The sequence below is a fragment of the Eleutherodactylus coqui genome, chromosome 5 (genome assembly GCF_035609145.1).
Source record: "Eleutherodactylus coqui strain aEleCoq1 chromosome 5, aEleCoq1.hap1, whole genome shotgun sequence".
Lineage (NCBI taxonomy): Eukaryota > Metazoa > Chordata > Amphibia > Anura > Eleutherodactylidae > Eleutherodactylus > Eleutherodactylus coqui.
The window spans coordinates 45,904,093-46,023,727 of record NC_089841.1 but is presented as its reverse complement, the minus strand read 5'-3'; the positions used below and the strand labels follow the sequence as shown (position 1 = coordinate 46,023,727).

Sequence of the window (119,635 nt, the reverse complement as noted above, 5' to 3'; positions counted from 1 at the left end):
GCTAAGTTGCGCAAATTCGCCCCGCCACTCCTCTCCCCATTGCAAATAGTGCAGAGGGGCAGAGAGGAGGCAGAGAGGGGGCAGGAGCTCAGTTCCTGCTTCTTGCTCTTCCATCCTCCCCCCCCCTGCAGATGAGGACGATGTATATCGGCTCGGCGTGAAAACCGAGCCGATATACGTTCGTGTGAATGCAGCCTCAAGGCGGGAACACCTTTCACTTCCTTAATTCTGTAGGGAGATCCATGGACTATTTGAGGCCTATTCCTATTTAGTTGTTTATACTTAAAATAAATGAATAAATTAATTAAAGTTTAACTCAAACACAGCAGTAGGGGGGAATTAGCAGTGTGGTCATGGAAAACTGATTACAGATAAGTAATCTTGTTATTTCCATTATGCATGTGACAGCACCCAGAGACTAAACTAGATTATTAACCCCTTAGTGATCAGGCCAAATTTTGGAAATCTTACATGTTTCACTTTAGCATAGAATAACTCCGTAAAGATTTTGCATCTCCAAGTGATTCATTGTTTCTTCGCCACATGTTGTACTTCATTTAGGTGGTGAAAATAGACCAATTGAATTTGTGTATATTTATTAAAAGCGCCAAAACTGGGAACATTTTGAAAAAATAATTAAAATATGGGCAAACATACTGTACACATTTTTGATGAGATATATATTCTCCTCGGTTTACTTTATTCTGGAAGCACATTGGAAAAACTTCAGTTTTTTGAACCATTTAGGAGACGTACAAATTTATTAACATTTTGAGTAACATTTTGTTTTACTACACCAAGCCAAGATTGCAAAGACTCATAGGTGTCAGAATGATAGATACCCCATTTTAAGAAATACACATCTGAATGTATTCACTGAGGGGGGTCATGAGTATTTTGACCTCACAGTTTCTTTTCAGGAATTAATGCAATTTTGAGGAGAAAAAATAAAATTTCATATTTTTGCAAATATGTCATTTTAAAGACAGGATTTTTTTTCTATAGTGCACAAGAAAATGAGGATTTGCACACCAAAATGGATAACCCTGTTTGCCGTGTGTTTAGAAACATACCCATCGTGGCCCTAATATTATGTCTGGATGCACAACGGGACCCAAAACTAAAGGAGAAGCCGGTGGCTTTCAGAACAGACATTTTACTTGAAGGTGATTTAGGCCCCATTGCCCCCTTGTAGAGCCCTTGAGCAGCCAAAACGATGGAGAACCCCCACAAATGACCCCATTTTGAAAACCAGACTCCTTAACAAATTCATCAAGGGGTGTACTGCGTATTTTGACACCACCGTTTTTGAATTAATTTAAGGAAAGCAGCAGGAAAAAAATTAAGATTTTCATTTTTTGGCAATGGTGTCATTTTAAAAACAGTTTTTTTTGTACAGCACACATATGAATGAAGACGACTTTCACTCCAAAATGGATCTCCCCTGTTTCTTCCGTGTTCAGAAACATACCCATTGTGGCCCTAATCTTATGTCCGTATGCACAACGGGGCCCAACCCGAAAGGAGCATTACATTTCAACTGTCTTTTAACTTTGGATTGGATAATAGCGATCACGTGACCAGAGACCACTCACCGCTGTCTTTTGTCAGTGCTCCAGGCTCTCGGCTACTTTTAGTAGCCAGGACAAGATTTTACATTTCCTGGGCCCCCCAGTTTCTGCACTTGCGTCCGACATTTTGGTGACAGGTGCATGCGCTGAACCTAGGAAAAGATCCGCAGATAAGGATCTCATCGGGGGACGTCGCCAGAGGCCTTAGTAAGTTATTTCAGCTTTCCTCATGGATAGGATCCGTGACAGGAGGTGAAACTTTAGCTTTTTTTAACTTTTACGTGATTGCTGTTAGCCATTGCATAACGGCGATCACGTGACCAAGAACAGTGTACTGCAGCCCCCGTGAGATCTCCAGGCTTGGCTACATTTGGTAGCCAAGAGCAGGGAGATTCTAAATTACCCCGGGAACCCGCAGCTTTTTGGCATGCATCCGCCATTTTGGCAATGGACGCCTGCGTAGAAGCCTGCGTAAGGTCCACAGATAAATCCGGGGGCCTTAGGTATTTTATTTCATCTCCCCTCAAGGATATGATCCATGAAGGCAGGTGAAACTTAAACTTTTTTTTCTACACTTTTTTTTACTTTAAATGATCCAATCGTTAACAGCGACCAGGAAGCTCATACATCTCTCTGCTCTCAGCTACATATGATAGCTGGGAGCAGAGGGATTTTAAATTTCCCAGGGTATTTATATTCAGCTTATCTGTTACTAGTGTTTGCATTGTGGCTGCTGCATGCTGTGTATTCTGGCTCTGTGTGTCCTGTTGTTCAGTCCCTGTCATGTGGCATGTGAATGTGTCCTGTTCTGGAGTGTGGCTTCTAGGATCAGCTAGGGCCTAGATCCGAAGACTGCTGGGCTGCCCTTATTGGGGCAATGTTACCGCTTAGGTAGGGTCAGGTCAACCTCCCAGTAGCACAGGGTCAGTTGCCTAAAACCCGTCTGCATACCCAGTCCACTTTGGTCACGATCGAGTGGGACCTGTGCTTAGTTGCCCACACGATCGTAACAGTTCCCTTCATACTCCTTACATTTTCACCTCAACTATTCCTCGTTTTGTTCTTATGCAATCATCAGAACAGTCTTACCTCAGATTTCCAAAGGTATTCTGCATCATAGATATCTTACCGAAGATGTATAGTGAGGAAAAAGAGGCTTCATCTACTGGTCTTCCCATTGCAGATCACTGGTCAAACTCAGAGGCCATCAGACATAGGTAAAAACACGGGTCATAGGCAGGGCCCAGAGATTATAAGTAATTTGCAGAGCATAGAGCCAAAGGCAAAGCCACAAAGGTTTTTAGCTATAAAGTAAAAACACAAAGGCTGTAGGCCAAAAAGCTAAATCCAAATGCAAAGGCCAGAAAGGCTATTGGACTATAAGATAAAAGCATAAAGGCTATTAGGCAAAGTCACAAATGCCATAGGCCAAGCACCAAGGCTGTAAGGCCCTGGCTTTGGTATTGAATGCGCGTAGAGCCATCTCCTAATATAGTTTTTGTAGCGTTAAGGCAATCCAATCCCTTATTGCAGGGTAATTCTACCCTTGCCTGGCTGGAGATCCTCTCTGAAAGCCCTCATTTCTTCTCCCAGCTCCTCTACTCCAAGCAGTGGTAATATTAGGTGTTGTCCAGATTAGTACACACCTGAACGCCATCTGTTGATAGAAGCACCAGATAGAACAGAAGGTCTCATACCACAAACCTCCAGGCCAGGTACAGCAACACAAGAGTATACCACCACTGAAGGGTTCTCCCGTAACTATAGGGGAAGGAACTCATGAGCTAGACAACAGAACTTTCCTTCTTAACCTCCAGAGACAGAGGAGGCCAGCATCTGCTGCAGGAGACAAGAGTATTATTCCCGGTTTTTCCAGTGGATCCTAGTGGAGACTTACGCCGGTCAGGTAACCTTTCATGCCATCGAGTTTGATAGCGAGGCGCTGCAGTCTGCCATCTTTAGAGATCTGGAGAAATCCTTGAAAGAGCAGAGGAAGCTAAGTTACCTCCTCCAACCTGTCCCATGGACAGGAAATTGATTGAGGAGGTGAAGGGTGGTCTCACCTTAAAAGAGATCTGGGAGGTTCTTGTTTTCTGTTTGGACGGGAGGAGGCCTCTCATGGGTGCTGTCATGGGTGTAAGGCAAAACTATGGCTATCGCTGCTGGATTCTGTGGTACTTGCTGGGAACTTTGGGACTTACTAATAAAATGTGTTGTTGAGACTATGACATGCTGAACTCTTTACTTCTCAAGACTCCAGACCAGGGTTCCATAGAAGCAATCAAGATGAGTCCTATGTGGCCCTTGGAAAGAGAGGCCCTATTCCAGATTGGTCGTGTGCTATTTGTGAGAAGTAGTCGAGGGTTATGAGCTGCAAAAATTCAACTATGATTTACAAAGGTTTTCTGTCTGTTCTCTGAGCACAGCAGTGGCAGTAGCCTAAGCGAGAGACAAGCAGTCGTAGCTTCTAATTATGTATCAGTCAATGTGCGCCATCCTGTGGAATATGTGCACACTACACTGTAATCACATTCTGGCATAGTAATACTGATGATGTATGTCACTTGATTCACATAGCAGATCATGAATTGCCTGCAGTACTGACCATGGTGTTTTTGAAGTGGCTAGACTCTTAAACACCAATGACTTAGACCAGGCATGGCCATAATCTTTCGAATATACTTTATTACCCAAAATCTACACTGCAGTCACATGACTCTGCCTCTCTGCGTTTTTGAGACTTCCGTTGGCTTTCAGTTCCTACTGAGGCCTCTTCTCTTCCAGCCAGGTTCGTCACTGGTGATGTCACATATTGTATATTGCCTGGTCAGATATGTGGGGACTGATAACTTGCCAGGCATGTGCAGTATCTTCCTGACTCTGCACAGACATCTACAGGTCTGTACCTACTGTGTTAATCTGTCATGAACTCTGCAGGAACAGGAAACTGATGCGCCAGATGTTAATGAAAACTGGTGGCCAGTTTGAATTCCAAGAACAAAACGTAATTTGTGAAAATTGCACTGAAAGATACTTGGAGATATCTGTGTACTTTTGAGTATTTGGGAACATATGGAGATTTAAAATAAAAATGTTATTAGAAGTTGGAAGTAGAAAACCCATTTCATACCCCACCCTTTTAGTGAATTCTGGATCAATATCAGGAATCCTCTATTCAGGATGCTCATCTCTTGCCTGGAGTGTAGAGTGGTTATAAAGAGCCCCTCTCTCTCTGGAGGACAAATTCTGTTGTGTATTGCACAGACAAACAATTAATATGAATGGAAAATGTGTGATGCGGCGACCGAGGTACGAGGGAAAAATAATAGAGACCACACACAGTTAGTTTTGAATACCTCAATCACTGTGAAGGGCAGTAACTGGAACTTTAGGTCTTCAATGCAAACTTCGCACCAGTGCAGGAAGAACAGTTCAGAAAGGTCGGGGAGGAGAACACAGGATGACACCAGGCGTACAGTCCTAGTTATCTGTATGTCTCCACTCCTGGACACACACACTGCGGGACACAGGATGACACTGTGCCTATAGTCCTAGTTATCTGTATGACTCTGCTCCTGGACACAAACACTTCAGGACACAGGTTGACACCGGGCCTACAGTCCTAGTTATCTGTATGACTCCACTTCTGGATACACATACTCCGGGACACAGGATGACACCGGACCTACAGTCCTAGTTATCTGTATGACTCCTTTCCTGGACACACACACTCCGGGACACAGGATGACACCGGGCCTACAGGCTAAGTTATCTGTTATAACTCCGCTCCTGGACACACACACCAGAGGAAGACAAAACACTCCGCTGACACTCACTTGCGATTAGGAGCTTGAACACTGCACGGGGGAGCTGCAGGAAAATGAAACACTCTCAAGGTTTCCCCACAGATTAAAGCTGAATGCTGGCAGTCACTTTGTGATCTACTTATTGTCAAGGGATCCCTTTAACAAGTAGGGATTGTCCAAAGTTGAAAACCTGTTTAATGTTGTGCTTTTAATTTTTCATACAATAAATTGGATGTTGTGTCCAGGTAGATGATGATTTTTTTGATGCCTGATCTTATGAGCACTTCTCTTCAGGGCACTGGAAAGGAATTGGAACTACTATCACAGATGTTCATTGTAACCAATATTGTAGCCATATTTACACCTCAGTCTTCCCTAGGTACTACGCCTGAATACACCCCAGTTAATTTGATAAAGCCCAAGTGACATAAACTCTTGGTCCTGCCCTATAACCCCACGCCATAGTAAATTGCTAACAAAGCTCCTGCAATCTAGCAGGTTACGTTCTCTGCTGTCAGAGTTAGCCGATGACCTGAGGGAGAAGTTAGGAGTGATCTTTAACCACTCCCGCTTTCTCTTTTACAGAATACACAGTGCTCAGTGATTGTTATATAGAGGATACAGGAAGTGGCACTGCCAATCCCTCTATTGGACCCGGCCATCAGGTAATTACCGGTGACTCTCGGAATGGCAGAGCTGCTGAGTTCTAGGAGACGCAAATCAGCTCTGCCAGTGATTAATGTCACTATAGTGGGTTGCTTTTCCCTTTAACTAGGGGCTCCTATGGAAGCCCCAGCTACAGTGGAAACAGTGAAATAAAAAAAAAATATATATATATATAAAGAGGAAAGCCCTCACTGACTGACTCACTGACTGACTCACCACTAATTCTGTCACTTCCTGATGTCGTAGAAACATGAAATTTGGCACAAGCATAGATTATGTCCAAAATGGGAAAAGTTAATGGGTCCCAAACTCGATTATTCAATTCTAGTGCAATAGAATTAGCTTCAAAATTTTACGAACGGAATCTAATTCTCTCACTTCCCGGTGGCATAAAAACTTGAAATTTGGCACGGGCATTGATTATGTCATAAATAGGAAAAGTTAATGGGTCCCAACTTGATTATTCAATTCTAAGCCCAAAAGAATTAGCATCCAAATTTTACGTACAGAATCTAATTCTCTTACTTCCTGATGTCATTTTATATAAAGGAAATGTCGCATGGTTACCTCCACATGGTGTTTTTCTGGGTAACGCAGAGAACCATGCAAAATGGTGAACATATGTTTTTCCTGGTATTTCTAAAGTAACCACGACTTCATAAGATTTTCCGTGTGAACACCAGATAAACACCAGTACCAAATTAACTCGGGCGAAGCCGGCTATATCAGCTAGTAAATAAATAAAAGACAGTGTGAATGTCCCCCAGAGGTATGATATGACATCATAGGGGAAAAAAGATATATTAAATCAGTCTTTTTTCTTTTACTTTTTTTATACAATTACCCCTAACAAAACAAACAAGCTGGAAAAAATTTCAGTAAAAAAAGATGTTAAAAACAGCCCTATAGGTCACAAAAATTAAAATAAAAAAAGCGCAGCAAAAGCAATTTTCTAGGCCAGGTAAAGAAAAATAGGGACCATAAAACCACCACATGGGTAAGATCATTTAAAAGTGTCTGGTCCTTTAAGACTAAAAAACTCTGGTCTTTAAGGGTTGACAGGTCCATTCATACTCACCAGTTATCATCTTGCTCCCGAAGATTCATGTGCTGTATTGAGAAATTCAGGGTACACTGTACTGCCCCATAATCTGGAATCTATAGGTGTGAAGTAGCTCTACCCCCAAATAATAACAGCCACACTGACACTATACTGTGACTGAAAAACACCACAATAACAGAAGGGAATATTAATACTATATAGTATGTAGACTACATACGCTGAGCATATAGTGGTCAGATACCTGGACAAATTCATAAAATACTGATCAGAGGCAGAATAAACAACAACCTCAAGTAATAACAGGTGGCATCTTCTTGCTGGAAAGATTTTCTTATCTCGTCTTCTCCATCTGGCTCAGACCACCATGACGACTTCTTCCAGCTATCTCTACAGGCTTTAAAACACAGACATCTTTGACTCCAGGTCTCTCCAGCGCATCCCCACCCTATTCAAAACCTTGCCCTATCCCGTTACCCTATTTAGTAGTGCCATTCTACTGTTACCACCATCACAGTATCCCTCTCATGTACCGCTCACAACTCATCACACTTGCCTCTCATTGTTGTCTTCCCCACTCACATCAACACAATGTCCAAGGTCCCTCCTCCGGCTGGCACAGAATGCTCAGTGTCTACCAACTGTGACGACTTGCCGGTGGTGATCTGTGAGAGATATAGTGTCTGCTGACTCACATGTTGCCACTCATTGCTTCCATGTCGACCTGCAGTACTCTCTGCAGTTTACGGCCTCCTGGGGTAGCGCAATATAGGTATGTGGAGGAGAGAGAACCATTGCTTCCTGTACATCATATTCCTCTGTGTGCTCATGCCGGCAGTAGTCCCCTCCCCATGGTGCTGAAGTAAGATGCCACTTGGCGGGAAGCAGAGTTGGCAACAAATTAGAAGAAAACAAAAAACTGTTAGTGGGTTGTGGCCCACCACCACCGCCCTGGGCACTGGCCCCTTCTGTGCCTAGTGACAAATACAGACCCGCCTGTCAAACACACTTGCACAGTACCGCCCACATTCAGTTCTTTCCATCAGGTATATTACAGACAGTCAGGGCAGATATGGGTTAAGTGAAGATTTTATTACATTTTTTTAATTCTGTTTTTGCTTCTCCACTGAGCATATGCATAGTAGTACACTGATAAAGACAGAACCGGAAATTAATAAGACAATGTCCAGGAGATGGTGCTAGCACCAGGGCTGGTGGTAAGAATAAGGACGGAGGTGGTCGCCTCCACCTGACTGGATGATTTACTCCACCCATCGCACCAACTGCTGGGAGAAATCGGTTGTGATTTAGTGATGATGCTTCATCGCTGACGGTTTGCATCTGTGGATATAAATCAGTGCGGGTCAGCACTCACATAATAGATACAAAAGGTTCTTTAACCCCGTGGTGACACAATGATTTTTTTCGTGAATTTTCAGCTCCACTTGTCAAGAAAATGTAAGTGTTGCGCACTCACAGAAAATGGCCGTTACTTACTGGGTGAGGAGCGCATATAGATGCATCCTCTCACCATGCAAGTAGCGGACTACCAAATGGAGGAGGCAATAACACCTGTGAGGGCACCGATGAGACAACCACTCACACTGCCTCCTGATAATGAGGGGGGTGGATGCTTGGTGTATACTCCCACACATAGTGGATACAAGGTGCCAGACCATTCTGATATATGTAGTTCACCATGCAGACCAGCAACCTATTAATGACGCCATGATAATTCGGCGGGTTGCCCTGCATTTCCAACAGTGAACCACATTGGTACTGCCACCCTGGGCTCCCCCTGGAGTCTTAATGCCACACTGCATGTGAATGATAGATAATAAATGCAAGGCATTGGTTGGATGTTGGCCAAGATACATGAGCCCACTAACCACTTCACGGTTCCTTGGGTTGTAGTGGGTCCCTACACTAATATAAATGCATCACAGAAGGGGAAATAAAAAATTAAAAACAATCACAGAAAACAGGAGTTACTTACTGAGTGAGGAGTACATATAGATGCATCCTCCTCTCACCATGAGGGTAGCTGACTACCACTCACACTGCCTCCTGATAATGAGGGGGGTGGCTGCTTGGCGTATACTCCCAAACATAGTACATGGTGAGAGGAAGAGCGGTGAGTTGCGGGAGTGAGCAGGGGGGAGCCAGGGGGGGGGAAGAGATCTCCCCTCCTTTCCTCCCCGCTCTCCCCCACCACTCCTCGCCCCCTGCCAGCACCCGAATCTTTTCTTCTGAGCGGGCAGGTACTCGCTAAGGGCAATACTCGCTCGAGTAATTGCCCTTAGCGAGTATGCTGGCTCATCTCTAATATTTACCCATAGTGGCCCCCACCCCGTTATGTACTTGAACTATAGTTTTCTTGCTCTTGGAATAACTACACAACAATAGTTATGCTAAATATGTTTTATTAAAGTTTTGATTTATTTATACAAACATTCAAGAGAGAAAAAAAAATTGAAAAATCATCCTATTGCGGGTCGTGTAGGATCGCAACACTAACTTAAAGATTTAGCAAAAAACAGGTGTCATTGCAACCAAAGCAGCAAACATCTCCCCTATGACTCCTCCTGGCACGTCTGTAGTGACTGCACAAATAGAATGTAAAATATGACATTTTGATGCGGCACCAGATCTTCCGGTCTGACACTTCTGCGTGTTCACAATAACGAATGCAAATCTCAAACCTCATTTTTGCAGAAAACCATAAAACAGAAATTAAAATCTTTGGAGTTAAGTAAAAAGCAGGGGGTCTAGGTAGGAAAGGAGAGAAAAAGAAAAAAAGGAGGACTATAAGAGAAAGTAGGCATACTCCGTAAAGAAGGGGGTAGACCCCTCTGACACGGCCCGTTTGCAGCCATCTCTCTCCTTCCTTCGTCCCATCTAAATCGTACACAACAATAGTTGGTTAGGAATACATCTAATATGCGGGTCGCAGAGAAATAGTCAAAAGTTAGAATTGGGACGCATACTGTGTTCCATGGATCCATAAAGTTATTACACTTTGAATAGATCTGAAGCATGCGCAGTAGCTGGAACGCACAGGGCATTCCTAGTGACGCCACGATGTATCCACCTGATGCATGCGCTCGCGATGGAATGCATGCAGCGTTCCACGTGGCATGCATGACGGCCCTCACTATGACGCCATCATGTGACATCTATCCCCTGTACCCGGCGTTCCGGTGCGGTCATGCTGCTTGATCACAAGCTGAAGGAGTTAATGACTTTGGGGTGACCTTTAACCCTTTTTGTATATGTGTATTTGTGTGCATGTTACCCATGTTTGAGAAAGGCGCCATTTTGAGCACAGAAACGCGTTGCACCGTTGTTTGTAGCCGGTTAGTGGGTGAGCGTTCCCTCTACCCATGTCGTGGCGATTGTTTTAGTTATCCTGTGTTGTTGTGTTTTTTACTCTTTATTCCCTGACTGGGGTAATAAATAACTTGTAACAGTAAGAGGTTGGAGGCGCAGAGGCTTTTTTCTGCATAGGCAGTTTTTTCTTCTTCTTTGAATGACTAGAGTACAAGAGGGGCAGCGACGCCTCTCTTGAGCGATACAATATTTTATGTGCTAATCACTAAGAACTTTAGAAGGGAGTCAGGAAGGATTTTTTTTCCCTAAATGGGGGAAATTGGCTTCTACTTCCTTGTTTTTTTTGCCTTCCTCTGGATCAACATCGGGGGGGTAGTAGGCTGAACTCTTACTATGTTGGGTCCTCCAGTTCCTAAATATATTCTCTCCATTACCTGCACATAACGGAAATAAAAAGTGTACTGTCTGGTTGGCAGCTCACCTCTCCTACTCATCCGGGCTCTCCTCTGTTTTTGCAGTGATACAATCCAGTCCTTTACCTTCTTCTCACAATGATTGTAGACTATTCTAAGGATGAGAAGGGACACAATGAGGCCGGTGATGAATAAGGCGACGTCCAGCAGATAGCGCTGGTAAATGGGCTGCTGGTAAGAATAAGGACGGAGGTGGTCGCCTCCACCGGACTGGATGATGTGCTCCACCCATCGCACCAACTGCTGGTCGGGAGGAAATGGCTGAGATTTCCTGATGACGCTCTGCTTCATTGCTGACTTCTTGTATCTGTGGATATAAAATCAGTGGGGGAGGCAAAGTATAAGGAATATGAAGACCTAATAAGGAAGCTCTTTTCATAGTTACCCTAGGTTACGTTAACACGTGCTGGAAATTCCATGGTAAAAATCGCATCACAATCTTCATCGATTTTGACACGGAATTTAGCACAGATCTGCAGCAGACGTCACCCATTCAGGGCGCATTCAGATGACCGTATATCGGCCGGGTATTCACGCCGAACGATATATGGCGTCTCTCTCTCTCTCTCTCTCTCTCTCTGCAGGGGAGGAGGCTGGAAGAGCCGGGAGCTGTGCTCTGAGCTCCCGCCCCCTCTCTGCCTCTTCTCCACCCCCTCTCCGCCCCTCTCCACCCCCTCTCCACCCCTCTGCACTATTTGCAATGAGAGGAGGCGGTACGGCGGTGGGTCTAAGTTCTGGTAATTAGCTCCACCCCATCCCGCCTCCTCTTATTGCAAATAGTGCAGAGGGGCGGAGAGTGGGTGGAGGGTTGTCGGAGAGGGAGCTCAGTTCCTGCTCCTGGCTCTTCCAGCCTCCTCCCCCTGCAGAGAAGGATGCCGTATATCGGCCGGCGTGAATACTCGGCCGATATACGGTCGTCTGAATTAGTTTTTAGTATTTAAATGAACAGGAGATGACATTTATGTTAGAGGTGAACAAGATTTGGCTGAATCGAAACGCGTCCTTCTTTGTTTCATGAGCACAATTCTTGAATAAAGCAGTTGTAATATATACTCGCAGTACGTCCATATTCCTCCAAACAAGTTTATTGCAAGCCAAGTGTAACCACCGGGACCGAGTGGCAGGACGTGAGTATATATCTGCATCATGCACAGGATACATACGAGCTTTGGTCAGCAGTAGAGAGGTGAGATACTTAAATTAAATGGACATTCATAGTAAACTTTTCGGTTGTGGATTTTCCACAGCGTTTCCACTGAAGAAAATCCTCAACATTTTGCCAATGTGTGAACGTACGCTAAAAGAGTTTTTGCTACCGCACTGTTACAACCTGCTGGTAGGTTTGTTAAATGCAACTTCTTTCTTCTCCTCCGGCTCCTCGGCTGTGTCTGACAGATGAGAACCCGGCCTGCTTCTGCTTGATTACAGGAGCAGAGGCTTTAATCCAGCGCTGTATTTTTGCTATCGTCCGGAATTAACCCCTTAGTGACGGAGCTTTTTTGCTTTTTTCCATTTTTGTTTTTTCCTACTCCCTTTTAAAAAATCGTAGCTCCTTTATTTATCCATCGACGTCGCTGTATGTGGGCTTGTTTTTTGCGTGATGAGTTGTATTTTTCAATGGCACTATTTATTGTACCATATAATTTACTGAAAAACTTTTAAAAAATTCTTAGCGGAGAGAAATGGAAAAAAAAGGACATTCCACCATCTTTCGGTGCGTCCTGTTTCTACAGCACACAAATTGCAACAAAAATGACCTGATATTTTTATTCTATGGGTCAGTACGATTACTACGATACCAAACTTGTATAGTATTTTTTTTGCTGTAGTACTTTTATTTTTTTTTTAAGATATTTAATTTTTTTCAATTATTTTCTGCGGTCATTTTGTGCGCGCAATACCTTTTTTATTTTTTCGTTGACGTAGTTGAGCAAGGGCTCATTTTTTGCGGGATGTCCTGAAGTTTCCGATAGTATCAATTTGGAATACATACGACTTTTTGATCACTTTTTATTGCGTTTTTTCTGGGAGACAGGGTAACTAAAAAAGTGTATTTCTGGCGTTCTTTATTTTTTTTTTCACACGACGTTCACCGTGCGGGAAAAATAATGCACTACTTTGATAGATCGGACTTTTATGGACGCGGCGATATCAAATACATATTTTTATTTTATGATTTAGATTTTTTAATAATTGATATGGCAAAAGGGGGGTGATTTAAACTTTTATAACTTTTTTTTTTTTTTAACAATTAAAAAAACTTTATTGATCTTTTTTTTACTTTACTTTGAAGTCCCCCTGGGGGACTTTAACATGCGATGCTTTGATCGCTCCTGCAGTATGACGTAATGCTATAGCATTACGTCATACTGCTTTTTTACAGGCAGTCTATGAAGCCACCCTGTGTGGATGGCTTGATAGGCAGTCTGCTAAGGCAGCCCTGGGGCCATTCATTAGGCCCACAGCTGCCATGACACCTGCACGGATCCCCCGATCTCACCGCGGGGGGGCCGTGCGGGACCCCCAAACAGCGTTCGGGGGATTTAAATGCCGCTGTCAGAGTTGACAGCGGCATTTAAAGGGTTAATAGCCGCGATCAGCCGAACAGCCGAGCGCAGCTATTGCCCGCGGGTGTCAGCTGTAATAAACAGCTGATGCCCGCGCTGTATGGAGGGAGATAGCGGCGCTACCTCCCTCCATACACGTCCTGCAACAGCAGGACGTAGTTTCCCGATGGGGCGGTCGTTAAGGGGTTAAAGCCCAGGACCAAGTGCCGTAAATTTGGATAGATTACACTTTTGCTGACACAGCGGTTCCAAATATGTTTTCTGGGTTTTTTTGTTTTGATTTTTTTCTTATGAACACAGGAAACTTTTTTTTTTTTACTTTTAATATCCTTTATTTTTTTATAGTACAGAACTTTATTTCCCACTTATTTTTACTTTGTTTTTTTGGTCTCCATAGGGCACTTGAGCTTTCAATCGTTTGATTGCTTATGCCACATTCTGCAATGCTTTAGTATTGCACTATACGGTATGTCTGCCAGCATACTATTAGGACAGGCCATTGACCTGTCCAAATAGTTGGACATACATAGCAGCCCTGGGGTCTTTCAGAAGATTGCGGGCTACCATGACAACACCATGGTGGTATCACAGGGGGCTGTTTGGGACCCATGAACCCTAATCGAGGCATTTAAAGAGCTAACAGCCACAATTACTATGAGTGCTGATCATAACTGTTGCAGGCAGGTGCCTGCTGTCAAAGACAGCCAGCACCCACCTTCCATGGAGTGGGATCTGTTCCAAATTCTGCTCCATGTAAACCCTGATGCCAGAAGATGTACATCCATGCCCCAAAAGTGCCAAGGGGTTGGAACAGAATTCAATCAGCCTTGTGGTGTCCGCCATCAGAGGTATAACATGAAGTTACTGGGTGACAATGTAAAACCAATAACAGGACCCCAACTTATAATACTTCCTTTATAGTACTGGTCTCCTCATATGAAGAAGAGAGACCTTATGGGCCCAGGTGTTACTGCACCCATGACACCTACTATAGTTATGCCCCATGGTGCCCCCCATAACAGTAAGCCACATACGTTCTGAAGCATAAGGATACAGTTCATCATGTCTGAGTCCCAATGGTTGGGAGCCATAAAGAATGGTAATTCAGACTGGATGCAAGCTACAGGTTAAACACCCCTGATAAAATGTTGCCTTGCTGGAGTTGTTGATCACTTACCTTTCATCTCGCATGACTTCTTGCATGGTTTTTACAAAACGTTCAGCCTGCAGTTGGTCTAGTGAGATAATCTTCCCCATGTTTTTGGCTTCAATTCGAACCATTTTGTCATACCCAACTTCAAAGAGTGGGATCCCCACAACCGGGACACCATGATAAATGGCCTCCATCAGACTATTGAGACCTCCGTGGGTCACCAGAAGCTGAACATTTGGGTGTCCTGAAACAATAGAGATATATTTTTGCAGATCTTCATAACGTCTTCACTTAGACAGATCAGAGAAAAAGAGATGAGTTTTCCTGCATCCATGAGAACAGAACATGAGAAAGAAGCCAAAATCAACAAGGCGGCAACACTAAATATCTGCTTACAGAATTCTGCAGCACGCAAAGTCCCTCTGTGCAACTCATCTCCCCTATGGATCTAGTTTTTTTGGCCTAGCAGATACTGGTGCATGGAAGAATAAGAAGAATTAGTCAAAAGTAGTGGGATAAATGGTCCTATGCATTTTTTTTGGATTTGCCTTCTACTTACCAAGGATTATGCAAAAAAGACAAACGCCCCATTGCTTTATTTTTTGTAGGACAAGTTGTATTTTTCAATGATACCATTAAATAATGTACCATAAAATGAACTGATAAACGTTTTAAAAATTCTAAGGAACGGTGGCATCACCTGTGACAACCTAAAAATCTCATTAAATGTTTATTTGCCATCCCTATTCTAGGGGTGTCCGGAAGCGGCCTAGTGGCACTCAGGCCGAGGTCACATGTAGCCCTCCGGGGAGTGCTGCCGGGACCCGTGACAATTTTACCCTCCCCGCTCCTCCATGTGGGCCTCGTGTCCCGAGTAGTAGACAGGTCACCACAATGCCACCCCATATCTACCGATGATATTACCTCACATATACTGGTGGCTTTTTTGCCATACCTTACATATACTGGTGTTACTGTTTCACATAGGTTTTATGTTCGGGGGAAACACGTTATCTCACATATTCTGAAGGGTTGATTATATTACCTCACATATGCTGGTAGTTGTTGATACTACCTCACATATAGGGGTGATACTGCCTTACATATACTGGTGGTACTGCCTCACATATACTGGTGATACTGCCTTACATATACTAGTGATACTGCCTCACATATACTGGTAATCGTAGGCGTAACTTTAGGAGTTGCTGGGGTCGCGGACGGACTCTGTGCTTAAGGGGGCCCAGAGGCCGCCCTCAGCCATATACAAAAAAAAATTCAGGTCGCTATGTCGGCGGATGAAAGATTAGTGCAGTCCGGCCAACAGTAAAGCGAGAGAAGAGAGGAGAAGGGAGGATTCGAAGACAGGATGGGGGGAGGGAGAGGAGGAGCAGCGACGCAGGAGTGGGGCGCAGACACAGACACACTGCATGGCAAGCCATGGCATGGAGTGGAGCAATGATGATGATGTCATCTCCCTGCTGCGCCTCACCTGCTAACACAGTGTACAGCTGCTCTCCTCAAACAGAGAATTGGGCGGGGCTCCGGGGTATGTACCTATCTATCTGCTTGTCTGTCTATCTGTGTGTATGTTTATCCTTTTCATATCTAACTATCTATTTCATATCTCTCTATCTATCTCTCCTATCTATTTATCTATCTTTCACTCTCATATCCATCTCTCTCTCATTATTATCTATCTATCTATCTCTATATCTCCCACTCTCTCATATCTATCTATCTCTGATATCTATCAGTCTCTCTCAAATCTCTATCAATCTATCTATCTTTCTCTCTCATATCTATCTTTCTCTCTCATATCTATCTATCTATCTCATATCTATCTATCTCATATCTATCTCTCTATCTGTCTATCTATCTCATATCTCTAACTATCTAACTATCTTTAACTCTAATATCTTATCTATCTTTCTCTCTCATACCTATCTGTCTATCTATCTCTCTCTCATATGTATCTATTAGTCTCATACCTATTTCTCTTTCTCATCTATATATCTCTTATATCTATTTATCTATCTCTGTTTCTCATCTCTCTTATATATCTCTCTCTCATATCTATCTATGGCTTATCTATGGGAGATAAGTTATATCTCCCTGTACGTACTGCATATAATTGCACACTTTATGCACAATTTAAAAACGCAGCAAAAACACATGCACCTTTCAATAGTGTATGCAGTTTCTTAAAAACATGTGTGGTCTTTGAATACCGCATGCATTTTTTAAAATGTGTTTTCCTTTATTGTGATTCAAAAGTACAACAAAAAGCAGGAATACACCCTGAGGCCACTCACACATTCGTTCAGAAAATGCAGCTAGAAATCGTAGCATTTTTACTGCAATGTCGATTGGCGTTTTTGAGCGCATGGTACAGTGTTTGACAGCGTGATGAGTGAGGAGGTGCTGAGGTGCGTTAAAAACCGTGAAAACGCAAAAATAGAACAGACAGCTCTCAAACACTGTGTTTGAGCGCAGGTCTGAGTAACCGTATTAAAATCAATGGTAGTATTGCACTGCGGCTAGTACAGAGCTCGGGACGCCGCGCTAATAACGGTAAAGTGTTCTGTGTGTGAGAGTGGCCTGAGGGGCTCCAAACTAATTTTCATGCAGTGCAGGGAATGAGTCATGTTTGGAAAGATTAGAACAAGGGGCTAGTTTGTGTATGGAAATTTGTTTTGCAGCTGTATGCAGCATGATTTAGGTATGGGTATGGGAAAAAGGGGGTAGGGTGGAGGCCAAGGGGAGGGGGGCCCAAACGGAACTTTTGCACCTGGGCCCCTGAGCCATTAGGTATGCCCCTGCTGGTGATACTACCTCACATTGTTAGGAGGTGGCTCACCGCTGGGGGTGTTGGTCCTCGGCGTGGGTGTGCTGGCCGTCCCGGTGCCGTCGGCGGTCGTGCGGGTGTCGCTGCTTGGGGTTCCCCCGGGCTGGTGGGCGCTTGGGCTGGTTGGCGGTGCGGGTCCCGCCAAGCGCGCGGGTGCGTCTGCGCTGGCCGGGCTCAGGGTTCCCCTGTTAGGAGGCATGGTTTGAGAAAGGCCAGAGTTATAGCATCACCGGCTGGCGCATCATGCTCCCCGCCGCCATAGGTGGGGACTCCTATATTTAGCTTGGCTGACACTGGAGCCCAGTGCCAGTGTTTGATTTGGTCCAGTCCAGCTAACACCCACTACATCTGTCTGTCTCCAGTTGTCTGACTCGGCTATTCCCTGACTCTGAGCTTGTCTCTCCCTCAGTTTGACTTTCCTGTTTGGCTTGACCCGGCTTTTCCCTGACTCTGAGGTTTTGTGTTTGTCAGTTGTTTTGTTGTTAGTTGGTCTTCTCTGTCCCTTCTGTCACGGGGTTAGTGCAGAGTAGGGACCGCCGCCCAGTTGTCGCCCTGGGGTTTAGCCCAGGGGAACAAGTAGGCAGGGGGAGGGGAGAGGGCTGGTGTAGGGACTTCTGTCCCCTCTCGTTCCAAACCAGTCTAGACAGAAACACTGTCCATACAATTTTCGAGTTTGGTATTCTCTGGCCCGACAATGGTTTCCCGTGGTCCTGTATCAGTATGTGAACCTAAAGCAACACTCACAGATTTCTTTTCTAGTGACTGGAAGGCGTTTTTTGCGTATCGTGAAGGGTGTAGATTGTATTTTAATTTGCATCCACACTCTTCTGGGTCGGATTACCAGAGGGTGGGTATTGTGATCTTTTGGTTAAGGAGTGATCCACAAAATTGGGCCTTTTCATTGCCACCTGATTCACCCTCTCGTCAGTTCGTGGATGCTTTCTTTGCAGCTTTGCAGATTTATAGAGTATACTATGTCACATATACTGGAGATACTGCCTCAGATATACTAGTGATACTACCTCACATATACTGTTGGTTGATTATACTACCTCAGATATACCAATGATACCACCTTACATAAACTGGTGATACTGCCTCACATATACTGGTGATACTGCCTCACATATACTGGTGATACTGCCTTACATATACTGGGGGTTGATTATACTACCTCACATATACTAGTGATAGTACCCCACATATACTAGAGATACTACCACACATATATTGGTGGTTGATTATGCTACCTCCCATATACTGGTGATACTGCCTCACATATACTGGTGATACTCCCTCACATATACTGGGATACTGCCTTACATATACTGGGGGTTGATTATACTACCTCACATATACTAGTGATAGTACCCTACATATACTAGAGATACTACCACACATATATTGGTGGTTGATTATGCTACCTCCCATATACTGGTGATACTGCTTCATATATACTAGAGATACTACCTCACATATACTGGTGATACTGCCTCACATATACTGGTGGTTGATTATGCTATCTCACATATAGGCGGCCTGCAGACAGCTGGGTCAGATTCCGCTGCAAGAATTCTCGCAGCGGGACCTGACCCGAGCCCCTGCAGGGACCAGTGCGGTGCTCACCTCTCCCGTGGCTCCGGCTCTTTGATGTGCTGGCTGCCGGCCAGCTGGCGCATACGCAGAACGGAGTCGGGGCGCCAGGAGTGACATTTCTGTAGAACATGCCACAATTTGTTTTCCGTGTGTGATTTCACGTGGGCAAATCGAGGCAGTCTGCCAAGGATTGCGTTTTGTAATGCAATCCTATGGCAGCTTCCACGGGCGGAAATTCTGCGAGAAATCCTGCTGCAGAATTTCCGCCCGTGTGTAGGGGGCCATACTGGTGATACTGCCTCACATATACTGGTAATACTGCCTCACATATACTGGTGATACTGCCTCACATATACTGGTGATACTACGTCACATATACTGGTGATACTGCCTCACATATACTTGTGGTTGATTATACTGCCTCACATATACTAGTGGCTGTTGATTCTACCTCACATATACTGGTGCTTGAATATATTACCTTACATATAATGGTGGTTGATTATATTACCTCACATATACTGGTGATACTACCTCACACATTCTGGTGGTTGATTATACTACCTTACATAAACTGGTGATACTGCATCACATATGCTTTTTGATTATACTACCTCATATATACTGGTGGTTGATTATACTACCTCACATATACTGGTAATACTACCTCACATACAGTATACTGGTAATTGATTATACTACCTCACATACTACCGCCACCCCTCCCACTTTACACAGCATTAAACACCCTCTCTAATAAGACACTAGCGGCAGGGCAGGCCAGCACCTCCAAGGCGTACAGCGCAAGTTTGTGCCACGTGTCCAGCTTTGACACCCAATAGTTGTATGGAGCAGAGGGATTACAGAGGATGTTGGTACGGTCGGCTATGTACTCCCTCACCATCTTTTGACAGTGTTCCCTCCTACTCAGCCTAGACTGGGGAGTGGTGACAGTCTGGCTAGGAAGCCATAAACTGGCAAAGGCCTTGGAGAGTGTTCTCCTGCCTGTGCTGGACATGCTGCCTGTTCCCCACGTCTCCCCTGCTAGTTGGCCCACTGAACTATGTCTTCTACCGCTAGCATTGTCAGATGGGAAGTTTAGCATCACTTTGTCCACCTGGGCCCTGTGGTATTGCATCACTCTCATACTCCTTTCCTCTTCGGGAATGAGAGTGGAAAGGTTCTCCTTATACCGTGGGTCGAGAAGGGTGAACACCCAGTAATCCGTGTTGGCCAGAATACGTCTAATGCGAGGGTCACGGAAAAGGCAGCCTAACATGAAGTCAGCCATGTGTGCCAGAGTCCCAGTACGCAACACATCGCTGTCCTCACTAGGAGGATGACTCTCAGTCTCCTCCTCCTCTTCAGCCCATTCATGCTGAACAGATGTGCAGGAAGTAGCATGGGTACCATCTGCAGTGTGGGCAGCAGTCTCTTCCCCCTCCTCCTCCTCCAATACGCGCTGAGAAACAGACGTGAGGGTGGTCTAGCTATCAAGCGACGTATTGTCCCCCCTCATCTCTTGTTCTATCCGCAAAGCGTCGGCCTTAATGCTTAGCAGTGACCTTCTCAGCAGCCAAAGCAGCAGGATGGTTACGCTGATAATGGCCGGATGGCCGCTCACCATTTATGTGGACTCCACAAAGTTTACTAGGAACTGATAGATGTCAGACATCCATGCCCACTCCTTTCTAAAGAACTGCGGAGGCTGACTACCACTTCAACAGCCATGTTGCAGCTGGTATTCTACAATGGCTCTACGCTGCTCGTAAAGCCTGGCCAACATGTGCAACGTTGAATTGCAGTGCATGGTCACGTCGCACAACAGTCAATGCACTGGCAGCTGGAAGCGATGTTGTAGTGTCTTGAGGGTGGCAGCATCTATGATGGACTTTCTGAAATGTGCACACACGCGACGCACCTTGCTGAACAGGTTAGACAAATAAGGGTAGTTTTTAAGAAATCGCTGAACCACCAGATTGAACACGTAGGCCAGGCATGGCACGTGTGTTAGTCTGCCAAGCTGCAGAGCCGCCACCAGGTTACGTCCATTGTCACACATGACCATGCCTGGTTGGGGGTTCAGTGGCGAAAGCCACAGATCTATCTGCTCCATCAAACGCTCTAACAGCTCTTGGGCAGTGTGCCTCTTGTCACCTAAGCTCAGTAGTTTCAGTACGGCCTGCTGATGCTTCCCCACGGCAGTGCTGCAGCGCCTCGAGCTACCGACTGCAGGCGACGCGCTCACACATGGTAATTGAGAGGTGGAGTTGGTGGAGGAGGAGGAGGGGTGTTTGGAGGAGGTAGCATAATAAGCCAGAAAAACCATCACCGAGGTAAGACCCGCAATCCTCGGTGTGGGAAGCACGTGAGCGGACCCAGGGTCAGACTCGGTCCCACCCTCCACCAAGTTAACCCAATGTGCCGTCAGGGAGATGTAGTGTGCCTGCCCGCCAGCACTTGTCCATGTGTCGGTGGTCCCAGTAACTGCGTTGGTGAGGCTACAGTTTATGTTCCGTAAGACGTGTTGGTGTAGGGCGGGGATGGCGCAGTGGGAAAAATAGTGGCGACTGGGGAACGAGTACCGAGGGACGGCCATCGCCATCAGGTTGTGGAAAGCCTCCGTTTCTACTAGCCTATATGGTAGCATCTCCAGGCTGAGTAGTTTAAAGCTTATGCATGCAGGTGGGTGGGCGCGTATTTCTTCTTGCGGTTCAATGCTTGCGTAAGCGCAGCTGAAGGCTGCGCTGGGACACATTGGTGGAGGACCGTGGAGGTGAGAGTGTGGGTGAAGGCCGGGAGATACTGGTGCCTGCGTCCTGGGAGGGGGGTTGCATCTCTGTGCCAGGATGTGACACAGGGGAAGAGGCAATGGTGTGACCCGCAGGCGGTGAATGGCCTTCGTTCCATCTCGTCGGGTGCTTAGCCATCATATGCCTGCGCATGCTGGTGGTGGTGAGGCTGATAGTGGTGGCTCACCTGCTGATGTTGGTGTGGCACAGGTTGCACACCACTGTTCGTCGGTCGTCCGCCCTCTCAATAAAAAACCTCCAGACCTTTGAACACCTAGCCCTCAGCACGGAGGCCCTGCTTCTCTCTCTGGCCACCCCACTGCCTCTTCCAACCTGTCCTGCTGCTACACTTGCGTCCCCCTCTGAAGACCTGTCCTCAGTAGGCTTAGCAAACCAGGTGGGGTCAGTCACCTCACCGTCCAGCAGCTCTTCCTCCGATTCCTCTGTGCGCTCCTCCATCGGACTTACTGCCCTAACAACAACGTCACTGTCAGACAAATGTGTCTCATCCTCATCATCCACAAATAGCTCTTGAGACACTACTTGAAAGTCCACAGCCTCATCACCCTGACTCTGTGAAAGTTTTGGGCATCAGTCACGACAAACTCCTCAGATGGCTGATGAACTGTTTTTTTCGACTCAGGGCAGGGACCCAAGAAGAGTTCTTGGGTGTATGCCTGTTCATAATCTCTCCTCTTCCTGGAGTTATCAGGCTGGGCGGATGGAGGAGCAGTCTGAGGATTCAGGGGTGCATTCCCTTGGCTAGCGTGAGTGGACTGCGTGGAAGACTGGGTGTTGGATAAAGTAGTGGATGCGTTATCCGCTATCCACATCCGCACCTGATCGCACTATTGTGCTTTTAATAATATCTACCACGCGGACCTGCAATATGTGAGGTGAAGCTGGGGAGCGGAGATACACGGCTCTCTACTAACCCTTCAGCAGCAGGCACTGTTTCACCCCGTGCAGGACCTCGGCCTCTGCCCACACCCTCATTCGGACGCCCACATCCACGGCCTCGACCCTTACCCCTAGTCTTCATCATGTTGTATAAAGCACTTGGACTAAATGCTACGCAAAATACAAGTTATTTTGCGTATGCTTATAGTCCAAAATAGACACAATAAACAGTGTATACTGTTGTTAGATAGCGGAAATTATCACCACCCAGACAGGAGTATATACCCTAGGCTTTCAGCAGGCACAAAAAATTTCAAGTGTGCATACTATTGTTAGATGGCGAAGAATCACAGGTATAGAGCGTACGCTATCAGCAGGCCCAAAAAAATTTAAAACAGCGCAGATTTACACACCACAGACACGGGTATATAGCGTACGCACTCAGCAGGGAAAAAAAAAATTTCTAGTGTGCTATGTACACTATGTATCCTATGTACTCTGTGTACACCACTAGCAGTATACTGCATAAACCCGGTAACAGTGGGCAGAATACAGCCAGGATGCTTGAGAAAAGATTTGTGCGCACTACTGGTCCCAGCCAGCCAAAATGCTGATGCACACAATGGGAGGAGTAGTAGTCCTAAAAAGAACTGTTGGATTCTAGAAGCAAGGATCCCTGCCTAACCGCAACCTAATCCCTACACTAACGCTTTCCCTGACTAGCAGCAGCTCTATCCCTCAGCTCATGCAGCATGCGTCTGAGGCGAGCCGCGGGTGATCTGAGGAAGCCTTCCCTGCATGTTTAGTGGCTAAAAAAATGACGCTAAAAATGCGGGGAGGGGACATAAAATTTTTTCGAGCACACGAGGTGCTCACTCGCTCATCTCTATTGCTAAGCAATGACGCAGAATCTGCGACCTTTCTGCAATGTCAATTGCAGAAGGGCCGCGAGCCGGACAGTATCCAATGGAAGCCCTCTGTGCAGAATCCGCACAAGAATAGAGGATGCTGCGATTTTATTTCCATGAGCGGAAATCGGAATCATGTGAGCAGATATACGAATGCTCTATTTTTTTAAATATAGGCGTAATACCGCGAATTGTCTACGTGAGTGACGATCATGGATTCCGCAATCCAAATCCGGTCATGTGAGGCCAGCCATATACTGATGATACTATCTCACATATACTGATGGCTGATAATACTACCTCACATATACTGATGATACTACTGATATAATGATGACTTCTTACCAAGCAGATCGTTCTGAGGGAGCCAGTCCATGAGTTTCACATTGGGAGCAATGACCAGGCCTTGTGGCCAGTGTGACATGTCATATCTCCAGATAATTTTCTGTGGCATCTTCGCAAATCCATCATTCAACTCTTTCAGAAAATTCACTGGTAGAGTTATTGAGCCCAGCATTACCACTATGAAGCCGAAATCCCTAGAAGTTGAGATAAAGTCTTCCAGTTCCTGCATAAATATAGAAAAAGGAAAAATGTCACAGATGGTAAATAAATGCAATAAGAACTTCCTCACTGGTGCAGAAGCTGTACAAATCTCTCTGTCAGTTCACTACAATATATCAGTCTGGAGTCTGGGCTGTTTATCTCACAGAGCATTGTCTACACTGGATACAATTGTATCCACTTCTCAGCTGAGAGCAGGACTAGCTATGTACAATGTATCAGTCTGAAGTATAGGCTGTTTAGCTCACAGAGCATTGTCTACACTGGATACAATTGTATCACTTCTCAGCTGAGATCAGGACTAGCTATATATAATGTATCAGTCTGGAGTCCGGGCTGTTTAGCTCACAGAGCATTGTCTACACTGGATACAATTGTATCCACTTCTCAGCTGAGAGCAGGACTAGCTATGTACAATGTATCAGTCTGAAGTATAGGCTGTTTAGCTCACAGAGCATTCTCTACACTGGATACTATTGTATCCACTTCTCAGCTAGGAGTAGAACTAGCTATGTACAATGTATCAGTCTGGAGTCCAGGCTGTTTAGCTCACACAGCATTGTCTACACTGGATATAATTGTATCCACTTCCCAGCTGACAACAGGACTAGCTATGTACAATGTATCAGTCTGGAGTATAGGCTGTTTAGCTCACAGAGCATTGTCTACACTGGACACAATTGTATCCACTTCTATGCTGAGAGCAGGACTAGCTATGTACAATGTATTAGTCTGGAGTCCGGACTGTTTAGCTCACAGGGCATTGTCTACACTGGATACAATTGTATCCACTTCTCAGCTGAGAGCAGGACTAGCTATGTACAATGTATCAGTCTGGAGTATAGGCTGTTTAGCTCACACAGCATTGTCTACACTGGATACTAATGTATCCACTTCTCAGCTAGGAGCAGAACTAGCTATGTACAATGTATCAGTCTGGGGTCCGGGCTGTTAAGCTCACAGAGCATTGTCTACACTGGACACAATTGTATCCACTTCTAAGCTGAGAGCAGGACTAGCTATGTACAATGTATTAGTCTGGAGTCCGGACTGTTTAGCTCACAGAGCATTGTCTACACTGGATACAATTGTATCCACTTCTCAGCTGAGAGCAGGATTAGCTATGTACAATGTATCAGTCTGGAGTCCGGGCTATTTAGCTCACAGAGCATTGTCTATACTGGATGCAATTGTATCCACTTAGCTGACAGCAGGACTAGCTATGTACAATGCATCAGTCTGGAGTATAGGCTGTTTAGCTCACACAGCATTGTCTACACTGGATACTATTGTATCCAATTCTCAGCTAGGAGCAGAACTAGCTATGTACAATGTATCAGTCTGGGGTCCGGGCTGTTTCGCTCACAGAGCATTGTCTACACTGGATATAATTGTATCCACTTCCCAGCTGACAGCAGGACTAGCTATGTACAATGTATCAGTCTGGAGTATAGGCTGTTTAGCTCACAGAGCATTGTCTACACTGGACACAATTGTATCCACTTCTAAGCTGAGAGCAGGACTAGCTATGTACAATGTATTAGTCTGGAGTCCGGACTGTTTAGCTCACAGAGCATTGTCTACACTGGATACAATTGTATCCACTTCTCAGCTGACAGCAGGACTAGCTAAGTACAGGGTTACTGCCTATAAATATCAGAAACGCTATCTTTTCTCCTTAAGGAGAGCACCTAGGCGGTAAGTGAGGATACTCAAAAGGATATTCATGCTCCTCTGGCTAAGATGCAAATGAGAGAGATGGAATATTACCTCCACAGTGCCACCTATTGGAAGGCATCATTTTTGTGTAGGTAATATAAAGAGTCTTACTTTGGCTTGAAGGAATGTTGCCTTCCAATAGGTGGCACTGTGGAGGTAATATTCCATCTCCCTTATTTGCCTCTGAATGGAAACAGTGTTCTGACTTGTAGCAAACAGAGAAATTGAAATGATAAAGGGCATTTATTAAGACTGGGGTTTCAAACATGGTCTTAAAGGGGTTTTCCAGGCACAAATACTATTGATGACCTATCCTCACAATAGGTCATCAATAATTGATAGGCCAGGTCCCTTGCTTGGGGACTCGGCCAATAAGCTGGGAGGACTCATACTTCCAGAGCCACTGTACACAGAAGTTGGAGTAGAAGCAGGTGCTCTGACCCCTGTGTAGTGGTCGGTGCTTGTAATGCCAGGCTCGCATCTCATTAAAATAAATGGGAGCCGGGCCTGCAATTACAATTGCCAACCTGTACACAGAAGTCGAAGCAATTGCTTCTGCTGTGACCCCTGTGTATAGCAGAGATGACAGCATGCACCCACTCAGCTAATTGGCTGAGTTCCCGAATGATGGACCGCAGACGATCAGCTATTGATGACCTATCCTAAGGATAGATCATTCATCAATAGTATTTGCGCCTAGAAAACCCCTTTAATACAAGAGAAAGCTGATAAGTCCTCGGCTTTGACCATAAAAAAAATTCACAGAGAAAAATGAAATTTCACAATTATTCTATGTAGTCCACTCAGATATCAATGCACTTTTGACTGGGTGCTCCAACATCTTTAACTCATCCAGAAAGAATTCCTTTGGTTGGGTTACAAACAGGCATCATCTGCTTCAGTTGTGTTAGGAATGCAGGTTAATTTGGTTCCCTTGAAGTGTTTCTTCAAATTATAATACAGGGGTTAGCCCGAGGGTGCCAGATCAGGCGAATGAAGAGGATGATCCCGCACCTTGAACCCTAGGGCACCCAGTTAGCTCTGGGTGATGGCCACTGTGTGGGATGACGCATTGTTGGGCAAGAACACAACGCCTTTAGTCAACTTTCCACGGCTTTTAGACTTCAGTGGCTCCTTCAATTCATTATGGATTGTGTAATACACAGACATTATAGTAAACCCCTTTGGACGGTAGTAACATAGTATGTAAGGCTGAAAAAAGACACATATCCATCCAGTTCAGTCTATTTCCCCTTAAGTTATGATCTAGAGCAGTGGTGGCGAACCTATGGCACACATGCCAGAGGCGGCGTGCAGAGCCCTCCCTGCGGGCATACGCCACCGTCGGCCGCTCACCACATTAGTGAATACCGGCAGGGGACGCGGCTTCCCTACCGGTATTCACTTACTTAGCTGATGCCGCCGCACACTGTGATGTCAGTGTGCAGCTGGGATCCTCCTCCCCCTTCCCTGATGGCTCCTCTTAGAAAGGGGAGGAGGCATCCAGCAGCACACTGACATCACAGTGTGCATCGGGATCAGCGCTGCTAGCGGCACACTGGGAAGAGGAGCAGCAGTGCTTCCATGAGGAGGAGGACGTAAGTATATTGGTCTGAGGGGGGCACTATTACTGCTGGACACCACTGTGGAGTGTCTCAATTGCTACAGGGGGCAGCTGTGGGGGGTCTCCATTGTTACATGGGGCCACTGAGGGTGGTCTCCATTGCTTCAAGGGGCCATTGAGAGGGGTCTCCATTGCTGCAGGGGGCTGCTGTGGGAGGTCTCCATTTCTACAGGGGACCGCTGAGGGGGGTCACCATTGCTACAGGGCGCCGCTGTGGGGAGGTCACCATTACCGCTGGAGCTGCTGTGAGGAGTCACCATTACCGCTGGGGCCGCTCTGTGGGATGTCACCATTACCGTTGGGGCCACTCTGTGGGTTTTCACCATTATCACTGGGACTGCTCTGTGGGATGTCACCATTATCGCTCGGGCTGCTCTATGGGATGTCATCATTTCTGCTGAGGCCGCTCTGTGGGATGTCCCCATTACCGCTGGGGCCGCTCTGTGGGATGTCACCATTACCGCTGGGGCAGCTCTGTGGGATGTTGCTATTACTACTGGGGGCCGCTCTGTGGGATGTCACTACTACCGCTGGGGCCGCTCTCTGTGATGTTACCATTACCGCTGGGGCCACTCTGTGGGATGTCACCATTACCGCTGGGGCCGCTCTGTGGGATATCACCATCACCACTGGAGCCACTCTGTGGGATGTCAGCATTACCACAGGGGCCGCTCTGTGGGATCTCACCTTTACCTCTGGGGAAGCTCTGTGTGATGTTACTATTACTACTGGGGGCCGCTCTGTGGGATGTCACTACTACCGCTGGGGTATGCTTACACATAGCGGAAATGCTGTAGAATGTCCACAATATTCCATGTCTGGTCAGACCAGTGACTTGTCATGTGCTCCTAGACCTCCTATTTGCCTTGGTAGCAGCTGCCTGACACTGGTTGCTCCACTTAAGCTTACAGTTAACTAAAATGCACCCTGTGGTACCCCACTAGTAATGGTGACCCAATCAGAGTGTGTACCATTAATAACCACTCTCTGCTTTCTATCACTGAGCCAGTTAATTGCCCACTAAAGCTGATCAGGTTGGTTTGACAGGAGCGATCTCTCACAAACCCATGCTGATATGAAGTTATACAGCTATAATACTTGAGGTACTCCAGGATAGCTTCTCTTAGAAACCCTCCAAACATTTTACCTGTAATAGAAGATTTACCAACTTGTAGTCTCTAGGCTCACTTTTTGACCCATTTTTGAATATCAGCACCACATTGGCTATATGCCAATCCAGTGGAACTATAGAGTCCTTAAGAAACTTAAGGTCTGTCTATCACATTACTTAATTCTCTTAAACCCAGGGGTATATGCCATTGGAACCCGGAGATTTGTCTATTTTAAACTTTTTAAAGCAGCTCCGCAGTTCTTTCTGGGTTAGTTTACAAGCAGTATCCTATCTTTATCCAGGAAGACAGACGTCATCATCTCAGATGATGACTTTGGCACTCTGAACTTCTTTGGACTCCATTCTTTTGACTGAGGATCACACATAAAATCCACATCTCATCCATCGTCATCAGTTGAGACAGGAAAGCATCGTCACCCTGGAAGGCTTGCACTTGGGCACGCTTTTGATCTACAGACAAACATTTCAGGACCCCCTTGGCAAACACCTTCCTCATGTCTAGATGATTGTGAATTATGGACCCAGCTCTCTCTCTGGAAATGTCTACAGCCTCGGCTATCGTCATAGCAGAAATTCTCCAGTCTTCCAGAACCATGTCATGGATGGCGTCTACAGTTTCTAGAATGGTCCCCACTATAAGTCTCCGTAATGGTCTTCGTGGACGGTGTTAAAATGGCTGGTTTAAATTTGGCAACCCAATTTTTCACTGTGGAGTACAAAGGACACTTATTACCTAATGTTTGCACTAGGTCACCGGAGTTACTGTGAATGTCTTTGGCCAACTCTTCACTATGTTGTCTTCAAAGCTGAATAACATAAAAATGTCATGAGATCAGGCCAAAATTGGATCACAAAGTATTGTAAAGATTGAGCTTTCAAATTACGTAACTTTCATTGACATGAAAACAAAGGAAGAATGTGAAGCCAAGAATCTATCAGCATCCTCTTGTAAATCCCTATGCTGCTCTGATTTCAGGTCAATAGACCCTCAGTCTGGCCGAGACACTCATCTGTATTATGAATGCATAAATGGGACCAGCTTGACTATGCAATACTCACCTGTGATAATGGCTTTGCAGGTTTTGCCAGCAGCCCCCCGATACATTGAACATTAGGCAGCAGAGGGCGCGCAAACTCAATGGTAAAATCTACATTGTATATCCAAAGCTCGGCTTTCTTATAGAGGTCATACAAGGAGGGTCTGTAGTCCAGGGGAAAATTTTTTTCAATGACTTCACTGAATGAGGAATCTATGATTGGGTCCGCGAAAGGAGCAAAAAAACTCATAAAAGTATTTTTCACACGTTCAAAAAAATCCATGCGGTCACTGAGGTGAGAGCCAGAGGCGGGTACATATGATACGGGACTGGGAAGCCCCAGATGGGCAGCGTTGCTGAAGATCTCAGGGTAGAAGGCAATGTAGGGAAGTCCAAGCTTGTCAGCCACCAGGAAGGAGCAAGGGTTAAATGCCTCCACCACTGCGATGTCATAGTGTTCAGCCTTCAGGATGTGGAAGATATTGGACTGCTGTAATGTGATACTGCACAGGTATGAAAGGTGGTCATAATACGAGGAGAAGTAAATAGGGTCATTTCTGTAGGAAAAAGATTAAATATTCAGGTTATAGTCAGTCTCATCCCCCAAGACATACAGTAGGTGCGGTAGATATAATGGCCAGGCTCGCCATGGCTTCTGTTCATAAAGGAATGGCTCCATAAACTTACTGGTATCAAAAGTCTACTGTATCTCTGTAACATTCGACCTGCCCTTCAAATAGTACACACAAGCCTTCACCACCTCCAACTCTTTCCTCAATCCCGAGTCAACATAAATGCTAGCAGATGCCCTCACCGTCTACCACCTGGACTACTGCAACATCCTTCTCTGCAGCTTCCCATCCAACGCTCTTGCACCCCTTCAATCTATCCTCAACTCTGCTGCCCGACTTCTTCACTTCTCCTTCCGTTATTCCTCTGCTTCCCCCCTCTGCCAATGCTTTCACTGGCTCACCAACATCCAGAGAATCCAGTTGTGGCTGCAGCGACATTGTACTATCTACTATTTGCATTTTACCCTAATAGCACAATCTGGGCAGTAGAATATCTGCTGTCCCTGGATCCATGCAGTGAGAATATCTCCTGCAACTCAGTATGTATTCTACATAGTCTATTCATGCTTCAATGTTTATAAAACACTGACAGCACGCACCATCCACTAATAGCAATAGGCTACATTCACATGCCGCCTTCACCACTGTTGGGGGGGGGTCCCATCCCAGGACTCCATCTAGATGGCCAAAAGTGGCTGCCAGACAGAAGCTGGGACAGATCCAAAGACTGCCAATTGGAAAAAGGAGACCAATGTTGCAGTTGTATCTTATAATCCAAAACATACGGTAATGACATAACATCCAGGCTACTCGCGGCATGTGATGAGTGCTTAGAAATACTTTACAAAACTTTTAGGCAGGTGTGAAAAAAAAATCTTACTTTGAAGTATTTTTTTCAATGGGTGTGTGATTGACTCCAAATGTATTCTTCAGCAGGACAACAACCCCTAAGCATCCAGCCAATGTCATTAAAAACTATCCTCAATGTAAAGAAGAACAAGGAGTCCTGGAAGTGATGATTTGGCCCCATAGAGACCTGATCTTAACATCATCCAGTCTGCCTGGGATTACATGAAGCGGGAGAAGGATCTGAGCAGACTACTTCCACAAAAGATCTGTGCTTAGTTCTCCAAGATGTTTGGGACAATCTCTCTGCCTTCAAAAACTGTGTGCAAATATATCTATAAGAACTGCTGCTGTTTTGAAGGCAAAGGGTGGTCACGCCAAATACTGATGGGATTTATATTTCTCTTTCATTCTGTCACTTTGCATTTTGGTAATTGATAAAAATAAACTATTAACACTTTATTCTAACTTTGTAGCATTTTTTTCCCCGCATCTGCCTAAAACTTTTGCTCAGTACTGTAGGTTAACAGTTTTCTACTACATTGTCCATACCTGTTGACTAGAATTTTTTTCTGATACTTTACAGAACCTTCCTTCAAGTTCCTAATATACTGTTGTTTAAGAGAATATGCGATGACAGGATAAGGACTCGGCTGCTGCTTATAACCTAAAGAAAGACACAACAAATAATCTGCAACCTTTCAACCATTTTTCCAACTTCTATTAACTTTTATAGGGTGTTAAAAGTGCACAGTCAGGAGGGGTACTGTCTCTCCTTGTAGAGGGCACCAAGCAGGCATAAGGAGACCTACAGACCATGCAATGCTCCTCTGGGAAATTTAGTATGCAAATGAGATCTGGTATAATGCCTCTGCAGCGCCACCTATTAGAAAGTAGCTTCCCTAAAGGTCAATGACCTTCAAAGAGATCTTGTAACATTAAGGATATAAGCAAAACTTTACAGAGACGTCTCTGGCTTGGTTTATATTCCCAGTCCATGTTACAAGGCTTGTTAGGTCAGACACTGACCTATAAGGGAAACTACTTTCCAGTAGGTGGCCCTGCAGAGGTATTGTACCATCTCCTACTTGCATAAATGTACAACGATATACCACCCTCTGCTCTCATATTACTATACACACTCATTAGCATTAAATTTTCAACCCCAAGAAGGAAAAATTATGGAATTGTGGAAATCGCATGATCGATGAAAATGATGAAAAAATTGAAACAAAATATCCAGAACATCTCAATTTATTCAGTATTGACTATGAGCGCCACATGCAGAAATACACGCACTTATACACCTGTGCATGCTAGCAATGAGGTTAACAACGCCTTAAGGTCCGCCCCTAATTTTCAGTTTTGGTTTTCCCTCTGCAAGGGTCTGGGAAACTAAGAGGCTTGTAGGGCACCTAGTATCTACTACCATTGGTCCATTGTGGGGGATCCATGCCAAATGTCAATCATTTTTGATGTAAGTACATTAATGCATTGGACCAATATCTTACTATACTCAAGTAAGGCGGTAGTCCCGCATTCTAGGTAGGACAGGTTGTGAAGGTCCAGGTCTCCGGTCAAACATGCAAATACGGAACTCACCACTGAACAGAAAAGTTCTACAAGCTAACCTGGAAGTGTGTCCTCCCTGATCTGGTAGAACATTCCTACATCATGTCCGCTGTTCTGAAGAATGCGAGCGACCTCATCCATCAGTAAGTAATGGCTTCCACCTGTAAAGACACAGAATATATAATTGGACCCATAAAAAAATGCTGTCATGAAGAGCAGCTTAACTGCATACAGGCTTATCACTCAGTTCAATGCACTACCGTAGAGGCAAACCAAAACACCTCCATGGGCTATGGCGAGAGGGGAACCCAGTGCTAAACTCCTCAAGCTTTCCAACAGTCATAGCATTTTCCGGCCACCACCTCTAGGGGGAGTTCACTGCAGAGAGTTCATTAGTAGCTGCATACATTCATATACACTGAGCTCCCCTGTTCTGATGAAGAGCTGCAACGTCGGACATTTAACGACCTGACAGCGAGATATATAATTTATCTACCATGAATATACAAAAATATGCAAGAGATTTCTGGAAGCTGTTCGTCTTATCATAATCTGGATGTCGGAAACCTCCAAAGAAATGCCAGGAGCTAAGCATGAACTTTCTCCAAGATGTCAAAGGGTGGAAACCTGTCAGTTGTGGTATATGACGGCTCAATGGTATTAGATCAGAACCCATCAATATTTAGCTGAAATACCATGAATCAGTAGTAATACACAAACACACAGACCCCAGCTAGAGCGAAACTAAGCCGAAGGCGCTAAAGTTATATAAAGTAAGGCACACAGTTTAAGTGGATTAGGTCAGCGTAAGCTTACTGAGCCACATGTACCCTGATGTTCTCCAAGGCCTTAAGAGATGTGAGGCCCACTTATGAGTAGAGGAAACAAGACCCAGGCTACACTGAATCCAGATATCAGGACTTGTAGGAAATCAGGACCACACAGATGTCCCCAGGAGAGTAATGCCTTTGGTGTGAGGGCCCTATGAAGCTGATGACTCCTGGGCAGTGAGGACATATACCTAAATACCGCAATACAGCGGGTAGGACAGCTAAAAGAGGACATACATCCACCACTAGCATCAAGCATGTTTTATCTCATGTTAAAAGAACTGCAACTTCATCCTTCAATATTGGACCGCTATGCTTATTCTTCACGTAAATCATGAGTTAACCCGCCTCCCGATTTATAAAGTACATATTTTTGTTTTTGGCATCTGGTCTAGGGTCTAAATTATTATTTATTTTTTCAGTAGGAGGGTTCTGATTAATTGTAGGAGCCACTCTGGGGCTGATTGATTTTAGGGGTTTGGCTGTAATCAAAATAATTTTAGGATCTGGCGTGGGGTTTAAATGAATTTAGGGGTCTGATCTGGGGTCAGAATTAATTTTGGGTCCGACGTCTGAGTGAACATTCAACCTGAACACATGCCCAGGTAAGCATTGTTTGCTACAACTAGTGGAACCCCTGCTATAGCTGGGTGCTCAATACTGCTGTCATAGTTACCAAAATTCGGGAGCGTTGCAGTGGATTTAGGATCTTTGGGTAGTCTAGACTTGTCTTTTTGCATTGTACATGTGGAGGACAGGAGGAGTGAGTTTCTCAATGTCGGACATAACTGAAACTTTTTGATCCGGCATCTAAAAATCAGCTGATTTTCAGATGCCGGATCGAAAAATTTCAGTTATGTGTAAATAAATTTTTGGGAAATTCAACGATTTTATAAGAGTTCTGGGTAGCACCTTAAGAGTTCTGAAGAAAACTCTTAATTCTCGAAGCTCTTGAACCCATATTTACAACGTTCCTGCTGATTTTTAGATGCCGGATCAAAAAATTTCAGTTATTATGTGTAAAAAAATTTTTGGGAAATCCCGAGATTTTATAAAAGTTCTGGGTAGCACCTCAAGAGTTCTGAAGAAAACTCTTAATGCTTGAAGCTCTAGAACCCATATTTACAACGTTCCTGCTGATTTTTAGATGCCGGATCAAAAAATTGCAGTTATGTGTAAAAAATTTGGGGGGAAATCCCGAGATTTTATAAGAGTTCTGGGTAGCACCTCAAGAGTTCTGAAGAAAACTCTTAATGCTCGAAGCTCTAGAACCAATATTTACAATGTTCTCGCTGATTTTTAGATGCCGGATCAAAAAATTTCAGTTATTATGTGTAAATTTTTGGGGGAAATCCCGCGATTTTATAAGAGTTCTGAAGAAAACTCCTAATGCTCGAAGCTCTAGAACCCATATTTACAAAGTTCTCGCTGATTTAGTAATAACATTTTTGGAAGTTAGCACCCCAGAGATACATTTGTTGATTTTTTTGCTTAATTCGCTAGAACCATTTTTAAAATTAATTGGGAACTCTAGAACTCTTTGGGGTGCATCCAAAACTTATGAAAAAATTAACTTTTTTGAAAGATGGGGTGCTTACTTCACAGAGGTCAGTTAGAACTGTTAGATCAGCCATTAGTACGAATATCAACAAAACGAATTTAAAAAACAAAAAAAAAGGATATATATTGTATGACCACGAATGCAAGAAGTCTGATCGGTAAAGTGGGTGAGCTTGAAGCGAGAATGACTGATGAAAACTATGATATAGTCGGAATAACGGAAACATGGCTTGATGATAAGTGCGATTGGGCGGCGAATTTGCAGAGGTACAATCTCTTCAGAAGAGACCGAAGGAACCAGAAAGGGGGAGGGGTATGTCTGTACGTTAAATCGTACTTAAAGCCAAGGCTACGGGAGGTTATAGGGGCAGGAGATAAACAGGTGGAATCTTTGTGGGTAGAAATACAGGGAGAAAAAAAAAATCCTGATAGGGGTTTTCTATAGATCACCAAAAGCAACAGAAGAAGCTGAAAACATACTATTAAGGCAGATAGAAGAGGTGTCAAACCGCAACGAAGTAATTATCATGGGACACTTTAATTATCCGGATATAACATGGGAGAACGAAACCTGCAAATCTCATAGGGGTGATAAGTTCTTGAGAGTAATTAAAGATAATTACCTGAACCAACTAGTGCAGGAACCAACAAGAAGAAGTGCTATTCTGGACCTAGAACTAACTAACAAACCGAAACGGATAAAGGGGGTACAGGTTGAGGGGCACTTGGGGAACAGCGACCACAATATAATCAACTTCCAGCTGTCATTCAATAGGAAGCCTTATCAGGGAGCGACAAATAAACCAAACTTTAGTAAAGCAAAATTTGATCAGCTCACAACTACTATCGGTAACATTAAATGGGACAACATCCTCAAAAATGGCAGTACGGAGGACAAATGGGAAAAGTTTAAAAGGATCCTAATCACCTCATGTGAGCAGTTCATTCCCTTTAAAAATAAAAGAATCTCAACTAAAAGGAAACCTATGTGGCTCGACAAGACGGTAAGAGGGGCAATAAACGAAAAAAGGAAAGCGTTCAAACTACTAAAGCAGAAAGGCAGCGAAGAAGCGCTAAAATCGTACAGGGGAAAAAAACAAAATATGCAAAGATAGGATCAAAATTGCCAAGGAGGAGGCAGAAAGACTGATTGCCAAAGAGAGCAAAAACAACCCGAAACTATTTTTCAACTATATTAACAGCAAAAGGATTTGCAGGGAGAGCACTGGCCCTTTAACAAATAATGCAGGAGAAATCACTGAAGATGATGGAGGGAAGGCAAATCTATTCAACAGTTTCTTTTCAAGCGTATTCACAAACGAAAAGGAAATGCCACACGAGATGCCGGGGAATAAAATGAACCCCTCACAAAATATGTCATACCTAACACAAGAGGAAGTACAGAAGCGATTAAAGAAGACTAAAATCGATAAATCACCAGGCCCAGATGGAATACACCCAAGGATACTAAGGGAACTAAGTGACGAGATAGCTAGGCCGCTATATTTAATATTTCTAGACAGTATCAAGACCGGTGTTGTACCATTGGATTGGCACATTGCCAACGTGGTTCAAATTTACAAAAAGGGGACCAAAAGTGAGCTTGGTAACTACAGGTCGGTAAGTCTCACTTCAGTAACGGGAAAAATTTTCAAGGGGACTCTGAGAGACGCCATCGATGAGTACCTCAAGGAGACCAAGGGAATAACTCCACACCAGCATGGATTCATGAAGGGTCGCTCATCTCAGACAAATCTGATCAGTTTCTACGATGAAGTAAGCTCTGGGCTGGACCTGGGAGAGTCTATTGATCTCGTATATCTGGACTTCTCTAAAGCATTTGACACCGTGCCGCATAATAGGCTAATATACAAAATGAGACGGCTCGGATTGGGTGAAAACGTGTGTAATTGGGTAAAAAATTGGCTCAATGATAGAAAGCAGAGGGGGTAATAAATGGTTCATACTCTGATTGGGCGACCGTTGCTAGCGGGGTGCCACAGGGTTCAGTACTAGGCCCCATTCTGTTCAATATATTTATCAACGACCTGATAGAGGGGCTGCACAGCAAAATATCAATATTTGCAGATGACACAAAATTATACAATATAATTAATGCAACGGAGGACAATGTACGGCTACAAACGGACCTAGATAAGCTGGGGGCTTGGGCAGAAAAATGGCAAATGAAGTTCAATGTTGAAAAATGTAAGATTATGCACATGGGCAGGAGAAACTGATGTCACCAATATTCACTTAATGGGGTACTGCTAGGGAAAAGTGATATGGAAAAGGATCTGGGGGAACTAGTGGATAGTAGACTAAACTGGAGAAACCAATGCCAGTCAGCTGCTGCAAAAGCTAATAAAGTCTTGGGGTGTATCAAAAGAGGTATAGGGGCGAAGGATGAGAACATTATCCTCCCACTATATAAGGCACTTGTCAGGCCTCACATGGAATACTGTGTACAGTTCTGGTCACCGGTGCTCAGGAAAGATGTTACAGTACTGGAGGGGGTTCAAAGAAGGGCAACTAAACTAATACATGGAATGACGGGACTGGAATACCCAGAGAGGGGGTATTTACTCTAGAAAAAAGATGGTTAAGGGGTGATCAAATAACTATGTATAAGTACATGAGGGGACAATACAAGGATCTCTCCCTTAATCTGTTTACACCCAGGACTACGACGGTAACAAGAGGGCATCCGCTACGTTTAGAGGAAAGCAGGTTTCATCACCAACACAGAAAGGGATTCTTTACTGTAAGAGCAGTTAGACTGTGGAACTCTCTGCCTGAGGACGTAGTGATGGCAAAATCCATAGAGGAGTTTAAAAAGGGACTTGATGTCTTTCTGGAGAGGAAGGATATTACAGGATATAAATCTTAGGTTAATTGTTAATCCTGGTTTACAGGCAGGTAGGAACTATTAGGGGTTGATCCAGGGATTAGTCTGACTGCCATTAGGGATTCGGGAAGGAATTTTTTCCCCAAAAGGGCTAATTGGCTTCTGCTCTTGGGGTTTTTTGCCTTCCTCTGGATCAACACAGAAGAATAGACAGGCTGGACTAGATGGACATTGTCTTCATTCGGCCTAACGAACTATGTTACTATGTTTAATCAACGTTATTGGACTTGGAAGGAGATAAGGAAGAGGTTTGGATCTCTTCCAAAACTTCTAAATGTCTGACACTTTGGATGCTACCAAAACTTGTATAAGGAAGATAAACTACATTGTATAGCTACATAGTGGCATATAGGGGCAGATTAAGTCTACCATGGGCCTTGGGCTGTATGAAGATTGTGGGTACCCACTAGTCTGAAGGTTTAAAATGATCTGATGCTTGCTACATAGCTACAATAATAGATCCATAGATACATAACAGAACAATGCTTACTGTACAAATACAGTACAAGAGGCAAGCTTACTGCATAGATACGGTTCCGGAATGAAGCTTATTGCATGGATATGGTACCTGAATCAAGCTTGCTACATCAATACAGTACAAAAACGGAGCTTGCTCCATAGACATGGCACCAGAATGAAGCTTACTGAATAGATACGGTACCTGAATTGAGCATATTACATAAAGTGCTAGGTCCACAATCAAACTTACCATGTTGATACTCCTGACTGTGTTGCAGGAGACAGCAGTGATGTGTTACTCAGCAGTGTGGAAGAAAGGCAATGGTTGGCTCTTGGTTAAGACTGGAATTTTGGATGGGCTGCTAGCGGGCTTATTTATCATGCTTCATGCTATCAAACTTCATCATAATTGGTGTCTGGTTGTAAGTCACTATGCACTGCTTTCATAGAATCCTAGAGTTGGAAGGGACTTCCAGGGTCATTGGGTCCAACTCCCTGATCAATGCAGAATCCACTAAACCATCCCAGACAGATATTTGTCCAGCCTTTGTTTGAAAACTTCCATTGAAGGAGATCTCACCACCTCCCGTGGTAACCTGTTCCACTCATTGATCACCCTCACTGTCAGAAAATGTCTTTTAATATCTAATTTGTGTCTCCTCCCTTTCAGTTTCATCCCATTGCTTCTAGTCTTTCCTTTTCTGACTGGATCCACTGCTGTGACCCCCGACATCACATAGTTCACCCTGTGTGCAGCTTCTGAGAGAGGATTGGTGATAGATGGGGGGCCATGCAATAGCGGATTATCAAGAAGGGCATTTTGGGTGGCCATGGGGTCAGGAGGTCACACTAAATGCCCCTATTACAATACGCCATCAGGGAATACTCACAACATATAACTCTAGTTTGATGTGAAGAGTCTAATCTACAAAATCTATATTTGTAGCGGCAGTCAGGCCAGGTGACATCACAGGACAGGTAGTGATCACTGACCTTCCCACACTGGATGAGCCACCGTACGTCAGGAATGAGACACTGCAACAAATGTAGCAAGATGTTTACCGCAGTTTTCAGTGCACATGCATAGCAAAATATGAATAATAGCCAATTTGTCACAGCACACACACCACCTTGTATTGAAAGGAATGATAATCCTGAGTATACGGTGCATGCCCAACACGATCCTGGATCAGATGTACAACAGAGCCAAACAAGAAGGAGAAGAACAGCACTCCAGGGAATTATATCAAAGAGATATCTTTATTGTGCCCACAGACAACGTTTCAACCCTAGTTACACGGGTCTTTGTCAAGTCCTACATACCATATACAGACTCCCAACATTTAAAGCACCCATAGCTCCACCCTCACCAATCACATACAATGTGTCATTAAACAGTTGATGATCTATTTTAACTGTTTAATGACACATTGTATGTGATTGGTGTGATTTAAGTTGCATATAAAAGAGGCAAAATGACACAAGTATGAGAGTGATCCATGAAGACGGGCAGGACGTGCTGCGATCCGTCCGTGTGAAACAAACGCACGTGTAAATGGACCTATTGCAAGCAATGGGGTCTATGTCAATGCAAGTTGAGTGCGTCTCACCACGCAGGACACTCGCCCCTCATACGGATCTGATTGTGTGCACACAGGACAGAAGTACTCACCCAGGAAGCATAGTGTTAGTATTTTGGCTCCTTGAAGAAAGTGGAGCCGTAGTGTGAAGACGATGAAGGTGACCAGGATCGCAGCCATGCTAGAGAAAGTGAAACGTTACAGTGACCTCCGCCGTGTAACCACAGCACTCCCAGCTTTCTGGGTTGGCCCAGGATGGCATTAAACCTGTTTGCCTGGATTTATTGGCAAAGCCACATAGTGTGTCCGTGTGTATGTGTATGTGTATATGTGTGTGTGTATAACCATGAGACAAGGTGCAAATGTACCTTGAATGGCCACTCTTAGAGACCTCCATCTAGCAGCATCTTGGCGTCCCATCTGTAGGTATTGGAGGACCCGGGGTGTGCCAATAAAATCCCCACGCCATTACTGCGCCTCCACCAGCCTGACAGGAAGGGTCATTGATTCATGCTGCTTGCGCCGAATTCTGGCCTCCCATCAGCACGGGGCAACAGAGATCTGGATCCATCTGACCAGGAGATGCTTGTCCATCAGTGATAAGGTATGAGAGTTGTGCATTCGGACACATTTGTATTTGGCTGCTGAAAAAAGAATCTGTACTGCACATGTCTGACGGCGAGCTGGCGGGTCCATCTGCAGTACAGATGAAGAACAGAAATGACAAGTACACGCGGACACCACTGCTGTCAGAGCCGGATTCCGTTGTGGGCTCCCGCATGTGGAATTCGGCTCTGCCGTGTGCAGGTGGCTTTTCTCTGGATGTTTTTCCTCGACCACACCATTCTCGGTATGCTCTCCACACCGCTCCATGAGATAGCCGGCAGTGACATCCTTGCCCCGTCTAGCACTGATGATCAAGCCTCATTGGGAGTTGCTCAGACCGTTGGTTTTTTTTATCTAAGGGCACCTGCACACGGGCGATCCAGATTCCGCATGCAGGAACCCGGAGCGAAATCCAGCTCTGACCCAGGCTAGTAACCCTGCGTACCTTCTCTTTCCTGTATTGCAGATGACCGCGGACGCTCGCCATCGGTCATGCGGAGTACAGATTAAAAAAAAAAAAAATTTGTTTTTCTCGAGGGTTGATAAGCGATGACACAGGGAGCCACCACCTGCCTGCAATGTCAATTTCAGATGGGCTGCGGGTCGGACTTCTTCCATGCATCCAAAACCCCCCCACCCACCCAAGGTAGCACGATTTTACCTCTAACTTATTCGGTCATTGGCCACTGCAGGTTAATGTGTGGATTGGCCGTGTGCCACCAACCGCACCATGTGGCTTCACCGTTATATAGTCTTCTGCGAATTATAAGCATCAGCAGACAGTTCAGCTCATGTGGGCAGGAATGGCCAATCAAAGCACCTAGTAGTGTCTTAGGCCATATTTATATGACCGATATGCTGCCGATTTTTGGGCATTGTGCGACACCCAAAACTTGTACATAAATGCAACCCATTATTTTAAATGAATGCATTTACATATGACTTTTCTCTTGCAGCAATGGTGTGAGATTAAAAAGTCGCAGCATGCCCTATTTTCGTGCGAGCGTCGCACAAGAATAGGTCTTGCAATGTGTGGTCTCCCGCCAGGCACACGGATGAGGGGCTGGGTGCGGTGCCGTGGGAGTTGCGCCTGAGGACCTTGTGCGCAACTTGCTCTCAGCTATTTAAATGCGGCCTTAGACTAATGATGTCTGCTAATGCACAGTGTGCATCAGGTAGTCAAGGAAGCGGTGCAGCCATCTTTGTGTGTGCAGGCCCAGAGGGTCACTTCACGCGTCCATTTTTATAGCTTATTGATTTCTTCTTAAAAACACTTTATCATCACTACAAATTTTTCCGGCACAATTATACTCACCTTCAGGTTTCCTACACACGGGCCAAGAAACTCAGCCCGGTATTGCGCTCGCCAAAGTGTGATGTACTCACGGATACAAGGCATTTTTCTGTTGAAAACCGCTCCAATCAACTCTGCGAGGTTGCAATCCTCTGGCACAGGTAGCAACAGTACCAGTATCTGGGGTACTGTGTAAAGCACATATCACACACAACGCCTACTGGCCAAATCTCGCTAGCCACCTGATTTTATGTGGCCCACTGGCCATGAAGCAACCTCACAGGCACTCCCTCACCCAGCCTGCAGCTTCAGTCCACCCTTCCCCCTTGCAGCTTCACTCCTCGCCTCGCCTCCCATTTCCCCCTTGCAGCTTCACTCCTCGCCTCGCCTCCCCCTTGCAGCTTCACTCCTCGCCTCGCCTCCCCCTTGCAGCTTCACTCCTCGCCTCGCCTCGCCTCCCCCTTGCAGCTTCACTCCTCGCCTCGCCTCGCCTCCCCCTTGCAGCTTCACTCCTCGCCTCGCCTCCCCCTTGCAGCTTCACTCCTCGCCTCGCCTCCCCCTTGCAGCTTCACTCCTCGCCTCGCCTCCCCCTTGCAGCTTCACTCCTCGCCTCGCCTCCCCCTTGCAGCTTCACTCCTCGCCTCGCCTCCCCCTTGCAGCTTCACTCCTCGCCTCGCCTCCCCCTTGCAGCTTCACTCCTCGCCTCGCCTCCCCCTTGCAGCTTCACTCCTCGCCTCGTCTCCCCCTTGCAGCTTCACTCCTCGCCTCGTCTCCCCCTTGCAGCTTCACTCCTCGCCTCGTCTCCCCCTTGCAGCTTCACTCTTCGCCTCGTCTCCCCCTTGCAGCTTCACTCTTCGCCTCGTCTCCCCCTTGCAGCTTCACTCTTCGCCTCGTCTCCCCCTTGCAGCTTCACTCTTCGCCTCGTCTCCCCCTTGCAGCTTCACTCTTCGCCTAGTCTCCCCCTTCCCCCTTGCAGCTTCACTCTTCGCCTCGTCTCCCCCTTGCAGCTTCACTCTTCGCCTCGTCTCCCCCTTGCAGCTTCACTCTTCGCCTAGTCTCCCCCTTCCCCCTTGCAGCTTCACTCTTCGCCTCGTCTCCACCTTGCCCCTTGCAGCTTCACTCTTCGCCTCGTCTCCCCCTATCCCCCTTGCAGCTTCACTCCTCGCCTCGTCTCCCCCTTGCAGCTTCACTCCTCGCCTCGTCTCCCCCTTGCAGCTTCACTCCTCGCCTCGTCTCCCCCTTCCCCCTTGCAGCTTCACTCTTTACCTCGTCCCCCCCCTGCCTTCGCCCTTGCAGCTTCACTCTTCACCTCGTCGCCCCCTTCCCCCTTGCAGCTTCACTCTTCGCCTCGTCGCCCCCTTCCCCCTTCACTCTTCGCCTCGTCCAACCCCTTCTCCCCTGCAGCTTCACTCTTTGCCTCGTCCCCCCCCTTCTCCCTTGCAGCTTCACTCTTTGCCTCGTCCCCCCCTTCTCCCTTGTAGCTTCACTCTTTGCCTCATCCCCCCTCCACCTTGGTGCTTCACTGATTGTCATCTGTCTCTATCTCTCCCTACCTCTCCCCTGCAGCTGCACTGATTGCCATCTTACTGTTTGCCAGCTATGGCTTCCTATCAGCGTCGCTTAGCAAAGCAGCACTGCCATAGACATAAGGGCTTATTTAGATGGACGTATATCGGTCGGGTTTTCCCGCCCGGATGATATACAGTCTCTCTCTACAAGGAGAAGAGGCGGGCCGGGCGCTAGTGCACTGAGCTCCTGACCCCTGCCACTGTTTGCAATAGGAGGGGTGGGACAGGGGTGGAGCTAAGTTCCCCCCTCCCACTGCACACACTGGAGAAGGGGCTGGAGCTCAGTACCTTAGCTTGCCTCTCCCCTTCAGAAAGGGATGGCGTATTTCGGCCATTTGGCCCCAGACCCCTGACGACGCCACAGAGGTGGTGAAAAAAGTTGGGGGCTGCTTGTTTATTTTTAATTTCAGTAAACTCAACAACTCCTGCTGGTACACAATAGTTAGAGAATATTGATCTTTCTTTACATACCTAGCTATCTAGCACATGGAATATAGCTAATACCAGTATGTGGAGGATGCTGGGTTTTTATATACCCCTTTTTAATACATACCAATACAGATTATACCTTCTAGTAAATGGATACCATCATTTGGATTAGATTTCCTCAGGCAAATTCTGAAATAAATGTAAATCTCTTCCTACCAGTCCACATATAGAGGGAGAGAACCTCAGCCCCATGGGGGCATCTGTGCTCTGCACATAGTATATACTGTTGAACCAAGAATAATTGCATTGCAAGAGATATTGGATGACCATAACTATAACGCTTTGCGGCAAAAATTATGGCTGAAATATCCGATTTGTGCGGGATACAAGAATACAGATCAGTTACATCACATGCTAATCACTAGTAACCCGGATGGCAGGAAAAGTCCTGGAAACTTATTAAAACATCTGAAGAGCCTTTTCAACATTCCGTTATGTGAAGTGTAAGAGGCTGGAGATATAGTAACCATCTGCCGAATGCCTGAGATTATGGACCTCAAATCTAGTGGAAGGGAACCTTAATAGAATTTAGGAAGTCTGTGACATACAGGAGGGACAGGATTTACAACAATCCAATAGTACCTAAACCACAACCTTCCTCTTCAAACAAGAAGCAGGTATTAAAAAGTTGTTCCTATTTTCCGCATTATCTGAACAACACTATCCTAGCAAAAGTAAATGAACACCCGAGCAAGAACCAGAAGTAGAATTTATTTCCATATGTTAATAATTACTGGGGCTCCTTCAGCCCCAATGACATCGGATACTCTCCGTGGCGTACTTTCTACTAACTTCTGATACATTTCAGCCAATATTTCCCTTCATTCATCCTGCAAATGTCTGGCAAGTTCTCTCAAAGAAGATGGGACACTGTTCATATTTCCTGATCCGATGTTCCCATTCGTCCCAAAGATATGTCGGGTTCAGGTTGGGACTCTCTGCATCCAGTCCAATCATGGAACATTCGTATCCTCAAACCAACGTAAACAGCGTTGGATTTGTGACAAGGCGCGTTGTCGTGTTGGAAGTATGGCTGACCATTCACAGAGTGTTGTCACATTGTCATAGAGGCTAGTAGTAAACCAGTTACAGGTCATATGATGGAAGTAGTGGGACTGACTGCTAAAACAGGTCCCATACGGAATAGAGCAGCAACAGGGGCGTAACTATAGAGGGTGCAGGGGATGCGGTTGCACGCGGGCCCAGGAGCCTTAGGGGGCCCATAAGGCCTCTCTTCTCCATATAGGGAGCCCAGTACTATGAATAAAGCATTATAGTTGGGGGCCCTGTTACAGGTTTTGCATTGGGGCCCAGAAGCTTCAAGTTATGCCTCTGAGCAGCATGGTTTAGGTATGGGTACGGGTACAGATAGAGGGGGGCCCCAGCTCACCTTTTGCATCAAGGCTCCTGAGCCTTTAGTTACGCCCCTGAGCAGCAATACCATTCTTCTACCATTGGATGAGGAACGGACGTCGCCTAACACATACCTTCATGTTGAGGGCAGTATCCTTAGCGACTACACAATAATTGCAGAGTGGTGCTGTAATGGGCATGTGTCTTGAGCTGGTGATGAGATAGTGACCTCACTGTAGTACCATTACTCCTCCTATAAAAGGGGGTAATGGAGTTTAATAGGCAAAAATGAGCTGACAGACTTCCTTTAAAGAAACGGACACAAAGAGGAGTGTAAAAGTTTTCTATATACAGATTTTATTCCATGCAAACAGATCACATGACAGCTCGCTGCATGACAAACTGAAAAGAAAAAAAACTCTAAAAATTGACAAAAGAACAGATAAAAAAATACTCCACCAAATAACTTAAGTGTTAGAGATCTCTCAATAAATAAAATCCTAAAAGTCCTTCATACCGGCAGGAATATTAAGGCAGAAAAGAAGAGTCCGGGCCACCACCCTTTAATTACAAGACAAATCCAGACACCCCTTCATCTGTAATGGTATCAACCGCTAATCAACAAGCTATATAAATCTATACTAATAATTACATCTCCGATATGTACATCCAAAGGCTAAACCAAATTTACCACCAATCCCCTAAAAATGTCTGATAGTTGGGGATCAAACCATCGGGACCCGGAGTAGGGTGCACCCCAATGCAACCAAAATAAAAAATGAAGCAACTTTGTAATAGGTCTTAACTAAAAATGTCCTATCTTTTTATGGCTACAGCTCTTATACAGACATGTGTCTCCATGGTAACAGACTACAAAACCCTGTGTAGTCTGATGCTGCAGTCATTCTCCCAATCCATCTGTCCTCGACTTCTTCCTATCCTACAAGATATGTTAGCATTAAGTGGGGGAAGGAGTGGAAAGTATGGCTTCAGGGTCAGACTACACAGGGTTTGTTTGTAGTCTGTTACCATGGAGACACAAAAAGGTGCATAAGAGCTGTATATGCATAAAATAATTATGAAATTTATTTTAGTCAAGACCTGTTACAAAGTTGCTTCATTTCTAATTTTAGATGCATTGGAACGACCAAATAAATATGGTTGTGAAAGTGGACATACCCTTTTGGTATTTGGGGAGTAAGGATAGGGCTCTATGCACAATTTCAGTACAACCAAAGGATTTATTCACTTTTCTCTCTGGGAAAAAAGTTAGAAGTAACCTCATCTAAAAAAACATCTAAAAAAATACAACATTGTTTTCCCACAAGGACACAATGTAGTCACCCAATTTTACCCCAACTTGCAGGCAATGCTGTGGAGCCCCAGCTGACACAGATCTGTTGTGGCAAGTCATGATATCATAGGTAAGTCATAGGCATAGGGAAATAATAAAGCACAGAAAAAGCCAGAAGCCCCATTAGTGTTGACACAGGCAAAATACGGACTGCATAAAATTGTGTATATCTTGTAGGTATGGTAAAGGAGTTGTCCAGTTGTAAACTATTGATGGTTTATCCTCGGGACAGGTAATTAGTTCTCATTCACTTCAATGGGAACTTGGCCTGTAATACCAAACCTGGCCACTGCAGTGGAAACAGAGCAGTCTGCTTTCTGCAGAAATCAGTTCAGCTGTTTCACAGTAGATGTGCTTGTGCACTGATCAGCATTGATGCCAGGCAGTGAACTGCGGCCGATCTACTATGACCCATAACATAGGCCATAAATAGTTTACAACTGGACAGCCCATTTAATTGAAAACCTGGGGGCTCGTCCAGGATATAATCAAAATAGCCCATGACTACCATGGTGGAGTTACTACATTAAATGCTGGTCTGTATTTAACACAAAAGCGTTGTCCCGAAGCCGTCCTGTTCTATTACACAGTAGATCTTTCAATTCTTATATGGGAATACTGACTTTTATATACAGTACATTCCACCATTATACATGTAAAAATCTCAGCCTCCTCTTGCCACCACCAGGGGGCCTATATTTATACGGCTCTATACAGCTACTTGATTAGGAGCTACATTCAGACTGCCCTCTAGTGGTGACAACAAGCAAAACATTTTCTACAGTTTTTGTACTGCATACTGTAACACAAGAAATTGTAACAGGGTGTACATTTTATGTGATTCTTTTTACGTACGATATCCAAAAAGATTTCATCGGCCATTTCACTAATAATCAGGATTTATGGTGAAATGCAATCTCATATCTACTAATGGCTAGAGCAAGCGAAAATTAAAAGGGGTTGTCCAGCTCGTCCAAAAACAGCGCCACACTAGTCTATAGGTTATGAATAAGAAAACGTTAGTAAATGTACAAAACAACAATACCGATACCGCACCATTTAAACTGTGAAACTTCCAAAGGCTCTGCATGTTTTAGGACCTGTGATGTCACAGTCATGTGATCAGGGGTGAAGCTTAAAGCCCCGGTGACTGATCACATGTAACTCACACAGTCACCCATCACTCAGACAGGTGGTCGTTAGTATTTTGACTGGTACTGTAGCTCAGGTCCACTGAAGCTAATGGGACTGAGCTGCAGTACTACACACAAGCTGTAGACAAGGTGTGGTGCTGTTTTTGGAAGAAAGCAGCCTTTTTTTTCCTCCTGATCTTGAACAACCCCCGCAGATGAGAGGAATGGCCGCACTACATAATAATTTAATTATTTTTCAGATTTAAGTTCACAAGAACATAAAAATAAATTGTCTACATAGCAGAAAAGGAAGTAAAAATAAATATTTAAAGGGCCACGGCAATTTTTTTTCCAACCTCTTTTTCCTCAGATGGTCATGTGATCTTAATTTTGACCACCTCCGATCTCCTTGGGGTTGTATGTTCAGTTTCTAGTCAAATTCTCAGTTTGTGTGATGCTGTTACATGAATCTATCACAGAAAGTGCCTACAAGGGGACCTAGAGTATCCTCTTGCAGCTCCTGTCACACAGGTCCAGTAGAGGAGATCACAGCTTATCCTCCTGCATCATGGGTTGGATGTGAAACAAAGTTAAAAAAAAATCTCACTTTCAAGATGGTGCCTGATCAGTATCAGACAGGAGGCTGAACTGCAGGAAAGTAGCTGCAATACACAGAGGAGACCTTCAGAGTGTAACAGGCAATCAGATAAGGGAACATGCATGGAAAAATGTGTTTTCGCCGGAGTGGCCCTTTAAAAACCCTTTGCACACAATTGTTTGCAAAACCTTGCCTTGTGGTGTATGTGGGCGTTGTTAAAGAGGGGTTACTATAAATGTATGCAATTGTGACTGCCTCAGACTTTTCACTGAACTCCACCCAAGACTACATAGGATAAGGACTAGTACTAATTAGGGGACACCTCCAGGGCTGACTGTGCAAGCCAATTCTACACAGATGAACTTCTACCAGACGCCCGACACCGCTTCTCTTGGATGGCGGTCCACTCCATCTGTGACTCCAGCCTAGCTGTAGTGGAGTTAGAAGTCGTCTGAACCTCGCCTCGTCTCATCATAGGCTCATACTGCTGTTCTGTCCTTCCGCCATACTTTACACTGCAGTTCTGCCTCTGGTGAGCTTGTGCTAATACAAGACAAACAAACCATTGCAGTACAGAATGAATATAAACCAAAGTACCCAAACCACCAATGACAAAAATGAGACTCCAGGAAGCTGCGATCATGGAATTACATGAAAAAAAAAAGTTATCAATAGTGCAAACGCCTGAATGATGGACGTACAGCAGACCGAAAAAATGTAAAAGAAAAACCATTATGTCTGCAAAATTAACACAAAGTGATCTGATGGCCATCACATTACACAGCGATGCACTGAGCCAGGCACACAGCACGTATTATAATACCGCATAACCTCAGTATATACGGCTGCTCTGACACGGCTTGGAACGAGGCTCCCCCTAGTGGTGGCTGCAACTAAATTTACCGCACTTATTCTGCTGAATTTCTAATGCAACTGTCTTCAATCTCAGGCTATTGTGCAAACTACAATGCTTAGCATGCCCTACCAGAGCATTGTCTGAGTTAAGGCCCATTTACACGCAAAGATAATCGTTCAAAAGATAAGTTTTGAGCAATAGTTTTGCCTAAACTGCTAATGGACACTAATGTCCATTAGCAGCTCAGTTCTCTGCATTCAGCTCCTTTGTTCTGCCATGGGGCTGCAAGCTGAATACAATGTAATGGGCCCTCCCGTGGAGAAGTACAATGGATAGCAAATACAGCATGCGGTCTGTGTTATCTTCTCTCCGGCTGAACGATGGATTTGCTCACCTAAACTCTCCCCGTGACCCCGGAGTGCAGCATAAAATCACGTGACAAGTTTTCCATGGATCAGTGTCAGTGTGAATCCACATTACATGGGAAAATCCAGCGATCTGAGTGACTTCCAACGAGTCCGGGTCATCGGTGCTAGACTAGCTGGGGCCAGGATGTCACTACCAACTGTGTGGGGTTTCCTCAGGTAACAGTGTGGGGAGTATACAGAGAATGGTGTGATTGAGGGGGAAAAAAATATATCCAACGAGAAGGCATCCTGTGGATGGAAACATCTCATCACTGAAAAGGGGTCAGAGGAGGATGTCAGGAATCGTTCTGACTAACAGGCAGTGCACAGTCAGGAGCAGCCGAATACAATGCTGGCACTCCAATGAACATGTCCGAATGCACAACTTGTTCCTTAGCACAGATGGGCTATAACAGACGACCAGTTCCAGCACCATTGTGTCTAAAGCTGCCTTCACGGGTGAGAAAATAGTGCAAAATGTGTGCGTTGTGAGACACGCAGATACGAACTCCATTCTTCTGAATGGGTCATACACAAACAATGTTTTCCTGCATGGCACCATGATGCCCTCACATCACAGCGTCCATTGTTGTCAATAGGGCTGTTGGCAGCATCGCACCACAAGCTAAGTGCGCACATTGCTTCACAGCCAGATAGCGAGCTCGCCCCTGTGAAGTTAGCCTAAGGGAATAATGAGGACGAGACTGCAGGGTGCAAAAGAGCGCAAAAATTGTATCACTGAGCAGCGGAGAAACATCTCCTGGTCAGATGGATCCAGATTTCTGTTGCCCCGTGCTGATGGGAGGTCAGAATTTGGTACAAGCAGCATGAATCGATGACCCCTTCCTGTCAGGCTGGACAGAACATGTCAGCACCTCCATCTAATCTGCAGCAACTACTAGAAGCTTCCTGTCCGCAGGGGCCGCTATTCCTGCAGAACGACAGTCATCATCTAGTAGCATCTACACCATGACGACCCGCTGCGGATCTGGAGGTCAAACCTGCTACTAGACAGGGCTAATAAAGGGGCGTTCAGCGCACATTGCAGAATGAAGTCTCCCAATACTATTTTTGTATCAATACAATACAGATGCCAAGATCATTCTAGACTGAGGTTTTCCCTTTTCACTGCCCTGAATGACCGGTGCTTCATCCTGATGAATTTTACTAGACTTAAAGATGTTGTCCAGTGTTAGAAAACACAGCACCACCCTTGTCCGTGGGTGGTGTCTGGTACTGCAGCTCAGCTCCCATTCACTTCAATAGAGCTGAGCTGCAATACCACATACAACCCTATGGACAAGAGTGGCGCTGTGTTTGGAAGGAAGTAACCATGTTTTTCTAACCTTGGACGACACCTTTAAATACAAATGGCGCGAGTTTCTACAGAGTCCGGGGAAAAAGGACGACTAAAGTGCAACTACATGTTCATACTGAGCAGCACTATGGAAAAGCACATAAGGGCCCTTTACACAGGCAGATGATCATGAACGAACGTTCGTCCACGCGAAGGTGCTGCCGATCGCCCACGAATGCCCGAACACTCTGTACCTCACTGTGTTACTGAACACCCCCATAATAAAGTGATGGGACACGCCACCATGTTGTTTTGGCAGTCAGTGGTATACGGAGGTACAGTATGGGCCCATAAACTTCTGTGTACAATTCAGGATGTGTTATACAGTTGCGTACATGAGCCCTGAAAATAAGACAGTGTCTTATATTAATTTTTGTTCAAAAAGGTTTAACTTTTTTACATGTATAGCTGCCTGGACACTATTTAAATTGACTTTAATTAACTGTTACCAGGGCTTAATTTTGGAGTAGGGCTTATATTTCAAGCATCCTCAAAAAGCCTGAAAAATTATTTTGCATCCTCAAAAATTCTGGAAAATCATGCTATGTCTTATTTTCAGCGAACCAGGGTATATGACTCTAAGATCCGGTTAGTAACTGGGACGGGCTCTTCACATCCAATGAGTTTATGAAAACCTAAAATAATTGGTCAGGATGTTAAGGGTCTCGTCCGACTCAGCATACACCCCAGGCGGTGGACCCCAGCCAATCAGCAGTTCACTGTGTGAGTGTATGGAGCTGCTCCGTTGCCGCTGCAGTGGCCTGCCAGAGCTTCTACTCTCTTCAGTGGGACCTTTACCTGCAGTACCAACCCCAACCACTGCAAAGAGAATGGTGCTGTGTTTCCAGCAAGACAGCAGCTCTGTGGCCTGACAGAGTGGCCTGAAAATGAGCCAGTTGGTGGGGGTCTGATCAACTATTATACAGACACAATATTGCAGTGAGGAGGCTTGTAATGACACAATAGAATATATTTCTGTGGTACAGGTCCGATATTGTAACTTCGTCTCACGACGAGACGTAGAAGGCGGCCATGGAAACCAAAACCAAGGTGCGTTCAGGAGAACTACAGGGCATGCCGCAGCTTTGGAAATCCACAGCATGCCTGACAATCCCGCAGCTGTCCTGCAGTGTGAGCATTGGGCTTTGTAGGGGCCAATTTAGTTGTATTGTACTTTGCACAGATGCGACAACACCTCCGCCATAAACCAGTCTCTGCATACAGAGTAGTCGGCCATACTTGTCCTGCAGCGATAAAGCCAGGGCTCGGCTGCGGACCAGCAGGAGAAAACCGTAATAAATAAAGCAGCAGCATGTGCACAGATGATATGGAAGCGACCCGCACGGTACGGCAGCAGATAACATTCAGGATGGTGTGACACTTTTATACAGCGAGTTTGTCATCCCGTCTGGTTGAGAAGAGGCCCATAGGGTATAAATATGTGCATGCAGCCGATGGAAACGCCATAGTCCATTGTGAGAAGGGGGCACATGTGAGCACGCTCCTGCGCTGCACCCTTCTTCACCCGCAGCCGGATCCAGTGTATAATGCACTTGTAGACTTAAACCCTACCGGCCAATGGGTTTCCCCCTTGCATTTGATACCATGTTGGAGAGGGTGAGGCAGGAGGTTCACATGAGCTCTTCAGTGTTTGAGGCGTTCCTTCTCCAGGTCCGCTGCAGCTATTATACATCATCAAATATTCTGCTGTTTGACTTCGACATGGATAAATATCGTCCAGCTGGCTGATATCTACAAAAAAGGGTTAAAACGAGTTAGAGAACTACTAAGTCACACACCAACACAGGATGGAGCAGTGAGAAGTCCCATCATCCTCTGCACTAATAGCAATAATGCTTAAAAGGGGACGGGTAAGCAATATCAGTTCAATGGGGGTCTGCCGCTGGGGACCCCCACAAATCTTTTGTTTGAAGAGGCCTGTGACATCCTGTTCAGTCATATGGTCTGAGAGCACCCATTAAAGTAAATGGAATTGAGCTGCAATACCAGGCACAGCCACTATGTAATGCATAGAGCTGTGCTTGGTAAGCGCTTAAGTGGCTTTGGCGCTCTGGCGCTTCAAACAGCTGATCAGTAGAGGTCCTGAGTAGGGGACCCCACCGATCTGATATAGATGACCAATCCCGAGGGCAGAGTGGAGAAATCAAACGAGGGACCAGGCTTTAAGTGGTAGAGACCGGGTAGAGGGGAAAGAGACGACCGGGGACGAGCGGAAAAAGAGGGAATGGGGAGAGGAGATAGGTGCAGCTGGTCTGTATAGCGTGCCTTATTATTTTCCGGTTGACAGATAAAAGTGACCCACCCCACAACTCCTTTACCCTATAACCCCCCACAGCTATAATTGTCTGGGAAATCATGCATGAAATTAACAATTTAAGGGATATTCTGGTTTCAGCAAATAAAGGTTATTCATTGCATAACAAAATTGCATATTTTTCAATAAACTTTATTTTAATTGCTCAGTTTCCAACATCTCTGCTTGCTGTCATTACTCCCAGTGAATAATAATCCGCCTTGGTCATGTGATGGACAGATGCGCGGCTCGTTACAGTACAGTTATCAGCTGTGTGTCCATTACATGACCAGGAGGGCTTATTATCCATTGTAAGTAAACAGTGATGCTGATTATGAAATGACAGCAAGCAGAGATCTTGAAAATGCTGAGGAATATAAATGTAATATGAAAGTATATTTTATATAATGAATAATCTGTGCTGAGTAAAACTAGCACAGTCCTCTAACCTGTTCTAATACTTCAGTCTTACCTTCCAGACTCTGAATCCAGCGGATCGTCTGTGAAGGTTTCTGCATTAAAGTCCAGGGGTTCTGCGTCCTGCAGCAGCTCTATCCGGTCCCGCTCTGTCCGGTTATTTGACCGTGTGTACTTCGATGCTGAAAGGTATAAATGTTGCATAATGTGATATAATAGAAGGAAATATATAAAAGCCAGTGGAAGGGAAAAGTGAAAGGGTGCCATTTACAACCAGTTGGATTCCAGCTCCCATTTCTCAGATAGTCCCTGGAATCTGACATATAATGCTTTGGGCAGCTGCTCCTCATTGTGCAGCTACGTATAGAGACTTTGCAGCTACATTTATGGTCATGCAAGGAGCCAGCAGCTCAGGACACAAATGGTGAACTACAGAAGATAGCAATCAAACTCAATACAAGTATGTGCACAAGTACTTAAAGCAAACCTGATGGCCTGGAGAAACAAAGATGGCCACACCAGCTTCTCTGACTGCCTGATGCACAGTATGGCACCATTAGTGTAAGACACTACATGCGGCTTTGATTGACCACTGCTGCCCACATGAGCCGTGCTGACTAGTCAGAGCAGCATGTAGAGTCTAAGACTACTGATACATACTATGTACAGTGTGCATCAGGTAGTCAGAGAAACCGTTCGGACATTCTTGTTTCTCCAGGCACGAAGGGTCCCCTGGAAGGTAATCTGTTGGCTTGAACATGGTGTCCAAATTGCCATCATGATGTTATAGAGCAGGAGGAGCCGAGCAGATTGATATATAAGTTTATGGGGAAAGATGCAGTATAACTTGTATTTTATTGATTTATATCTCTGCTCATTCTGAGCTGAAGAGTCCAGTGGGCGGAGCCATCAGTGATTGTATGTACAGTCATACACAGCTGTCAATCACTAATAGCCCCACCCACTGGACTGTTCAGCTCAGAATTAGCAGAAATATAAATGAATAAAAGAAATACCGAATCTCTCCCCATAAAGCTCTGTACCAAACTGCTCGGCTCCTCCTGCTCTATAACATCAGCATGTCTGAGCTCACAGACGCCCTTTAACCTTCTTGAAGTTTTGACCTTAAAGTACCAAAGAATTTTTTCTGCTTTTGCCTCTCGCTATCCAGGATGTCATAACTTAGGTTTTCATGGTGATGTACGTTTAATCCTGCCTGGTGACGGGTTTCTCCTATGTCTGTCCGTACAGTGGGGGGGGGGGGGGGGGGTTTGTATTTCAGCTGTTATGGGCACATTGGCAGAGTCATCATGATCCATGCACCAGAATACAAATATTTGGGGAACACTTAGGCATCGTAGTATAACCCCAAGTCCCTTCCCCTTCAGGGATATCAATCTGTCCAGTTAGGAATCCATTTCACCTTCTTTAGTGTAAATGAAACTGACAACAAGAGTGCCGGGGAGGAACAGCAAGACAACCCTTTAAATGGGCTGGAGAAAAGTCCTCTCCTTCCTGACCGCTTCCCTCTCTAGTTCTGTGTCACTACTGAGGTGCTACCTGCAGCCCCATCGGGTTGGACAGGTAGTCCTGCTCCTCTATACATGCCGGAGCAAGAATGTTTGCTGTGTCACCCAGCAGCTACCAGAACACGGGCCGTTACCTGAAGAGAGCTGGACAGAAGGAAATCAGGACTGGAGAGAAGGAAATCAGGACTGGAGAGAAGGAAATCAGGACTGGAGAGAAGGAAATCAGGACTGGAGAGAAGGAAATCAGGACTGGAGAGAAGGAAATCAGGACTGGAGAGAAGGAAATCAGGACTGGAGAGAAGGAAATCAGGACTGGAGAGAAGGAAATCAGGACTGGAGAGAAGGAAATCAGGACTGGAGAGAAGGAAATCAGGACTGGAGAGAAGGAAATCAGGACTGGAGAGAAGGAAATCAGGACTGGAGAGAAGGAAATCAGGACTGGAGAGAAGGAAATCAGGACTGGAGAGAAGGAAATCAGGACTGGACAGAAGGAAATCAGGACTGGAGAGAAGGAAATCAGGACTGGAGAGAAGGAAATCAGGACTGGAGAGAAGGAAATCAGGACTGGAGAGAAGGAAATCAGGACTGGAGAGAAGGAAATCAGGACTGGACAGAAGGAAATCAGGACGAGTGCTGCCAGAGGCTGCAAAATGACCTCCAGCGGCTACTGACCAGACTGTCCTACCCAGACTCCATGAGGATGGCCTGAGGACCACCCGTCGTCCTATAGTGGGACCTCTGCTCACAGTCCAGCACCAGGCAGCTTGATTGGCATTTGTCAATTCTGGGTGATCTGGAAATCAGCCCCAAGGCCCCTCTCACACAGCCGCTTCTTTTCAGTGTTTAACGCTAGCGCTGTGATAGAAGCACAAACGCTGTCAGAGGCGCCCATTGTTTTTAATGGAGCCTCTTAGACACGCGCTCGATCACAAAACTTTCCAGCACCGCAATTTTCAAGCGCCATTTGCTTTATTTTGTGCGTTAAGCGCTGCCTCTGAAAGTGAAAACGCAGCAGAGCGTTGGGATTTATATGGCGGCGCTCTGCCATGCTGATGTATAAGAGAGCGCTAAGGGTGAATGAAGATAGCGGGATCGAATTCCGACTGCCTGTCCGACATCTTTGCTCTGCAGATGTGCCGGCTGGCGCACAGCCGCACATGCGCAGAGGTGGCGCGTCAGCGATGATGCGTCAGTGCGACCCTCTGCGAGGCTCACGCTGAGTTAGGACATGCTGTGATTTTGTTTCCGTACGAGTTTTCCAAGATCAAAAAAAAATAAAATAAAATCACAGCTGCCTGCATAGGATTGCATAAATCAATGCAATCCTATGGCAGTGTGCCACGGTGGAAATTCTGCGTGAAATCTTGCTGCTGACTTTCCGCCTGTGTGCATTCAGCCTAAGGTAGTGGATGACTTTGGTTTCCATTTACTGTTGATGTTATTTTGCTCTCAATGAATTACACAATTTATTTCATTTATATCCGATGCGCGATGTAAATATTTATTTTGCGCGGTGTAGCACGGTGAGGAGGTCTGAGGATTCTATTACAGCAAATGGCTCTAGTAGCTTTTCATAGGTAAACTGCGCTGAAATAGACGTAAGCACACAGTAAGCAGAGCTCCACTTAGATGAGTACAGCGACACTCACATCGGCTGGTGGTCATTTCTGTGTACGTCGGCTCCTTCGGTTCAGAGTTGACGTTCCTGTTTCGGCTGGTATCTTCCCTGTTAGTGGCGTAACGCTCCTTCCACTCCTGCAATGGCAGATCAAAAAGACGTATAAAGTTGTTGTTTGCGGGGGATGGGGGGGGGGGGTATGCACAGACGCATCACAAGTGTAAAAAACGGCTCGCAGTATGTCCAGAAGGCAAATTCCACCGCAGATTTCAGCGTTGAATCAGTATGTAAAACGGTGGCAGAAAAACGGAGTCATCCTGCTGCGGTCTGAGCCGTGGCTCCACAAGCAGATTTAATCCCGTCCATGGGCAAAATCTGTGTGCAGAATTTCCATAGGATTTCTGTGCAAATCTGCGTAAAAGCAGTATATCCAGATGAAGCGAGTCCAGAAAATCTGCGGCGTGAAATACCATATCAAATGTTGCATTCGTCATGAACTTATGGTGCTTCTGGAAATGCTGCGGCTGATCATTGGGGGTCCCAGCAGCCGGACATCCTGTGATCCCCTAATTGTGGTCATTAACATATTACAGAGAGAATGTCTATAAATGACCCTTCATCTCACCCTTCTGCGCGTTTCTCCATCCTCGTGCCTTTGACGTTTTCTTTTCTCTAGAATAAGAGGCTACAGGTTATTTTCTGCTGGTCATTTCTTACATCGGACGGTCCTGCAGGCGGCCTTAGACATCAAATAGGTATTCGCTAACGGTTGGTAATGCGACATGATATGGAGGTCTATCTAGCTTTAAGAGAGACCTCTGCCACCAATAACTTCAAAGTAAACATTAGTACATTGGACAGAAAAAAATCCAACATGGCTACACAGCATGCTCAGGGTAGCTCCTATTACATACTTATAGGCAGTCAGACGGAGCATGGCAGTGCTGCTTCTCCAAACCCAAGCAGGCCTGTGCGTCAGGGATGGGGATTCTATCAGATGCCACGAGATTGGCAAGAATGTTCCCTGACACATTAAATAGATGCACAGCTTATCGTTCTCTATCACAGGGTGGTGGCATGCTGCAGCAGCAACAATGGTAGTCACAAATGGCAAGATGATTGAAAAAAATCTTGTCACCATTTAAAATTGTGATGGCATTGGCGACTCTGGTCGCCATCTAGAACCCTGAAAACACTCAAGCTTTCTTTAAAAAAAATAATCATATATTTATTAAATAATGTTCCTTTTAATAGCAGAACATTTGTTATATAAATGGTTATTTCGGGCACTTACCTCTCCTGATTAACTCCTTTCCCTCATCGGTCAGGTCAGACGTCATGTCGTTGTCCCCCATAAACTGCTGAAATCCAAGCAAATTCAAGCAGCGCGTCCCCAAACTGCAAGAGAATATAGTGATAAAGAAGTGTCTGGGCTGCAGAGAAGCATAGCCCATAGCTCAGATTCACAGTTGCCTTAAGAGGGGTTGTCCAGAATTTAAAAAAAATAAAAATAAAAATCAATCATGTCTGCTTTTTTTCTTATCACAGCGCCACCCTTGGCTATAGGGTTGTATCTGGTATTACAGCTCAGCTCCATTGACGTGAATGGGAGCTGAGCTGCAATACCAGGCAACTCATGGAGACAAGGGTGGTGCTGTGTTTGGATTAAAGCTGCCATGCCTTCTAACCCTGGCCAACCCCTTAAAGTATGAACTGGTGGCGTCTATCTGCATACTTACAAGATTTAGACCGCTAAAGTCGGGACATTCAAGCCCCGCACACAGAAACGCCTCCTAATGCCTGAGAACAGCTACAAAACAACCATTTGCATAAAGCCGGACGCCTTTGTGGTTCAGAGGCAACGTGTTCTAAAAATTGGGACTTTACGCAAGAATGTACCTGAAATGACATATGACTAAAATGCTGCGCTGAGGAGGAAAAACGCAACCGATCCAGTTCAGGTCCAGTGATGATGGCGCCTCCACTTCTGGCCCAGATCACTATGTTATGGGCCTCTTGTTGTTGGTTACGTAATCGAGGGGGCTGGCCTACTTGCTCATTTCAGTAACTAAGCCAGCCCCCTTGTCCATCAAGGATGATGCAGAAAAGGAGCTTAGTTATTGAAATGAGCAAGTAGGCCAGCCGCCTCAATGACATAACGGACAACGAGAGGTCCCAATCACATGTTCTGTTGTCGTAGCTAGGCAAGTGGTAGAAGGGTCGGTGTTGTTGGACCCGAACTGGACTGGGTTAGTTCTTCCATTCTTGAATAACCCCTTTAAAATATACTTCTGCGCTTGTCGTTCTAATGTGGAGTGTGACGATGAAGGAGACTGGGAAGACGATGAAGGAGACTGGGAAGACGATGAAGGAGACTGGGAAGACGATGAAGGAGACTGGGAAGACGATGAAGGAGACTGGGAAGACGATGAAGGAGACTGGGAAGACGATGAAGGAGACTGGAAAGACGATGAAGGAGACTGGAAAGACGATGAAGGAGACTGGAAAGACGATGAAGGAGACTGGAAAGACGATGAAGGAGACTGGAAAGACGATGAAGGAGACTGGAAAGACGATGAAGGAGACTGGGAAGACGATGAAGGAGACTAGGAAGACATAGCCGGAGAAACGGACTGAATTGGAATTCTTTCCTTGAGCACCAGGGCTGCCCGCGATCTCGTAAGACACCCCATGTCTATCTTACCTAAAGTACGTGGCGATACAAAGGATAACAACCAGCATGGGGTAATATATGTAAAACCCATCAGCGATCAGCGGCAGCACTTTTAAAGATCCCATAATCTGTAGGTGAGAAAAAAAAAAAGAGCATGAAAAACATTCCTAACAGCGTTTTCCTTGGACTGCGATTAAAACAAGGCCCTGTACTTACAGATGTGTAGGCCGTTTGCTCCGTATTTTGGTGAGAAATTGAGCCATCCATGTGAGTCAGACCCAAGAAATTCAGACATAAAGGAGGAGTCAACCGACAAAACAACCTGAAGCAAAAGGGTTAATAAATTAGGTTATACCAGTAAGCACATGGGTAATTTACACATAAAATCGTGCGACTTACTGAGAAGTCACAAAGACAGTAAAATGAAGTGGGGGTAGCCAAAATTACAAATCACTACTTCACAGTGTTAACCCTCAAGCAACCAGCCATATGTCTTTATAGCAGAGGCAGGAACCTCTATTCTAGAGCACTGGGTTTGTATGGTGCAGTAGAATCCGTGCTGCTATACTAAAGGTGCTACACTGTTTAATAATGCAAACCCTGGTCATCTAACACTTTGATTGCTGCCTGATCCCAGGAACATGATAAGAGGCAAGAGGACCTCTGTACGTTCAGCCCTGAGGGCCTACAGGCTGTCTGTGCTCCAAGCCCAAATCACAGTGACACGCAGGGTTACATATTAACAGACATAAGTATTCGGATGTAGATGTAAAGCAGTAATCCCTTAAAGCGGTTGCTCTATGATATATGCTTATCCCCTATCCACAGGATAGGGAATAACTTTCAGCAGTCAGACAAGAGAATGGGGTTCACAAATGTCCCAAATAAATGGAGCAGAGGTCCTGCATGTGTACGGCTGCTCCACTCACGTCAGTGGGACTGCTGGAGATAACCAAGTACTTGAACTCCATGATCTCCGGCAGTCCAAGAGATGAATGGAGAGGTACAGCATACGTGCAACTGCTGCTCCTTTCATGCGGGGACCTTCAGGAACGCTGTTCTCAAGATTGGTGGGAGTTACAGCTGTTGGATCCTCACCGATCATAAAGTTACCCCTTATGGTGTGGATATGTGATAACTGTCTACCGTAGCACAACTTCTGTAAAGTCAGATGTGGTCATTATAGAGACTCCGTTAGCTGCTTTGAACACTGTAAGCTAAGCTTATGGGTTCAAAGTAGCTGACCCGCTGAGTCCAGGGATTTAAGTTATATACTTACCTTCCCTCGCTGTCAGCGCTCACTTCATTGAGGCACACGCTAAGTAGTCCTTCCATTCTATGCAAACAATGGGAGGACTGCTTAGTGTACGCCTATGTACATAGTGCGATCAAAGCACTAAGCGGCAGGTTTGAGCGCTGACAACGGGGGAACGGCAAGAAAGGCAAGTATAAAACTTACGTGGCTGCTGTCAGTGGGTCAGCTACTTTGAGCCCATAAATTTAGCTTACAGCGCTCCAAGTAGCTGACAGATTCCCTTTAAGGATTTAAAGTGTCCCTATAATTTCCCAGCCTAACCTGACATGAGGTGCGGAGACATGCAGAGTGCGGTTGGCTAGTCCAGTACCACTCCTAGAGAGTTGCGCACACAGACCCTATTCTAATTACCAGGGCCCTACCGGCTTTGTAAGGTTACCTTGGCAGCTGTACCTCAATGTGCATCCTGAAGTTTCTGATGCTAAGGGGGTGGGGGGGGGGGGGGGGGGTTACCACAAAACAAGTAATAGGTGGGGGTCTGACTGCTGGGAACTTGTCTAATCTCAAATACTGCGTTTCGGAGCATCCCCATCATGAATAGAGTGGTAGTCACAGATGCACATCGCTACTTATTTCATTGATGTGGGACCAACACAGACCGCTGAGTTGAGGTGCTTGACAATTTCCTTCAGTCTCACTGTAATTAATGGAGCTGTGGTGCACATGTGACTGCTGCTCCGTTAATTCTGGGTGTATCGAACCAGTTCTCAGAATGGGCGAGGCCCCAGCAGTTGGACACCCAACTATCAACAAGTTATCCCCTATTCTGTGCAGAGATTGTTATCATTCACATCAATCCCTGTGCCCCGCAGAGAGCAATGAGTCGGGAGGGGAGGGAAGTCTCTCCTTGAGAGCACCTAGAAGGTGAGTGAGGAGACTTATAAGGCCATGCATGCTCCTCTGAGCAATCTGCAAATAAGAAAGATTGAGCAATACCTCTGCAGCGCCACCTATTGGATGACAGCATTCCTTTAAATCAATGTCCAACCCTTTTGCTGCCATCCAATATGTGGCGCTGCAGAAGTATTCTTCCATCTTACTTGTTTCCATAGAGCAATAAGAGGTTACCACGAACAGAGGCCACTAGTTAATGGTGATCTTCTTCTGACCAAGAAAGGGTCCATTTACTTACATGCCGCTGAACAGGAGACTGTATGCATCCGTTTGGTGATGGGATGCAAAATAGTAATAGTTAAATACCCGGATCCTGAAGACCGTTGAATAAACACAGATACTCAAGAAGAATATGGTGAGGAAACACGCCACCTGGAAGAGAGCACACAAAGGTGATTGAAGAAAACAGCAGCTTTTCATGGCGACAACAGACCTGTGCACGACACAAGAGTCAAGAAACCAACCACAGTCCCACCATGACCTAAGAACACTTAAAGGCTTGTTTACATCTCATCTCACACTCCATTCCTGGAGTTATGCCTGGATCGCTGAAAGTGGCATACAAACACCAACCTGGATGAAGCCATTGCTCAAATGGAGACTAATAAAGTCACCACTTGAGCTGGGCCCCATTCGTTTCGGCCATTTGTACTGAGAGAATAACAGAGGTCACCAGTTTTGCAGTTACCCAGTATAACTCAGACATCCATAGGAGCTACCAGGGAATAAACAACCCCTCCTAGTCACATTAGTCATTGGCAGAGCTGATCTGGGTCTGATAAGAACCAACGACTCTTCTATGCCAGGAGGGGGCACCTGACCATCACATGCTTGCTGGGTACAATAAAGGCAGTTCGTTGAATGCTATGAAGGCAGCAAAAATTAAGAAGTTACAAACTTTTTCTGTCCTCCTCTTCCCAGGGTCTCTCAGCTGTCTCAGAGCCGGGCACCCAACATGCTTCTGCTAGGCTACAGGAACCTAGAACCCACATGGTACATTTACTATGTAGCAGGTTTAAAAGGGTTCTCTGGGACCAAGATATTGAAGACCCTTCATCAGGACAGATCATTAATATCAGATTAGTGGGGGTTCACTGCTCAGAACTGCCACCAATCAGCTGTCTGAAGTGGCCATGATGCTCGTGTGACTGCTGTGGCCACTTCATGGTATACCAGGCACAGTGCCATACATTTCATACTAGTAGACTCCCATTGATCAAGTAGGTCATCAATGTTATTCCTGGAAAACCCCTTTAAAGCTCAGGACCATGTACAGTACATTTGCAGTGCATTGTCCTAAACAAATATAACAGGCATCCCTATCATATAACGTTATACCTACATCTGCCTATGGCTGTATTCACATGGGCGAGTGGGATTTTGGTAATTAAAAAAAAGACAATTTTCCATGCTTATTTAATGCTTTTGTTATGCGATTTTCATCATTTTTTCATCTGCATTAAAGAAAATTAATGTGTGCGGTGTTTCTGAGCAGTGGGCCCCTGCCAATGATGAACGATTGATGACCAACCCCAAGGACTGATCATCAATAGCTCAACCCAAATATGCTCATTAAATTAAAAAACATACCGCTTACCTCAATATAAATATAGTTGTAGGTTCTTACAGCTTGTTGTATGAACACAGCAAAGAGAGACAGGACAGGATGTGTGCTAAAGAACGTGCACTCCGACCACACCACGACAGCAGAGAAGATCGCCAGGATGACTGCCAAGATCCGAGAACACCAGGGGCGCAGCAAACACTCCCAATACCACTCTGTGCGGGAGAAAAGACATCACATTACATAGGTACAGCATGGGCACCAAATCTCCCCTAATAGACAGGCGCACTAGAACTCCAGATTGAAGATCCTTAAAACACAACATCAAAAAGGGTTTACGAGCTTGTAGAGTCTTAAGACAGTAAAACATTACGCAGTATTGGCTACAGTAGTGACGAGTCAACCCCACCGACGTCACTGCTGCAGCCTGCAATGGGCTGCTGTGGTCGCTTGTTGAGACTACATTGCATTGATGGACTGGCGTGAACAAGGCCTGATAGTGGACCAAAGAACCGCTCTGGCAGAAGCACTGGAGGGCCACTTGTTATGGGGCTGGAAAACACCTTTAGAGCAATCCATGATATTTTTGGCGTCACCTCCTTTACAACAAGGACATATTCTAATGCTGCAGGGAAATCAGACACCCCATCACAGTGCAGCAGGCAGCACCGAGTACGTACCCACAGAGGGGGTGTAGACACGCTTGGTGATCCAGCTTTCCGGCTCTTGAGGAGGGAAGGTATGTACAAATTGTCTGGTAGCGCTGGTCTCGTTCTTTGCGACATCCTCCAGGTGAAAGGCTTGTTCTAGGAGCATCCGCCACTGGACCTGGGTGCGGTTATGTCTCTGGACGGCATAGATCACCTGTAGACAGTGAGGTAAAAGGAGGTTTAGATAAACAATTATAATAGGTGGATGTGATTGGGGTGTTTAAATATAAAGTAAAACCCTAACTTAAAGGGATACTCGCACTAATTGAGTTCACGTTAAAAAATAAAAAAGTTATTAGCTACTATGTTACATTGCTTTGGACTTGTGGACGCTGGGCGAGCTGCTAGGACAAGTGACATGACCCATTTCTCAGTTTTCTGCCTACACTTCCCAAAGCCGCTTGTATGCAATCATATGTTTTTCGCTCCCTTCTGCTCCACATCACCACCAGTCAGTCTATGTCCTGTCCCTTCTGGCAGTTGTAAACATAGTTCCCAGTAAGCATCTTAGTCAGTATCCTTTCCCCTTTGGGAAATTTACTGGGAACCATATTTACAGCTGCCAGAAGCGGAAGGAGAATATATGATACTATATTTTTGAAAAATTAAATAACTGTGGGTTTTCATGTGTATGGAGGGAAGACTGGCAAGTACTATTCACTGCTCTGAAACCCATGGTACAATTATTATTATTTAACTATCTTCTATTAATTATATGTTCAGAGGACAAACAGGGAAGGGAGACTGACTGACAGCGGTAAATATAGTGCTCAGTAAGTTCTCGGTCTGTCTCCTTCCCCCTCTGGCAACTGTAAAAATAGTACCTAGTAAGTTTCCCAGAAGAGGAAGGAGAATGATTTGGGAATTTAATAGGGACTATATTTACAGCCCCGGGGAGGAGGAAGGAGAGAGACTAGGAAACTTTCTAAAATAATTGGAGTTTCAGTTCTTTGGTATTTTCACGGTCTATGTTTGCAGTGAAGGACTAGGGAGATTATTGTTTATATCCAGAGGGTGAAAAGTATAAAAGACTCAACAGTTCTCACAACTAAAATGTTTGCTAAACATTGGACGGCACAGGGTCTAATTCCGCTGCGGGATCCCACATGTAGAATCCGACCCAGCCGTGTGCATTCGGCCATAGTGATTAGTGTCAGCAAGTTCAGGGTCTGATTGAATTTGCAAAGGCTAAAAATGCTAATTCATTCACTGCCAGCAAGCAAACAACCGCAAATGATGAGAAATCGGAACATATAGAACATTAGGAAGTTGTAGAACGCTTTACTATACACCCATTAAAGGGGTTGTCCAGGAATTTTGCTATTGATGACGTGTCCCGACTACAGGTCATCAATAGTTGATCAGTTCAGTATCCCCGCCGAGCAGCCAATTGCTGGCCCACGGTGCAAACAGCACTGACAGCAGATAGCTGTCTGTATTGTAGCAGCCCAGGCTGGTATTGCATTGAATTCAATTGAAGCTGTGGCTGTCCTACCAAACTGGGCTGCTGCGATACTGACAGCGCCATCTGCTTCCACGGTCATTCTAGGACAAAAATCACCCAAGGGGTAACGCCTGATTATGGCCCCCTGCACACGGGCGGAAATTCTGCGGCGGGATTTCCCGCAGAATTTCCGCCCCTGCCTGCCTGCATAGGATTGCATTACAATACGCAATCCTATGCAGATGGCTGCGATTAGTCCGTGTCTTGCAGAGGCCCGCACAGAAAGGTCACTGCTGGGCGCCCCGGCTCCGCTCTGTGCATGCGCCAGCTGGCACATCACAGAGCCGGAGGAGAAGAGGAGACCCGCATTGGTCACTGCAGGGGCGCGGGTCAGGTGCCGCTGTGAGATTTCTCATAGGGGATCCGACCCCGAAGTCTGCAGGCGGCCTGATTTTTAAGAAACTTTGCAGATTTATTTGTTACTATAATGTATACAAAAATCTCAAATTCTCAAACCCATCGGGTCAAGAAATACAAGGAGGTCAATTTTCTGAAGGTCACTGAGAACCATAATGTTTGATAACTCATACCTCAAACTATTGGGCGCAGGAAGATGTGCGAGGTGTCATTCTAACTTAATAATACATAGATTTAGGACATTTTTCCTAACACTGTATTTCCAATACAAGTAAAATTGGAAAAAAACATTTCAAAATTTCTCTGGGAAACTCATCCACTTCAGAGAGAGAGGGAAAAAATGTGTGTAGAAAAGTCTTGATGGTGACCAATTCTATACGAACAAGTATTTTAGTGGTATCAGCTATAACCAAATACACCTGCAAGTGCTTCATATCATGAATTGGGTGAGGAATCTGCTTTTGGACGTACAATTTGTTCAGCTGAACAACCTCTTTAAGCTTAACTGGAACATCCCTTTAAGGGATGCATTTCTACCATCAAGCATGGGAAATAGCAGTAAAATTCTAGAGTCTTTGGGAAGATTCAGTTCTTAGAAGCGGCCTGCTACTTCTACAACGTGTCCAATACCTGTTTATGAAGTTTTACGAGGGTCTTCTCACTGGGATAGTTGATGTTTTTCTCCTCAAAGTCTTCGTAGTCGTCCATGTTTCTTCCCATTTTCTCTTGGTACTCAGCAGGACACTGGTGAGATAAGGAGGAGAAACACACAACATTTCACTCACACAATGAATAAGTAATTATATTAAAGCTTGTAACTAGAGGAGCCAATTACTCTGCACCTCACCAACACCGAAAACAGGAAAAACAAGAAGTGAATCGCAAATAATCTGATTCGGCTAATTAATTCCAACAGGAGGCCAATCGGGCAAAAGATATTCCTCGCTCACGCCATTCTCTGTATACTCCCCACACTGTTACACGAGCAAACCCCACGCTGTCGGCAGTGATATCCCGGCCCGGCTAGTCTAGCATTGATGACCCGGCCTCGTTGGAAGTCACTCAGATCGCTGGATGTTCCCATCTAATGTGGATTCACACTGAAACTTGTCATGTGACTTCAGGCCGCGCTCCGGGGTCACGGGGAGAATTTCCCTACATGGAAGCGCCAATCCTGAGAGGGCTGAGGGGTCTAATAAAGGGGTCACTCAGTGTAGACTTCTATGTACACTGCTCTTTGGTGCAACTTTGTATAGTAACGCCCCCCGCTGGTTATACAGTGCCCATTTATTATCAGTTCATAAGTAGTAACAAATGCCCTCGCCTACATCATAACCCCCCGCTTAGAACGGACAGATCCGATAGAGAGTCATCTTTCCGTTACCTTTCTTAAAATGGTGTCCACGCATTTGCGCAGGGGGTGGTTGTACTTAATACATTCGTTCACTTTCCGAACTTCCTGCATGAAAGAAATAATGAATGTAAGACTGCCAGGGTAACATCTACTGTACGGCCGTGAGAACACGAGCTCCTCACCTCCATGGCATCCTCAAGGTTCTCCTCAGCATCTGCTTTTTCCGTCATGAGTTTGGCTGCCTTGAAGTAGGTCTTCATCAGCAGGTAGCCCTTCTTTGCCCCATTCCAGTGGGAACGTGGGATCTCTACCAGGCCGTACCCCAGCAGCAACACGAGGAGGAAAAGACCCCAAGTGTTGGCTGCCGCTATTCCTATGGTCTGCAGCTGGTACCTAAGAAACAAGAAGAAAATTTGCGTAAGATTAGCTGCTCCTAAAGCGCCGTCTTTACAGATAAATCATCTTCCATTGCATTTAGTGGCAAGTTAAAGAGCAGCCATCACCTCTCCAGACCGTTCTAGTAAATACTTGTATTCCCCATGATATAACCATTCTGTAGCATCGTTTCTTATAGATCTGCATTGGGCTATCCCAGTGACTGACAGCCGGCTCCTGCGGCGGGATAGCGCGAGGTCAGTCATGATCTCGTGCTATCCCGATGACGTACCGGTACGTCATTTTGCGCGAAGTACCAGCCTGCCATGACATACCCTTAAGTCATAGGGTGGGAAGGGGTTAATAATCTATTTTCCAAATAAGTCATCAATTTCCAAATTGGAAGGGGGATGTCGCTGCCTGGCACCCCCCACCGATCAGCTGCTTGAAGAGGCTGCAGCGCTTGGGCCTCTTCATTACACCTAAGGCACAATGCTGTACATGTCATAGCAGCTATGCCACTTGAACAGGGCCGAGCTGCTGTAAAGCCATGCGAGGAGTGAATGCGACATCACCTGAGTGCTGCGGCTTCTTCAAGCAGCTGATTGGCAGAAGCATCCAGGTAGCGGATTACCACCGATCAGGTAGGTCATCAATATCCCAGTCCCAGAAAACCTTTTAAACGCGCCAGAGGTTTTTTGGGGCGTTTGCCGCACCGCGTTCTATAAGTCATATGTTTTATTTTTAAGTCTACACGTTTTTGCTGGACAAGTTATAGACTTTTTAGAATTTATTTTAGGGTACCAACAAGTTCAGGTCTAATTTATATGGATTTTAAAGAACAGCAATACACCGGATAGAATCATGCCTTTTGTTAATTATCAAAATAAGAAAACTTTATTGTCCATGTAATTACATTTTCTGGGATACCCAATATGTGCATGTATATTTTTTTGAATTAAAAAAAATGGATCTTTGTATTTTCTTGTGATTCCATTTTATTTTATTTGATTGGAGGGGCTTAAAAATTAGCAGTGGCCTTAATGGGTTAAATAATATCCCTGTGTTCATGCAAACCGTGAAATAGAACATGTGCATTAGTAAAGATGAAGTCATAGACACCGGCTCCTTACCATTCAAGGTGAAGATTCGGGTTGACAGCAACGTAGATTAAAAGGGCGCCGAAGATCAGCAAGTACGTGCCGTAATAAATGGCGTTCTCAATCAGGGCAGTTTTAATTTTTCCGGTGATAGAAAAGCCCCCGGAACGAGCATAAGACTGCATGAAAGGCAACAGGATCCTGCAAAACAGAGATGTACGACATTAGACTACACAGCAGATAACTAGATAGGAGTTCATTAAAGCCTGCTACTGCTCCAACTAACATCGACGCCAACTACTGGATAGACCATAATTCTCCAATTGTCGGGGGTCTCAGCAGGTAACGGGTGATACAGGCTCCTGCATTACTGCGGCGGTGCAGTTCTTGACTGTGCACCGAGTCGGGTGCAGGGTCGTGCAGAGAAACTTCTATAGAGTCCAAGGCTGCTCCATTTTTCTAAACACTCCTTCAGTCCATAAATATGCTGAGAGGAGAGGTCCGGCGACTGGGGTCACACCATATCTGTTGTTCCGATGTTCAGGTAAGGGCCCTTTTATATGGCTGAGAATCAGCCTGTGATGTCGATCAGCACTCGTTTACCGATATTCACATAAGGCAGAGGATAGCTGGGGTGGGAAGGGTTAATACAATGGTTTGTTCCCCTCCAGCCATCCCTGATCAGCTCTGCGTCTCCTTGTTTACACACAGAGATGTGAGGTCGACCAGCGAGCATTTTTATGCTGAAGTGAGATGGTGATTGAATGAAGTGGTCACGTGGCCCTTTTGTCAGGGACGTCATCGCTACCCCCCGGCACCTAATATGCTAATATTTTACTACTACTACAGGCTGAGCAAGGCTTTACAGAATACGGTGTTCCCCGATAGCTCCTTTAGCTATCATAATGTGTAAATGTCAAGTTAGCATTTACTACATCTGTACCTCTAATGGAAGCCTAAGATGAGATGTGACCAGAGCCCAAGAACAAGCCAACCTTTTTGATACTCACCAAGTAAGAAACTGGGATGTCCAATAGACCACACGCCAAAAGATGGGCATGATGCCCCTGGGGATGTAGCTCCATGGCTTGTAGCATTCTTGTGGTGAACCACTCTCAACGCTGCCAATAAACAAAGCAGATATCAATACACTGGCCTACAAGACATATGTGGACACGCGATATACACGTGCGTATAATGTACAATGCAAAAAGAAGTGATCGGACTAAAGCGGCCAGAACCTCCGCTGTTCTTCTCGTCAGCCCAGTGGGTAAATTTCTATGTGAAGAAAAAAGGTCGGCTTCACCGTCTAAAATCTTCTTGATTTGAGGGAAGAGACATCGTATATGCAGCTCCTTGTGTTTGTTTATATAAGGTCTCTTCCCTGCAATAAAGAAGATTTTAGATGTTGAAGCCGACCTTTTTGCGCAGTTTATATATTGCTGACGGTTTTCTTCTGGTCTGGGCTCCATCTACCATCATCGCCTGGCTGTGGAGTCCCCGCTATAGAGGCTGAGCTCTATTTTTTCTTAGCTCACACTTGAATTTCTATGCAGCCGTCCTCCATTATATTGGTTTCTGGGAAATAAATTGCTAATCAAAAAGGATCACCACAGGGCTGCTCTGCTGTCCTAGAAGCCTCAGTCTTAATAGCTGGCTAGTAATGCAGAGATACGCGGAGCGGTACTGGTGTATCTTGACGCCACCGGAAGCTAGGGGTTTGACAGGGCTTGGATGCAGGAACGCCCCTGTCACACCCCTAGCTCCCGATAGGCGTACTTTAGTAAGGTCCTAGCAGCACTGTGTGTAGAGAGTTTTTCCTGCCCTGGAGGGTTACGTTTAAAGGATTATTGTCCTTACCCCAACCCTCCAGGGCAGGCAAAAATGTTTACACATGATGCAGCAATATGTCGCAGCCGTCCCCCTTCCATCTGCCCTGCGCCACCTGCGTCCCCCTTCCATCTGCCCTGCGCCACCTGCGTCCCCCTTCCATCTGCCCTGCGCCACCTGCGTCCCCCTTCCATCTGCCCTGCGCCACCTGCGTCCCCCTTCCATCTGCCCTGCGCCACCTGCGTCCCCCTTCCATCTGCCCTGCGCCACCTGCGTCCCCCTTCCATCTGCCCTGCGCCACCTGCGTCCCCCTTCCATCTGCCCTGCGCCACCTGCGTCCCCCTTCCATCTGCCCTGCGCCACCTGCGTCCCCCTTCCATCTGCCCTGCGCCACCTGCGTCCCCCTTCCATCTGCCCTGCGCCACCTGCGTCCCCCTTCCATCTGCCCTCCGCAAGCTGCTCTCTCCGGACAGAAGGGACACAGACAGCGGGGAACAGTGGCCGTCAGATCGCGCCACTGGGCTCACCATACACTGCATGTCCTGCCACTCGGGATAGAAGGGAGCAGAGGGTAAGCGCCGGTAAACACACTCTCGCAGGTAACGTGAGCCCGCCTAGAGAGGCTGCCACCCTCATAGCAGCAGCGGGGAAAGGGCCAAGGAACACACTGCTGGAGGTGACATCTGGGGCCGCCCGGGGAGCCTGTGACACTAACAGCAGCAGTGGGGAAAGGCCGGCCAACAGAGTGCAGCAGCATGAATTAAACAAAACCCACGGGGAGCCTGGGACTGTGGAAGCTGCTTCAGCAAAATTACATCTGGGGCCGCCCGGATAGCCTGCCTGACTGCCAGCAGCAGCGTGGGGAAGAACTCTTGGCCGGCAGCTGGGACAGGAGGATGATACTGGCCTTCCAGGACCTGCAGGGGAGCCTTGTCGTCAGCTAATCAAGTACAGAAGATGTCACCAGGCTGTTAGTGTTGTCTCCAGCACTACTTCCTGGTGGCATCAAGATACACCAGTACCACGGGGAGCGGGGGCTACATCACTGTATACCTTTGCCATTGAGGATTCTTGGATAGCCGTGTGACAACCTTTGCTGACGCTAGCCATACTGGTTGTCACGTGGGTTTTGAAAATGACGTAAGGGCTGAATACAAGAACTTTTTATCAAACTTGTAGAATGAAATGAGATCCGATATTTAGTAGTTCTTGTGTAAACTTGGGGGGAGATATCCTATAGCAAAGGTTATGTTTGTATTATGGGATTAGCTGAGCAAAGTTCCCCACAAGAAAGACCACAACAACAATAAATATGAATCCAGCTGTAATGCAGAAGTATTTCCATTACTGGGAATGTATTACAAATACCTTAAAGGGTTAGGAGCCACATCAGCTGAGGAGGTGTTGGTAACGGCAGCTTTCGTGGTTGTAGAAAACTGGCTCACGTTGATGGTGGCGGGGGTGACCGCACTCCTCGCGATGCATCGATTGTAGATCGTCTGAAAGAGGGACCAACAGAAAAACATTAACTTATCATTTTTTCACACCGTTAGTTGTCTGAACTCCTGAAGACTGCTTTCTGTCTACACGGGCCGATGAGCAGGAACGAACCTTTGACCGAATATTCGTTAACCCAATCATTGCTCTGGGTGAAGACGACCGGTGATCAGCTCATTTTTGAGTAATGGCATCTTTCATGCAGCACCAAAAAAAATTAAAATCCCCATCCGCAGCACCTCTCCCCATGTAAACGGGGAATTTGCTTCCAACGCCGATGAAAGTGTATGAGGGACAAACGATCGTATTAACGGTCGTTTATCCTCCACACAGTCCAAATTGGACTGTGTGAAAGCCCTTTAAACAAGTGCCATTCCCATCAATTGGCGCCCGTCATGAGGCTTAAAACTGACCCATAACAGGACTCCAGAAATGCCAAGTGTTACAGATCTTGGGGGGCTGTGCATGCTCAGGGACATACTCTCAGCCCGTGGATGTCATAAAGAACATCGAGTGTACACAGTTCTCTGTGCAGCGCACCAGCTTTTCCTGGTTTACTTGAATAAAGCTTAATTAGTCTATAAATTTTTCTAATATACTTTGTGTTTCAAGATCTCTGCTTGCTGTCAGTAAATGAAAACACTTGTTTACTTTCATAAAAAGTAAATCTGTACATAGCTAGTCCTGCTCTCAACTGAAAAACAGATACAATATTATCCAGTCTACACAATGCTCTGTGTGCTAAACAGCCCGGACATCCGACTGATACATTGTACATAGCTAGTCCTGCTCTCAGCTGAGAAGTAGATACAATTGTATCCAGTGTAGACAATGCTCTGTGAGCTAAACAGCCCGGACCCCAGACTGATACATTGTACATAGCTAGTCCTGCTCTCAGCTGAGAAGTGGATACAATTGTATCCAGTGTAGACAATGCTCTGTGAGCTAAACAGCCCTGACTCCAGACTAATACATTGTACATAGCTAGTCCTGCCCTCAGCTGAGAAGTGGATACAATTGTATCCAATGTAGACAATGCTCTGTGAGCTAAACAGCCCGGACTCCAGACTGATACATTGTACATAGCTAGTCCTGCTCTCAGCTGAGAAGTGGATACAATTGTATCCAGTGTAGACAATACTCTGAGCTAAACACAGCAGCTGCACAAATATCTCTGCTAGTTTGCTACAATGTATCAGTCTGGAGTCTGGGCTGTTTAGCTCACAGAGCATTGTCTACACTGGATACAATTGTATCCACTTCTCAGCTGAGAGCAGGACTAGCTTTGTGCAGGAAGCAAAAAGTGTCAGTGTTAGGTGATATTTCTGGGCTCCATCATGCACCTCAGTTACACTGCCTGGCAGAATGTCTCACTTACCGTACTAACATCCAGTGGTATGCAAAATACAATCAGGAAACACAGGCACCAGGCCAGCAGTGTGGCCACCAACACGAGTCGGTGTTGTTTCTTGAAGTCTCCAAATCGGTGAAGGAGGAAAAGGGCGAGAAAGAAAACAAAGACGATCTCTATTCCAAGGGCAGCGCCGCTCATTGTGACAGACCACTTGAGACCGAGGGATGTCGTCCAGAGTCAGTCCTGCAGGAGAAGAAGAGGTCACTATGTCATCTACACCCCCCTCAGAAACAGTCAGATCAGTATACATAACTCCCAGTCCGAGAAATCACAAATGGTAGATTAAGCAGAACAGGACCAGTGCCCGATGCCCCAGGATGTTGCATGGTTGCAACAGCAATAAATACCAGCCAGCATGCAGCAGCATGTTTCCACGCCAGATGTCGGGTTGGTTGGAAGGGAGATTACAACTGGAGGTGCACTTTTACACGGTCCGATTACTGGACACTAATGGTCGCTTGCCCAATTGGGCCATATAAGAGCGTATTCACAAGGGCGACTGTCACGTCCGTATTGTGTGTTTGCAACTGACTGCAAAAGAACGGTTCACTGACTTATTTCATTTGAGGGGGCGACGCAGAAATGCATTTTGTCTTGCTCTTTTCTTTTACACAGACCAGCAATACTCAATATAAAAAGATCCTGGAGGGAGGGCAATCACAGACATAGACAAGACAATGTAGACAGTGACCCGGGACTAAGTAATGGACATGGGGCGGAGCGGTGGGAGTGGTTAGTACAGTTAGAACAGTTAATAGGGATACGCTTAAAATAAAAAATAACCAAAACCTTCTAAACTGCATGGTGACTAATAGTAGAAGTCTGACGAATAAGGTGGATGAACTAGAAGTAATAATGACTGAGGAAAACTACAACATAGTAGGAATAACTGAGACCTGGTTGGATGAAAGCTGTGACTGGGTGGTGAACTTACAGGGTTACAGTCTGTTCAGAAGGGATTGTAAAAATCGGAAAGGGGAACGGGTTTGTCTTAGCTATGTAAAGTCCCGTTTAAGGACTTCTTCACAAGGGTCATTTTGCGTGCATTTTTTGCGCGCAGAAACGCAGACAATAGAACCCATTAATTTCAATGAGGTCCCGATTTATTCCTCTCAGTACACGGGGGTGGGTTCTCGCAAATCCAAAACAGGATTTTGTCTGTGGGTGTTACTCGTTACAATACTCTATACACGATTGTGAAATACCCTCCTGAGACGGCAGGGACTTCACATCCAGGAAACCTGTGACACTGCAAGTGACCCACCCAATATATATAATCATACGGTACACCCGGCTATTAATAACCAGAACAACTAGTGAGGAAAGAACAAAAATACATGCAGTATCCACCCGGCGGATGTGAAAGACGAGTTGCATCATTTATTATCCGGCAGCTACTCAGCAGATCACGACCGTCCTCACCGCTTACTCTGTACAAAAGCCATCAGACACGGTCCACCCCATCAGAACCGAATGTCTATGAGGTACGGTCCTTTTACAAGGGTGCAGATGTCCGACAGGCCGTACCAGTGATTATAGCTGCTGTGCTTTTACACAGGAGGACCATCACACAGTGAATGGAGGTGGAGGGGGCCGGAGATCGTTCTGCTCGCCTCTATTCACAGTAAACAGGCAGTTGTTCATAGATGAACGACTGCCTGTTCACAGGGGCCGATCAGTCTTTCAGATTTTAGGCATGCATCAACTGAACGATGACAACTTCACGTTCATCATTCAGTCGGTGCTTTTACAGTGAATGACAATCGTTCGGATTTTCACTGATCGGAGGATTTTGAACGATTCGTCGGCCCTTAGTCAGACCCCTTCGGGTAGCCACACGCTGAAGGGCAGAGAGTAATGAAGCGCATACTGAATTGCCCTGAGCCCGTTCGATATACGGACATCTGACATCCTCCACCAGTCTAGTTGTAGCCCAAAGATTTGAGTCGGGCGCACATTTTGACTTTCAGTCTCCTGCTTCAGTGTTTTTAGATCTTTTTAGCTAGACTCACGCGGGTGAGAGCGATAGCGTGCCGAAAAACCCGATATCACGCTTGCCAACATGCGATTTTCACGGCGATGCTCGTGTGAACAAACCAATTCAAAAGAATAGGTTTCATATTTGTGCGGTCGTGTCAGTAAGCCCTCAGTCGGATGTCTCTACGGTTACTGAAGTACAGTTATAAGCATTTCATTGCTTTTTTAACGTTTCTTGACAAATGCATCAAGTTTTGGGCAAAGACTCGATATTTACAGTGTTGACCCTTATTTTTCAAGTAAAGTAATTAGAAAGCTTCTCACCAATTCACCTGGAATCAGGATTGTCTCCTACCTTCAAGATACAATCCGGGGAAGTGCCAGCTCTAGCGCCATCAACAGTCCAAGTAGAGAAAAATACTCCGGCTCTGTAAGAAAACCCAAATCTTCATTAGATCCAATAAAAGCAAAATCGTAGGAAAACAGGCCTCCCCACAACGCGGTCACACCAACACGTTCAGACTGTGACGTTCTTAGTCGGGTATACAGAACGCGGGGCCGACGTCCAATAAGGAAACAAACGGACCAATAAAAAAAAACAACTTTCAACCAGAGATGACAATCTCATTTCACCGAGGACCCTATCAGCATGATGGTTGCCTTTTTTAGGCGCTCACCCACAATAGTGTATTCGTGTTTCACAATGAGAGTATTTTTTATGCGTACAACACGGACGGCTTCACCCCATTGATTCGTATTGGCTGAGTCAGACATGCATTGTTCACGTTTGTTGTAGGGCTCATGTCCCCGGGATCCGCATGGGGCACCTACGAGGATAATTCGGAGCTCAAGCTGCCCATAGGCAGTTCATGGGCGCCTGCAGCTTAATTAAAGCATGCGGGTTTGTTTTCCTTACCATCCGGTCCAGAAAAGAAATCCCAGCATGCTGCGTTTCGCCGCAGGACGACTTCCATTGAAGTCAATGGAAGCAGTAGCGCCGGTGAAGTATTTAAAATGTATTGGACGTCATCATTTGAGGAGGTCGGTTTTCTTACTCCTGCCCTAAGAGGCGACGTACCTGCGGGTAGAGTTATGTCAAGCTTTTAGGCCTCATGCTGACTAGCAAAATTGAATTGCGGATTCCGTGGGTGAAATTTTGCCCATAGGAATATCATTGGCCATCTGCAGTCAATTAAAATGGCATTTTAATCGATTTGCGTTTTTCACGCACGAAAAAAAAAACCAAAACGCAGCATGCTCCATTTCGGTGTGGATTCCACACGGATCGGCCACATTGCCATCTATAGGTGGGGATATCCGCAGGCAAGAAAAAATACCATTTAAAGCAAATCCGCACAGAATCTGCAGGGATTTTATTTTTCTAGTGGACAGGAGAAGACCTATGGCAGTTAATGCAATCCTCCATGCCCCTAGAAGCCATCCTGTTCACATCATTAGATCAGTCCCATAGGGCAGGGGTCCCCAACTCCAGTCCTCAGGGACCACCAACAGGTCATGTTTTCAGGATCTCCTATAGTAAGAACACATGTGGCAATGTCTGAGGCACCGACAATAATTACATCACCTGTGCAATACTGAGGAAATCCTGAAAACATGACCTGTTGGGGGTCCCCGAGGACTGGAGCTGGGGACCCCTGCTATAGGAGATAATAATCATAAAGGAATATAATGCTCCTCATCAGAAGGGGGGCCGCACACTTGTGGTTGCAGAACGGGATGAGAGATTCAGGTATAGGAATACAAACCCTAGCTGTTAGGGGCAAGTGTGATAATTAATCTAGAAACCATCTTCTTACAGATGTTCCTAAACAGCAGAAACTACAAGAGTTTACCAACTTTTTAACCGTTTCTAGTAATAATTTCAAACTAATTAAAAAGTTTTTATCAGCCTCCTCCAGTCTTGTCTCAGGATGCTGGACTGAACGCAGCTCTTGGTGGTCGTGTAGAGGGGTTTATAGGTGTGGAATAAGTAGGGTCAATTCCCTGGCTGTGATTGGCTGGCGCTCCACCCAATCACAGCACTTAGTTACACAGCGCTGACGGCGGGGGAATTTAAAAGCGAGCCAGGGAGAAGTCTGAAGCAGCTTGCCGCACCGTCGGGGACACAGACGCCGGCTGGGGGGCGAGTATTGCGTTTTGGTTTTTTCACCTAGTATATACTCGAGTCAATAAGTTTTACCAGTTTTTTGTGGTATTGGTTGTACCTTGTGGATGTTAAAATCCCTCGTGTCTGAGCATCTGTCGTACATTTCCAGAAATCTGCCGCGGTCATCGGGTGCGACTAGACTTTTTATAGAAAAACACATTCTTGTGACGTTAAATCTGTCCCTTTTTCCCTTGCAGTCGGCGGTGCAGACTGGAGCGGCTGCGGTACGGGCAGGAAGCTTACTGCATTTTGAAATGCGACGCTAGCCGTCCTCGGGGTGCGGGTAGGAGGCATCATGTTTTCGTCAGACATTAGAAGTTAATGTATTAGATATGTAGCAGTGAGGATACAAGCTTAGGTTGTACCGGCATGACTGGGTCAGATTACATTCAGAGGTTAAAGCTTTTCATTGGTCCGTTGGTTCTACTTCTCGGACATTGGCCCCAAGATCTGTCTTGTGTTGGCGTTGCAGCGTTATATGGAGGTCTGCCCGCCCGCTACATTGTTGTTATTGGATGGCATACAGATATGGATGTTATTACACAACCCGAGGAGTTTTCTCTACTTGGCCTTTATCTTTTCCCAAGATTTCTGCAGCTCGCCCCGGCTGGACCGATATCAGCTTCTGGGCCAAACCCTGACTGATGGGAGCCGTTCTTCCTCATCACTGCTTGGTTTCTGGTTTGAGGATTTACCACCGATTCTCGATGGGCTGAGATCTGGGGAGTTCCTGGCAGTGAGAGCCGGAGCCTGGCTGTCAGTAGTCAGCAAACCCCCCGCCTTAATAAGGATGTATCTGCAGGTTTATAGCCCGTTAGTGAGCGCCGTAAAAAGGCGCCTTGGTGGTCAGGGGTTAGACCGCTCTCACACGTGTTCAGATAGACACCGCAGCATTTTACCGTGATTTCGAGCGCCATTTTTGAACATACGGTACGGCGTTTGGCAGCACTTTTTAACGCACCCCATCATTGTGATGGGTGATGAGGTGGGGTACAAAACGCAGCAAAAAAAGGACAGACAGCGTTGGAGTGCAGGTCTGCGAGGCCCCACGGAGCGTTGTACTGCGAGGAGTGTGGCGCTCAGGACACCGCGCTAACCGGGGTAAAAAGCGGCCGGTGTGAGAGCGGTCTTAAAAGGGGTGGTCCTTAGGAAAATCTAGCCGCTTTCTTCCAAAAACAGCACCACCCCTGTCCACAGGTTGTGTGTGGTAATGCAGCTCTGTCTCATTCACTTCAAGGGAGCGGAGCTGCAATACCAGACACAACCCATAGATAAGCGTAGCGCTGTTATTAGAAGAAAGCAGCCATGTTTCCCAACCTCTGATTACCGTATCTCTCCTGACCGGCCCCGTCCCAGTTAGAGATGGTGAATAATACGCCTGGTCACAGGCCGGAGGTTGGTGACTACTACTGAGAAGACCGATGCACATCGCTGCCCAGCGGAAGACCGGTCTCATCCATAAAGACCGGCGCCTGTAGTATCAGAAGCGCCCTCAGCTGTGGTCCCCCGCTTATTCTCTTCTCTCCTCGTGCCATTATGGCCACCACTACACTCCCCACAGCAGTTGTCACCCAGCTTTCCCAGACTCCTGCACGGCAACGATACACAGGGAAACCTACGGTTGTCTGGGGGCTGCGAAGACACCTGGGGTCCACGACCAGCGGGGATGAAGGAGATAAACCTTTGGGGGTCTCCACTGTCGCATCAGGCTCTATTCTAATGGGTGCGTCTCCTGTTCCGTCTGCTTCCGAGATGTAAGGAACCCGCAAGGACGAAGAATCCGTTCACTGGAAGGGGTTAATTCGCACGCGGTTTTATCTCTGTCCGATCGTCTTCTCCAGAAAATTGCAGCACGTCCTTCTGCTGCGCAATTATTTCTTACGGGGGCATCGCAATCACGTGACGCGACTTTGATGCGCGTGAAATACGGTTTTAAAGCGTTTTACCATTGGAACCACGCGCCATTTTTTTCATGCACATGAAAACGGACGCAAACCGTGTGTTACCATCGTAAAAATGCTACAAACACGCATCAAAAACTGTCCGTTTTTCACTAACCTGCATTGCACTCGCCGTGTGAATACGGCCCGCGGCCGCGTGGACGCCTTTGGTCTGCAAGATTTGAGCGTTTAACATGCAGTGAATGGAATCTACTAATTCTGAAGGCTTCATCCACAGGAGCGCACTTTATCACGCGATCGCGGAAAAAAAAATATATGAAGTTCTATTTTCTGGGCTCCGGCAGTGCTGGCGTAAATGTGTGCGACAAACAGAAAGCCTGCGTATTTACGGCGCACGTCAGCGCCAAATCAACGGCCATGTGTACGAAAAAACAAAAAATGCGCCAGGACAGCATAAATGCGCTTACGGCCCTGTGAATGAGCCCTAAAACATACCTACTGCAGAATGAAAACTTCCGTAACTTTCCAACAGACTGCAAGATCTCCGCTACCTGTCAGCGAATGGAAACCCTTGTTTATCTTTAGACACCTGAAGTCATAATACTCCGCACAGCTGAGGGTTTGTTACAATTGTATCTAGTCTACACCATCCCAGGTTACAAATCTCTCCTGTTAACCCTTTCCTTCACTGGATTTTCTATCCCGCGATTAACCCCTTCATTTCCGCACGGTATAATGGTTTTTAAAAAGGCGAATATTAACCCCTTAATGACGCGGGCATTTTTCTTTTTCAATTTTCGTTTTTTCCTCCCCCCTTTAAAAAAATCATAACTCCTTTATTTATCCATCCACGTCGCTGTATGAGGGCTTGTTTTTTGCGGGACGAGTTGTATTTTTCAATGGTGCTATTTAAAGTACCATATAATGTACTGAAAAACTTTTAAAAAATTCTAAGTGGAGTAAAATGAAAAAAAAACGACATTTTGCCATCTTTTAGTGCGTCTTGCTTCTACGGCGCACAAATGGCAACAAAAACGACATGATAACTTTATTCTATGGGTCGGTCCGATTACTACGATGCCAAACTTGTATAGGTTTTTTTTTACTATACTCCTCTTTTTTTTTTTTAAAGACATAAAATGTTTTTCAATTATTTTCTGCGGTCATTTTGTGCGCGCAATAACTTTTTTATTTTTCCGTCGACGTAGTTGAGCAAGGTTTCATTTTTTGCAGGATGTCCTGTAGTTTCTGATAGTACCGTTTTGGAATACATACGACTTTTTGATAGCTTTTTATTGCGTTTTTTCTGGGAGACAGGGTAACTAAAAAAATGCATTTCTGGCGTTCTTCATTTCTTTTTTCGAACGACGTTCACCGTGCGGGAAAAATTATGTGGTACTTTGATAGTTCGGACTTTTACGGACGCGGTGATACCAAATACATATTTTTAATTTATTATTTAGATTTTTTAATAATAGATATGGCAAAAGGGGGGTGATTTAAACTTTTACAACTTTTTTTTTTTTTCAATTAAAAAAAAACTTTATTGATTTTTTTTTTTACTTTACTTTGAAGTCCCCCTGGGGGACTTTAAGATGCGATGCTTTGATCGCTCCTGCAGTATGACGTAATGCTATAGCATTACGTCATATTGCTTTTTGACAGGCAGCCTATGAAGCCACCCCACGGGGACGGCTTGATAGGCAGTCTGCTAAGGCAGCTCTGGGGCCTTTCATTAGGCCCCCGGCTGCCATGACACATGCACGGCTCTCCCGATCTCACCGCGGGGGGGCCGTGCGGGACCCCTGAACATCGTTTGGGGGATTTAAATGCCGCTGTCAGAATTGACAGCGGCATTTAAATGGTTAATAGCCGCGATCGGCCGCGCGGCCGCTCGCGGCTATTGCCCGCGGATGTCAGCTGTTATAAACAGCTGATGCCCGCACTGTATGAAGAGAGGTTGCATCGCAACCTCTCTTCATACATACCCCGACGCTCCATGACGTACCAGGTACGTCATTGGTCGTTAAGGGGTTAAAAACTACCATGAAGCAAAGCCGACCGACTATCCGGAAGTTAGCAGAGAAGTCTGTAAGTAGGCGATCAGCGGGCGTTAACCCCTTCCTCACTGAGTACAATACATTATAACTGCCTAGACAGGCTGCCGGTATTATGACGGCCACACAACATACAGTACGAGGAATGGCGCCCCTCACCTGCTGCACAGACTAGCCGGTACTACACATCCCCGCTCCTCCAGCCTCTCGGCCCAGCTGACTACACCAAACCAGCTCGTTCTCTTACGTCAGTTCCGGTGGACTTCCGCCCTGCAGAGAAGACAGAGCGTCAGTAGAGCGGCACTTCCGGCCAACGCTAGAGGTGCTACAAGGCGGGCGGTCACACATAGCACTTCCGTCTCCGCATCGGCAGCCATCTTGTTGGCGCCCAGTAGGTTTTCAGAGCGCTGTATGGACCCAAGAAAATGCTGTATATTAGGGCAAAGCTATTATGTTTCCTTTTCTGTGCCCTTTTTTGCTGCAGTCTATAAAGTGGTCAGGTGTTGAACAGAAGGCTGAGGCTGCACGGTGAGCTATTGCACGCCATGGGGGAAATTTACGTTTTGGTCTTAGGCCGGCATCGCACAAGTAGAAGCGCATTTGCGCACGCCTGGGTGTTGCGTTTTCGTGGACTGAATTCTGTTTTTTGCCTGTGATTTGGCGTGTTTTACTGTACTTTTTTCAAACGCACCGATTGAGATGGCCAATGGCTTCCAAATGTGTTATTTTTCCAGCAGAATTGCTCAGCGTTTCGCGCATCTCCTTGTGTATCACGTTCGCATTTACACACCCTCCATTAATGTTATGGGGACGCAGAAAGATATAGCATGTTCTATCTTTTTTTTGCACCGCTAAAATACACGCATGTGAGTGAACAAACCCAGTGAAATTTGCGCATTCGCCATTGACTTCTATGGGGACCTTTCGTGCACGTGGCCGAAATGCGCACGCAAATTACAGAATGACGCTATTGAAGTCAGTGGGTTATGGTCCTTCATATTGCACACAGAAATACGGACGGGTCAAGCCGGCCTCGGGGCGTATTCACACGGGCGTATGTTTCATCAGTATTTTGCGAGAGAGAGTATGGGCTATCTTGTTTGCATAGCCAAAATGTGCGCTAAAATACCTGTATGTGAACACACCTGTTGAACTAAATGGGTGCAGGCTAGAGATGAGTGAACGTACTCGTTTAGGGCGATTTCGCAATCGAGAACCGCTTTTTTTGAGTAACTGACTACTCGGGCGAAAAGATCCGGGGGGGCGCCGGGGGCGGTTTGGTGGAGCGGGAGGTAGCAGTGGGGAACAGGGGAGAGCTCTCTCTCTCCCCTCTGCAACCCCCCGCTTGGGGATTTCGATTGCAATCCTGTCCCGTTTTTGGAACAGAAATCAGAATTAAGATGAAATTAAAGGTTTCCACCGTTCACCCAATTGATTTCAATGGGTTTTCCGTTATGTTTGGGGTCTTCTCACAGCACAAATAGTGCAGTCTGCAGTGCTATGTGTTCCGTAAAACCCCCCCACAGAGACCTAACAGAAGCGAACTGAAAGCTGTCCGTTTTTTTGAAAACCAATTGGAATCAATCGGGAGAGAATGTAAACTATTATATCTATTGTGAAGCTGAAACAGATGGGCGCGTTTTTAGCCCTGTTATATGACCGTGAAAATCCCGGCCGCATAATGGGACAGAATGATTTGATTTCAATGGTTTCGTTTCCACTATCGGGATTCCCACGCGATGTTGCTACACGTGAGACAAAGTAGGACTTGCCCTATTTTTCTCGCATGTAGTTAATACTAAGTGTGAGATAGATAGGGAAGCACCTGTCCTCCCATTTTTTTTTCAAATTAGCGCGGAGTTTGAATATTCCAAAAAAAAAACTATTCCGTTCATGCTCTAATACGTTCCGTAGCGGGGAGCGTATTAGCGCATGCCCCATGTGTTTTTGCCCTAATAACGTTTTTCCGTTCCTCTTTTTCTGGTAGGCGGACTGTTACTCCACACTGAGCTCAGCGCAGGCACGTCCACCTCCTCCGACTACATTTTCTCAACCTGCTTTTCTAAACTCTGCCTTCCAATTACTGACGTTTCTCAACTATGTTAAAGGGATACACATACAGAACTTACAGCAGTCATCCGTATACATACTCCCTACAGCTGGGCCATTACAGTTCCCCCCTACTTGAAGGAAGCCGACCCCTGCGCTCTCTAACCTCAGAGAAAAATGGCCAAGATGAAGACTCCTCCCAGCGCACCACTTCCTGCCCCAGGGCTACAACTACTTAGTAAAGAGAGTCTATACTAACTCCGGTGAAGAGCAGGTTGCACCCTTCAACAAACACTAATCCAGACAGGTGAGAACATAGCAGAACTACTACTCCAAACCCCCTTTTGGTTTATTCTGCAGAGCATTAAACCCATTTTAGGCTCCTCCAAAATGGCACTTCTAGTGTTAACTTTTATTTTATGACAGCACACTGTGAGCATAAGGACTGGTCAGTCTACTTTTTTGTGCTGAGCTGTCTTAGCGCAGGCACGGCCACCTCCTCCGACTACATTCTCTCAACCTTTCCTTCTAAACTCCGTCTTCCAACTACTCACGTCTCTTACACAGTTAAAGGGATACACACACAGAACTCACAGCAGGCATACACACACAGGCACACTACAGCTTCAGGCCATTACACTATTACTACTGGGGCCACCAATATAGGAAACACTATTACTACTGGGGCCAATATATGGGATGCTATTACTACTGGGGCCACCGATATAGGGTGTCACTATTACTATACAGGGCCACCAATATAGGGAACACTGTTACTACTGGGGCCAATATAGGGGACGCTTTTACTACTGGGGCCACCAATATAGGGTGTCACTATTACTACACAGGGCCACCAATATAAGGAACACTATTACTACTGGGGCCAATATAGGGAACTCTTTTACTACTGGGGCCACCGATATAGGGTGTCACTATTACTACACAGGGCCACCAATATAAGGTACACTATTACTACTGGGGCCAATATAGGGAACTCTTTTACTACTGGGGCCACCGATATAGGGTGTCACTATTACTACACAGGGCCACCAATATAAGGTACACTATTACTACTGGGGCCACCAATATAGGGTGTCACTATTACTATACAGGGCCACCAATATAAGGAACACTATTACTACTGGGGCCAATATAGGGGACTCTTTTACTACTGGGGCCACCGATATAGGGTGTCACTATTACTATACAGGGCCACCAATATAGGGAACACTGTTACTACTGGGGCCAATATAGGGGACGCTTTTACTACTGGGGCCACCAATATAGGGTGTCACTATTACTACACAGGGCCACCAATATAAGGAACACTATTACTACTGGGGCCAATATAGGGAACTCTTTTACTACTGGGGCCACCGATATAGGGTGTCACTATTACTACACAGGGCCACCAATATAAGGTACACTATTACTACTGGGGCCAATATAGGGGACTCTTTTACTACTGGGGCCACCGATATAGGGTGTCACTATTACTATACAGGGCCACCAATATAGGGAACACTGTTACTACTGGGGCCAATATAGGGGACGCTTTTACTACTGGGGCCACCAATATAGGGTGTCACTATTACTATACAGGGCCACCAATATAGGGTGTCACTATTACTCCATGGGGCAAATTTGCTGTGGAATTTACAGTAGCTGCAGCAGCAAAGTTGATGAGATTTTGAAAATTTGAGGATTCAATTACTAATAGTGCCCTTTCTGTGGTTCCACTTACTAGTGATGCCCCTTCAGTGGCTGTACTTACTTATAATGCCCCTTCTGTGGTTCCACTTACTAGTGGTGCCCCTTCTGTGGCCGTACTTACTAATAATGCTCCTTTTGTGGCCGTACTTACTAATAGTGCTCTTTCTGTGGTTCCACTTACTAATAGTGCCCTTTCTGTGGTTCCACTTACTACCATAGTGGTGCCCCTTCTGTGGCCACACTTACAAATAATGTCCCTTCTGTGGCCCCACTTACTAATAGTGCCCTTTCTGTGGTTCCACTTATTAATGGTGATCTTTCTGAGGCTCCAATTCCTAATAATGCCCCTTTTGAGGCCCACCTAGTAAAAATACCCCCTCTGTACGCCCACTTAGTATTAGTGCTCCTTTGGCCCCACTAAGTTATATAGCGGTCACTGTGGCCCAGCTTAGTAATAGTAATCCCCCCCTTCCCCACTCCAGTTTGTCCCCCAGTAGCAGTAACTTCATATAAGGGACTCGCAGGGACTAGCTGGATGCCGCACTCTGCACACAGCATCACACTCTGCGCACATCATCACACTCTGCACACAGCATCGCACACAGCATCGCACACAGCATCACACTCTGCACACAGCATCGCACACAGCATCACACTCTGCACACAGCATCGCACACAGCATCACACTCTGCACACAGCATCGCACTCTGCACACAGCATCGCACTCTGCACACAGCATCGCACACAGCATCACACTCTGCACACAGCATCGCACTCTGCACACAGCATCGCACACAGCATCACACTCTGCACACAGCATCGCACTCTGCACACAGCATCGCACACAGCATCACACTCTGCACACAGCATCGCACTCTGCACACAGCATCGCACACAGCATCGCACACAGCATCACACTCTGCACACAGCATCGCACACAGCATCACACTCTGCACACAGCATCGCACTCTGCACACAGCATCGCACTCTGCACACAGCATCGCACTCTGCACACAGCATCGCACTCTGCACACAGCATCACACTCTGCACACAGCATCACACTCTGCACACAGCATCACACTCTGCACACAGCATCGCACACAGCATCACACTCTGCACACAGCATCGCACACAGCATCACACTCTGCACACAGCATCGCACTCTGCACACAGCATCGCACACAGCATCGCACTCTGCACACAGCATCGCACACAGCATCACACTCTGCACACAGCATCGCACTCTGCACACAGCATCGCACACAGCATCACACTCTGTACACAGCATCACACTCTGCACACAGCATCACACTCTGCACACAGCATCACACTCTGCGCACATCATCACGCTGCGCACATCATCACGCTGCGCACATCATCACGCTGCGCACAGCATCACACTCTGCACACAGCATCACACTCTGCACACAGCATCACACTCTGCGCACAGCATCACACTCTGCGCACAGCATCACACTCTGCGCACAGCATCACACTCTGCGCACAGCATCACACTCTGCGCACAGCATCACACTCTGCGCACAGCATCACACTCTGCGCACAGCATCACGCTGCGCACAGCATCACGCTGCGCACATCATCACGCTGCGCACATCATCACGCTGCGCACATCATCACGCTGCGCACAGCATCACGCTGCGCACAGCATCACACTCTGCGCACAGCATCACACTCTGCGCACAGCATCACACCCTGCACACAGCATCACATTGTCTGGTTACCACGCTGTGAACCCCCATCATCTCCACAGCGCGGGTTTGTTCTGCACGTGGATTTCATATCCATGGCTGGAAAAGAAGTGATATCTCACTTACAAGCCCTGATTGCACGTCGCGTGTCGCACATTGAAATGAATGGGGAGCGTTTACAACGCTGTCAAAAACCGTTAGAGCGCTGTGCAGACTGTTTTACCGTGTTTTTGAAAGCAGCTCTGCGTTTACAAATGCCGCGTTTTGACTATCGCCTGTGTGAGTGACCTTAGGCCTCCTTCACACGAGCGTACGAGTATTTGCACTCGCAGGAGCGTAGCGTTATTTTTGCAGACGCAGCAGCATATTTTATTGTACTTTTGGTGCACAAATGCGCAGAAAATTTGAGCAGGTTCTATTTTTTAATTTTTTTTTGCATGACTGAAATATGTGCGCAAATTACGGTAATGTGAATGAATTCATTGGCGTGCAAATACGTCCGTGTGAAGTCGGGACGCAAAGTACAACGCTCTGCATACTCCGACAGCCACACATTGAGCATTGTACGTGCGCCCCCCGGTGGCAGACCAAGGCCTCTCATGTAGTACTTATATGTGTTGTCTATGACAACCACAGTTCAGTTTTCATTTTTCCTGCGCAGTTTTGGTGATGAGAGCTGAGCACTGTAGTGGTTGCTAGGGGCAACTGCTGTCAGACTGGGGATCACGCAGGACTACAGGCCACGCCTCTTATTGGAGCACGTGACTGACGCATCACGCGGGCAGCGAGAGTGGATCGCGCGTGCGCAGTGCGCTCTGAATGACGTCACCGCGCCGTTACGTCGCAGAGAAAAGCGACGCGGGAAGTTCAGACGAGGAGCAGGACGGCGCGGCGCTCACGATGAGGTAATACTGATGCCGGCGGGCCAGGCTCATGGCAGTTGTGTTGTGGCGGCTAGGACTATCACCCCCAGCATATACTTGGCTGCAGTCTTGTCCTGGGTCGGGCAGGGGCTTCTGCGGTGAGGAACCATTGTAGTCAGGGGAATATGGCGACGGTTGGTGAGGGGCTGTATGTAATCCTGGGGGTTGGAGGGGCACTGACTGGGTACACTGATGCCAACGACCCCACAATGTCGCCGCTCTGTACGTATGCGGGTTGTGACCGGTGTTCTGGCGTTGCCCTCTGACTTTGTTCTGCCCCGGGGCGCTGAGGGAAGCCGTATCCGTGTTTTCACGTAGGCTGCGCGAACGAGCGAGGGGTCACAAGCGCTTGTACACCAGGGGGCGCCCATCTGCGTTTAACGTATCTGCGCCGGATCTGCTGTGAAGTCCGAGACCAGCGAGCGCCACTTTACCGGAGGCTCCGACATCGCTGAGGCGCGTTCACACGGGCGGGTTTTCGTTCTCTGTTATATGTCGCTTTGGGCGCGTAAAGGCTGGACTCCCACGAACGTGTTCATGGCGTGCGGACTCGCTGCCAATCCCCGCACACTATCTTGTTGTGTAAATTGCGCCAAGATGGTGCATGTCGCAGTTTTTTTTTTTCCTTGCGCTTATTTTTTTTGCGGCTGTGGGATTTTGCTACTGTGTGCGCAAAACCTGCGCTGGTTATTCGCAGGAAGCATACGGTCGCGTGAGCCCGGACGGACACAGATTGCGCTGGTCGCTATTTTATTGGCGTATTGTGACCTGTATTTTTACGCGCCCGTATTACGCCCCTCCGAGCCCACGGGAGCCCTATAGATAAAGAACTGTATATAATGTTTTTTTTACACGTATTCGCTGCGTTTTTCACGGTCGTGCGAACGAGCCCTTAATGAGGTTCGTTTTGGTTCTGGGATCTAATGATCGGACGCTTCCAGTCCGCGAGGGGGGGTCCAAACAGAGGTAGCTGCGCCAATGTGAACGTGCTGAAAGCTATCGTGATTGGCCGCTCCGTGAGAGCTGCCTCCGCTGCGCCGGACCTGGCCTCGTACGTGTTGTGTGTAAGGGCTTCTTTATATGGGTGTATCTGCGTGCGCAATACGCAGAGAATGGAAGCCATGGATTTCAGAGGGGCGTTCACTCTTCCAGATTTTTCGTAGCACGAAATAACCCGCCGCACGCTCTGTTTCTGCACAATTGCGCTCCGCTGCTGCTGCGTGATTCCAATGGAAAACGGACCCATTTGGAACTTGTTAATCATTTCAAGCGGTGCGACTTGTTTGCCGCTCGCAAATGACCGTGTCCTGCGGGTGGAAGAAGGACTATAAAATACATTGATGCGTGCAAAAAAAGCAGTGATCGATCCGTGAAAATGCAGCGCTGGGGCGCGTGCGGATATGCAGTGGTTTACAAGGGGTGTGCCGCTCACAATGAGCTGTTTGGAGAAGCAGCGGCGCTGGGTGAGCGCAGCGTCCTATTCATCACGTGGCCTGAGAGCGGCTCAGTCCCATCCGAGTGAATAGGATTGAGCTGCTATACCAGGCACAGCCACTATGGAGTGGACGGCACTGTGCCTGGTACCTCTTCAAGTAGCTAATCAGTTTGGTTCTCAGGCGTTCCAGAAAATCCCTCTACATTGTCTGAAGCAGTTAGAAGTTCATCGGTGACATAATATAGTTCCTATATGAGGCCGTACTTCAGCGAGGAACGCACAGACAGGAGACTAATCGGAAGGGTTATTCCCATCAGCCGGGTCCTTTACCAATTCCCAAGATTTCAGTCTCAAACTCCTAAGCATGCACTTCCCTGGGATGCTGCACTCCGCTAGCTCCCGGAGTGGTTGTGCATGTGACCATTGCTCTGTTCATTCAGGGGCAGATTCTTCCCATTGAAAACAATGGGGGCCGACCGGCGGCCAGCCGTGTGGCCGACCGGTTCCTCTTCTCACAGGAAGATATACAGGTGATCGGTGAGCATTCTTATGCTTACTGCAAATCAACAAGCCGAGTGCTGTCCGCTCTACATGAGGGTGTACAGATAACTGAGCCGTTAGTTCATCCATAGGCCGGTTGTTTCTTTGGTGTGGCATATCTAGATGGTATTGGTGTCGTGTTATAAACATGCGGCTGTTCTCGCAGGAAACATCTACAGGAGATTCCTTCTTCGGCCATGAATACATCGGGGCTCGGTTCGTGGTCATGGGATGCGAAGAAAGGTTCTGACCTGCTTACTGGAATGGGAGTGACCCCAATGGAGAAGGACCCCCAGGACACGGAGAACACTCCTCAGGACCAAATCATAGAGATGACCCCGCCTCTAAAGCGCCAGAAACTGAAGGAGAAAGATGATGGGTTTTTTATTGCCAGACGTCCCAGGGCACTCAGGTCATCTCAGCCAGGTACCTACCTATATACTGGTACAACGCATGAAATGCCTGCCTGTCGTAGAGGTGGATGCATTACAGTAGACCATCTTGTAGCAGTTGGCGTTTCACGATAGATGAAGAGCACACCTTAGCTGGTGACGATTAGCTCTAGTTTTACAACTCTAGTAGCCAGTAATAGTATTTTAGTAGCCTGGCAACAAGAAATGCCATAGACATCAATAAAAAAACAATCTAAGTTAGATGCCAACGACACCTTTCTGAGCCCGTTGGCTGCTAATCTTTTTTCCTCTTATAGTTCTGCTCTAGAGTCAGTCCTACTTTTTCTTTTTTTTTCTTTCCCCAGTCATCGAATTGTTTTTCTATTAAGTTGATATCATTGCTGCTTGTTGTCATGTGAACTGTTTTTTCTTTCCACCCCACAGGGATATCCTGGCACTCGCTCCCCGATGAGCTGCTGTTGGGCATCTTTTCTTACTTACATTTAACTGACCTCCTGAGAGCATCCCGGGCGTGCAAACGATGGAACAGACTTGCGTAAGTTCCTGAAGTATGAAGGGTATAGAACACCTTAGGAGTCTTAGTAACCCCTTCCTAACACATCTGCTGTATGTGTTTGCTGGAAGAGACAGTATGTAAAAGTGAAACCTTCAAAAATAGTGTTTGTTTTTTTTTCTCTTCCCACATGGCAATTTTTGAAGGTTTTGCAGTGCGGTATGGGCTACATTTAACAGTACCATGGAAAAGAATACTTCCACAAATAAAACAAGTCCTTGTTTGGTTATGTTGATGAAAAGCGTTTTAGCTCTTGGAAGGTGGAGATGGCAGAACATTGTTTGACAGGAAGGGGTTAGAATGTGTTGTCGTCTCTGCACAATCCCTTTGTATATGACCAGTTAGTTTTTCTGCACCATGTGTATACAGCCTAAGTAATTGATGCACCAGCAGAATACATTACGGGTGGACTCACACGGGCATGTTTGTGCATGCAAAACACAGAATAGAACCTATTCATTTCAATGGGTTAGTTCTCACTGTCTTTGCGCACGCAAAAAAGTGCCTTATGTTCTATTGTATTAAAGGCACCATATAAGTGTTTGGGAGGCGCACAAATGCGCACTCAATACCTGCGCAATTTTGTTATATGCTGCAGAATTTAGTGGGCAAAAGAACACATCTGGAATTGGGCTAAACAGCCTCCTAAATTGGGGTGTGTCCTGCGCCTATGTGAAAAAATGCTGCAAGTGCAAAAAGTACCATATGTGCAAAAGTGCATTATTCACGGCACTACCGCGTGTGTTTCTGCGCATACACCCACCTGAGTTCGGCCTAAGGCCGGCATCACGCAGGCGTAGTTGTGCAGGCAAAACGTGCGCATGCTATATGCAGAGAATGGGTTCGTTAACGGGCACGTATTTTTCCTGTGCATATCACAGGCAAAAAGACTGCAGCCAGCTCTATTTTTTTTGTCCGTATCATTGTGGGTCACAGCAAGACCTTGAGTATAGCTGCTGCCAGTAGGAGGCGACACTAAGCAAAGAAAAAGTTTGTCCTTCCTACCAGCTATACAGGGGTCATTATATGGGGTTTCATTTGCACACAGGGAGGGTGTGCAATTACTCCTTATCCCTGCGCTATCCCCTCTTCTCAGTCTGGCCGGGGACCTCTGGGGGTGTGTGGGTAGAGGTGGAATCTCCCCTCTGCCTGCGTGGCTATCCGCAATTGGAGAAACCGCCTCTGGCTGGTAAAGCTCGCAAACAGCTCAAGTAAGGTCAGTCTTCAGACAAGACCTTGTGTATCAGTGCTTGCCCCATGCGCATATCAGGTCGTTTGCCAGCTTCTGGTCCGACTACTCGTATCAGAACCATCCAGTAGATGATGGTCCAGTACTTCATCACTCACACCAGATCGGGGAGTGATGGGCACTACAGGGGAACGGACGGATTCTCATTACCTCTCATCACCTGCAACCATCTTCATCATCTAGATGATCGCTGGCCTAACCAGGTATCATTGGTCCTAGAGGGTGATCTCTTTATTTCAGAAGAGCTGCATTGAGGTGGACTGTCACACGAGCCTGGGGCCTGGTGGGCAAGTGTCTTTGTACACCGTAACTAGCTGGGCTCCCATGTGTACACTTTACCCTCACTGGTAGTAGGAGTAATAGTTGCACAGTCCGTATACAACTAACAGGAGGCACCTTTATAGTATCAAGCCGACCCATTACTCCCTTACATAGAAGTAATTTGGGCTACGACAAGAGTCCAGATCCCCTGTGATTATACAGTATGGTAAGTGGTCCCTTATGTCATGATTTCAGCGACGTAATCGCTACATTGCCCCCTTCCATAGGAGAAGTAATTGTAAGCTGCGTGACTGTATCAGTATTGCACAGGTCCAGGCGATTATGACAACCATCCTTGGTCTCGTGACTCTTTTAGAGGTGGAGTAATAGTAGGACTGTGAGTCTCAGTAGTATCCAAGATTGATCAACGATGGCATTACCACCTTCCATAGGAGGAGTAATTGTAAGCTGTGCAACTCGTATCTCCTTATCGCACAGACCCAGTCAATCTTGACAATCATATGCCCCCTCATTAACCCCCTTGGATGGAAGGAGTAATTGTAGGGCTGGGAGTCTCAGTATCTGCGTGTTTGCCGAACGATGGCTGCCGTCGTTCCCCGCTTTATCCTTCTCTCCCATGTAGGAGTGATAGTAAGATGTCTAATTGTCTATCTCTGTATTGCATTGCTGAACGATAGCTGTTATCATCCTCCATATTGCTCTCTTCTATGGTAGGAGTAATGGTAAGATGAGAGATCCGCCAACTCTCATAATATGGGTACCACACAAGTCTGGTCACTCATGATCACTATCCTCTATATGGTTAATCTCTCTTACGAGAACTAATGGTAGGACCGTGAACCTCAGATCCCGTTAACTTCTCTTCCTGACTCCATCTTCCATCACGTTCCACCTTCTATAGGAGGAGGAATTTTGGTGACGCACGACTGTGTCTCTCATGCTGCGGTCTAGCACGTGTCCAATCTTCATTGGCAACGATGCTCCCTCATTGCCCGCCTTTGCAGGAGAAGTAATGGTAGACCAGAGGGGCTCAATCCTCCCATGGCCAGGACTTGGAAAGCATCTGCCTTGTGCGTCCATGGTATGGGGGACTGATGGGAGGTCTAATGGTGTGAAATTTGACATGGAAAATCAGCACTAAATCTGTGTGAATACCCTCTTGGGGAATAAGGTTAAATAGATGTATAGCCCCTAATTAACCAGAGTTGCTCCGGCTGTGGGTGATCCAGCACATCAATACATTACGTTGCTGGCCCATTGACCCAGTAAGCATGGTTTAATGCTGCTCATTCCCTGCGGTGTATAAACGAGTTGTCAGCAGTTGTTTACCCCAGCAATAACAGCTGATCACCGGGGAGAGGGAAAAACGGGCTTTAATTGCTATATTCAATTTAAATGATAGTGAAGGCATGTGACACGTGAACACGTTGGGGGGGTAAATTGTCCCATTGCTTCTCCAGACTGATTTCTAGTAAACCTTTTATCATTCATTTTTAGATGTGACGAATCATTATGGCACGGCGTGGATTTCACAGGCAAACATCTGGCAAATGGTGTGATTGGAAGGTTGCTGTCCCTAGGTGTCGTTGCCCTGCGCTGTCCGAGGTCCTGCATCGGAGAACCATTATTCAAGCAAATCAGGTGAGACCTTAACAAATCATACTGTCGCTTGATGCTGAGGTCGGGCTTCATGGCAGTATAGTCAGAATAGTATTTTTGTACTGTATATTGTGCAAACTCTTTATTTTATTTTTATTTTTTGTGATGTGATCCTTCAGTTCTGCTGAATTGATGATATGGTAGCTGCAGACTGTTAATAGATTTGGCAGGAATAAAGGTACATGATTGAGAATTTAATGAGAAATCAATTGGATATATATGTCACCTGCATCCCTTTCTATTTGAAGATATGACCTAGTTCCAAGATGGCGGTTTTAAAAAAAATGGCAACCATGCTTGACAATGCTACCTACAGAATGGCATTCCCAACCATTGTTTTCCATTTAGTCAGGGGTCTCCGTACCTTCTAGACCACCGTGTTAGGTCAGCTTCCATAATATACAGTAGCCTATCCTGTCTCATTGGAATCTTAGCTGGTTAATTACACTAGGCAACGCAATTTTTGTGTCTAAGAAAAGTTTATTTGTTCCTGTTAGCTTATTGTAGATTATAATGAAAAATAGCTTTCATTTAAAAAAAAAGTTAGCTTCTTGTGATCTTGAGCTTGCACTGTACATATAATCTTAGTCAGCAATGGGACAGTTTTGGCTTAATAACTTAACCATTTGTTTGTTATCCAAATGTGAAAATGCCACGGATTTCCTGGACACACACAAATATTTTTTTTGTTGCTTAGTGTTATCTGTCTGTTCATTGCTGGAAACGCATAAAGTGACATGGCAAATTTTCTTTTCTGCAGACCTCTGCGCCTTCATCATGCAGATCTCTCTAATTGTACAGTAAGCAAAGACACCCTGCAGAGCATCATCTCCTGCTGCCATAACCTGCACAACCTGAGCCTGGAAGGGCTGGAGCTCTCTGATGCCATTATGTGGTAAGAGGCTTCTATATCATTATAGGGAAACGTGTGAAGATGCTGCAGATCTTTCCATCCAGAAGTACAGATAGAAAATCCACAGCATCGTAGAGCAACAGCAGTGGATGAACCAATCTCAACCACATTATGGGGAAAATGTACATGAAAAGCAACCAGCGGTGTGAATTTTAAATGAACTGCATGTCTATTCTATCTGTGGATCTTTGTACTGAGTTTCACTCCTTTCAGTGTAGTGGGGAGAAATTTGCTGTGAAGGCGCAGTAAAATCAGCATGTAATGCATGCAGACTCTGCAGCAAAATCTGTTATGTCAGGATGTATCAACATGGAATTTCCCGTGGGAATTCTGACTTTTAGAGAAAAAAAGTAAAACTCTGTGGCTTTCTGCCATGGTTTTCAGCGCTAATCGACACAGAAGTTGCCCTGTCAATAGCAAAATCAACGTACGGAATTACAATGCGGAGACGTGAATTCCCTCATTGGAATTTTGCACACAGATTTTAACCATTGACGGTAAATTCCACATGCTGGTCCTAAACAAAGCATAAATGTGTTTCACAGAAAAGTTAGCTTGTAATATTGTACGGTGATGCATTTAGTAGTCCAGATGAAATGCTCCAGCCTCGTAAATTTCAGTACTAATGAGGGGATGTAAACAAAAATGTTTGACTAATAGATCTCAATGGTTTTTGTAAAAGATCCATGCGCTTGTTGCAGAAATCCTTCCAATTGTCTGAATAGGAGTGTTTTGACAGCAAACACGTGGATTTTTGCCATGCTATTTAGATAAATAGGACTGTAACAAATCTGCTTTCTGAATATCCCCTTACGGCCCCCTGCACACCCGTGCCCGCCTGCATAGGATTGCATTACAAAACGCAATCCTATGCACACAGACGCGATTTTGTCTGCGTGAAACCATGCGCGGAAAACAAATCGCAGCATGTTCTATTCCTGTGCGGGTCTCACAGAGGCTCGCACAGAAATGTCAGTAGTGACGGACCGTCTCCGCTCCAGGCATGCGCCGGCAGCTGGCACCCAGCGCAGAGCGGAGACTCTGGGAGCGGGTGAGCTGCAGGTGTCTGCAGGGGCACGGGTCTGCATCCCGGTGCGAGAAATTTCACAGCGGGATCCGACCCGGCTGTCTGCAGGCGGCCTATGGCAGGGGAAAAAAAACAAGTAACGTGCATCAGTGACAAAAAATAATTTGTCCCAGATAGAAATGTCAGATTGCTGCAAAACTCTGCATGCGGTTATGTCTCAGGCAGATATGTATATGACTAGCACTGTGGTTTGATGACACACTAGAGGCTTTAAAAGTGTTTCCCTGTTGCCCTATAAAAAGACTCTAAGGATACTTCTGTGTAGTGGACTTCTTGCTGATGACTAGAGATGCCACTACAATACACTTGAAGACGCTCTGCCCAGTTAACAGACAGAGAAGTGCATCACTGGAATGAGAGAAGCAGGATCATCGTTTCGATGAATTGCCTGCCGTCTACGCCGTGTTGGGATCAGTGGTTAGGTGCTGGGATCAGTGGTTAGGTGCTGGGATCAGTGGTTAGGTGCTGGGATCAGTGGTTAGGTGCTGGGATCAGTGGTTAGGTGCTGGGATCAGTGGTTAGGTGCTGGGATCAGTGGTTAGGTGCTGGGATCAGTGGTTAGGTGCGGGCACACACAATGAGCAGGCTCCTGACAGCCCAGACAGATGTCCAGCAGAGAATTGTTTGATCCATTGACTATCACAAGTAAATCCAACAGTTATGTTGTCCACCATCCAGATACAAATGGTACCAACACTACAGAATCTGGGTTTAGTTTGGGTGCTGACGACGGCCGCATTCGTGTCTGGAGACCTCGTGGTTAGCGCCGCAATCCTGCCTTTGCTGTGGAGTGGCACACTGCCCCCTGCTGGTGTGATGGTCTGGAGGGCATTGCTTACAACAGTCGGTTCCCCCTAGTAGTGGTACAAGGGACAATGACAGCTCAGCGATATGTTCAGGACATCTTGCAGCCACGTGTGTTCCTCTCATGGCGGCTTCCAAGAGGCAGCAGGATAATTAGTCTGTATTGGTTCATTTTTGGTTAAGGGTTGATTTTATTGCTGTTTTTGTAATGATTCTGAAATGGATTAAAAAAAAACCAAACCAGTATGCTTCATGTTTGTGTCGTTCACATGCGTATTTGTTCCAAATTTTATCAATTCAACCCATTGACTGCTATGGGCAGTCCCCATATAGAGCCATTGAAACGCACTCGCAGGAGTATGCATGTAATGGAATGTTATATGCCTCTGTAAGGCGCAAGTGTGCATGTAAGGCCTTGGTGTAGGTAAGGCGCAGGATAAATGTCATGCAGAGGTAGAAGACAACATTCACTTTTGTGTTCAGGCTTCTGTTATTGGAGCAGGAAAATATAATCCCTGCTCAAATGGATCCATCCCATGACCGAATCAAATGGCCTGAAACCGATCCCATTGACTATAATGGGGTCTGTCTGCTTCCGTTACGCTTTCTGACACTCTGTATGGGATTTTATGCTGGATATCTGAATGAAGCCTTTGACAAAGATGTAAATCTGTCCTCTTATTCTGTAGCGTGTCCCCACCCCAATATGGACAGCTGCTGCAGCCATAAGTCAGGCCCCCATAGTGTGTTCATAAGTACAGGAATTTGTAGAGAAAGATGACATGTTTTGATCAGTCTCTTGTGTCCTTTCCAGCGCAATTGCTCAGAATATAGATCTGGAACGTTTGAACCTTGGAGGTTGCTCGGGCTTGTCTCCAGAATCACTCACACAGATGCTAAAAAGCTGCGCCAGGTAAGACCTGTTGCTAAAGTATCCTGTGAGATCAGGAGCTGGGCTGACCTCCGAATGAAGACCATAACCATCACTAACATAGTAGTACAAGCACTGTGCAGCCTTGTGTGAGGATCTACAGTGCCGGGAACAGACGCTGTTTATTGTTTGTGCAGGTTAGAAAAGCAGTCCTGTGATTATCCTAGAAGCTTTAACAGGCTGTGATAAGGCCACAGAGTTCGCTGCCTGTATAAACACTCGGCTTCTTTCTTTTAAAGGTGTATTTCCATGCTGTAAAGTGATGGCATATCCTAGCAACATGCTATCACTATATGATCAGTGGAGTCTGTCCTCGGAACCCCACCGATCTTGGGAATGAAGGGGCTACAGTGTTGCTAAGCATTGTCTTTCCCCACGGAGCAGAGCCCCAGCCACCTGCTTTGAAACGCAGCGCAGTTGCAGTACATTTCCGTCCCAGTGAGTTGTACCGTACTGAAGTTCCCCGCACAGCCGGTGACTGGGCGCTGTTTTGCAAGGAATATCGTAGTACTATGCTATCACTGTATAAGAAGTGAAGACCCTGCCATTATCTTTTGAGCCCCATAAACTGTTACGGGGCTCTAAACAATGAAAAGGGAGTCTGTGGAGGAGTTTCATACTCACTAGGCGCCCGTTCAGTGCTGCTCCCGTGAAGTTGGTGCGCACCAGCAGCCTGACTCTTCCTGCGTTTGCCCCAATTTTGTGGGGACACAGAGCTGGAATGTGGGACCTGGTGAGTACGAACTGCAGCTCCATGCGTTAGCTTATGGGGCTCAAAGGTGATGAGGGGTTCCTTTTTTAACAAAAATGGTCAATAATTTTACTATGTACCAGTAGAAGCATAGTCATAGATGGTTTGCAGTCACAGATTTTACCCACTACATAGAAAAAGTATTTCTGGAGTTTCTGTTCTTCTCCTGGAAATGTGTGTGAACAAACAGACGACTAGGTGTAACTATGCTCTGGCAGGGACAGCATAGAGTAGAGGAGTGAGGAATCCCCATAGCGTCATGAGAGGTCAGGGCACAATGCTGTAACCTCTTCTGCTTGTTTTCAGCCTGCTGGAATTGAACTTGTCCTGGTGTGATTTCACAGCGGACCATGTGAAGAGTGCAGTGGAGAACTTCCCTAGAAGCCTAACACAGCTGAATTTCAGTGGATACAGACAGAATCTGGAGATAGTTGGTATATATAACAGGACATTCATTCTTATAGTCACTACACAGGTGTCTGTAAAGACCACATGACCTGCTGATGGGTTGTTTCACTATGGCACAATTTGCTTTGCAGATGTCGAGACGTTGGTTCAGAGGTGTCCTGATCTTATCTACCTCGATTTGAGGTCAGTATCTCATTCTGTAAATGTGACCACCCAAAATGTAGAATTGCAACTCCGAGAGCTTTATGGACATAACCATAGTATGTTTGTCACTTTCTCACTTATGGGTGAGAGGGGTGAAGGTGCTAGGACCCCTGCCATTACTAAGAATGCAGGTCCCAAAGGTCCATGCATGAAGCCAGCAGTGGTCAGGCATGCTCACCTCACTCAATTTCTGACAGTCCCATAGACACAAATCAAGCACTTGAACTTGGTGGTCTCCAACAGCCCTATTGAAATGATTGGAGTGGCATTGCACATGCTCAACCTCCTGGGATCTGTAGGGGTCCCAGTTTTTGGACCCCCACTGAACAGAAAGTTGTCCCCTATCCTGTGGGCAATGAACATCCCCTTTAAGTCCCTGGGGATTGAGTATCCCCACCTAGTATGTAGTGGTTAAAGTAATGTCTTAATGGCAATTCCTGTTTTTTTTGTTGTTTTTTTTTAAGCCACAAGAGCATGGGTCAATAATAAACCATTTAGCTCATGGGAATCTGCTTTGATCAAAATGGGAATAGTAAGAGGATAACCGCTTTTGACGTGTTGGCCATCGGTATCCTGTCATCTGTCCTGCACAGTGGTCTTAAATTATCCCCTTACCTTTTATTGGCACATGTTGATGTTAATTGTAGTGTTGGCCCTCTGGGTAATCGTACTGCACATGTTTTATATTGTGGATGTTCATCCCAACGCCCCTAACAATAGGTTTCTATAAATGTACTTGACTTTTTTGATAAGTAAATTCTCAATTTAGCACTTTTAAGTGGTCATGCATGTAAAAACACAGCTGTGCCACAGCAGGGGTTAATAACAGTGCGCTTCCACACCGTATACACCCGACTAGTCTCTGTGACCTATCCAGCTTGCCGAATGTGTCTAATCAATGTCTCCTGTCCACAGTGATAGCGTGATGCTCACAGCTGACTGCTTGCCGGCCTTTCATCAGCTCCGACTCCAGCACCTCGGTCTCAGTCGCTGCTATCAGATCACTCCTGCTGCTTTGCTGTAAGAACGTAGTTATTTAACCCCATATTATATCATAGGGGTCTGTAGTATTCATTAAAGTACAATATAGATCAATTTTACTGTGTATTCCATATAGTTATGGTAAGATTGCATGAAACAAATTATGGCACAAGATCAATAGAGAATAGAGCTGTTATCTGGGAATAATCTCAAATCTGGCAAGTGACCATCTTTACTATTAAGCTTATTGACATGTATCTGTGTGTTGAGCATGATGCCACTAGGCCTAGGGACACTTGGGAATAATGGCATCAATAACTCAGCGATGACCCTAGGGAACATATAATGGCTGCACTACCGCCTACATGGCTATCTATGTATATGCTATTCCTTACCTGCCCTGTAAGGCTCAGAAAAAAACCCTTTTAAACATCTCCTAAAGAATACTGTAATTCTTATAGAAGGAATTGAAGTCTTTTTTTTTTTTTTTTTTCTCCCCTTTTTCTAGTGATTTGGGAAAACTTTTGCATTTGAAGACCCTCGGTGTGTTTGGCATAGTGACGGACAATTCCTTACAGCTGTTGAAAGAGTCACTCCCGCATATAAAAATAAATACCTCTTACTTCAGCACCATCGCCAGGCCCACCACAGGAAACAAGAAGAATCGGGACATATGGGGCATAAAGTGCAAGTTGTCACTAAATCGCATAGACTTGTAAGGCCGCCGTGCCAGAAATCCATAAACTTGAATTCTCCCAGGACCTGGAACTGTAGGAATTACATGCAACGTAGCTGTTAATGATTGGAGATCACATGGTCCCAGTGTGAAGATATTCCAGAAGGGGACACTGCTTGATGTACCTGTCTAGCCCTCACCAACATGGCTCATGGCTACATCTTAGCCGGCCACACACACATGTTTTCAGTGTTTAAACTCTTTTAAAAGGCATGAATGTCAATCATCTTCATGACGTTTATTACATTGTGTTGTACATATGTTTTTACTGCCATTTTTTTAAAGTCCCATATAAAATAGAACCCTATGGAAAAAATGTCATACCCGGAGCATGTGCAATTGACAGACAAAAAAGCTGCAAACCACCCAAAAAAAAAAATTTGTGTGCAAACTTTTTAATAATTACCTAGAAACTTTAAGGAAACACTGGGCTGCAATGTTTTTACAAAAAAATGCCACAAGCACCCTAGATGTGTGAATCCAGACTCAGGCTGACTTTTACAGTGTTTTTGAGATGTTTGACAATGTTTCTTTAAAGTCTGTTTAAATATAAGACTGCCGGATAGAAAGCGTTTCGGTTTGTGGCTTTTTTTTAACACAACATACAATGGCTGAATTTTAGACTTTTTGGACGCATCATTTTATTGTTGCATTTATGTCTTTTTAGGCCCGTCTAGGATTTGGTACAAGGATTCTGTCATCGGGTTAGTGAACCTGGGCCAGGTATCCACAGCACCTCAGGGATGTCTTATGAAACGCTGCAGCGTTTCAGAATCAACACACCTTGGTGCTGAGCTCCAAGTCCCGGGCTGCCTGTTGCTGCTCGCTGTATGCAGGGTGGCAGCTACTCTCCCTGCTTTTTGTATAGGGAGAGAGCTGTCCCTGCATAATGTGGGCAGAGAGGCTGGTGTGGCGCCTCTGTGATTCGGCTCCGAGTGAGACTTCAAAGTGTGTTTATTCTGCAACATTTCAGGATAAACCTCCCTGGGCGCTCTGTGTAGACCTGTCCCAGGGTCATGGTGCTTGTGGTTTGGGCATAAACCTGATGACCGTTTCCCTTATGGATTTGTATGAATGGACTTGTTAAAGGCATTGTACCAAGTTATAACGTTATCTTCTAATCGCAGAATAACTAACTATGATCACTGGGACCCCACCGGTCCTGAGAATGGAGCTGAAGATGCACATGCGTGTGCCACTGTTCTTTTCATTGCAATGGTAGTATTTGAACCTGAGTGCCAGTTCTTGGCAATCTCTGACGCTTCTACTGAAGTGAATGGAGCCACGGTGTGCATCTGCGGTTTCAGCTCGTCATATGGGGAGCTTTAGGACCCTTGTTTTCAGGTGGGGTCACAGTGGTCAGACTCCTACCAATCATAGTTACCCTACATAGGAAATAACTTTATAACTTGGCAATGCCAAGTTATAAGAGAAATATGCTGATATGGGGCAGTTTAATCACTGGGCTTATGCCAGTTTACTCCTACATGGAGGCAGTACACCGCCCCTCCCTCCTCCACACACCCTTTTTCTTTTCTCTCCTCTTCTCCATCCCTTCCAACATTTGATTACTAATAAGATAACTTGTTTTGTAAGTGAAACACTGTATGATCATACTAGGGCGTTCACGGTGCTGATGTGTCACACCTTAGTTTGTAGTGTCCCCCACATACACACTGCCTTTAATAAGCATTTTCTCATAATAAAGTCCTTGTCTTCTGTGTAATGTTTTCTTCAGTTTCATCTATATTATAGATCTCATGGACATTACAGCAGGGGATCTCTCGATTTGGAAAAACATGTCTTTCCTGCAAAAATAAGTGCTGCACCCGCCCACAAGCTCAGTGTGGTATTGTGCTTCTGTTCCACTCAAATACTTGTGGCTGAGATACAATACCAGATATAACCTGCAGAAGGAGTGGTGCTGGGTTTACAAAAAAGTATTTCTAATGTTGTTCAAGCTCCACAATGGTAAAACTGATCTGGTTTTATAATGGTGCTGAAAACAGTCAAACACGCATGTCAGTGCAGCGGTTTTATAAGCGCATGTGAGTTTTGTCGCTAATACTGCAGACCTGAGGGTTGGCGGAGCCGTCAGGGATGTAATGTCTGTAGTTGAAGTCACCAGCTCCAGGGATTGAGAAGAGCAGCTTTAATGTGTGGCGCCCCCTGCTTGTGTACTGGATGCTTCCTTTACATAGCGATGTTTTCTCTGATGCTATCTTGGGAGAGAAAACATTTGCAGCATGCTCTATCTTGTGATTTGTTGTCTTCGTAGCCCATGTTTACCTATGGAACCTCTTTGTTTATTGCATCGAACAAACTTAAGATGAGATGTGTTAACGTTAAGTCCTGAAATAACTGGGGTTAAAAAAAAAAAAGACCCTTTATACCCCCTCTGAATATATTAAGGGGTGTAGTTTTTAAAATGTGCCTATGCAATCTTGACTTGGTGTAGGAAAGTGTGTTACATTTGTACATCTAAATGGTTAAAAAAAATAGTTTTCAAATGTGCATCCAGAATAAAGTAAACAGGAATATATATCACTTGTACAGTTTACATATTTGAGATATTACAGTCAAAGTGTGAAAAATTCACATTTTCCCAATATTGGCACTTAAAATTTGATTTTTTTATTTTTTTTTAATCGGTCTATTTTTACCACCTAAATGAAGTACAATATGTGGTGAAAAAACTTGGCTGCGTCAATAAGTCGCAAACGGGCTTAGTCATTAAGGGGTTTAATGCCCATTTACATGGAATGATCGCTCAAATGATAGTTTGAGTGAGTTTTGAGCAATCATCTTTGCATAACTTGAATTAGCTACTTAAGAGTTAATGCAGGTAGAGTGGGACACCCCAGCGCAGCTGGTCTCCTGCTGAGAACTGCCAGCGGAAAGAATAATATCAGTAGCACCTGCTGAGAATCAGTGTGCAGCGCTGAGTCATCTGTGAAAGAGCAGGGCACGATAGCAGCACGTTTAGACAATGATTATCGCTCAAAATACGGCTTTTGAGTGAATTTTGAGTGATAATTGTGTCTAAATGGGACTCATTCCTGTATAAAAGCACAAACGATTACCACTAGGATGACCTGTCAGGCAGCTGTACCTGACAGATTGCACCCTGTAAAAGGGCCCTTAGAGCACTTACCTACTGGTGATAGATTTTCCTGCGAGGCGAGAGTCAGTGAAAATGGTTTTATTCTCATTTGTGATGTTTTCTTTCACTCACTCCAAGTTGCAAGAAAAGTTTCCAAGGGGGCTGGTGGTAGCAGCGCTAGCCCCACTAAAATCAATGGGAGAAGATTGCAAAAGAGCTCTAAAATACCTTATAGTGAGGAGAGAGGGGGTGGAGCTACAAGCTATCTTACATATCTCCCCATCACCTGAGAAAGACAGCCCCTAAAGACTAGGGACAGGAGCTTACTGGCAATACAATGGAGCCAACAAAAAAAAGTCAGCGAAACCTGATTTACACTTCAAAAGAAAACCAGTTAGAACCAAATCAATGCTGCAGCCTGTTTGGCTTTGTAACACCCCTTTCTGTTTCTCCTGCGAGAACTTTTGGGTCTATAAAAGCTGTGTGAATATACAATAACTGAGAATCGCATCATAACAGATATAGATGTGAAGTGATGTTCCACAAGCTTGTACCAGCCAAACCGAATATGGCACTCAGTCTATCCAAGAGCGTGATTGCACTGACATCCCACTGAGAAGGGTAAATAGACTGGCATTAAACATGCTGATGCCAATCTAACCCTCAGAAGACAAGGAGGCACTGTTAGTTTGCGCCTGAACTGCAAGCTACACTGTGTCCCCCAACCTGGAGCACTCACTTCCTATCCAAAGCAGGCAAGTTGAGAGGTGTACACTGCTGGCGTTTTCTGGAGCTGGTATCTATGGTGGAGGGGTGAGTATTCACATGTGCCTTTCACCGCTGCGTTTTGAACACTGCAGTAATTGCGGTACACCGCTCCCATTGATTTCAATGGGCCCTCGCAGACATATGATCGAACATAACGATTTTGGAGTACTGTCTGCTGCTCTATTTCACCATGTTTAGCGCACCTCATAAGTCATCACAATGATGGGGTGCACTAAAACCCGCTGTTGGACGCAATAAAGATAAAAGTAAAATCACGGGAAACAGCCATGATTTGCCAACCACATGTGTGAGAGTGGCCGTAAAAAGGAAAGGGAACTGAATGTCCAGTCACCTCTCCACCACTGGGGGCACCAGCAAGACTGTACAACTCCCAAAAGGGTCAACTGCACAACAGTGACAAACTTTTAATGGTCACTAACTTTTCAACAACTTCTACTTAATAACAAGCAAATCAATTTATTGACCCCAAATGTTTGTGCGCTGAAAAATCCCTTGAAAGTGCTGTCCACTAGGGGTCTCCCTTCCTTGGAACTTGCTGGGCGCTGCCTGCTGACAAGTGATGCCAGTCTCTAGTAAGGTTCCTTTTACACAGAGCAATTTATCATTTGGTTGAACAAACGATGACAGAGTCCGCTCGGGCCGCTCGTTTATACAGGCAGATAAATTGTTCAGTTATACCAGTGAATGCGAATGGCTAAACGATCGCCGTTTAGACGTAACAATGTGTAAACGAACAAGGATTTTTTTTTTGCCTGCATAAAATGGACAAAGGAGAAGCGAATTCGCATTTGTCATTCAAGTTCGCATGATCCAATGATATATATATTTTTTAACAATAACTGTTCCGTGTAAAAGGGCCTAAAACACAAACCAAACTGATAACTAAAGGTAAAGCATGACTCATGCTGCCCACAGAAGTTTATGGAGAAGAAAAACACCAAACAGACATGCCTGGACCCAAAAGTAAGTTATCATTCACTATGTAAGGCCTCTGGAACACTTCCTGTGTGTACAATGTTATAGTAATAATAGATCTCACATCAGCCTATATTAGAATATCTTCCTCTTTAGTGGATAACCAGCAGCTTAATGGTTAACTCAGTTTGTGGTGTACACTGGTAAATAGATGCAGGCTCATTCCCCCTATATCCTGTCATGGCTTAGGAATGTCTAAAGGCCCATTTACAGCAGCAGATGATGGCTCAAACGACAGTTTAAGTGACAGCTTTGAGTGATCATTTTGTATAAAGTATTAAGTAGCTACTTAATAGCAATTAAGTGTACAAATGAAGCCTTAGCTGAAAGCAGTTAATAGCCCGAGGGCTCTTATCTGCGCTCAAATCCTTTGTTCTCCACGGGAAAACAATTCTATCAGCACTAACCGTGGAGAACTGCTGATAAGGCTGACGGACGTTTTTTTAGGTTGGACTAAATTTAACAATCAGCCAGCAGCGCACAATGGGCGCACATTTACACACATCGATTATCACTTAAACGATCGCCGATTAGAGATTTTTTAGCGATCGGCTGGTGCAAATGGGCCTTAACTCTCCATGCATATAGAAACTGCTAGAACAGTGTATACAGGACTAAGTTTCTATTCCTGGGAATTGGGTGTTTGGAATGGCACTCCTTGAGGCGTTAACATATGTTAAACCATTAGCACCTAGAGCCAATCATGAGTTCCTATGATTATAGGGGGCATGTATTTCTGATCATATGTAAGAGAACTTATATACACATTGTCTGCTTTGCAATAAACTCAGAAAAGTTTCCACTGTCGGATGATACAGACTGTCATGTGTCAGTGATTCGTGTACACGACTTCTCTTATGATTTGGACCAGGCAATGAAACACAATGAAATCCCTCTGATGATTTTCCTAACCGCAACTTGCATCAGCCAGCATGTGGATGCCTACCTGCCTGTGGACTGTCCAATTTACATTAACGTGTCCTATTTCTAGTCTATGATACAGACAAAAATAGGATATGTAATGTTTTTTTTCACATAGCCGCATATGGTATAATGGGTTGTGTGCAGTCCGTGAATTAACAGACAGCACACGACCACAAACTAAGCTAGTGTGCCAGAGGCCTTGAAGCTATTGTAAAACACATCTACACTGCTCAGTACTTCCCTGGTGTCTTCCATCATGCTATAGCTGGGTGTGTTAAAGGGGTTGTCTCGCGGCAGCAAGTGGGTCTATACACTTCTGTATGGCCATATTAATGCACTTTGTAATATACATTGTGCATTAAATATGAGCCATACAGAAGTTATTCACTTACCTTCCCTGTGCTGGCGTCCCCGTCTCCATGGTGCCGTCTAACTTCAGCGTCTAATCGCCCGATTAGACGCGCTTGCACAGATGGGCCTTTTCCCTTTGGCTCGGTTCGGCAGCAGCGGCATTCTGGCTCCGCCCCCTTGTACGCATCATCTCGTAGCTCCGCCCCCGTCACGATCAGGAGGCTGGAATCGGCACATACAGAAGTGCATAACCCCACTTGCTGCCGCGGGACAACCCCTTTAAGGACATGGAGCAGAATCTGCCCTTTCCGCCATGTATGGGAGGCAAAACAGCGAGCAGCTCAGAGAGCTGAACATTAAAGCTGGAGCCGACTGAGAAAAAGGGTGCTGAGAGGAGGATACAAGTCGTGTAAAGTCATATGAAGACAACACAACCGGACCATTCACTTTCAAGTTATATATTTAGTTCCAAAAGCAGGAATCGGGCAGCCACCAAAAACATTTGGTTCAACGGCCGCAAATTCCACAATTAATTGTTGTGCTAAAAAAAAAAAAAAAAAAAAAAAAAATCAAAGTGTAAAGAAAGCTAAAAACAGCTGGTGCATCGAAAACTATCAAAATTGCATCCCTCGTGGCAATAATAGATCGCGGTTATTATTTTTACAAATGTACAACAGTCCGCTGACTTGAGGCGGCAGCAGACGTGTAGGATTGGCAGCAGCTCTCCATGTAACAGACATCAGTTCCATCTTCCATGGTTGCAGGGATCCCACAATCCGCCTTACACATTACCGGGGTGTCCTGAGGTTAGCAGGGATGGGTGTAGAGGTCTTATGGCCGAGCGTTCCTCAGTGCTCACCCCTCCAGAAGAACGGTGCACAGAGCGTCCTCGCCATCCATGGATATTGTCACTATCGCTCCGTCATTGAACTCAAAAGAGGTCCCACCGTCCACCACCATACAGGCGTCCCAACACCGTGACCGCACACACACCCTGCAAAGCAAGAGCAGGACATTGTACGAATTACATATAGTGCTCCCATAGAGAACGTACTGTGAGCAGCAGCCGTGTCTAATACGGTCACAGCAGGGTAAACGCGGGGATGCGGCACAGAGGATTAGGCATGGCAGCAAACGGCTTTTAAAAACACATTTCTGTGATATTTTTTTCTTGCACTCGTTATGCAGCTGTCCCTCCAGTGTATATAAGTCCACTAGTGATAGTTATTACACTGTCAAACTCTCTCCTTAGTTAGTCATGTGATCTCAGTTATTACTCTGTCAAACTCTCTCCTTAGTTGGTCATGTGATCTCCGTTCTGATCAGCTCAGATCTACTTGGGTTATGTATTCATGTTTCTCAGTCTGTGTGATTCTGTTGCATGAATCCTACTGCAGACACTGCCTAGAGGGGACACAAACACTTGTCACAGCTACTAATGATGATCACACAAATATTGATCATAGCTCATCCTCCTGACTGTATACTTATGCTCTGTAGCTTATTTAGGTTGTATATTATAGAAGGTAATTATAATTAAACTGTTCCTCCCAGCAGGCAGACATGGTACAACAACCTGTATCAAATGCTGTGCTGATGCATCATGGGATTGATTTAAAGCAAAAGCAAAATTTTTACCATCAAGATCATATCACATCTTGTATCCAAGCTAGAGGTAGTACAACAGGGTACCAGAGCCTCCATGCCCACCCGTATCACATCTTGTATCCAAGCTAGAGGCGGTACAACAGGGTACTAGAGCCTCCATGCCTGCCTGTATCACATCTCATATCCAAGCTAGAGGCGGTACAACAAGGTACTAGAGCCTCTATGCCTGCCAGTATCACATCTTGTATCCAAGCTAGAAGCGGTAAAACCGGGTACTAGAGCCTCCATGCCTGCCAGTATCACATCTTGTATCCAAGCTAGAAGCGGTAAAACCGGGTACTAGAGCCTCCATGCCTGGCTGTATCACATCTTGTATCCAAGCTAGAGGCAGTACAACAGAGTACTAGAGCCTCCATGCTCACCCGTATCACATCTTATATACAAGCTAAAGGTGGTACAACAGTCTACTAGAGCCTCCATGCCCAACTGTATCACATCTTGTATCCAAGCTAAAGGCGATACAACAGGGTACTAGAGCCCCCATGCCCGCCCGTATCACATCTCATATCCAAGCTAGAGGCGGTACAACAGGGTACTAGAGCCTCCATGTCCCCCTGTATCACATCTGTATCCAAGCTAGAGGCAGTACAACAGGGTACTAGAGCCTCCATGTCCGCCAGTATATCTGTATCCAAGCTAGAGGCAGTACAACATGGTACTAGAGACTCCATGCCTGCCAGTATCACATCTTGTATCCAAGCTGGAGACGATACAACAGGGTACTAGAGCCTCCATGCCCACCGTATCACATCTTATATACAAGCTAGAGGTGGTACAACAGTCTACTAGAGCCTCCATCCCCAACTGTATCACATCTTGTATCTAAGCTAGAGGCGGTACAACAGGGTACTAGAGCCTCCATTCCCAACTGTATCACATCTCATATCCAAGCTAGAGGTGGTACAACAGGGTACTAGAGCCTCCATGCCCCCGTATCACATCTTGTATCCAAGCTAGAGGCGGTACAACAGGGTACTAGAGTCTCCCTACAAGTGTTCAGTTCTCCACAATAAATGATGCTTTTTGCTCTGATATGTAACCACTTACTTATATCATTGTTACAATCGCACAGAGAAGGTTTCATCCATCCGACAACTTCTAGGGGAGGGATTGTTGTTTTTTTTTACAAGTGTATGTAATAAAATGTTCTGCAGCTTTTTAATCCCCTATTTTGCCATATTATTTTTTTTTCTGTATAGGTCTCAACCCATACTTACCCGTCCTCTGCCCTGGCGTCCAGAGCAGCAATGTGCAGCTCTCCCAGTCTTTGCTGTAGAATGGCTACCACCTGGCCACTGCAGCCAATCAGAGACTGCAGCAGTCACGTGCCAGTCTCCTGGCATCATGGCTCCCACCATCTTAGCAGTTGAGCAGTGATGCCAGGAGAATGGTAGGTGACAGATCAGGTGGTATCCGTTGCACAACAGGGGATGGCAGGAGAACGGCGCTGCAGTGTTGGATCGCCAGGGCAGAGGACATGTCAGTACACATGCTTTAGTTGCTTTAACATAGTTGAGACTACAAAAAAAAACAAACACACACAGGTGCGTCAACCAGACAACTACTTTAGTACCTCGTCATTCACGATCTCTGCTTGCAACCAGTGAATGGAAACAATGTTTACAAGTCATTGGCTGCCGACTCACAGGTCTCCCACAGATTAAACAGATTTATCACAGCTGCAGACAGATTTTTAGCCTCTGATCAGGATGATTTCAATCGCCCCCTACAGTCAGATATGAATCAAACTTACTTGGAGACAAAACCTCGCTGGCGGCTATTGGAAAATACTCTATTAGCAATGGGTTCCCGTACACTGAAAAACATTCTCTGGTCTTCGGGGCTGAATATTAGCGAGTCGTTGTATTCATTTGTCACTTTGAAGAAAAAAAAAAAAAAACAGAAAAGGTAATATTTAGTTTTCACAACTGTAATCGCACTGCAATTCACTAGGAGATAGCTACTACCCACCATTATAGGAGGAGAAGTAAAAAAGAAACCTACCCGCTGGGCCACCCTATAGAAGAACGATTTCCGTATTTTTCAGATTATAAGGCCTCATGCCCACCGCCGGGTCGGATTCCGACTGCGAGATTTCACAGCAGAATCAGACCCTGTGCCCCAGCAGTGGCCCCAGCATTCCTGTCACTTACTCTTCTCTGCGGATGTGCCGGCTGGCGCGCAGCTGCACATGTGCATTGTAGACAATGACGAGCCATCGCGCTGGTGATAACGTGGATACCCCGCGACTCGCACCCGTCTGGGAGAGGCTCGCAGTAGAATAGGACAAGCTGTGATTTTCCCCCGCGAGTGGAAAAATCGCAGTTGATTTCCGCTAGTGGGCATGGAAAATCGTTTTCTGTATCATGTCCTATGGGTAGTATTTGCTGCAGGATCTGGAGGCGAATGCTCGATTCATATCACGCAGTGCACATACGGCTGTGGGCATTCAGCCCTAGATGCACCCAGGTTTAGAAGACAAAGAAAGAAAAATATTCCCCATTAATTAAAACTTCCCTGGTGGGCTAAAGAAGTAGAGGGTTTAGTTTTAAGTGGATGTGGATAGCCGCAGTGGTCCCTAATAGTAATCGTGCCCTCTGTACCTCCGGGTTGGCACCTCACCAGTAAGTACTTTACTTGCACTCCGCAGCGCTGATTCTGGCCATTGATCATCAAACACTCTGACCCCTGACCTCTACCCTCCCAGGACCTGTGATACTGCACTTTCTGTAGGAAGTGCAGACGCCTGAGAGAAGGGTCAGAGGTCAAAGTCTGACCGGAGCTACTGAAAGAGGTAAAATACTTCCTGTAGGTCCTAATAATCAGGTACAGTGCAAAAAAGTTGTGCCTGACCATCATGGAAGCGGTCAGAGGATCTGGTGTTTGCAGACCCTCCTGACATCGGGCCAAAAGATGCACACACTTTTAGCAAGATTTTTCCTTAGGGACTATCAGTATGTAGACAGAAGCACCATATTTTTCACTAAGTAGGACCATCCAACTCTGATACTCAGTTTTGTACAATCGAATCTGCTTAGCTCCTTGCGCTCTACATGAGCACACTGACAACTCACCCCCACTGGACACAGGTCTAACTAAACCATGGCTACCTCCCTCCAAAAACAGCCACGTGTCCAGTGGAGATGAGACACACACTGAACGACCCCTTTATTAGAGCCTCGTCCCTTCATGATTGGCATTTTCACTGCTAACAATGTGAGGTTTTTCTCGTGTAACAATGTGGAGAATATACAGAGAATAGTGCGATTGGGGAAAACCATCCAGCGTAAGTGAACTGGTCACTGAAAGGGGTCAGAGGAGGATGTCAGGAATCGTTCTGATGAACAGGAGTTGCAGTTAAGAGCAGCCGAATACAACACTGGAGCTCCAACTAATGTGTCCGAATGCACAACTCGCTATTCCTCATTACGGATGGGCTATAACAGCAGACGACCAGTTCCAGCACCATTGTGTCTAAGAAACAGAAAGACGAGACTCTGGGGGGCAAAAGAGCACAAAAATTGTATCACTGAGCAGCAGAAAAACATCTCCTGTCAGATTGATTCTGAAGGTCAAAGGAGTCCAATGCTCTACTAGATGGGGGCTAATAGAGGGCCGTTCAGTGTGTTTACACAGTATACTACCTACACAATGCAGTTCTCAGCGTCACCCTCACCTCTCTCCACGAAGTCACGGTCCAGGCTCAGATTCACAATCTTGTTTCGTTTTACTGAAAAGAGGAAAAAATAAAAGTTGATGTTTGGTACACTCACACTAGATGGATGATACTGAAATTAAGGGGATTTTTTGCTGCGGTATTAAAAAAATACATTATTTTCTGATGCCCTCGTCTGATCGCCATAACTTTTTGCCCACATAAAGGGTTGCGTGAGGACTTTTTTGTGGGACGACCTAAAGACTTTTTCATTGCGGTTTATTAAAAAAATTTTTCCTGGAGACGGAGGAGACAAAAAGCACATTTCAGGCATTGCGTGTTTTGGTCTGCTGCACTGTGCCCGATAAATACTGTGCTTTGATAAGATTGGACTTTTACGGATGCAGCACTACCAAATGGTTATTTCATGTAATTTTCACTTACCTTTACTCATTTTCTTTAGTCGCCACAGAGAACTGAAACTTTCGATCATTTGATCGCTTATACCATATACTGCAATACTCCAGTATTGCAATATATGATATTTCTGCTTGTATTCCATTAAAATAGACCACAGGCCTGTATTAACCCCTTGAGTGGCGGGTTTCCTACCACCCTGTCGTGCCCACCAGGGCAGGTTTTTTAAAATGGTCTAATCATTGAATTTCAACTAGTTTTGCAGTTGCGTCTCAAGAGCCATAACTTTTTCATTTTTCCATTGACATGGCCATATGAGGGCTTGTTTTTTGCGGGACAAGTTGTGATTTTTTAAAGAGGGGGGAGAAAAAAAAGAAATGGGGAAAAAAGAAAAAAAGGGGCCATGTCATTAAGGGGTTAAATAATGTATTAACTTCCTTCTCTGGGTCATTACGACGCACACGGATACCACATGTGTGATTGTAGTTTTGACTTTTTACAAAGTAAAGGGAGACAAGTGTCTTTATTTTTTTAATAATTTAGTTACTTTTTTTTTTTTCTTCTTCCAATTTTTTTTTTTTTTGTCCCTTTAGGGGACTTCCACAGGGACCCATCAGGACCCCTGATCACATTCCGGGGGTCCGATGGTGACAGCCCTTTACATGCTGCAGTGACAACCCTTTACATGCTGCAGTCACATAGACTGCAGCATGTAAAGGGTTAACACAGCAGAGATCGGAGGTTTTCTCTGATCTCTGCTGTAAGAGCAGGTACCTAGCTGTCCTCTGACAGCTAACAACCAGCTCTCCCTGCCACAGGGACCATCGGCTTGCTTCTGACAAGCCGATGGTCTCTATGGCAACTTGTAAACAAAGCAGGACATTGCCGACATGTCGGCAATATCTTCTGCTGGTTTTTCAAAGCCCTTGCTTTGTTCTCTCTGGGTCTGTGCAGGCAGAGCACACTGTCACAGCTTGTGGCATTGTGCTCTGCAGCTCCCATAGTGATACATAGCCCGGAAATCTTCCGGGCTATGTTACTATGAGCAGTGGAGCTCGTCCCCGGAAATTTTCCGGGCGTGCCACTCAAGGGGTTAATAGGTAGAAATACACAGCAGCCCTAGGGACGTTCAGAAGGCCCTGGGCTGTCCTGACAGCAGAACAGATCCCATTTAACACCCACGATCGCTGTGGTACCGGCCACGTGTGGAGCAGCATTGGCTCCCAATCATACTCAATACAAAACCCGGCTCTGGGGTACGTACATGTACATCCTCTACGACCGGCGCAGCAGAGCCTAAGAAAGGGCAGCAGCTGCCGCTGTGCTTACAGAGGTGGAAGGTGAAGGAATACTGTATACAGAAGATGCAGAATCTTGCAGACTACGAGGCGGCGGTTTATGAACCCACCCAGTATCTGCGTACATGGAAGATAACACTCACCAATATTCAGGATTTCTTCCACAGTCTGCGGAGCCATCTTGTTGATGTTGTAAGACCTGTAAAATCCAGAGTATATACTGAGCCCTGACACTGGACTACAAGTACCTATATATACACATATAGGAGGATGTGCACAGGAGCGGCGAGTGAGGTGGTTTATCATCACATGGCAGGGGTTGGGCTTTGTAACTTTAGCTGTTACTTTCTTATATCTGGGAAAGCTGTGTAACAATATGGCTGCCGTTGCTGCTCCCTTAAGGGGTTGTCACCCAGCTTTGCTAGTCTGCCTATAAGAGCAGTGGATGCATTACTATACGAGCCCCTTGGGAGCAGCTGTGTACCAGATGGCATACTTTCCAAGCTCCCCATTCCATATCTCTAGGACTTGCACGGAGCAGCGGCGTACATGCTCAGCCATTGTACATGCAAGGTCTTCCTGGTGCGATGTCGGCTCTGCTGTGGGCCCTGAGCCAATCAGATGTTTCCCTTCTGCATCTGTTCCCCCTAAACTAGATTTTTGGGAAATAAGGTTTTAGAATAGTGAGGAGTGAACTCTTGGAAAGTTCGGTCTGCCAGTTCAAATTTTGGCAAAAAAAATTGGTTCGGTCTGAATTAGTTTGAAGCAAATTAGAACTTCACCAATCGCTCTGAGACTGGTATATAACACCACGCAAGGCATAGAAGCCTGCATAACACTCTTAGGGGACCTGAGCTGTTAGAAGTGACACGCAAAAAGGCAAATGTAGGAAGTAAGCCAACGGAGAAAGGCAGAATTTTTCCCTTCTCCCACTTTCTGTACGCTCAACGCCATTTATGAATATTAACATAGAAGAAAGGAGAAGTGCGGCTGCTGGAGGGCTACGTGGCTGGCACTTCCCATAACATTTCACAAGTCTCATTTAATGTATAAGTACTGCATATAGGCAGAAGAGCAGAGCCCATTTCATACCCTGCAGGTGCCAGCTGATATGCACCCTCAACAGGGGTGATCAAAGCAGCTCATTTTGTGGCCATCTAACAACTTAGATGCCACGGTCAACACAGACTGCTGTATCTAAGTCTTTAGCTGTAGAAGGTAGAGATCCCCCCACTCACCCACCTCCCCTCAGTGCCTATGGGTTTCTATAGCAGCCGAGGGCCTATTAAAGGCTTCAGAGCGGTCATGAATCAAGTCTCGATTTTTAATACACAGATGTCCTGTGGTGATTGGTGATTGACTGATGAATGTTCCATAAACAGAACGTGAGCATTGAAGTTACTTCCAGGACTACTGCGGCAACGCTGAACGGGGGGGGGGGGGGGGGGGAGATATTGAAATGCGAATATTTTTACCTTTACTTTATATCATCATTCTGCAGTAATTTTCTTTACTTCTGAAAACAACTCTTTAATCCCCATTCAAGTAAATGTGGTAATACCAAATATAGCCTACTGATCAGAGGGGCACTGTTTCCAGTAAAGGCGCTTCTACAAAACCCTGGGTAAGGTTCATCACCAGATCACGAGAAACCTGCAGCACTTACCATGTGGACAGTTTAACAAGAGTCACCCACGGGGTGCAGAAAGAAACCTGCACGGATTTTAAATTGGCAGAATGTCAATTGTTTTCTGCAGATCTCCGCCTTTACAACGCCGTGCCTCACAACCACTAAGTGCAGATTTAGCTGCTGCGGACATTCTGAAGTGGACCCGTCCCCATGACCCGTGCCCTTTGGGGACCATTACACATGCCCAGTAGCCTGAGCTGTATGGCCCATCTGTACACGCTTTACCAGCTTTCCAATGTGATTGTGCTGGTGCTACTATCTGGTCTGTATTTTTCCACCACAGAACTGTGAAAAGAAGCTGCAAGTAACAGAACAATACAGGCATCATGTAGTTGTAGAGGGCAGACAGTCCATTGTGAATACTATTTGGGTAAAACAGGGGCATCGCCAAGACTTGGACCATAAGTGTTACACGCATGCCCCTACCGCCATGATTGTGGCCACACTGGTATGCAGTGATGTTTTACTTAAATGGGTTCTTCACTTTGGACAATCCCAACATGACAGAGGGGTCCCTGGACAATAAAGTGATCACAAAGTGTCCTCCAGTAATCAGCTGTAATTTATGGGTAAACCTGGTAGTGAGTCTTCACTTTCCCTGCAGCACCTCTACAGGTGAAATAAAGTATTGCACAGTGTGTATTCATATCATTGGGTTATCTGTATAATACAGGACCTTTACCTCTTTATAACAGCTTTCCACTGGCCAAGAGATGAGTATCCTGAATAGAGGACTTCCCGTCATTAAAGGGGTTGTACCATAATTACTGGGGAAGGTAATAGCAAACCACCCGCAAAAACAGTCGTCACCCGAGGAGTCAGTCATGGCTCGGTGCTTGCACCAGGACACTGTGCCCTTACCTTACCATGATTACAAATATTCCCCATCTACAAGATAGGGGATAACTTTCTGATCACTGTAAGTCTCACGAATCCTGAATATGGGGATCCCATTTCCCCTGCCCCCTCCGTGAGGAGAAAAATGGAGCGCTGGTTGTGCAAACGCACTGCTGCTCCATTCCTATTCAACAGGACTGCAGAGATAGATGAGTGGCAAGTGCATAGGTATTTCACCAGCCCCATTGAAATGAATGGAATGCATACCATGCATTGCTTGGACAGAGCTCCATTTACCGCGACATCACCGAGTGGGAGAAGAGGGGGGACACGGGACCCCTGTTCTCGGTATCCGTGGGGGGGGTCTCAGCAGTGAGACCCCCATGTTCAGCAAGTTACCCTATACCATGAGGAGGGGATAACTTGTAATTCTGGTACAAACCCTATAACCTGGCCATCCTATTCAACTCTCAGATCCTGTAGTCCTAGGGACTCGTCTCATCTGTGACTTGAGCAGGAAGCAGAAAGCCTTAGGCTGCCTGTCCACAGGTGTTGCGGTATCCCGCGGCAGATCTCCGTTGCCCGGGAGCAGGGGCCTGCAGACGGATCTCCGCGTTCAGCCTGACAGATGGGCTGACAGCAGAGAATCGCGGCAATTTGCAGCATGCTGCGAATCGCCGGGATTCTCCGCTCGTGGACAAGGGGTGGCGCTTACCATAACAATGCTATGGAAAACGTGCATTGCGTTCCCCGCGGCCGGATTACCGCCGCGGGGAACGCAATGCTAAAATGCCCGTGGACAGAGCCTTAAGGCCATTTTACATGGAACGATTATCATTCAAACAAGCAAAACAGACGATAATCATTCAATATAGTCGCAGTCAACGATCGAACGACGAATCGCTTGCTTTCGGTCCTTCTATGTAGGCATAAATATCAACGTTGGCTCATTCACTAATCATTGGGTTTAAATACAGACAGGTTAGTCCCCCTCAGTCACTTATACAGCGACTGTGAACGACTTCTCGTGTGAACGAGTCAACGATGTATCCCCCCATATAAACCGGCTGCAGGAGAGCGAACTTAGACATCGTTGAGAACTCGGCAGGTCTAGACGGACCCTTCTGGTGGCAGACATTACCAGGCTTTAGATCCGGTCCCTGTGCAAACATTCAGTCCTGAGCTCTTCTGCTTCTCCCAAGGCCCGTCATCCACCGAGATCTCATAGTAGGAGGCCCTATGAAGCGAGAAGGTAAAACGTGGTTTGCAGAACTTATAGTTCACCCTGAATGAGACAGAACATAAGTGTGTATCAGGTGTGCTAACCTCGCAGCGGGGTCACACGGATATTACACTACAACGCAGCGGGCCGGCCAAGCAATGGAAGAACATGGAAAAAATCACAAGATACAGCTCTATCATTACTAATTATTAACCCTTTGCAATCAAATTTTGGATTCAGGGTTTCCTAGGGGGCTTTCTCTTTCTGCCATTATACAATGGCACCATCTGCTGACTAGAGCCAGTGCTGCTGTATGGGACATGCTGGAGAGGCAGCCGACAACAGAGCGGCCAGTAATATACAGTAAGAATACCCTGCAGGACATCTTCCGACATGGGAGTTGTACAACCTTCAAATCAGAATGTCTTCAGACGTCAGACAGTGGATTGGAAAGGGTTAATGGATCTACAGGGGTTACGTAACAAACCGGGGGGGGGGGGGGGGGGGGGTTCACTGTGGTCCCGCTAATACAAGTTATTATCTGCTCTGTAAACCATAGGACCTTACATCATAGGAAATAAGTACTGCTGCATGATACTGGACTGTATAGCAGAGCAGATGCTGACAAGACCACACCCTCTTTCTGACATCACTTCATGCTCGGCTGTTATAGGCTAAAATTCCATCTCACAGACTTCCTGCTCCGCCCACCCGCTGCAGACACTCTGCACATAATACCAGTAATACTGGCAGACGTCTTTCCTTTCCAGATAATGATTTTTGATTTCTGGTATAAATGAAGAAGGTAGCAGCTAAAAGGGGGGTGGGGGGAGTATTAAAGGGGTTTCCTGTTAAGGAGATTTATCAACCATCCAGAGGATCTGACCTAGCAACAGATATCCCCATGTGAATGGTGCACATGTGACCACAGGTTCATACACCTCTTTGGGAAGGAGGGCGATCAATGCTATCAGCAGTCTCCCTTTGTCCCATGCAAGGGGCTAGAGCTGTATTCATACGTGCACCCCACCAATCCATTCCCATGGGGCATTTGGGAATGCACAGATTTAAAGATCACTGGGGGGAGGGAGGGTCTGATCAGACTTTTCACACCCCTCTGGGTAAGGAACATCAAATAATTAATCACCGGACCCCCCACTGCTCAGGAATCTCGGCGATCACCTGGCCCACCGTCAGTGCAATGGGGACGGGAGAGGAAGTGTTCTAGCTGGCTTCAATCCCACTGTGTGGCACAAAGTGCTAAGGCAGCAGTATACAGTCCTACGGTCTCACTCATGACCTGAAGGTTACAACCCTATAACCATCCCCGCATAGTTCAGGTAGTCGGCTCAAGGTTGACTCAGGCTTCCATCCTTGCGAGGCCAGTAAAATGAGTACCCAGCTTGCTAATAAACAAATTACCTGAAAGCGCTGTGGAATAAGTTGGTGCTATATAAATAACAAGCCCCCCCTTTCATTGGAAACTGAAGGAGATATTATGCTTCCATCAGCATATCAGAGGTTCTGCAAGTGTAATAGCCACTTTAGCAGCCACTGATTTCAATGGGAGTGAAGCCAGCTTCTCCCATGACTATGACTCATGTCCGGCCCTGCTGCACTGACTGATCAGGGGATCCAGAGCAGCGATTCCCCCGTGTTTAACCATTGATGACCTATCCTGAAGATAGCTAATCAATAGCTTTCACCCG

The 119,635-nt window shown here is 45.9% G+C and overlaps 5 protein-coding genes across 14 annotated transcripts in view; 2 read left to right on the top strand and 3 right to left on the bottom strand.

Annotated features, from left to right (window-relative positions):
• Positions 1-8,207: 8,207 nt before the first annotated feature.
• Positions 8,208-40,306, bottom strand: LOC136627388 (UDP-glucuronosyltransferase 3A1-like). 2 transcript variants are annotated; one of them, XM_066602435.1, is made up of 8 exons: positions 40,166-40,306; positions 32,796-32,897; positions 31,717-31,831; positions 29,769-30,303; positions 24,016-24,238; positions 14,651-14,870; positions 10,915-11,213; positions 8,208-8,444 (listed from the first exon to the last, which is right to left on the bottom strand). In XM_066602435.1, the coding sequence occupies exons 1-8, from the start codon at positions 40,251-40,253 to the stop codon at positions 8,425-8,427; spliced, it is 1,602 nt and encodes a 533-aa protein (XP_066458532.1). In that variant the 5' UTR covers positions 40,254-40,306; the 3' UTR covers positions 8,208-8,424. The 2 variants fall into 2 exon arrangements, with proteins under 2 accessions (XP_066458532.1, XP_066458531.1); XM_066602434.1 differs by lacking the exon at positions 8,208-8,444 and having other exon boundaries at positions 9,529-11,213.
• Positions 40,307-42,239: 1,933 nt separating this feature from the next.
• Positions 42,240-43,028, top strand: LOC136628754 (uncharacterized). The gene has a single exon (XM_066604854.1). The coding sequence runs from the start codon at positions 42,240-42,242 to the stop codon at positions 43,026-43,028; it is 789 nt and encodes a 262-aa protein (XP_066460951.1).
• A 2,689-nt stretch (positions 43,029-45,717) lies between these two features.
• Positions 45,718-81,913, bottom strand: LMBRD2 (LMBR1 domain containing 2). Of its 4 annotated transcripts, XR_010792787.1 has the most exons (20): positions 81,816-81,913; positions 75,856-75,959; positions 73,519-73,737; positions 72,012-72,142; positions 69,824-69,934; positions 68,847-69,014; positions 67,521-67,731; positions 67,369-67,443; positions 66,615-66,728; positions 64,094-64,277; positions 63,447-63,628; positions 62,088-62,221; positions 59,857-59,962; positions 59,671-59,768; positions 58,261-58,364; positions 57,592-57,638; positions 56,998-57,103; positions 53,875-54,001; positions 50,413-52,840; positions 45,718-50,356 (listed from the first exon to the last, which is right to left on the bottom strand). XR_010792787.1 is itself a non-coding variant. In XM_066602431.1 (19 exons), exons 3-19 carry the CDS (start codon positions 73,690-73,692, stop codon positions 52,774-52,776), a joined length of 2,139 nt encoding a protein of 712 aa, XP_066458528.1. In that variant the 5' UTR covers positions 73,693-73,737; positions 75,856-75,959; positions 81,816-81,913; the 3' UTR covers positions 45,718-52,773. The 4 variants fall into 4 exon arrangements, 3 of the variants coding, with proteins under 3 accessions (XP_066458528.1, XP_066458530.1, XP_066458529.1); XM_066602431.1 differs by having other exon boundaries at positions 45,718-52,840; XM_066602433.1 differs by having other exon boundaries at positions 45,718-52,840; positions 75,864-75,959.
• A 151-nt stretch (positions 81,914-82,064) lies between these two features.
• SKP2 (S-phase kinase associated protein 2) lies at positions 82,065-102,723 on the top strand. 3 transcript variants are annotated; one of them, XM_066602428.1, is made up of 10 exons: positions 82,065-82,184; positions 90,193-90,452; positions 90,863-90,974; positions 94,021-94,164; positions 94,943-95,077; positions 97,801-97,899; positions 98,975-99,102; positions 99,208-99,259; positions 100,196-100,300; positions 100,770-102,723. In XM_066602428.1, exons 1-10 carry the CDS (start codon positions 82,108-82,110, stop codon positions 100,978-100,980), a joined length of 1,323 nt encoding a protein of 440 aa, XP_066458525.1. In that variant the 5' UTR covers positions 82,065-82,107; the 3' UTR covers positions 100,981-102,723. The 3 variants fall into 3 exon arrangements, with proteins under 3 accessions (XP_066458525.1, XP_066458527.1, XP_066458526.1); XM_066602430.1 differs by lacking the exon at positions 82,065-82,184 and adding an exon at positions 83,965-84,012; XM_066602429.1 differs by lacking the exon at positions 82,065-82,184 and adding an exon at positions 87,958-88,033.
• A 4,858-nt stretch (positions 102,724-107,581) lies between these two features.
• Positions 107,582-119,635, bottom strand: part of NADK2 (NAD kinase 2, mitochondrial) — a 28,602-nt gene continuing 16,548 nt past the window's right edge. For 2 of the 4 annotated variants that reach the window (XM_066602424.1, XM_066602425.1), the window contains exons 8-12: positions 117,846-117,989; positions 114,321-114,376; positions 112,484-112,537; positions 110,561-110,684; positions 107,582-108,133 (exon numbers count right to left, since the gene is read on the bottom strand). In XM_066602424.1, coding sequence (XP_066458521.1) covers positions 107,995-108,133; positions 110,561-110,684; positions 112,484-112,537; positions 114,321-114,376; positions 117,846-117,989 — 517 coding nt within the window. In that variant the 3' untranslated portion in view covers positions 107,582-107,994. The remainder of the gene's footprint in view (positions 108,134-110,560; positions 110,685-112,483; positions 112,538-114,320; positions 114,377-117,845; positions 117,990-119,635) is intronic. The other 2 variants (XM_066602426.1, XM_066602427.1) reach the window with 1 other exon arrangement.

What these genes read in the sequence shown, in the direction of transcription:
- LOC136627388 (XM_066602434.1), bottom strand. Translation starts at nt 40,253, where the DNA reads ATGGCTGCGATCCTGGTCACCTTCATCGTCTTCACACTACGGCTCCAC. An exon ending in ACTAACACTATGCTTCCTGG is followed by an intron (nt 32,898 to 40,165) that starts GTGAGTACTTCT and finishes GTGTCTTTACAG; the next exon opens with GTGGAAGCCATTACTTACTG. An exon ending in CAGGGAGGACACACTTCCAG is followed by an intron (nt 31,832 to 32,795) that starts GTTAGCTTGTAG and finishes GTCTTTCTTTAG; the next exon opens with GTTATAAGCAGCAGCCGAGT.
- LOC136628754 (XM_066604854.1), top strand. Translation starts at nt 42,240, where the DNA reads ATGAAGCAACCTCACAGGCACTCCCTCACCCAGCCTGCAGCTTCAGTC.
- LMBRD2 (XM_066602431.1), bottom strand. Translation starts at nt 73,692, where the DNA reads ATGAGCGGCGCTGCCCTTGGAATAGAGATCGTCTTTGTTTTCTTTCTC. An exon ending in ACAACTATATTTATATTGAG is followed by an intron (nt 62,222 to 63,446) that starts GTAAGCGGTATG and finishes GCTCTCTTCCAG; the next exon opens with GTGGCGTGTTTCCTCACCAT. An exon ending in AGTCTCCTGTTCAGCGGCAT is followed by an intron (nt 59,963 to 62,087) that starts GTAAGTAAATGG and finishes CTTTTGCTTCAG; the next exon opens with GTTGTTTTGTCGGTTGACTC.
- SKP2 (XM_066602428.1), top strand. Translation starts at nt 82,108, where the DNA reads ATGTTTCCTTTTCTGTGCCCTTTTTTGCTGCAGTCTATAAAGTGGTCA. An exon ending in CAGAAGGCTGAGGCTGCACG is followed by an intron (nt 82,185 to 90,192) that starts GTGAGCTATTGC and finishes CTGTTCTCGCAG; the next exon opens with GAAACATCTACAGGAGATTC. An exon ending in CCATTATTCAAGCAAATCAG is followed by an intron (nt 94,165 to 94,942) that starts GTGAGACCTTAA and finishes TCTTTTCTGCAG; the next exon opens with ACCTCTGCGCCTTCATCATG.